Source organism: Lutra lutra, chromosome 12, assembly GCF_902655055.1.
Source record: "Lutra lutra chromosome 12, mLutLut1.2, whole genome shotgun sequence".
Classification (NCBI taxonomy): Eukaryota; Metazoa; Chordata; class Mammalia; order Carnivora; family Mustelidae; genus Lutra; species Lutra lutra.
Window position 1 is genome coordinate 83407924 of NC_062289.1, and position 113643 is coordinate 83521566.

At 45.8% G+C, this 113643-nt stretch overlaps 5 protein-coding genes and 1 pseudogene across 16 annotated transcripts; 1 reads left to right on the forward strand and 5 right to left on the reverse strand.

Annotated features, from left to right (window-relative positions):
• Window positions 1–389: 389 nt before the first annotated feature.
• TCTN2 (tectonic family member 2) lies at window positions 390–27282 on the reverse strand. Of its 2 annotated transcripts, XM_047696805.1 has the most exons (19): window positions 27084–27282; window positions 26848–26955; window positions 26289–26365; window positions 25240–25435; window positions 22187–22287; window positions 19423–19619; window positions 18797–18923; window positions 17666–17810; window positions 15488–15553; window positions 14373–14507; window positions 14045–14122; window positions 10257–10337; window positions 9324–9435; window positions 6260–6366; window positions 3288–3456; window positions 2015–2140; window positions 1775–1863; window positions 1338–1534; window positions 390–1137 (listed from the first exon to the last, which is right to left on the reverse strand). In XM_047696805.1, exons 1-18 carry the CDS (start codon window positions 27163–27165, stop codon window positions 1431–1433), a joined length of 2100 nt encoding a protein of 699 aa, XP_047552761.1. In that variant the 5' UTR covers window positions 27166–27282; the 3' UTR covers window positions 390–1137; window positions 1338–1430. The 2 variants fall into 2 exon arrangements, with proteins under 2 accessions (XP_047552761.1, XP_047552762.1); XM_047696806.1 differs by lacking the exons at window positions 26848–26955; window positions 27084–27282 and having other exon boundaries at window positions 26278–26364.
• Window positions 27283–31347: 4065 nt separating this feature from the next.
• GTF2H3 (general transcription factor IIH subunit 3) lies at window positions 31348–57174 on the reverse strand. 3 transcript variants are annotated; one of them, XM_047696204.1, is made up of 13 exons: window positions 57078–57174; window positions 54280–54359; window positions 46600–46706; window positions 45035–45201; window positions 41766–41828; window positions 40860–40889; window positions 40690–40718; window positions 38293–38367; window positions 37187–37240; window positions 33832–33900; window positions 33102–33237; window positions 32956–32992; window positions 31348–32862 (listed from the first exon to the last, which is right to left on the reverse strand). In XM_047696204.1, the coding sequence occupies exons 1-13, from the start codon at window positions 57088–57090 to the stop codon at window positions 32793–32795; spliced, it is 930 nt and encodes a 309-aa protein (XP_047552160.1). In that variant the 5' UTR covers window positions 57091–57174; the 3' UTR covers window positions 31348–32792. The 3 variants fall into 3 exon arrangements, with proteins under 3 accessions (XP_047552160.1, XP_047552161.1, XP_047552162.1); XM_047696205.1 differs by lacking the exon at window positions 54280–54359 and having other exon boundaries at window positions 57078–57153; XM_047696206.1 differs by lacking the exons at window positions 31348–32862; window positions 32956–32992 and having other exon boundaries at window positions 33104–33237; window positions 33743–33900; window positions 57078–57166.
• Window positions 57175–57219: 45 nt separating this feature from the next.
• EIF2B1 (eukaryotic translation initiation factor 2B subunit alpha) lies at window positions 57220–75425 on the forward strand. 4 transcript variants are annotated; one of them, XM_047696209.1, is made up of 10 exons: window positions 57220–57370; window positions 58625–58726; window positions 59913–60049; window positions 60143–60259; window positions 62022–62134; window positions 62648–62716; window positions 64135–64210; window positions 65269–65394; window positions 66166–66378; window positions 75290–75425. In XM_047696209.1, the coding sequence occupies exons 1-9, from the start codon at window positions 57358–57360 to the stop codon at window positions 66328–66330; spliced, it is 918 nt and encodes a 305-aa protein (XP_047552165.1). In that variant the 5' UTR covers window positions 57220–57357; the 3' UTR covers window positions 66331–66378; window positions 75290–75425. The 4 variants fall into 4 exon arrangements, with proteins under 4 accessions (XP_047552165.1, XP_047552167.1, XP_047552164.1 ...); XM_047696211.1 differs by lacking the exon at window positions 75290–75425 and adding an exon at window positions 72649–72929; XM_047696208.1 differs by lacking the exon at window positions 75290–75425 and adding an exon at window positions 66862–67252.
• DDX55 (DEAD-box helicase 55) lies at window positions 67349–82087 on the reverse strand. Of its 5 annotated transcripts, XM_047696198.1 has the most exons (15): window positions 81910–82086; window positions 79116–79166; window positions 78936–79022; window positions 77997–78088; window positions 77857–77919; window positions 75326–75475; window positions 74380–74569; window positions 72812–72894; window positions 72378–72386; window positions 71926–72057; window positions 70932–71024; window positions 69762–69876; window positions 69131–69299; window positions 68325–68617; window positions 67349–68099 (listed from the first exon to the last, which is right to left on the reverse strand). In XM_047696198.1, exons 1-15 carry the CDS (start codon window positions 82015–82017, stop codon window positions 67923–67925), a joined length of 1812 nt encoding a protein of 603 aa, XP_047552154.1. In that variant the 5' UTR covers window positions 82018–82086; the 3' UTR covers window positions 67349–67922. The 5 variants fall into 5 exon arrangements, with proteins under 5 accessions (XP_047552154.1, XP_047552158.1, XP_047552157.1 ...); XM_047696202.1 differs by lacking the exon at window positions 70932–71024 and having other exon boundaries at window positions 81910–82087; XM_047696201.1 differs by lacking the exon at window positions 77857–77919.
• Window positions 82088–83652: 1565 nt separating this feature from the next.
• TMED2 (transmembrane p24 trafficking protein 2) lies at window positions 83653–93750 on the reverse strand. Of its 2 annotated transcripts, XM_047696212.1 has the most exons (5): window positions 93466–93750; window positions 91459–91651; window positions 91026–91046; window positions 88327–88434; window positions 83653–85176 (listed from the first exon to the last, which is right to left on the reverse strand). In XM_047696212.1, the coding sequence occupies exons 1-5, from the start codon at window positions 93643–93645 to the stop codon at window positions 85052–85054; spliced, it is 627 nt and encodes a 208-aa protein (XP_047552168.1). In that variant the 5' UTR covers window positions 93646–93750; the 3' UTR covers window positions 83653–85051. The 2 variants fall into 2 exon arrangements, with proteins under 2 accessions (XP_047552168.1, XP_047552169.1); XM_047696213.1 differs by lacking the exon at window positions 91026–91046 and having other exon boundaries at window positions 93466–93748.
• A 3771-nt stretch (window positions 93751–97521) lies between these two features.
• On the reverse strand, window positions 97522–98303 carry LOC125081623 (40S ribosomal protein S24-like; annotated as a pseudogene).
• Window positions 98304–113643: the final 15340 nt, after the last annotated feature.

The following is a 113643-nucleotide window of genomic DNA, read 5'->3' on the forward strand; positions in this document are numbered from 1 at the left end:
ACTTGAGGGAGAAAACTTCTTTATGTCATTAGTTACATGTTTAATAGGAATCAGTAAAAAACAGAACTAGGGGCGCCTGGGTGGCTCAGTGGGTTAAGCCTCTGCCTTCGGCTCAGGCCAGGATCTCAGGGTCCTGGGATCGAGCCCCGCATCGGGCTCTCTGCTCAGCAAGGAGCCTGCTTCCTCCTCTCTCTCTGCCTGCCTCTCTGCCTGCTTGTGCTCTCTCTCTGTCAAATAAATAAATAAATAATCTTTAAAAAAAAAAAAAAAAAAAAACAGAACTAGGCTTACAGATTACACTGGAAAATGCAACAACATATCTGATGTGTCCGGGAAGTCAGAAGGCACCACGAATTCCATCAGAGTGCAAAAGGGAAGACAGTCACATCTCAAAATTAGGTTTACTGACCCTGTACAAAGTCCATCTGATACATGACTAAAATTTGTCTAGTCCACAAAGAAGATGCAGAGATTTGCCATGTGGCCCTGTGGGCTGTGGTTGATGACATCCATCCCCCCACCCCCACCCTACATCATGCTGTCTGTCCCCTCGTAGGGAGCCACAGGAGGAATTTCTCTCAAGCATCAACTAGGAAAAACTATCCTTCACTGAAAACCAGCTTATTTTACATGGGTCTATGATTCCTGTACCTGATCATACTTGTGCTGACCTCTCCTCCTGGTTTTGTTTTACTCTCCTCCCAATATTACTTTCCCTCCTTCAGCCTCCACATCTTCCCTCCTCAATTTATTTGTGTATATTTACAAAATAATACATACATTTTATGGTATATACATTTTTAAGGCTTTATGAATTTTTAATTCTTTCTTTGAAATAGAGGAAATTAACCAACCAATTCATTGGAAATATATAAGAATTTAAAGAAAATACTTTCTAAAGTAAGAAGAACATGTGGACCAAAACTCCCGTGACTGTGGGAACTTGTGATATACACAAAAGCGTCTGATAACATTTATTTACACAGTTGACCCTCTTATGCATTTTGCTTGGTCTGGTCCAGCAATGAGAGTGTCTGCTCTGCATCGCTCCGCACACCTGGATAGTTACGTATGTGAATTAAATCCGCAGTGCACTTAACTTTTAAAAAATCTCAAAAATAAAGCACTGCTGGGTGCCTGGGTGGCTCAGTGGGTTAAAGCCTCTGCCTTGGGCTCAGGTCATGTTCCCAGGGTCCTGGGATCGAGCCCCGCATTGGGCTCTCTGCTCAGCAGGAAGCCTGCTTCCCCTTCTCTCTCTGCCTGCCTCTCTGCCTACTTGTGATCTCTGTCTGTCAAACAAATAATAAAATCTTTAAAGAAATAAATAAATAAAGCACTGCATTTATTACAACTTTACAAAGGCATAGGAGTACGACAAGTCACTGAAGCAAAAGTCTGTGGTCTGTAAGAAGTCAGGTGGTAGTTGCATTTCAAGCTTTGCATGTTCTGGTCCAGGGGTTACTGAGGAACACAGCTAATACGAAGAAGGATAACAAGAGTAAGCCCTTGGCTACGCACTGAGAATAAGGTTCCCCTGCAAGAAAATGAACCAAATGAAGCACAATTCTTATTTCTTAACTTTTTTGGGGAATTACTTAGTAGAAATAAACCAAAACAATAATAGTGATCATTTCTAAGTGGAAACCTTATCAGTAAATTGTTTAAAACTTCTATGTGTTTTTTTAAGTTTTCTGTGACACATACATATTTTTAAAAAATATTTTAATTGGCAAAACATTAGTGATAACCCTTCCAGAAACCTGCTTTACCCTACCTTGATAATAACGGGTCAGTGGATATAGAAGTTGCGGCCAACACACCTCATTTCTGTTACAGTCATACTCTGTAAAATTGATCTGGAATCTAGGAAACATTTTAGAAGATTACAATGGGCACAAAAAAGCACACTTCTGATGAAATATATCAAAACTTGAATAAAGAAAGAAACTTCTTATTTTCAAGTATATTTTTTTCTGCTTCCTAATAATGTCAGCTAGGTCGTGAACTGGATTACCTTGTCAGTGGCCGGGGTAACTGGGCAGGTATCTTAATGAACTGGACAGAGGCACTGACAGGGAAAAGGTCGGCCTTATCCTCACAGGTAAGCCCACACTGGAACTGCCAGTTCACTGTAGAGAGCCTGGAAGGAAAAGATCACGCAGGTAACACACCCACCACTCGCTTCTGATCTGTTAAGAGTATCAGGGAACCGATACTCTTAACAATATAAATTGGGATTCTCCTAAAGAAGGTTCAAATTCGGGCACCTGGGTGGCTCATTTGGTTAAGCAACTGTCTTCAGCTCAGGTCACAGTCCTGGAGTCCCGGGATCGAGTCCCGCATCGGGCTCCCAGCTCCATGGGAAGTCTGCTTCTCCCTCTGACCTTCTTGCCTCTCATGCTCTCTCTCACTGTCTCTCTCTCAAATAAATAAAATCTTTTTTTTAAAGATTTTATTTATTTAACAGAGAGAGAGAGATCACAAGTAGGCAGAGAGGCAGGGAGGAGGGCGCGGGGAAGCGGGCTCCCCGCTGAGCAGAGAGCCCCATGCAGGGCTCAATCCCAGGACCCTGGGATCATGACCTGAGCCGAAGGCAGAGGCTTTAACCCTCTGAGCCACCCAGGTGCCCCAATAAATAAAATCTTTAAAAAAAAAAAAAGAAGAAGAAGAAGAAGGTTCAAATTCTACTAGTGCTTTTCCCCCCATTGGACGATGTAAACGTTCCAACATATGCACAATGAGAGAGATCAGTGCAGCGAACCACCCAGCTACAATAATAAACAATTTAATACAAACAACGACAGCAGCTAGCCATCTTGGAGGGGTTTCCAGGTGCTGGGAGGAGTACGAAGGTGTTTTCTACACACCACGTACACGCACAGCACATCACTCTCAGAAGACTGCTACCAGCTGTGTTTGGTGGTTAACATCTGTCGGTTCTGCCCATCCGACATCCCATCCCCTTCCTTCTGGTGGCTGCCCCCAGCTTCCCCTTGGGGAGACCCCCTCCCCACAGTATTCCCTACTCAGTATGCACGGATTATTATATTCCCGGATCTCCCCTTTGTGCCCCCTGAGCGAGCGCACAGAATCCCTTACACACAGCTTTATAAACACCTGGGAGAACAAGTTACCATTACACACGCAGATGATAACATGTTTCATTTATACACATAATCACGTCCGGAATAATTGCAATTCATAAATAAACACTCCGACTGCAGGTTAGCATTTCCCAGCTCTGGAGCACCTGCCATTTTACTGACTTATTCGAGATGCAATCACACCTTGTCTCTACGCCAACGATTTCGTGCTGAGTCATCCCTTCCACTGCGCCGGCATCTGAGACGAGGATGCGGATGTGCAGCCGGGCGGGAACAGCAGCGCAGAGGCCCCGGACGCTGACAGGCGGGGCTGCACCTGGCGGGGCTGCACCTGGGTCGGCGGCATCTGCGCCTGAAGCAAAATATCAAGTTGTGTTTTGGAAAGAATAACCATGGTCTTTGTACAGTGCCATGATACGGAGGCAAAATTGGGAAATGTTATGGGATAGGAATCACATTTGCGCATCTCTCGTCTCTAACAGGCTCTTGGTATCATCACTCTGTGACCATGCGAGCCCTTGTGTTCCAAACGTGTCCTCGTCTGTTAAGTCAGTCACCAGAACTTTTAAAATCCCAGACCCATGTGATAAAAGCAGACATCCGGATCCAGGTCCCAAGCTCAAGCTCCCCAGAGCTTTAGCAGAAATACCATCCAGTTGCAGTAAAACATCATGAGACTGACACTGACCAGGCTGACACTGTTCCCGTACAAGGCGTCTGAGACATTTACAATCTGTGCTAACAACTCCAGTTAGTAGGGATTAAAGAGTGAAGAAGCAATTTCCTATTGTGTTGCCATAGAGTAACACAATGAAGAGAATGAAACCGACTAAGAAGTTAGTAACTGCGGGAGGCGGGTAGCAAATCATGAGGGGACACTGGGGGGACTTGAAAGTCATGACAATTTATGACTTCCAACTTCCTCCTCCTCGATGTGTGTGTTCAAATCTCTCTTTTTTTTTTTTTAAGATTTATTTATTTATTTATTTATTTATTTGACAGGTCACAAGCAGGCAGAGAGGCAGGCAGAGATAGAAGGAGAAACAGGCTCCCTGCTGAGCGGAGAGCCCAATGTAGGGCTCGATCCCAGGACCCTGGGATCACAACCTGATCTGAAGGCAGAGGCCTAACCCACTGAGCCCCCCAGGTGCCCCTCGCCATCTCTTCTGTTTATCAACCAGGATCAGGGTTGATTTTGGCTTAGACAGCCATAGAAGCCAACAGCTTTCACCCTGAAGGCAACGAAATGTCACCACCTCAGTCCTTCTTATGTAACCTTGCGGCTACTCTATCTCGAAACCTCCCAGTCTTTCTACTTCTCAGGTGCTTTACCAACTCCTTCCCTCCATCCCTCGGGCATGTCACAGCCCACCCAGCTGGTCTCAGTGGCAAACCCCAGGGGCTGACAAGCCCCAACCTCTGGATTCTGTTTCCAAATGAGGTTCTAACCCTGGGCCTAGTGACTCAAGCACAAGGCACGGAAGGATCGGTGTGTCACAGCCTGTGTACCCCATGGCCCCCAGGACCCGTCCCAAAGTCAGAGAGTGATTTGGGGCACTTCTGGCCCACAGACATATTACATGATCCCTCACTGGCACAAAGAGGGCAGGGGACCCGGGATCCTAATGATCCAAACGAAATCAGAAGGGGTGAGGAGAACGCAGGCACGAGTCTGGATGGGCCACTGTGTGAATTCCAGGCTGCTGAGCGGAGGCGACCTAAGGGGACACAGAGAACAGGAGCCAAAAAGCTGCTTACCACCATCCAGGCCAAGGGAAGGGACACAGCAGAATCCTCAGTGACAGGAGGGGAATTAGGACAGCAGATGATGCACAGCCAATTTCCTCTTTCTGGCCCCAAAAGGCAATGCCATTAATTAGAGCACTAGAAGAAGCCTTCCTTCTGTGGACATTTCCATATTCAAGACTCCCCTGACTTGCCCACTGGGGAGCCAGCAAAGAGGCTGGAAGCCTGGGTCTGGGGTCCAGCTCCGCCATGACCAGCTGAGCCCTCCAGCTTCTGCCCTGACGAGCTGAGTGAGCGGCAGCTCAGGGGCGGCCGTTTTAGATCGGAAGGTGAAGGCGAACCCCGCTACTGCCTGGGCCACACGCACTCTGCCTCCTGGCGCTCTGTCCTCAGCGGGCCAGACGCTGCAAATTCCTCTGCCCAAAGGCACAGGACTGCAGCCTTTCCACGGAGCCTGGGTGGGGCCTACTCTCTTACCCACTGTGCCTTCACTTCTTTCTACTGGAACAGCTGTCCTGCGAGACATTTCACACCAGACAGTTCACCCAGTTAAATGTATGATTCAGTGGTTTCTGGTATATTCACAGAGTTCTGCGGCCATCACCAAATTCCATTTTTATTGCCCCAGAAAGAAACCCTGTATCCATTAGCAGTCCCTCCTCACTGGCTCCCATCTGCGCCAGCCCCCGGCGACCAGCGGCTCTCTGTGGCGGCAGATCGGCCCATTCTGGGCATCTCGTACACATGGCACCGAAAGGTTCAGGGTCACGTCTGCACGTCTGTCTGGCTTCTTTCACTCAGCAGCATCATTTCAATCACCTTGTTTTAAATTAGCAACATTGCTTGTATAAACTGTAACGTCTGCTCTCAACTGCCCATATTCCTGGCAATCGAAAATAGCAATGCAAACTGAAACGGACTGAAAATCTTCAATCTTTGTTTAGACTTTCTTTTACGAAGGCCGTTAGCTCATAAAACAACGGGGCACTCAACTTCATGCGGATTTCCTCTTAATAGCGGGGGGGGTGCAACTGGGTTGCTCAGTCGTTAAGCATCTGCCTTCAGCTCAGGTCATGATCTCGGGGTCCTAGGATCGAGCCCCGCATCGAGCTCCCTACTCAGCAGGAAGCTTGCTTCTCCCTCTCCCACTCCCCCTGCTATGTTCCTGCTCTTGCTCTCTGTCAAATAAACAAATGAAATATTTAAAAAAAAAAAAAAAAAAAGTCCTCATGGATAAGAGGTAAAGAATGTGAAAAGCCTGATACCCGGACAGCTAACCTCTAAACAGACCTCAGCCAAGCTGCAGTGCAGGCAGAAGACTCATCCCACGGGCTCCCCCGCACAGCCCACATGACGCACTCCTAGCGACAAGCTACCCGCCGCCGCACATCTCTGCAGCTCTGACTTACGGATTATTTCCAGCCAGCCGTCACTAGGATCGTTGTAATCGGAGTTGCCTCTCGTTGCAACATGAGTTGCTCGTACTAACGAGTCAAGTAGTTCGGCAGCATTCTCCCTGCAAGAGAGGAAGACATTTCTCAGCGCACGGCCAGTGGGGCTCATCCTGAGGTCCTTTCCAGGGAGTGTCCAGGTTGTGCTTGCTGGCGGCCCAAATAAAAACTTGCCAGAGGAAGTGGCATTAAAAGCTGGCTGGGCGTCTGCATTCTCTTCGATGGCCTGCCCAGGAGGGACCTAAGCCACTAGGGGAAGACATGCAGAAGCAACCGTTTACTCTGGGTTTTAAATGTTGGTGACTCATGTTGCTATCATGTAGTTTACAGACTCTGCTGAGTGTCATAAAACTTGGGAGGTACGCAGAGATCACGTACCAAGTTACCAGGCTAAATTTACAGGCCAGAGGGATCCAAGAGCAAAAGGAACCTAAATATTTAGCTAGAACTTTGAGCCATAAGATTAAGTAAAGATTAACAACTGGAACTTAGCGGGGCCGCCAGGGTGGCTCAGTTGGTTAAGCATCTGAGTCTTGATTTTGGCTCAGGTCATGATCTCAGAGTTGTGGGATCAAGCCCTCCATTGTGCCCCATGCTAGGCATGGAGTCTGCTTGGAATTCTCTCTCTCCTTCTCTCTTTTAAAAAAACAGAAAAAGAAGAAGAAGAAAAGGAATTGGAATTTCACATCCCTCCTTTCCAGTGATGTCACTGGCAGGTACAAACCTTATGAACAGCAAGGCAGAGACCGCCGACTCCAGCCTTATTCCCCACAGTCAAGAGCCTTGCTGGAAACTCAGACCTACTGTCTACTTCCCTGCTTAGGCCTCCTCATCTTCTCCCAGCTCCAGAGAACATGCTACTCAGGATATGTTGCAGATGAAATAGGGTTAGAATGCACACACTTATAAACTCCAACGAGATACTCCTTTACACCTACTGGTACGGCAACTATCAAAACAACAGAAATTAACCAGTTTTGGGAGGATGTGGACAAACTGGAACCATCTCACATTCCTGGTAGGAACATAAAATAGTGCAGCCACTGAAAGCGATGCGGTGGTTCCTCCAAAAATTAAGCATCTAATTCCTGTATGACCCAGCAATTCCTCTCCTGGGTATACACCCACGATCACTAAAGGCAGGGACTCCAATCAAAACTGGTGCATGAACCTTCACAGCAGCACTGTTCGACAGCCAAAGGAGGAAACAACTCAGGTGCCCATGGACGGATGAGAAGATAAACGAGCTGGAGTAGAGCCAGGCGGTGGAACAGGATCGGGATTCAGCCACCAAAGGGAACAGAGCCCTGACACCTGCCACAGCATGAATAAACCTCGAAAACTTGAAGCTGAGTGGAAGGGGCCAGACATGAAAAGCCACCAACTATAGGATTCCATTTATGGGAAAGGTCTGGAACAGGTCAGTCCCTAGAGACAGAACACAAATCAGTGGTTGTCGGGGCTGAGGGAGGGGAGAACAGGGGTGGGTAGTTAATCGGTACAGGTTTTATTCTGCAGAGATGGAACAAAATAAGGATAGTCATTGTACAACATCATGAATGCACTCAATGTCACCAAACTATTTACTTTTTTTTTTTATATTTTATTTTATTTATTTGAGAGAGAGAGAGAGCACGAGAGGAGAGAGGTCAGTGGGAGAAGCAGACACCCTGCAGAACAGGGAGCCCTATGTGGGACTCAATCCCGGGACTCTCAGGATCATGACCCGAGCCAAAGGCAGTTGTCCAGCCAACTGAGCCACCCAGGTGCCCCCGAACTATTTACTTTAAAATGATTAATTATGGGGCACCTGGGTGGCTCAGTCGTTAAGCATCTGCCTTTGGCTCAGATCATCATCTCAGGATCCTAGGATCAAGCCCCGCATCGGGCTCCCTGCTCAGCAGGAAGCCTGTTTCCTCCACTCTCTCTCTCTGCCTGCCTCTCTGCCTCTCTGTGATCTCTGTCAAATAATAAATAAATAATCTTAAAATAAATAAATAAATAAAATGATTATGTTTCATGAATTTTACCTCAATTTAAAAAAAAAAAAAAGAGGGGCGCCTGGGTGGCTCAGTGGGTTAAGCCGCTGCCTTCGGCTCAGGTCATGATCCCAGGTCCTGGGTTCAAGCCCCACATCGGGCTTTCTGCTCCGCAGGGAGCCTGCTTCCTCCTCTCTCTCTGCCTGCCTCTCTGCCTACTTGTGATTTCTCTCTGTCAAATAAATAAATAAAATCTTTAAAAAAAAAAAAAAAAAAGAATGCATAAGCATATCCATAAACACACCTTCCAAATGCCACCCAAATAAATACAAAGTTCCTTATACACCATGTAACAAGGCTTATGTATTCTTTTTTTTAAAGATTATAGTCATTAATTTAAGAGAGAGAAACCCAAGAGCACGAGCAGGGGAAGGGGCAGAGAGAGAAGCAGACCCCCGGCTGAGCAGGGAGCCCGACACAGGACTGGATCCCAGGACCCCGAGATCATGACCCGAGCAGATGGCAGATGCTTAACCGACTGAGCCACCCAGGCGCCCCAAGGCTTATGTATTCTTTCAGTGTTAATCACACCAATTACACCTGCCCCCTGTCCTTTTAATGCTTCGAGGAGTGCTGGGTTCCAACAATGGACAGACTTTAGCAGAGCAACTGCATAAATATGAATGAAAGGGTTCTAGTGCCAACAAAGAACTCCATTTTCCCTTTTACCAATGTTCCAATCAATTCTTTTTTTTGTTTTCTTGGAAGTAGGGCTCCACACCCAGTATGGACCCCAATGCTGGGCTCGAACTTACCACCTCAAGATGAACAGCTGAGCTGAGATCAAGGGTCTGACGCTTAACCAACTGAGCCACCCAGGGGCCCCGAATCAGTTCTAAAGAAACTACTATCCACTCCCACTTTCCACAAGTGTGTTCTACAGACTGCAATTTTTCACATTCATGTTGTCTGCCATTTCATGGGGTGAATTCATTTTAAGCAAACCACTCAAAAGGCAGGTAGATTCACTATGATACACTCACCTGAGCCGAGTACAGTTTTCATGGATCCCGACTTCTAGAAGACATCCAGACAGTGTATCTTCTCCAAACAAAACGGGTTTGAAAGTTGCTGATGTACACAAACCCCTTCCAGCTAGAAAATAAAAAGATAATCCTCTGACTATTTTTGCTAAAACAAAAATAAAGATTTACTTCAAAGTTTTTCTTGGAAAACCGAAAACCATCAGTAGAAATAAAGTTTCCAAGTTCCTCAAGAACTGAAGTCATGGTTACTCTAATCTTTTCAAAGCTGAACAAAGGGGCCTTTCTGTATCTGAATACTTGGCCCAGGATCAATGGTCTATTCTGAACATGAAAGTTAATGCCTCTGGCACCAACGCACAAAGATTTCCCATTGTTTGGAACAAAGTTATGGTCATATCTCCAATTACCACCATCTGGGGCTACAGGCAACAATGACAAGAGACTCTCCAGCCAGGCCCATATTTAAAGATTTTATTTATTTATTTGTTTGTTTATTTATTTGAGAAAGAGAGAGAGCATGTACTATGAGCAAGAGGAGGGCACAGAGAGAGGGAGAGAGAGAGTCTCTAGCAGACACCCTGCTGATCACGGAGCTGGACTCAGGGCTCCATCTATGACTCTGAGCTATGACCTTGAGATTATAACCTAAACTGAAATCAAGAATCTGCCATTCAGTCAAGCCACCTAGGCACCCCAGCCAACCCCCATTTAAATCTCCCTTATGAATAACCAGTATTTCAGGAGCAAACAAAGTTAAATTTAAAACCAAACAAAAGAAAGCTATAGAAGCCTGATCTCCTCCACCCTCCCCATGAGCTAAATAAACCAACAGGAATTTAAAGTGATTAACTACTTGATTAGATTCAAAATAAGGCCCTATTTCCAATTCTAGTTTGTCAAAGAGCAAATCAGATTACCAAACCAGATTACCCGATTGCCAAAGGTGTAAGGTCGTCTCATTATTCATCCTGTTGATATCCAGAGCTCGAACTGGCTTGCCAAGTTGGTAACCTAGACAAACGCGATAATGGGAAGTAGCTAAAGTTAACCCAACACAGCAAACCCTCATCAAATAGTATACAAGAGGAATAACACAGAGAAAGGAAACCTACAGGCAAAGTTTGATCAGAATACACTTGAGAAAAGAAACGATCTTCACACATTTTCTTTTGTTTTTTTTTTTCTTTAGCAAAGATATTTGTGTGACTTTTTATTTTTTTTAAGATTTTATTTATTTATATGACAGAGAGAGAGAGACATCACAAGTAGGCAGAGAGGCAGGCAGAGAGAGGGGGAAGCAGGCTCCCCGCCAAGCTGAGAGCCTGATGCGGGGCTTGATCCCAGGACCCTGAGACTGATGAGGGAGCAGGAAGCTGGCTGAGGACAAAGCAAAAGCTGGCACCCTGCACCCCCTCTCCACCTGCTCCCCTCGTAATATGTGTGACATTCCTCAGGCACCTCTGGCTGCCCTAAAAGAAAAACAGATAGTTCACTTGCAGAGATCACAGTCCTGCAAGACAGGAGTCTCCCTTGGTTTACCAATGTCCTAGAGATTTACAACAAAGAAGCTATCTAACAATAGCACAATTTCCAGAGGCAAATAACTCAGTTCCTCAAGCCCTAAATAAAGTTAAATTTCTTCTAAACCCAAATCTCACTAACAAGGACACTTGATAGGAGAAATGTGACACTTTAGATCTCCAAGACAGTGTCGAGAATCATTCCCAAGCATATGGCCCACTGATATACATCTAAAGGGTCTCACAAGAAGATTTTTACTACTAGTAATGAATAACCTTTCTCCCAACAATAGCTAGCCCCTCAAGGTCCTGGAGACCTTGCTTCCAAAATTCCTTAGAGACTAACATCACCCCCTTTGTCCTCACCTACCCAACTCCTGTGTATATAATCAGCCACTCTTCAGGATAACTGCGCAGCATCTCCGTCTGCCCACGGGTCCTGTCCCCGTGCTCTAATAAACCATCTCTTTGCACCAAAGACGTCTTAAGAATTCTTTCTTAGCCGTGGGCTCCGAACCTCACCCCACCGAACCTCACCTAGGTTCAAGAACTTCATCAAGACCATGACGTGAACTGAAGGCAGTGGCTTAACCCTCTGAGCCATCCAGGCACCCCTGTGTGACTTTTTAAATAAATTTTAAAAATAAAATCTGAGGGATGCCTGAGTGGCTCCATCGGTTAAGCCACTGCCTTCTGCTCAGGTCATGATCCCAGGGTCCTGGTATCGAGTCCCACATCCAGCTCCTTGCTGAGCCTGCTTCTTCCTCTACCTCTGCCTGCCGCTCCCCTGCTTGTGCTCTCTTTAACAAGTAAATAAATAAAATCTTAAAAATAAAAAAAATAATAAAATCAAATCTGAAAAGGCACGAGCAGGCAAGAGTCAGTCCCCGCCCCGTCACACCTGAGAACTTGTGGAGTGGTCACTACTGCTGGTCCCAGGCGCTTTATAAGGAGTCTTAAACCAAAGCAGCCTTTCCATAGAACTCTCCGGTAAATCAACCCCACCCCCAGCGATTCAGGTCCTATTCCCAGTCTCTCCTATTAGCCTGCCTTACTGCTTCTGCTTTTTTATTATAAAACGTTCACACGCACACAGAAATGAAGGGAATACCACCCAAAATCAACAACCGTGGATAATTAGCCAGCCTGGTCTTCTCGGGATTACATGAGTGCACACACAAATTATTTCTGGCGAGACCTTTTGAAAGTACACTGTAGACTTGACACCTCACCTCTGAGAGCTCTAACATACATCTCCCGGAATGAAGGATATTCTTCTACATAACCATGATACCAATATTCCTCCTGAGAAAATTAATAATTTCTAATAATCAAAATGTATCATACTTCTACTTCCTCGTATGTCCCCAAAAACATGTTTTAGAGCCGTTTTTACAAACCGAGACGCAGGCAGGGTTCACACCTAGCGCGTGTTTCCCACCTTACCTCTGAGCATTCCTGAACCAGCAAGAATTGAACGCGGGTTCCTTCCCGAGCCCTGGGGCCGCTGGTCGGTCCCTGCCCATCTCCACCTCCCAGTGGCCCCGTTGCTGCCTCCCTGGCAGGCCCTGGGTTATTCCTGTCCCCAACCCACACTATCTCCTCTCCCAGGTACAATCTCCTCCACACAGCCCAGAATAGAAACTTGCCAGAGTGCAGAACTCTGACTCACTCTGCTTCTCTTCCAGCACTGAGATCAGAACCTCCATAAACTAGATACTTGACACAGATCCTTCGTGATGGGCAGTGGAGGTGGACGGTCAACATTCCGCTGCTCTCAAGTTCTAGGCCTATCTGTGAATCCAGCCCACATGTATTAATTATCTTCTATTGTTCTCTGTTGTGTCTACGACCTGGTGCCATCTTTCCAAGTAAGAGAGTTAATTCCTTGAGAATCGGACCCGTGTACGTACTCCTCCCAAAACAGTTCCTGCCTCGGAAAGTGCTAGAGAATGAATGGCCGTCCACACACAACCTATCTCACAGACTGACTGGTTTTGGGTCGCAATCAATTAATTCTTCTTTTTTTAAGATTTTATTTATTTATTTGACAGACAGAGATCACAAGCAGGCAGAGAGGCAGGCAGAGAGAGAGGAGGAAGCAGGCTCCCCGCTGAGCAGAGAGCCCGATGCGGGACTCGATCCCAGGACCCCGGGATCATGACCTGAGCCGAAAGCAGAGGCTTTAACCCACTGAGCCACCCAGGCGCCCCAATTAATTCTTTTTTAACAAGAGTGTCAATAGTTTTCACATATTCTAATGGTGTTTCTCAGAAATCCTGTTAAATTAGATCATTAACTGAAAACCCTTAAATTTCAGAAGCCTGCTTTGAAATCCAACTATAAAGTCCAAAACTCCACATTAACAAGTACACTAAAATCTCATTTAAAACAAAGTAAAATTGGGGCACCTGGGTGGCTCAATGGGTTAAAGCCTCTGCCTTCCGCTCAGGTCATGATCCCAGGGTCCTGGGATCGAGCCCCAAATTAGGCTCTCTCCTCAGCAGGGAGCCTTCTTCCCACTCCCCCACCTGCCTCTCTGTCTACTTGTGATCTCTCTGTCAAATGAATAAATAAAATCTTTTTTTAAAAAAGGGGGGGCTGCCTGGGTGGCTCAGCGGGTTAAGCCTCTGCCTTCAGCTCAGGTCATGATCTCAAGGTCCTGGGATCGAGCCCCACATCGGGCTCTCTGCTCAGCGGGGAGCCTGCTTCTCCCTCTCTCTCTGCCTGCCTCTTTGCCTACTTGTGATCCCTCTCTCTGTCAAATAAATAAATAAAATCTTTAAAAAAATTTTTTAAATTAAATTAATTAATTAAATAAATTAAAATCAGGTGATGCTATATTTGTACATAATCACAAAATGCACAACGTGACCGGAAGTTCCCAGTCCCCGTGATATATAGCTTCTTAGTTCTATAAAAGCTAATTTTACCAATGTTATTGGGCTTTATCTTTTTTTCAAAAGACTAGTAGCTAAAGAGACAGAATCCTTTGCATTTACAACAACTTGTTACTATCTAGGACACTTCACGTAAAAAAAAAGTTGTTATCAGAAAAAGAATACAGTGTCACAAAAGAGAAGAGAAAGGTTAGAGTCACAAACTAAAATCGGAGAGAGTGCCTTACAATTATTGTAGTAGAAGAGTACCGAATTAAAATATGTTTGTAGGGTCAGCAGTTGACATACACTGTCTTACCTGGATTTCCAGAAAATTCCTTTTCATCACCACTATTATAGCTTAAAAATTTTACTGTAAATCTCTGTGTCATGATCCCTAGAAATAAAACAAAATGAAAATACAACATGCACCATTTCACTAGGAAAAGGAATTATCCCCCATAGTGTTTTTTTCTTTACCTTATAATTACATTTTGCCATACAAAAGAAAAGTTTTCTGTTAAATCAGAAATACAAATAAGCAACAAGCCTGACTTAATTTTACATGTAATAATTATAAGAATCTTAAAGAAAGAAAAATAAATGTTTTACACTGAAAACATTCTCACTGCCCTCAACAAACTTACCTTTCTGGTGGGCATTAATTTCTGCCCGGATAATTTTGACATTTATTTCACTGATTGTATTATTATTCCATCTGAAAATGTAATGTTCTTCCACATTCACGTTTCTGGAGGCTGATTCATTGCTTAAAAGTGTTCCTGTGAATAAAAAAATACTTTCATAAATCAACGAACCTCCTGGGGGCTCAGGTCGATCACTGGCCCCACCGAGTCAGCACGGGCCCCCTCCCCTACAGCATCACAGTGTCCGGGGGGAGGTCTGCCCTTCCGCTCCATTGCCGGACCCCCAGAATGCAGCTCATGGCTCAACACACACACCCGCTCCAGTGTTTGGCAAGGACGAAGGACAGAATGTCAGCCCCCTGGGAGCGGAGGCCTGCCGTCTAGCTCACTACCGTATTATAGGTACTTTGCTAAGATCTGAGAAATGAATAAAGTTGAGAATTTCAAGACATTGTAAGGAAACACAAATATCCTTCATGAACAACAAAAATCCTGGTGCTATTAGCGGAATTCTGAATGTCTTGTTTGGCTGCATCAAGACGGCAAAGTTTAGTTATTTTAAAAAAACAAAAGAAAAAAAAAAAAAAAAAGGAGAATTGAGAGGAAAAAGCCTACATACAGGCTCCCTGAAGACCAGCAGGGCCCCTGGCGCCCACAGAGCTCAGGGCTGTGAGGAATGGCTCCGGGCAGCAGACAGTGCCGTGCAGCGAGGCAAGACGGAGTCGGGAACAAACCAAATGTGGGCCAGACAAACTTCTAACTGTGGGGAAGCTCCTTAAATTCTTTGTAAAAATTGGGGCACCGGGTGGCTCAGTGGGTTAAGCCTCTGCCTTTGTCAGGTCATGATGCCAGGGTCCTGGGATCGAGCCCTGCATAGGGCTCTCTGCTCAGCAGGGAGCCTGCTTCCCCGGCCCTCCTCTCTGCCTCTCTGCCTACTTGTGATCTCTCTCTCTCTGTTAAATAAATAAAATCTTAAAAAAAAACAAAAACAAAAAAAAAAAAAAACTTAAAAAGAATTCTTTGTAAAAATCTATTTCCCTCCAGGACTACGTATCCCTTCTCAGAAAGGACCTACATGTCTCTGCAGAGGTGACAGGGAGTATGAATTCAAATACCTGTCCTGGTGATGAATGCGTCTGGGTCAGCGGCTTCCTCATAGGTTACTCTTGGTGTAACGACGCCTGAGAAGATACCGGGGTCCGTTAGCCTCCCGAGCACGACATGGCCCAGCACCAGCATGCTGACTTGGTCAAGGGCAAGCTTACCAGGCAACTATGGTGACCTCGCCTGACCTGTGTGCCAGCTGCTAACCCTCCCCCAGCTCCCCAGACGCCGCCCAGGGGGATCCCACTGGCCTTGGCATCTGGTGATAACTGGGGAAGAGACTGGCAGTCAGGGACAGTGTGACCTGAGAGCTTCTCCCCTGCAGGAGCAAACACGCGGGCCGCTGCCAGGGTGAGCAGAAGACGGTGCACTTGCTCTAGAAGCAGTTTGGCACTGCCTCAGAAAGTCAAATCATGGGACACCTGGGTGGCTCGGTTAAGCATCTGCCATGGGCTCAGATCATGATCCCAGAGTCCTGGGATCGAGTCCCACATCAGGCTCCTTGATCAGCCGGGAGCCTGCTTCTTCCTCTGCCTGCTACTACCCCCTGCTTGAGCTCTCTCGTTCTCTAACAAATAAATAAAATCTTAAGAAGAAAAAGAAGGGGGCGCCTGGCTGGCTCAGTGGGTTAAAGCCTCTGCCTTCGGCTCAGGTCAGGATCTCAGGGTCCTGGGATCAAGCCCCGAATTGGGCTCTCTGCTCAGCAGGGAGCCTGCTTCCCTTCCTCTCTCTCTGCCTGCCTCTCTCTGCCTACTTGTGTCTCTGTCTGTCAAATAAATAAATAAAATCTTAAAAAAAAAAAAAAAGAAGAAGAAGAAGAGTTGGTATTTTAAAAAAGAAAGAAAGAAAGAAGGGCGCCTGGGTGGCTCAGTGGGTTAAGCCTCTGCCTTCGGCTCAGGTCATGATCTCAGGGTCCTGGGATCGAGTCCTGCATCGGGCACTCTGCTCAGCGGGGAGCCTGCTCCTCCCTCTCTCTCTGCCTGCCTCCCTGCCTACTTGTGATCTCTCTGTGTCAAATAAATAAAATCTTTAAAAAAAAGAAAGAAAGAAAGTCAAATCACAATGTGACTTGGCCATCCCGCAACTGGGTGCAGGGCCAGAGAGACGCGAACGTGTGCCCGCACAGACAGTCTCACACAAGCGTTCCCAGCAGCAGGACCACAGCTGCCAATAATGTGCCGAACAACCCAAACCCCCAAAGGATGAGCGGGTAACATATCTGGCACGATCGTTAGTGGACTGGAACAGGACACGGCCACAAAAAAGGGAGTGGAGCTCTGGTCGGTGCGGCGGCCGGGGAACCCTGCGAACATGATGCTAAGTGGAAGCAGCCGGACACGGAGACCACTCCCGCAGGATCCCTCATGTATGGGAAGTGCGGACCACGCAGATCCACAAGGACAGAAAGGGGAGGAGTGGTCGCTAGGGGTCAGGGTATAGTGTCTCCTTTGGGGGCAGGAAAATGTTCTGGAACTAAACGGAGGGGGTGGTGGCACAGCTCTGTGAATGAACGAAATGTCCCCGAACTGTACACCTCGACACAGTTAATTCTCCATTATGTGAGTTCTACCTCCATTTGTAGAGAAGAACGAATACAGGACGTGCTGCCCTATGGAACTGGGCTTTCTCTGAGGAAAACCTTTCCTTCAGTTGGCAGTTGAAGTATTTTAAGTTGATCCAGTGGAAGTGATTTATATCCTCATGGGATCACAGTTTATGTAGACACTCAGGTCTGTGTTCTTTTCTTTTTTTTTTTTCTTAAGATTTGTTTATTCAGGGGCACCTGGGTGGCTCAGTGGGTTAAGCCGCTGCCTTCGGCTCAGGTCATGATCTCAGGGTCCTGGGATCGAGTCCCGCATCAGGCTCTCTGCTCAGCAGGAAGCCTGCTTCCCTCTCTCTCTCTGCCTGCCTCTCTACTTGTGATCTCTCTCTGTCAAATAAATAAATAAAATCTTTAAAAAAAAAAAAAAAGATTTGTTTATTCATTTGAGAGAGAGAGAGCACACACAGGAAGGGGCAGAGGGAGAGGCTGAGAAGCAGACTCCCCCACTGGGCGCACAGCCTGACGACACAGGGCTCGAACCCACGACCCTGAGATCACGACCTGAGCCGAAATCAAGAGTTGGGTTGCTTCTCCGAATGAGCCACCCAGGAGCCCCACGATCTTTTCTCAGACCAACATGACGTACCTCCCACCGCACCATTCTTGATCTTCACGTGGATGACGCCACCATCTTGCTCTTGGTAGGCTTCCAAATTAGTAGCGCACCGAACATCAAAATTGTGAAGGAAGGCCACCGGTGCGTTCTGCATGCACTGCCCAGCCAGGGACACCTGAGGGTAAGGGAAATCCCAACAAGGCTATGAGCTCTGTCAAATCAAAAAACACAGGTCAGTGGCCCATACAGGCATTCTTCCCGCAGCCTGTGCCAACTGCTGGGCTAGTCTTCAAATAATGTCAAGTTCACTGACTAGATGAGCCCCAAATCAACTATCCAGTTCATTCGCTAATCACATCTGGAAGCAGCTGGTTGAGGAGTAGAAGTACGTAACATAAAATAAGAAAACTCCTGGGCACCTAGGTGGCTCAGTGGGTTAAGCTATTGCCTTCGGCTCAGGTCAGGATCTCAGGGTCCTGGGATCGAGCCCCACATCGGGCTCTCTGCTCAGCAGGGAGCCTGCTTCCCCCTCTCTCTCTGCCTGCCTCTCTGCCTACTTGTGATCTCTGCCAAATAAATAAATAAAATCCTTAAAAAAAAGAAAAAAGAAAACTCCTTGCTGTATTTGCTTTGCAGAGACATGATTATATTCAAGTTAATTTTCTCTCTCTCAGGACAAACAGATTTTTGTTAAAACCATTAAAATGGATTCCTTGAACAGCGAAGAGAGATGGTTTAGACTCCACGTTTTCTTCCCACAAATGCCTTTTCCTCATGATTTTGGACTTAAAAAAATAATAAAGGTTTTACATAAAACTCTACAGCCTTGAGATATTTTTCAAAGTTCTGGACTATTACATTAAACTGCCTACTGTCTACTTATAGCTTATTAGAAATTGGCTGTTAAACTAACAGAAGCTCAGAATGGTAGTTAGTTCCATGGAAATTGAGGGAATGTCTTTTGGTTGGGAAGTTCACTCTGACATTTAGCAAAAACAGTGGCTAATTTAAGAGGGACTATTAAAATCCACACCATAAAGAGCTACACACCTGGGAAGTCCACAGGAGAAAAGTAACTTAGGATAAGATTTTTTTTAAGTTAAATTAACAAGATGGCAAAAATGTTAAAGGCCCCAAGCACATGGCAATTAAAATTCTTACCTGTGGAATGGTGAAATATGTCTTGTCTACAGTCATGATCGGATCTCCTTGCTTGTAACCAAAGTCTGAGAGGTCTCTTAGATCAGCACGCAGAGGCACTCTAAAGGAAGCACGCCGCTGAGAGGAGCTGTAGATCAATGACAAGGATGACCACTATTCCTCGCGGCTGTATCTCCTTTAAATTTTTGTTTTACTTTTTTAATTACAAAAATAACACATGGACTAAAAGCCAGAGAGGTGCACATTTGAAAGTGATTAGTGGCTAATTTTATGTTATGAGAATTCTAGAAGGAGGAAGGGGAGGGGGAGGAGGAGCAAAGAGAGGAGTGGGGGGGGGGAGGGGGAGGAGGGGGAGGAAGAAGAAGGAGGAGGAGGAGAAGAAGAAAAAGAAGAAAGCTGTCAAATTTCAACATAAGGGAAAGGTTCAAGAAAGAAACTCAAGCCCCCAGGGAGCCCAGCCCTCCTTCCTCAAACCCAGATCATCACTGTTAACTGTTTGCGGCATCAACAATTTCTCTCCGATGAGGCCCAATTCTTTCAAAACCTTGCTAATAACTTGCTAACAGAAGTCTAGAACTGATTGGCGACTAGAGGCAGTGAGGTTGGGGCCGCGAGAGGACACGCACACGGAGCCATGGTAGAAGTAGCCCAGGAAGGGCGAGTTGGCCGGCGAGGACTGCACACACAGGAATGGGAACCAGCCGGGCACCCCGCGGCTCTCCTGCACAGAGCACAGGTGGTCAGAGTCGGGACTGACGTCGCCTCCGAAAATGCCGGTGAAACAGGCCTCTCTGAACAGCTCCGTTAGATCGGACGAGCATTCCTGGACAGGAAACAGAGGGACAGTGAGCAGACAGAAGCTGCCATGGGGCGCCCCCCTCTCCAACCCCCAGACACTGTCAGGCGAGCAGGACGCCACTGAGGAAGCCTGGAATGGAGTCTCCTGTCCAGGCTCCTGTGCTCTGAGCTCACAGGAAGTAAAATCCTGCTGGAATTCCTCTCATCAATTCCCTAATAAGCCTCCAGGTCAGGAATTTCAAACTGTTCAGGGAATCCCGTCCTTACTGGGGACGTGAGATGTGCCCACAAAGAAAGAAAGAGAGAGCGGGAGAGAGAGAGAAAAAAAACCAGTATGAAGAGAAGATAATACGGATTGGACTCCAAATGGGGAATAAAACAGAGTAAACGTCTCTCTTTTTAATCACCATCACCATCCAAATCCCGAGCCCGGAGAAACCTAAGACATTTCGAGTCAGGGCAAACAGTCCGAACTCCTAAGAATCCTTACGGTCCGCACGAGAACACGACCCAGTTAATGTCATCAAGAAGTGACTTCATTCCTGTATTCGGCCATTCGTCCATTTTCTTCCGATTCACAGAGCGTTGAGAGCTCAAAGTTATGTCCTGAATGCCTTGTTTACTGACAGGAGAAGAATACATTTTGAACAAGAACAGTTCAAATTAAAGAACGGATCACCACTAAAGTGGTGAGTAGCAGCTCCCAGAAGACATCACTGACCCAGAAGGCCAGTGGCTGGCACTGCATACATCGATACCAAGTATGACAAACACAAAAGTCAGAAACCGGGCACAGGACTGCAGTCTGGAAGACAGAAGACAGAGGACAAGAATACCATCTTGACACTTCCACTGATACTGATTTACGATGTGTTATATTTTTTGATTAAATATAATTGTTATTGTAAGTGCAATTGTTAGCATGAGATCTACCCTAAACTTCCCTTTTCTGCTTTTCCCTTTTCTGTTTTGTGAAACCAACCACAACATAATTGTGCTCAACCACAATCAGGAGTGACTGGGGTCCCAGGAAATGTGCCACATCTCTCATTCCTCTTAAATCGCAAAGAAGGATTACAAATACGGATGGTACCTGGATCCAGCAACAGATTCCTAACTATGATGCCAAAAGCACATGCAAAAAAAGAAAAAACTGATGAGCCAGACTTCAAATTACGAAACTTTTGGGCCTCAAATGATACCTATAAGAAAGTAGACGACCTACACAATGGGGACACTTGTTACAAAGCACATACCTGATTTGAGACTAGTCTCCAGAAGGGTATAATAAATTCTTATAGTTTAACAACAATAAAATAAATAAAAATAATAAAAATATGGGCAAAGGGCCTAGGAAGACATGTCTTCAAAAATACACAAATGTCCAGTAAACGCATGAAAAGATGTTCAACATCATTTGCTACTACAGAAATGCAAATGAAAATCAGAGCAGGGGCGCCTGGGTAGCTCAGTGGGTTAAGCCTCTGCCTTGGGCTCAGGTCATGATCTCAGGGTTTTGGATCGAGCCCTGCATCGGGCTCTCTGCTCAGCGGGGAGCCTGCTTCCTCCTCTCTGCCTACTTGTGATCTCTGTCAAATAAATAAATAAAAGTATTAAAAAAAAAAAAAAAGAAGAAAATCAGAGCAAACTACCACTTCACACCCACGAGGACGGCTAAAATCCAAGAGATCACTGTAACAAGTGTAGGTGAGGACAAGGGGAAAATCGCCACCCTTCCCCGTCGATGTGAATGTAAAACGGTGCGGCCACTTTGGAAAACAGTTCCTCCGAAGGTTAAACCTACAGTTGCCAATAGGCCAGAGCAGTTCCGCTCCTAGGTACTCTACCCAAGAGAATCGGAAACCAACATCCAAACAAACACTTGCCTACAAATGTTCACAGAAGCTTTATTCATCACAGCCAAAAAGCAAAAGTAACCCCAATGTCCATCATCTGATAAACGGAGTGGCAATCTGTGGTTTAGCCCTGCACCGGTATGTGACTTGGCCATAAAAAGGAATGCAGCACCTGACACCTGCCACAACGTGGAACCCTTGAAAGCAAGACGCCGAGCGAGAGAAGCCAGACATAGGAGGCCACAGGCTGTCGGAATCCACTTACACACAACGTCCAGAACAGGCCAATCCAGAGAGCCAGAGCACAGAGAAGAGGGGCCCAGGGTGGGCAATGGGCAGGGGAGATACTGCAGAGGGGCACAAAGGGTTCTTTTTGGGGTGACAGAAACGTTTTCAAGTGGGGTCATTGTGAGGGTTGTGTACCTCTACCCATTTACCAAAAAAATTACCTTTCCGTAGAGGTTTCTCAGTAAGATAGTAACACCATCCCCTCAGTATAATCATCTGAATCCTGACTTTATTGGAAGAGATCCATTTTTTTTCCTTCCCTAAACTAGACCGACCAACAGAACTAAACAAGAAAATACTCAATTTGAAAACAAGTTGCAACACAAAACGCAATCTTGGTTTTCAAAGCCCGTCCCTCAAAAAGCTGTGGATGGGGACTGGCTGGTCTTCCTCACATGCCCTCAGGTGGCAGAACCTCTGCACCTGGAATCAGAAAGGACGTACCCACCTGGTCACAGCAGCAGCGAACATCGCAGGCCCCGGCTGTCAGATTGCAGGGACAAGGACCCAGGGGCTGATACACCTGATTGGGAATAACAGTCACATTCTCTGAAAAATACAAAGAACAGAGAAGTCCAGCTATGAAACACGCAGACAAAGCACTGCCACGGTTTTTTGGACGCTCCAAAGAAAGCTGCACGATTGTTTTACAAATCACCAGGACCAAATAGGACACGTTAAGGAATCCCTGAGCTGTGAGTAAACCCTCCCCCAGGCCTGTTATCTACCACGCCTACAAAACCCCAAATATAGGAAAATGTGTGAGTCATAATAAACTGAAACTTGTGGTTGATCTTAAAAATAATCGAGGGACTAAAATTGACAAGCTGGGATAACTGTAAGGCACTGATTCTATTTTTCTATACGCTGAACAATGCCTTTCATAACACGGGCTCACATTAAGCACTGACTCCTTCCATTTCATTACCTCCTCCAGCAGATAAAACCGAAACCACGGTGACAGTTCAGATGGCTTATCTGGCGCCTATCTGGCTGCAAGATTCTATCTAATGATGCTACCTGCTCAACCTCATATCCTATCGCACTGCAGACCCAACTCATCACATCCTGATTCTGGTTCGAGGGTGAAAGTGGGCGGGGAAATGAATAGTTTTTACATGGACTGGAAAAGGAATATGTTGTATTACATTTCAACCTCCTAACTCAGAATCCAGACAGCAGTGTTCTCAGTTTCTCTGCAATAATTTATTGGGTAAAACTTTCAGTCTGCTGAATTTTACTTTTTTTTTTTTTTTTTAAGTAGGTTTGATACCCAGCATGGAGCCTGATGCAGGACTCATGACTGTGAGATCAAGACCTGAGCCAAGATCAAGACTCAGACGCTTAGCCAACTGAGCCACCCAAGCGCCCCCTGAATTTTACCTTTGCCCTAGGATTTGGTACCTCTTGAAAAACTAGGTAACGAGGATTTCTTTAAACTCTATGTAACATTTAACTTCAAGGACACAACAGCTGCAGCATGTGAAGCACCGCTAATTACATAGTCTACGCTATCATATAGTAGAACCCCAGTATGTCAATGGCATCAGGAATGAATGAGGAGAAGGTCTGAGTAACAGACTATGTCGCTCAGACCAGACAAGGCTCTGACCATCAGTATAATTAAACCTGCCAGACGGAAGCAAGGCATTTTAGAATAGGGTTTTACTATACGATATATAGATAGATGTTTGTGTATCTATCTATACGTCTCCTCTACTGTTTGCTAGCTTCATTGTTACTAGGCATACCACGTACCTCCTGTCTGTCCTTCCATCCTTTTTCTTGTTCTGAGCTCTGTCTGACTGGGTGCAAAATGTTTCATACCTTCAGGGGGTCAGACCGGACATCGCATAATTATCAATATACAGACACTCTAACTTTTCAAAGTTTGGCTAATTGCACAAAGATGCTTTGAAATATTACCTAAATGGAGTCAATATTTTTTAAAAGAAATTTTATTTATTTTTATTTTTATTTATTTATTTATTTATTTTTATTTTATTTATATATTTATTACCTAAATGTAGTCAAGTCAAGATTTTTTAAAAGAAAAAAGCTACTACTTTAAATGTTACAGCTACCATTCATCCCTCCGGTAGTTTTTTTAAGCACACCCCGGATATTATTTTGTTGGTTTGTTTCCAATTTTAAACATTAGAGAATGTTTTTTCTTCTAAAAACAAAACTTGAAACCTTTAAATAGGTCACTGCTTCACGTGTTCAAAGAACTCACAAGGATCTAAGAAAAAGGTTCACAGTGAAGTCTTCATAGCCCGCCCCTTCCTGTTCCCACATCACTCCTCCAAAGGGTCCCCCATGGTCAGCGTCTCAGACAGCCTTTCCGAACTTCTTTGTGCAAATATAAATATATATTCTCATTCCGTGCTGTAGGCACCCAGCTGCATCTGCTTTCCGCAGCTGGAGATCTGTCTTGGAAGAACCTTCCATGCCAGCACGCTGAGGGCAGAGGGGCCCACTGAACGGCCCTATCTTCGCTTATCCAATCCCCTCCACTTCCGAAATCACATGGAGGACCACAGTGGGGGAAAGTGATGAGGGAAGTGATGCTGTGGAGTCTCAAAGTGACAGACCTTTGCTACGAAGGAGCAACGTGGCTCCCTTCATCCCAGATGACCATAAAGGAGAGAGATGCTGGAGGTGGTTGCGGGAGGCGGGACACGTGGCAGTGGCACCTATCAAACCGGACCCCTCACCGCGGGCACACCTACATTCTCTCGTTCTGAGAACACTGCCGTGGGAAAGGGAGAATAACACAATACCACTTTCAAGTCCAAACACGCGTGTGCACAGTGCTATCTGTTGTAGCGCTGGTTACACATCACAAGCCGGGACTGCCTGAAATTCCATCAGTAAGAGACGAGTCAAACAAGGGCAGCTCCACAGGATGGAGTACTAGGAGCTATTAAAAAGAATGAGGAGCACTTTTCCATTTATATGGCATTTATTTTTTAAAGGCAGAGAATAGTAAATTGTGTGTTATTAGTGTGTGGGTGCATGCTGTTTTTAAACACAAGAATACCACACACTTCCATAAGTGTAAATTAAGAGCCTGCCTCAGGAAAAGGAAGCTGGTTATCCAAAGCTTTCACTGAAAATCTATTGCGGGGGCGGGGGGGGTTGTTTGTTTGGTAAACTCCTTCATTAATCTTTCTCTTGCTTTTTGGTTTTGGTTTGGTTTTGGTTTGGTTTGGTTTCAAGATGGAGTCACAAGAATCCAATGCACATAAACAAACTTCACTCTCTCCCTTGAAGGCAGTCCACAAGGGTACAAACAGTAGAGCAAAATAAAACAGATCCGAATTAAGTCAAAGAGGACAAAGTGGGAATTTCTAAACCAAGAAAATTAAACAAAAGGGAAGCAGGTTTAGGAAGGCAAGACGGACTCAAGAGCAGAGCGTACAGATTATGTGACAAAGGCCTATAATCCAACAGATAATGTCAACAGTGAATGTTTTGATTGTCAAAGACTTTACTTGCCTGATGCATTATGGGCCAAAGAAGAGTTGGCATAAATTTCCACTCGGATGAGCAGATGAGCTAAACAGGATGAATTGCGAGATGCTGAAACCAGAAGAGCCTGGACCATACACGGGGACTCTGAGGAGGACTCCGTCTCATTAGAGGAACACCTTTGCCAACCCCTCTTCAACCTCACTGTCACCTCCAGCGCATTCTGAAAGGAAAGTATGCTGTCCCTTTTAAAGCGACTGAACACAGCATGAATCATTCTAAGAACATACAATGGGAAACACGATAAAATCACCCATCAGCCTCAGCCCACTTTACAAAAGGAGAACTGTATACAAAAACGACATTATTCTGTTCAGTCTCACCCGGTAAGCCTAGGGCACTAGGCAAGCCCCGATTCCTAATCCTCAGCTCAACAGAAAAGCAAGCAACGTCTGGATATTAGAGAAGACTAAACACGGGTCTGTCTGATAAATCAACTCAGTGTGTCCAGCACGATTTTAGTTTCTTTATCATCCTACCAGTGTATCAGCAGAACATCAAATACACACATTAAAAAATCAATGACAACAGTCCCCAGTTCCTGGGATGCAAGCAAAGTCTGCCTCTCCCAGCCTTTACCTCCAGAGTTGATGTCTTGAGCATACTAGGCACTCAATAAAACATTTATTAAATGGAAGATATTTCATCTCTCCCGGCTTGAGTATCCTTACACTTAAGCTCAGAGCTGGGTGAGGGCAGTGATTCCTGAAGATTTTTGAGTCACAGACCCAGCTGATAATCCGATGGAAGCTGCTAACCCTCTCTCATCAGAAAAACGCGTACAGAATGTTACAGACAATTTCAGAGGGTTCACAAGCTTCTTGAAGCTCATCCAAGGACCCCTGACCCGAGCATCAGCACCTCTGGGCTGGGCGGGTGTCTACCCGATATGATAACCCACGGGGTCATGGTAGTTCAAAGGACAGAGAAATCTGTACCATGTCCAACCAAGAGAGCTGTGCAGATAACTGTGGGTCTCCACTGGTGGCACTGAGAACATTTTACCTCTGGCTTACCACAGTGGGGGTCACAGTCAAGCTCCAGTCTCCCGTCTCATTGGTCAGCACTCCACAAGCTGGAACCGGCAATAATCCTATAGGAGAGATTAGGACGCAGACACCATTGCCCAGCAGCTAAGGGTGTGCAGGCTGCAGTCAGGCTCCCTGGGAGGGAATCCTTTTCCCACCCGAGGACTGGGCCTGTTACAAGCTGTACGGCTGTGGACAAGTGACAAGTGACAGCCTCTCTGTAGTGTCTTCATTTGTTAAATGGCATGAAAGGATATTACTGTTCTTGCTGGAAAAACGCGGGGGTGCACATGAAGCAAAGGGGACAGTGAATGCTAGCCATTATTGGCCCAAGCTCTCTTTTCCCGAGCCCGTCCGTCGGTCCTCTTTGGTCCACAGCAGCCTCCCAGCCCTGCTCCCATGGCGACTTTGTGGGGGTGGCGGCTGAGGTCCCCGGGGATGCCACATCCTGCGATGCCACCTCCCCGGGCTCCTTGGGCGGACTGGCCCCGGCCCACCGCCCCCCCCCCCCCAACGCCACCCCCACAGGAAGGGCCGGAGGTTTTACCTTCCTTGTCCTGCAGCAGGGTCAGGGACACGGTCACATCTTCGGTGCCTCCCACCAGGGACGCAGTGACCGCGGGACCGGTCATGCGGATGAAAGCAGGAATGAAAACTAGGCGGGAAGGAAGGGGAAGGGCGGACTTACTAGTTGCAAGGACACCGGGAGGAGTCCCAAGTCTGGCCCCTTAAACGCCTCATCCCCAACCCGCAGCCTGCAGGCCTCTGCCCTGCGGTACACACCCAGGTCCCCCCACAGCAGCCTCAGGATGCCCAGCAGAAGGAGGAGCCCCAAGAGCAGAGGGGCCGGAGGCGGCAAGCCCATGCCTGGGGCCTGGCGGGCTCGCTTCACAGAACCGCGCGGGCCTTAGAAGCTGGGAAGCACAGGGCCGGAAGAGCCGGCCCGCGCCGCCTCGCCGCCGCCATCTTGTCAAACCAACCGGAGCTATGGCAACCACCAATCGGCCGGGGACCTGCGGAGCGGCGGGCGGTGATTGGACGGAGAGCAGGAGAGAGCCCGCCCACAGGCCGTGCGCTGTTGAATCTCGACCCAAGGGATCACGAAAAAGTTGTCTGCGTCGTTAAAAGAGTTCCCCGAACCTAGAGTTAATTCAGTCACTCAGCAAGAGCGAGCCCATGGACCCCGGCTTCTTAAACACGGTCCTTTAAATAAACTCGATTTTTATGAGGACTTTGGGATGCGGCCAGTAAGCGGTAAGGCTGCAGTGCTGTAATTGTGGAGCGCGGCTGAATTGTTTTCATGATCCTTCTCCTGGTTTTTTGAAGAGTTTTGTGTGGTTTGTTTTTACCGCACAGCGCTGTCAGCACTCCGAAAGCAGATCTTAAAAAGAACACAAAACGTTTTGTCCGGCATGAGGGCAGATGCCAAAGTATCTTAATTCTGATGTCAGTAGCCTCAAAGCATTCCACGCCTTATTACAGTTCCGTGACCAGGCGTGCAGGCTCTGAGGTCTCTGTGGGATATCTCCCTCCTTCTGCGCTTAGATGACCTGCGGCAGCTCCCCTAGCCTCTCCAAACTTGAGTTTCCTTATCCATAGAAGGGAGAGAATAGTCCCTTCCCCCATAGGATTGTGTGAGGATTCAATGAAGTACCATATTAATGAGTCTAGACCAATGCCTGGCATATAGTAAGGACTCAATAAATGTTCACTCATTATTAGCTCTCGGAGGGGTGGCGTGACGGTTAGCTGAAAAGATCCATGTCTGGGGCCCCTGGGTGGCTCAGGTCATGATCTCAGTGTCCTGGGATTGAGCCCCACATCGGGCTCTCTGCTCAGCGGGGAGCCTGCATCCCCCTCTCCCTCTGCCTGCCTCTCTGCCTATTTGTGAGCTCTGTCAAATAAATAAATAAATAAAATCTTTAAAAAAAAATCCATGTCTACACCATGCCTGACAAATAGCAAATACCAAATAAATGTTTGCCGTGTTAGTTGATGAGCAAAACTAACATTCTGAAAGCAATCTCAACGTTGAGGGTCTACAAATGCCTTGCACTGAGCTTCACTTTGTTCTTCCACTCTCGCAAAATCATGGATTTGTGCAGTTTTAGCACTGGCATGAAATCCCCACCACCACTCCGCCCATCAGCTCTAGGGGAACTACAGTGTGTTTGCAGCTCTTGGTACCTGGGTACAAAGCCTGGGAGAGCGATACGAGCAGGAGGGTTGTCAAACACACATTGCTATTTACTATTCTTTAACAAGACAGTAAAAAGCATTTTCGCAAGGAAAATCGTTGTCTTGAATTACTTGTAATCCCTGGGTCAAAATGCTTCTACATCTAGGGGAAACATGAGAAAGTAATTTAGGCAAACGCGAGTGTTCGTGGGGGTGTTCTCGATGTACTACAAATCTTCGTCTTCGCTGAGTTCTACTTCACTAAGACCTTAACACTGCCATGTTGTCACATACTGCAGGGAGGCACCCTTAATACCCCAGTTCCCTGTATTGGCAAATATCATTCATCAGACATTCAAAGTAAGAACATTTTTGTTTTAGGTCTATTGAAATCCGACCTTTGCTTACCAAACAACAGATAACCTTGTCAATACTTCCAGATGCAACATCCTGCCATGGTCAAGAAATGCACCAGGGGTGCTTGCGTGGCTCTGTCACTCAGGAGTTCAACTCTTGGTTCCAGCTCAGGCCATGCTTTTAGGGTCATGGGATGAAGCCCCCTGCTGGTCTCCTAGCTGGTCTCCTTGCTCAGCAGGGAATCTGCTTGAGATTCTGTCTCCCTCTCCCATTCCCCCCACCCCTGCACTCTCTAAAATAAATAAATCTGGGGTGCCTGGTTGCCTCAGTGGATAAAGCCTCTGCCTTCAGTTCAGGTCATGATCTAAGGGTCCTGGGATTGAGCCCCGCATCGGGCTCTCTGCTCTGTGGGGAGCCTGCTGTTCTGCCTACTTGTGATCTCTCTCTGTCAAATAAGTAAATAAAATCTTTTTTTAAAAATCTGTATTTAAAAAATAAAATAAAGAAATCTAAAGAGAGAAAGAAAGAAATGCACCAGATAGTAATTCACAGGGATTCTCTAACCCTCCCAGTTCTGGGTGGGTTCTGGACGGAGGAATGATTAAAGCAATATTTCTCTTTTCTCCCCCTAGTTTTATGTACTTTTTCTTCCTTAAAAAGCATGTAATCATTTTCTGTTCTAATCAGAAAAAAAAATAGTACTTATTAAAAGTATGCTTTTATTTTCTTTTGGTTGCATTATGCTATTTAGCCAGTAGTATAATGAACGGTGGAATTCTGGAGCATTACAGTTTAAAAAAGAAAAAAAAAAAAGCTTCAGAAGTTAAAAAAAAATGTCATTTGTGAGGTACAATGACATTATTAAAAATTAGAAATATTTTCTTAAACTGACGTGCAACCAATTCTATTAATATAAATGTAGGCACAAACTCTCAATTCAACTATTAATGAAAAGCCCTGATTTTTAAATACTGTACTTCTCAAATAAAAATGTCACTGGTAGATCTACTCTCCTCTCCATTACTGCTGGCAGCATTCCATGCACTCTTTCAGGAATTCCTAACAGTCTTACAAATCATGCTTGGATTATCTAAAAAACAAAATAATTGTTTTTTAAAAAAGCAAGGGAGGGACGCCTGGGTGGCTCAGTCAGTTGAGTCAGGGTTGGGGTTAAGTCCCGCAGTGGACTCCTTGCTGAGCAGGGAGCCTGCTTCTCTCTCTGCCTACCTACCACTCCCCCTGCTCATGCTCTTTCTCTCTGACAAATAAGTAAATAAAATCTTTTTAAAAAATAAAAATAAAAAATAAAAAAGCAAGGGAGCAAGAATCTTTTTGTAGACTGACCTACAAAAGGTAGCCCAAGGGGCCGCCTTTAGAACAACAGCAAATTGGATAGTTATAACTATGTATTTATAAGATAATAATTTCGTGGTTTTAAAATTAACTCCTACTTTTATGACATCAAAACATACATTATACTAGCTTGCTTTATCCAACAAAAATACCAAATACTTAAAATTTTGCTAACTTTGCTCCCACTATAAAATCACAAACATCATATCTTTCTTCTTATAGTTTCACAGTGAGAAACTTTGCATTAAATACTTTATACCCATCTATTATCATGCAGTTTTTTTTAAATTTTATTTATTTATTTGGCAGACAGAGATCACAAGCAGGCAGAGAGGCAGGCAGAGAGAGAGGAGGAAGCAGGCTCCCTGCTGAGCAGAGAGCCCGATGCGGGGCTCGATCCCAGGACCCTGAGATCATGACCTGAGCCGAAGGCAGCGGCTTAACCCACTGAGCCACCCAGGCGCCCCTATCATGCAGTTTGTAACAATATTTTCATATATAGTTTCAGCAAGATTCAAAATTAAAGCTCTTCAGGGGCAGCTGGCTGGCTCATTGAGTAGAGCATGTGACTCCTGATCTTGCAGGAGTCAAGCCCCACACTGGGCATAGAGCTTACTTAAAAGAATAAAAGTTCCTCAGAGTTGAATAAAAAATTGACTGACATTTGGGGCGCCTGAGTGGCTCAAAGGGTTAAAGCCTCTGCCTTTGGCTCGGGTCATGATCTCAGGGTCCTAAGATCGAGCCACGAGCCACGCATCGCCCCACCCCGCTTCTCTCTCTGCCTGCCTCTGCCTACTCGTGATCTCTGTCTGTCAAAAAATAAATAAAATCTTTTTTTTTTTAAGATTTTATTTATTTATTTGACAGAGAGAGATCACGAGTAGGCAGAGAGGCAGGCAGAGAGAGAGAGGAGGGAAGCAGGCTCCCTGCCGAGCAGGGAGCCCGATGTGGGGTTTGATCCCAGGACCCTGGGATCATGACCTGAGCCAAAAGCAGAGGCTTTAACCCACTGAATAGGTGCCCCCAAAAAATAAATAAAATCTTTAAAAAAAAAAAATTGACTGACATTTGACCAAATCCAGTTAGTTAAAATACAAACCTGAAAGTAAATTGAATTAGCATGAAATAAACAGTAAGAGAAAAGAAGTTAAGCAAATGCAAAAATTTAAATTATTTTATTATAAAAATTTATGTAAACCATAAACACAACAGTTAAAAATAAAACCGAAACAAAATTAATCCAGTACACAAAACATCTCAAACAAAAAAGTAGTAATGAGAACCTGACCAGCTTCTTTGAAATTGTCTTTTAGATATCTGATGACTTCCTAGACTTAAAACAGTGATTTCCATTATAGTTACGCTGTGAAATATTAAACATTATTTCTAAAAGACAAATAAGATTCTCAAACTCAAGGACTAACAAATATTGGCCAAGTGATCACCAAAGCCTATGTGTATTTAACAAAACTATAAATCCAAAGTACAAAATCTACCTGAAATCATCTAGTCAAATACCAGATTACTTAAACGAGACTCAGCTTCTGAGATGGCATAAAGGGAAAATTAACATCTTACTTACATACAAAGTTGTGTACACAAATCAGTTTTTGTCAGTTTATGATTGTTTGCTTTTGTCAATATACGTAAAACAAACCAAACCAGCCACCATTCCTGAAAATCCTTCTTACACTGCGCTGGACTTTGAAAAGATTTCTAATAACTTCAAAGTTCCATAGAAAAATTAGTTTTTTCTTGTTGAAATTACATATAATTTTTCTTTTGAACCTATCGCACTTATTTTAGAGAACAGTTCTCCAACATTAATGCTTCTTTTTTTTCTCATTCCACCTGGGGGACAATACTGAGCCATAAAGGATCCATTCTCCAGCAGGCCCCCCTCTGAACCCAGACAGCGGCTCTCACGCAGAAGCTCTTCACCCAACTATCTCTGAAGGGAAGGTCACTGCCAGAGTACCACACCCCCTTCTCCACATTCACTTAAGATCAGACTTTGTATTTACTCAGCGACAGTTATTACATGGATGACTATGTCCAGACACACAGTGATGTCAGGCAAAAGCAAATCTGCAGTTTCTGGAGCTAAATCTTAACTTAGAAAAGAAGGATTTTATTTACATGACTACCATCCAAGTCAGCTGTTGATTCAAGGAAGATGGTCTATCTTGATTAATGCCATTAGTGGACGATAGCTAAAACTTTGCTCAAATTTCACTGGTTGTGCATTTCACAGGCAGAACCCAGACGAGGTAACAGAGTCTAAAGCCTGCAATCAGGCCAGGCTGACAGACAAATGATCACCCCATTGAAAAAAAAAAAAAAGTCACTAATTTATGCTTTCTTCTTCCTCTGTGGACAAAAAGCCATCAGAAAAGATTGCACAGAATGACTCCCTCAAATAAAGCAGGCCCCCCAAAAGCACAGCATGAGGATAATGGTCTAGAAATCTTTCCTGTAAGAAACTTCATTCAAAATTATCCCATACAACGCTGTATTTTTTCCAGGGCTTCCTAACACAGCTTTTGGCATACAATTTTTTAATAAGCTCTAAGAGATTAGCTGGGGGCGTGGGGGATCTTCTAATCACACAGACACTTTCAGTTTCTTTTTCTTGGCTTTCAGCACAGGAGGCAGAGAAATCTTAAAGGCTGTCCTGTAACGACACAGAGAGGAAGACCCTCTTCAGGGCTCTGAATCCCTCCCCCCTACCCGCGTGGGCCAGACACACCAGCCCAGGGATACTTACTCGCAGGTGGTGCAGATAGGACTGAAATTGCAGAATACTGTAAATTTGAAACACAAACAGGATGTTGGAAAAAAACAAACGCACAGCTGACTTATTTTCTGTGCCCCCCCCCCGCAAACATAGAAAAAAACAGTACTTAAACTTACTTGACAAGCACACAGAACAGACATAGCCAATTTCAATGAGATTTCGATGACAGAAGCAAGCTGCCCGGTAGTCCACATGGACTGGGGGAGGGAGGATTAACTGAGATCTTTGATCTTGATCAGGGAGAAAAACCCACTGTGTGGGGGGGGGAAGAGGCAAAGAAATGTTATTGAAAACATGGGGGAATATAACCGGAAGTTAGAACACAAGTATCAGATATTAGGTAGTGAACACCAAAGAGAATAATAAATTAGGATTTTCCTTAAAAGTCTACCAAGAGGGGCACCTGGGTGGCTCAGTGGGTTAAGCCTCTGCCTTCAGCTCAGGTTATGATCTCAGGGTCCTAGGATTGAGCCCGCATAGGGCTCTCTGTTAAGCAGGGAGCCTGTTTCCCCCACCCCCGTCTCTGCCTGCTTGTGATCCTTGTCTGTGAAATAAATAAATAAAATCTTTTTAAAAAATAAATTAAAAAAAAAAAAAGTCTACCAAGAAATGCTTCTTTATTCAGTCGGCAGGTACAGAGCACCTCCCCAAAGCAGCCACTGTTGTCTGCTTATATAAGCTGCCTTCAGACGACCCAAGTTGTCCCCTTCTAGTTTCAAAGCCCCTGGGCCACCCATCTACTCTTTCTCTCACTTACTAGCATCACCATCGTGCTCCCCTTCATTCCCCAGAAGACAGGGGCTCACCCAGACGCAAGGTGTTAGGGCCCTGCTGACGGTCCCTTACCAGCAGATACTGCAGAAGGGAAGGCATCTGAGGTACCTTCAGGTACAGTCCCCCCGTGATGTCACAAGCCTGCAAGACATCCAAAGGGCTCTCTGCCAAACTGGCACTCGCTTAGCTTTTCCAGATGGATGTCAATCTCACCAGCCATTCTTCAGGTCTCCGGAGGAGAGGGGGATAGGACGGAGCCCATCAAAAGGGCATGCTTTCCCAAAGGTACGTGAGGACCAGAAACTTCCCGCTACCTCTCAAGGTGTTCAGCTACTTTTCCCGGAGGCATCACACTCTTTCCCCCTTTGAAGAGCTTAGTGGAGGACAGTACATGACCTTGGTCCTGTGTTTTCTACAGATGAAATTTTTATTCTAGCCACATTTACTCATTTTCATTCTATTTTTAACAACAGCTCTGAGATCACCCTGAAGCCATAAAATTCACCCTTTAAAATGTGTGCTTCACTATTTTTCACTGTCTTCAGAGCTGTGCCGCCACAATCTAGTTCCAGAACATTTCCTCACCCCAAAAGGAAACCCCACACCTATTAGCCGTTACTCTCAACCTCCTACCCCGAGGCTATCAGCGACCTACTTTCTCTCTCTCTGGATTTGCCTATTCTGGGTATTTCATACAAATGGACTCATACAATTTTCCCTCAGCATCATGTTTTCAAGATTTATCCACACTGTGGCAAGATCAGTACTTCATCCCTTTTTATGGCCAAACAATATTCTATCTTATGGTTATACCACGATTTGTTTAACTCCTTTCATCAACTGATTGACACTTGGGTACAAGTGGAGGGAAGACGGAGAGTCAATCAGTCGAGTAAATGCAGAAATACTGTCACAGGCTATGATCACATCCATAAAGAAAAATGAAGTTGGGTAAGGGGACATGGAGTGACCCTAGATGCTCAGGGAAGGCTTCTCTGAGAAAAGCAGAAGCAGAGGCCCAAACAAGGGCAGGGAGTAGACCATACACATACCTATGGAGAAGCCTTAGAAGCAGAGGGAACAGCTTGGTGCACACATCCTCAGCGGCAGCGGGCCTGGAGTTTTAAAGCAATAGAGAAGAGCCCGTATGGCCGGAATAAAGAGATTCCATGGTAAAAGGAGATACCCAGAAACCATATCATGGCGGGAGTACAGACAGCCATGGCAGAACTCTGGGGTTCAGTCTGTGTGTGAGGGGATGCCATGGGAGGGTTTTAAGCAGGTGAGTGACAAGATCTGATTTCCATTTTGAAAGCTTCGTTCTGCCGGCCTTGTTGAGAACGGACTTTGGTGTGAGGGGTAAGCGTAGAAACAGACCAGTTAACAGATCCGACAATCCACCACTTGAGTGGTAGCAAGGAAGGAGAAGACATATGGTGGGATTCAGGCGCGATTTCAAAGACTGAATCAAAAGGATTTGCTAATGGGATGGAAAGGAGAGGAAGAGAAGAAACAAGGCAGCGTCAGGATTTTGGCTTGGGGGCTGGTGAACTGAGCTGCCACTGCTGAGATGGGGAGGCCCCCGGGGGGCAGCGTGGCGAAAACCAGGAGTTCTGTTTCCGACAAGTTCAAGTTGAGACGCTGCTGGATGTCCAAGGGGAGATGCTGCCTGAGCCGCTGACTGTGCAAGTCTGGAATGCAGAGAGCCTGCGTCTGGCCCAGACATAGCGACGTGAGCGTCAGGCAGGCAAAGCTGGCATTTAAACTCAGGGCAAAGGAAAGATCTTCTAGGAGTTAACAGACGCTGTGTAGAGTGAAATGTGCAGTTAAAAAATGGATTCAACCTTTCCGAGTTTTTAATTCTGAAATATAACCATATGTGCAAGAGCATATACACATAACATGTGAGTATGGTTTACGTAGATTTAAATAAAACGAATACCATGGATCTACCATCAAGCTTAAGAAATAGGACAATTTGGAACCTCTGATGCTAGTATACTTTCTAATCATATCTCTCCTTCCCACTCTGTGTCCTCGGCAGGACCCTAAACTCAGCATTTTCCAGTTTTGTGCATTTAACTTATCCTTTTAGCAAAGAATATTTCTTGTGGTCAAAAAAAACATTTATCAAGGGCGCCTGGGTGGCTCAGTGGGTTAAGCCGCTGCCTTCGGCTCAGGTCATGATCTCAGGGTCCTGGGATCGAGTCCCACATCGGGCTCTCTGCTCAGCAGGGAGCCTGCTTCCCTCTCTCTCTCTGCCTGCCTCTCTGTCTACTTGTAATCTCTGTCTGTCAAATAAATAAATAAAATCTTTAAAAAAAAAAAAAAAAACATTTATCAAAAGTTCGGCAATTTCTTCAGTCTTATTTGGGTATTTTTTCCCCCTTTTTAGTTAAATTAAATTTCCGTCTCATACATTTGACTGAAAAGCAACATCTAACAATGCTGTCCGACAGAAATATAATGTGGGCAATATGTGAAACTTAAAATTTTCTAGCCGCATAAAAAAGGAAAAAAAACAGATAAAATTAATTTTAATAACATTTTATTTAACTCCGTATAGTCAAAGTATTATCATCTTAACAGGTAATCCTATAAAATCTTTATTTTACATTCTGTTCTTCATACTAAGTCTTTGAAATTCAGTGTGTATTTTACACTTAACAGCACAGCTCAATCCAGACCAGACTCCTTGCAAGAGCTCAACAACCATACAACTATCACACAGGACAGCACAGATCTGCAGTACAACCCCATCTTTATAAGATTCTCTGCTTATGGGGCGCCTGGGTGACTCAGTGGATTAAAGCCTCTGCCTTTGGCTCAGGGCATGGTCCCAGGGTCTTGGGATTGAGCCCCACATCAGGCTCTCTGCTCAGCGGGGAGTCTGCTTCCCCTCCTCTCTCTCTGCCCGCCTCTCTGTCTACTTGTGATCACTGTCAAATGAATAAATAAAATCTTTAAAAAAAAAAAAAGATTCTCTGCTTAGCGATCCATGCTTCCATCTATACCTACACAGAGAGATGTGTCATGCTGTTCACCTAATATTAGCAACAGTAACTGTAGGAGGATAGGATTTGAAGGTTGTTTTTTTTTTACCCCTTTAAAAAAATACTTTCCTATATTGCCTGAATTCATTTCAATATGTGACTCGCTTTTACAGAATCAATCATTACATAAAATGTAAATAAAAATGTTGAAGGATCCCAAGAGTTGTACACCTGAAACTAATGTGACACTGTGTGTCGAATGTACTCCAATGAAAAAATAAAATAAGGACCAGAGAGATGTTAGTGCTCTAAGCGACAGCATCTCACAGCCTAATTCCTAAAACTGTGCGAAGGCTGGTGACAGGCACTTAACAACGAAGAGAACACACCAGGCTCCCCTGACCACCAACACCACACTTCCACGGAACACGTACCTGTTGGAGGAGTCCTGAATCCGAGTCTAAAACACAGGCATCGATCAAAATATTCTGAAATGAACATTCCAAAAACATTATAGAATAATAAAAATATAGAATAAAAAAAATAAAAATTACACTGGGAACCTAAGTGCTAGACTTTTTTAGACTATTCTTAAAACAGTGGAATAACTCTGCAAGGCAGGTATTTGATCATATTTTGCAGCTGAAACACCTAGGCCTTGGCCAGGCTGTGGTCACAGAGCTTGGGGGACGGGGGGAGCAGAGCTGTCACCCCAATCTGCCTGTCCCCAAAGCCCACGGTCTTTTCACATCACGCTGCTGCTACAACATGGAGAATATCAGGCATGGATATGGGGATATGGCATTTTGGGTTAAAACTGAAGTTTTAAGAAAGTTTTTTCTTAAAAACATACCAGAGAAAATACATTAGTGATAATTCATTTGAATTAATGTAGATTCATTCAATTATTTGCAAAGTAAAACTATCAAATCTTGGTAAGACCTCCCTAAAGCAAAGAAAGGAATGGAGGCAAGGTACGCAGCGAACTATAAATCTGGGATTCTTAGCCTGAGGTCCAAGGATGGGCTAAACAGGGTTACATGAATACCATGAAACTATATGCAAAACTGTGTTTCAGGGTGCTTTTTTCTGGGGACCCATAAGATTCATGGGGTCCAGGACCCAAAATAGAGTAATGACTAGTACAATATATGAATTCCATATTCTTTATCCACTGATAAGGCCATTTAGTCAAAATATTTGTGTAGGTCATTCAAAAAATAAAACTCATTATGAAATAAATATTTCCTAAAAAGAATGCTCCCAAGGGACAGGGGGAAGAAGAGAGAGGGGACCCAAGAAACAGACTCTTAACTACAGAGAACACACTGATGGTCACCAGAGGAGGGGGCGGTGGAGGACACGGGTGATGGGGATTAAGGAGTGCACCTGTCACAAGGAGCATTGGGTGACAACTGGAGTGCTAAATCACGATATGGCACACATGACACTAACAGAACACTGTATGTTAAATATGCTGGAATTTAAATCAAAACAAACAAATAAATAAATAAATAAATAAAAGATGCTCCCAATTCACCTGCTTCTGTGCTGCGAAGATGACATTCATGAAGTTCATATACTGCAGGGCGCTGTCTTCTGCAGCCTTAATCACCTAAAAATCACATCCCTGTAAATACCTCGTGGGCATATCCGAGTTCTCACTGCAAACACAACCAATGCAGCTTGTCTAATCTGCCTGCGTAGTACCATGGTTAAATAAATAGGTGCATAGGTGCAGTGTAAAATGACCTACCCTCCAAGAGATAGACAGTCCCTGGTTAACAGTTCCACACAGCACCTATATGGGCACATGTGTGCCCACACACACACACACACACAGAAGCAGCACACACACGTGCCCTAGGATGATTATCTAGTGCTCTGCAAACTTTTTTTTTTTTTTTTTAAATAAACTCTGCACCCAACATGGGGCTCGAACTCACAACCCTGAGATCAAGAGTCACATGCTTTACCCACCGAGCCAGCCAGACAGCCCTGCAATCTGCTTCTTGGTCCCACAGGGGCGCAGGGCAGGGGGTCAATCTTGTATCAGTGAACTTGGATGTACGTCATCCTTTGTGCTAACTTCATAGACTCCACTGCTGAACCAGTTCTCTATAGAGGACACTGAAGAAGCTTCCAGTCCTGTTTTAGACAATGCTCTGGGGAACGCTCTCATATATGCTGTACACAACTCTCTGAATAGCTCCTAAAATAATCAGGGGGATTGCTAAAATACACACACCTTTCATCCTGCTACAGGCTACCAAACACGCCTCAAAAAAATGTTGTTCCGATCTACCCTCCCACTGGCAATGCAAGAGAAAAACCCACCCCCAAGCCTGCCACCAACGCGGGGAAGTGCCCATTTGGGCTGAGCAAGAAGCAGACAATGCAAACCTTGTTACCGGATGCTTCTAGTTCTTTGCTCACTGGTAAGGCTCCACGTATTTTCAAATGCTAACTGGCCACCTGCATTTCTTCTTTTGCAGGCTGCTTGTTTTCTACATATTTTAGAGTAAACCTTAACTTTTAAAATTTAATTGATAAGGTCGGGGTGCCTGGATGGCTCAGTCAAGTGTCAGACTCTTGGTCTCAGCTCAGGTCTTGATTTCAGGGTCGTGAGTTAAAGCCCCAAGTTGGGCTCCAGGCCCAGTGTGAAGCCCACTTAAAAAAAATAAATGAATAAGATAAAAAACATTTTAGAACTATTATATTAATCCTCTGTCAGGTAGCTATGCTGAAAATACTTTTCCTAATAGCTTTTCTTTCATCCTTGTTTTGGGGTTTGATTTTCTTGAGGTCTTAAGCTTCACATCACGCTCAGCAAGGTCCTTCCCAACCTGAGCTTGTAAACAGGTACTTTCTTCCAGAGCTTTTATGACTTGAACTTTCACAGTGACATGTCTGACCTTTACTAGAATTATTTAGGTGTGAGCAATGAGATCTAACTTTGTTTTCCCCCAAAAGGTCAACCAATTGGCCCAGCCCCTTTAACTGAATAATCCATTTTCTTCCCACTAACTTAAGTGCTTCCTTTCGACAAGCCAAACTCCTCTGTGGACCTGATTTTATTTCTGGAGCCTAGCCTTTCCCATTTACTCTGGGCCTCCTACTGCGCCAGAACCACACTGTTCCTACAACTTTGCAATGTGTTTTAAGATCTAACAGCAAGTTCCTGCTTATTATTCTCTTTCAGAAAGCACCTGGGGCGCCTGGGTGGCTCAGTGGGTTAAAGCCTCTGCCTTCGGCTCAGGTCATGATCCCAGGGTTCTGGGATCGAGCCCTGCATCGGGCTCTCTGCTCAGCAGGGAGCCTGCTTCCTCCTCTCTCTCTGCCTGTCTCTCTGCCTACTTGTGATCTCTGTCTGTCAAATAAATAAATAAAATATTAAAAAAAAAAAAAAAAGAAAGCACCTGGCTATTCTCCTTGATTTATTCTTCCAGATAAACCGATTTTTTTTTAAAGATTTTAAGTAATCTCCACACCCAACATGAGGCTCAAACTTATTACCCCGAGATCAAGAATCACACACTCTACCAACTGAGCCAGCCAGGTGCCCCTTACTGTTGAATTTCTTAAAGCACTTGGCGAGGAGTTGGCTTCAGATACCCTCTTCCTCTGCACCCCCCGACCTGTGACATGCACTCTCTAAATAAAATCTTTAAAAAAAAAAAATTCCGAAATTGAATTTATAGTTTAACTTTGGAAAAACTGATATCCAAGAATAAAATAGGACTCTCCATTCCTTCAATTCTCTCATGTCTCTCAGAATTTTAGTCTTTCATCATAATCTATTGTATTTATACATTGCTTGTTAATTTATTCTGGATACTCATATTTATTATAAATGGGTCTAGCACTTTTATGCCATTATGCTTTCTAATTCGATATAGGTGGTGTATAAACATAGTACTGATTTTTTTAATCTTACCAAAATCCTTGATTTCATTTCCTGATTATCTATAAAGAGATAAAGACAGATTAAAATTTAACTGGTTCTTAGTAAACATAAGGTTTTATAACCAACATTTTTAAAGAGTCCACCAAAATTATAGCAGTAAAATAAGGATTCCAGATCTCACAAAAAAACCACACTCCTACCTTTCACCTCCTTGTTCATTCTATGAATGTCTGAATTTTTTAGCATTAAGGAATTTTGAAATATTATTTAATTTCATAAATACTTATAGTAAACAGAAAAATAACCTCAAATTTTAAATTAATCCATTCACCTAGCTGAAAAAAGAAATGCTCTATTTCCCATGATAAACACACAAGACTACTTGGGGGTTTCCACTTACCAACTGCAATCAACTGAGCTTTGTAACCAAAACCTGATCTCTGTCCCAGAAAATTAAAATCACCATGATTTACCCTGCGATCATCCACTACATCCTAGAATACTGTGATGATTCGTAAGTACACAAGCCAGATAACAAACATCGGGCTCTTTGCTCAGCAGGGAGCCTGTTTCTCCCTGTCTGTCTCTCTCTCTGCTCTCTTCCAAGTAAATAATTTTTTTTTTTTTTTTTTAAATTTAAAGACTGGGAGAACATCACACCAACAGACATCAACATGCTTGGGACAGTGTTGTTTACTCTATGTTAAGTGCAAATAACCTGTGGGCCTCGAGAGAAACCACTCATTTATTAACCCTCAGGAGCAGCGAACAACTTTTGTAAATACCAAACACATGCTCCTAACTTAAGAAAGGTAGAAAAGACACACACACCCTCCCCAATTTGTCAAAGCAAGTTACAAGCATCCTGAAGAATGTTTTGTGAGCAGAAGGACATACTAGAGAAAACAGTTTTCTTTCTTTTACATTTCAAGTTTTTACAGATTATCTTAAAAATATTCCAAAGCCAAAATAAATTGTTTTTTTGATTACCCACCACTTTAGAATACTCATGCCTTTCCTTAATATGGATACCCAAGGTTCTAAAAATTATCACAAGTTAAGATATTCAGAAGACACCCTCTGAATGACTAGAACACCAAGGATACAGCAAAGAGCTTTGGCGAGGGATCCTGCCAGCAGAGTTTCTGTATGTTGACCCTTTATGTCACCTGCAAATAATTAAAAAAAAAGAAAATTGGGACGCCTGGGTGGCTCAGTTGGTTAAGCAGCTGCCTTCGGCTCAGGTCATGATCCCAGCGTCCTGGGATTGAGTCCCACACTGGGCTCCTTGCTCATCAGGGAGCCTGCTTCTCCCTCTGCCTCTGCCTGCCATTCTGTCTGCCTGTGCTTGCTCTCTCTCCCTCTCTCTCTCTCTCTCTCTCTCTCTCTGACAAATAAATAAATAATCTTAAAAAAAAAAAAAGAAAGAAAATTAAAGAGAATGTTTAGGTTTTCTTGAACTAAAACCATTTTCAAACCAAAGCATTCTTCTTCCAGAATGAAATCAGCTGATACTTTAAAACATAGAGAGCAATCTGTTCTCAGTAATGCTTAAATAAGCAATTTTTAACATTGTCTCAATTTAAAATATCCTGTGGTCAGGGACTGAGAGAGTACAAAGTTTCAGTTTGGGGTAATCTAGGAATGGACAGCTGTGATGTTTATACCCAGTGTGAATGTACTTATTGCCACTGCACTGCACATTTTAAAATGGCTGAATGGTAGGGATGCCTGGGTGGCTCACTTGGTTAAGCCGCTCCCTTTGGCTCAGGTCATGATCCCGGTGTCCCGGAATCGAGTCCCGAATCGGGCTCCATGCTCAGCGGGGAGCCTGCTTCTCCCTCTGCCTACAACTCTGTCTGCCTATGCTCGCTCGCTTGCTCTCTCTCTCTCTCTGACAAATAAATAAAATTTAAAAAATCTAAAAAAAAAAAAATTTAAATTAAAAAATGGCTGAACGGTAAATTTTATGTTATATATATTCTCTTTTTTTTTTTTAAGATTTATTTATTTATTTATTTGACAGAGAGAGATCACAAGCAGGCAGAGAGGCAGGCAGAGAGAGAGGAGGAAGCAGGCTCCCTGCTGAGCAGAGAGCCCGACGCGGGGCTCGATCCCAGGACCCTGAGATCATGACCTGAGCCAAAGGCAGCGGCTTAACCCACTGAGCCACCCAGGCGCCCCTATATTCTCTTTTCAAAAAAGATTTTTTTTTTTTTAAGATTTTATTTATTTATTTGAGAGAGAGACAGTGAGAGAGAGCATGAGCGAGGAGAAGGTCAGAGGGAGAAGCAGACTCCCCATGGAGCTGGGAGCCCGATGTGGGACTCGATCCCGGGACCCGGGGATCATGACCTGAGCCGAAGGCAGTCGTCCAACCAACTGAGCCACCCAGGCGTCCCAAAAAAGATTTTAAGTAACCGCTATACCCAATGTGAGGCTCGAACTCACAACCCCGAGATCAAGAGTCATATGCTCCACTGACGGAGCCAGCCAGGTGCCCCCTACAGTATGTATATTCTACCACAAGAAAAAATATCCTGGTGTTTTCTGGAAAGGTTCAGGTTTGTTAACGATCTAAGTGGAGCAAAAGGTCACGTGCAACTGCCTGCGCTGAGCCTATCTGCCCTCCTTCCCACCACCCCTCTGTCTCATGCCCCTCAGAGAGCTGCTCCGCTAGTAGAAAGGGGGCAGGATGTTCCCCCTTGGCTGTGGCAAGCAGAGACAAAGCTGGAAACTTGTTTGAAGCCTTGAGTGAAAAAAGTCAAGCCTCTCAAGAGGGTGGAGAGCTCAGACTGACATCCGGCGTCAACAGGGCCTGCAGCGGGTCCAGGAGCACAGACACCTCCACCCATGGGTGAGGTCAGACCGGGAAAGGTCTTGAGCACCACACTGAGAAGTTGGGACTTTACCCTGGAGGCCCATGGTTCTCAAAGTATGATTCTAGAACCAGGTATAAGAGCATCACCTGGAAACTTACCAGAAACCCAGATTCTTGGGACCACTCTAGACCTGCTGCATCAGAAACCGCAGGGTAGGACCCAGCATTTTGTTTTAACAAGCCCCCCAGGGGATTCTTACCAGCTTTACTGGGGTGTAATTGACAGATCATAAAATTCACTCCTTTTAAGTAAACACTTCAATGTTTTTTTTAAGCAAATTTAGAGAGCTGTAAACGATTACCACAACCCAGTTTTAGAGCATTTTCTTTACCCCAAAAGATCACTTGGGCCCATTCCATTCACTCCTCCCCCACCCTCGGAAACCACTAACCTACTTTCTGTCTGTAAAGGTGGACTTTCCTTCCAGGTGGCTCTGACACCAGCTACAAGTTAAGAACCAAAGGCTGCAGACAACAGGGGACCCATAACAGCCTTTAAGCCATGAAACAACCGCTCTGGCTTTTAGGAGGATTAACTGTAAAAGACCTGAAGGGACAGAGACAGGAGCCAGCAGGCGGAAGCTGTTAGAATGACCCAGAGCGGCAGCTCTCCACCTGGGCACCTGTGCCCTACAGGAGATATGTGCCAAAGTCTGAGATATATTTGGAGGCCACAATGGAGGGATGTTATGACATCTACCGGGTCTAGGCCAGGGATGCTGCTAAGTGTCCTCCAAAGCACCACACAGAGGCCACAACAAAGAATGTTCCAGCCCAAAATTCCAACAGGGCTGGGCCTGAGCTAGATGCGGTAAAAGGGGGCAGATTTTGAAGGTACTAGCTAAAAGGGTATCACAGCTGATTAGATGTTGAATGTGAGCAGAGAAGGGGCTCAAAAATGAAAGCGTTGAATTTGAAAAAGTATGTGGAAGGGCGTGGCAGAAACTGGGAGCGTAGACGGTGGTGTAGGTGGGAGGGAAAGGTAAGGAAACTAGTCTGGGGCGAGTCAACCACACTGTGCAACACCTACATGGAGATGTTTGCTGAAAGAAAGGCTGGATTAGAGATCATAAAGACTGGGAAGTGTTCACAGAGAATTGATAACTAAAGACAAGAGTGGATGGAAACATACAGAGGAAGAGAAAATAAGAAAATAATGTGCAGAATTAACAAACCTATTTTTTAAGGGACAAGATGAAGGAAAAAATAAAAAATGGAAGAATGGTCCAAAAAGAGAGGAAAAACAAGTCAAAAGAATAGCCTTAGAGGCTAAGAGTAGGTTTCAAGAAGTAGAGGCTGGCGGACAGTGTGAGATGCTGGCGAGGTCAGGAGGTCACACAAACAAGGCACAGGCTTTGAGGAAAAGGATTTTATAAAAGAAAAGAGAGAACACAAGTAAATACTCCCAAGAAACCCAACTCTCAGGACTTAAAGCCTCAGGACCTCCAGGTTCAACTGCAATTGTAAGATAACAAGAACGGAGAAAGCCATTACTCTTGGTCATGAGATCCTTAATCTCTTCAGCAATAACTTCATTCGCTGCTGTGAACAACTCATACTTCCCGTCCTTGCTCCCTGACGGGCTGAACTCAGAAGAAGGGTTGCCAGGGTCTCCAAAAAAGTCTCCAAGTCTGCCATGCTTTCCAGGATACAAGAACCGACTGAAACAGTGGGGAAAAAACACCAAGTTATACTAGGCCACTGTCTTCACTCGACATCCAGATGAAATTCAGTAAACAAACAACCACAGCAACTCCGACCCAAGATTCTGTAATAAGTTTCATTTTTAAGAAATGTATAAGACGGGCAAACTGGCAAACATGAGGTCTACCCCAAGAGAATGTTTTAATGATCCCCCTGTTTTCTCACAAATGAGAGGAAATAACGCATGTGTGCTGGGTCCCAGCCTCTTGAAATGCTTTGGGGTGGTTCTCATTCTACTTTCTCAGATACCAACTGGGAAGAGAGTCATAACCAAATTCTCACTTGCAACTAGTTTGTTATTTGAGGTACATTTATCTACCCCAGTAATAAAAATCTGCCCCAAGGGTCCCTAAAAGATTCTCCTAGTGCTTCACGATTTTTATAGTAATCCTGTAAAAACCCGTATTTGATTCTTCTAAACACTGGAGAACTTTGCTTCTCATCAAATCAGAGTCATCGTTTTTCATTCAACTCTGAGAAAAATGCATGGTGATCATGGGAGCGGGAGCACGTACTGGGAGGCCCACAGGCTCCTTCAACACACCAAAGAGAACAGCCCTAAGAAATAAGAAATTTGAGAACTATCCACTGACCTTATATGAAATACACGGGTACACAAGAGTCACTTCTACCAGGATGTAACATTTAATCAAGACACAGAAGAGCCGTGTCTTACACGGGAAGTATGATTCTATAGTCAGCATATGCATGAAAAGTAAATGCGGTGAAAATATGTAGCCTATACCTGGTCCCTTTTGAGCTGCACTCCTACGCACCCGCCCCTAAGAGACTCTACCCCATGCCCCAGCCAGTGTTTATACCCGTCTTAGAAAAGGTCAGGGCTTCCTCAGCTGAGCACCAGATGGAGTAGTTCGCTTGGGTTTAAACCCAATTAACAAGAAAAACCCTTATCTGTAAACACCAGAATCACACCAAGAGCAGTGAAACATTACAACCAGAGAAGCACACAGAGCCCACAACTCGAGAAAAGAAAGCAGAATCACACCTCCCGTTTCATCTGCCCCCACCGGGGGCAGACTCGAGCAAAGAACAGTAACAGAAGTTACCACCCTTGCTGGATAATTCTCCCTGGTATTTGCCTAGAAAGGATGGGTGAACCCGGGTAAGTTAAATGCGCACATGATGCAAGTCTATTAGGTACCAGCTAATGAGTCTTCCAATTTTCATCTCTGTCAAAATCTACATGTACTGACTCCTCATGCTGCGAGTCTTGTTCAACGCTACATTAAAAAAAATTCTGCAACACAGAAAAGGAAGAGTAGTACATGCTGACTAGCACAAAAACCTCACCAATGTTAAACACCAAATAGTTAGAGGAATCACTATGGTCGTACCTTTCTTGAATGTGACTCGCTATCACAGCAAGTTTGTTGGAACGATTCATGAATAAATGAGAATTTCCCAGCACCATCACAGCATCTATGCATTTTGATAAAGTAAACTGTTGAAAAACAGAAAACATGAGAAAAGGTAAAACAGCTATCCAAATAACTAGGTTGGGTCTTGATAAAGATTTCACTTAAATTTTATTCACTGCTAAAAATTTGCTGAGGAGCTCCCTCCTCCAAAACCATAAGCAAACCACCTGAAAACTAATTTTCTACTTTTCCTTATGTGAGATGATTTCTACATCAGTGCATTATTCCACAACTATTTTCTGCAAACATTCAAGGAAAGCAAACATGTCACATATTCTGTGATAAAATTACTAACAAACTATTAGTATGTATGAAGTAGATGATTAACACATACTGATTAAACTGATGATTTCTGTAAGTTTTCAATTCATTCACTAAGTATGCTAAGCTCCTGCTATGTGTCAGGCAAAGATCCCTTCTTTTGTGAAGCTTACATTCTCACAAGTACTAATACTATTAAAAGATGTAGGTGGGGGGTGCCTGGGTGGCTCAGTGGGTTAAAGCCTCTGCTTTCAGCTCAGGTCATGATCCCAGGGTCCTGGGATCGAGCCCCACATCGGGCTCTCTGCTCAGCAGGGAGCCTGCTTGCCCCTCTCTCTCTGCCTGCCTCTCTGCCTACTTGTGATCTCTGTCAAATAAATAAATAAAATCTTTAAAAAAAAAAAAAAAGACCCTTTAAAAAAAAATAAAAGATGTAGGTGGATATTCTTATAATCATGGAATAAAGCATGTTTCTCTTAAAGAAAAGAATACTTCCGGCAACAAATAAAACACTGATAAATCCCACTTTATTAAAAAAAAAAAAGTAGGGGGCGCCTGGGTGGCTCAGTGGGTTAAAGCCTCTGCTTTCGGCCCAGGTCATGATCCCAGGGTCCTGGGATTGAGCCCCATGTCAGGCTCTCTGCTCAGTGGGAAGCCTGCTTCCCCACACCTCCCGCCCCCGCCTGCCTCTCTGCCTACTTGTGATCTCTGTCTGTCAAATAAATAAATAAAATCTTAAAAAAAAAAAAGTAAAGCAAATCTATTAAAATTTCTGTATGGCAAAAAAAATGACTGTAAACAAAAGTGAAAGCCAAATTACAAACTGGGAAAATATCAACATATGACACAAAAGGTTAGCCTTCTCATATAAAGAGTGTCCACAAATCAGTAAAAAAAAAAAAACAACAACAAAAAAACAAAACCAGAAGAGGAAAATGGGCAATGCCCCAAGGGAAAAATACAAAGGGCCACAGAATACACTAAAAGCAAATTGAGATAGCTTTTATGGTACATGATATTGGCAAAAGATAAAATAAGGAAAGAGAACGTCTTGTGTGGTTTCAAAAAAAAAAAAAAAAAAAAAGCCTTCTCATATACCACTGATGAGAGTTCAAAATAAAACAGTATTTTTGGAGAGTAACAGGCTAATATGCAGCGATGTGCTGTTCTTTCTATAAGATGGAATACTATTCACCAATAAAAGGAATGAATTACTGTAACAAAACAGACAAATCTCAAAATAATTATGCTAAGTAAAGAAACCAGACCAAAAGTAATCCCACTATGTACTGTTTGATTCCATTTATATAAAATTCCAGAAAATGTAAACTAATCTAAAATCAGTGGTTGCCTGGGGGTGGGGACAAGCAGAGAGAAGGGGGTAGGATAAATTATAAAGAAATATGAAACTGGGACGCCTGGGTGGCTCAGTTGGTTAAGCAGCTGCCTTCGGCTCAGGTCATGATCCCAGCATCCTGGGATCGAGTCCCACATCGGGCTCCTTGTTCTGTGGGGAGCCTGCTTCTCCCTCTGCCTCTGCCTGCCACTCTGTCTGAGTGCTCGCTCTCTCTCTCTCTCTCTCTCTCTGACAAATAAATAAATAAAATCTTTGAAAAAAAAAAAAGAAATATGAAACTTCTGGGGGTGACAGATTTATACATTCATAATTTTGATTATGGTGATAATTTCACGAATGTATACATATACGAAAACATATCAAACCAAATACTTCAAATATGTGCTGAGCACGGCATGTCAATTTTCTCTTGATAAAGCTAATTTTAACTTTGACTTTTCTTTTGTATTTTTAAGATTTTATATATTTATTTGATAGAGATCACAAGTAGGCAGAGAGAGAGAGAGAGGAAGCAGGCTCCCCGCTGAGCAGACAGCCGGATGCGGGGCTCGATCCCAGGACCCTGGGATCATGACCTGAGCCAATGGCAGAGGCTTTAACCTGCTGAGCCACCCAGGTGCTCATATATATATATATATATATGTATATATATATATATATATATATATTTTTTTTTTTTTTTTTTTTTTTAAGTAGGATCCACACCTAATGTGTGGCTTGTACTCACGATCCCAAGATCAAGAGTTGCATGCTCTACTGACTGAGCTGGCCAGGCACCCCTTGATTTTAAGAAAGACACCATTAAGAAATTGAAGAGACAAGCCACAAAGTCACAGACCAGGAGAAAATATTTGTAAATCATATATTTGAAAAAAGACTTGTATCCAGACTATATAAAGAGTTCTTACAACTCAGTAATAAGAAAACAACCCAATTTTAAGTTGGGTGTAATAACTGAATATGCATTTCAACTAAGAAAATACAAGGACAGCTTATAAGCATGTATTATATACACATATATATACATATATAATCTATATCTATATATATAATAGTCCTTAAAGAAATGCAAATTAAAACCCCAAGGAGATGCCACTACCTGCTTACTAGAATGACTCTAACAAAACAGACAGGTGTTGGCAAGGAAGTGAAGGTGCTGGAACTCTGACACACTGCTCAAGGGAAAGGAAGACGGCGTCCCCACTTGTTAAGTCTGGCAGCGTCTTCAAGTTAAATCTAAACCTACCATGTGACCAGGCAGTTCAACTCACAGGCATCTACTCGAGAGAAATGCAAACATACGTCCACACAAAGACTTGTTTGAGAATAATCAGCAGAAACAATCCAGATGTCCATGAATAGGTGAGTAAGAAGTATATCCATACAATAAAATACTACTCAGTAATAAAGAGGAATCACCAATACACGCCACAACCTGGATAAACCTCAAAAATGTTACACGAGGGGCCCCTGGGTGGCTCAGTGGGTTAAAGCCTCTGCCTTCGGCTCGGGTCATGATCCCAGGGTCTTGGGATCGAGCCCCGCATCGGGCTCCCTGCTCAGTGGGGAGCCTGCTTCCTCCTCTCTCTCTCTGCCTGCTTCTCTGCCTACTTGTGATCTCTGTCTGTCAAATAAATTTTAAAAATTTAAAAAAAAAATGTTACACGAAGTAGAAAAAACATCATCAAAATACTACCTATAGGGGCGCCTGGGTGGCTCAGTGGGTTAAGCCGCTGCCTTCGGCTCAGGTCATGATCTCAGGGTCCTGGGATCGAGCCCCGCATCGGGCTCTCTGCTCAGCGGGGAGCCTGCTTCCTCCTCTCTCTCTACCTGCCTCTCTGCCTGCTTGTGATCTCTTTCTGTCAAATAAATAAATAAAATCTTTAAAAAAAAAAAAAACTATTAAAAAAAAATACTACCTATAACTAAACTTGTCCAATATGAAAAAAATCAAGGAGTTTAATAACTATTAAAAAAATTAATTCATAGTTTCAAACTTCCCCAAAATGCAAACTCCAGGCCCAGATGATTTCTCTGGAGAACTGTACCACCCAAGCGTCCCTGTACAAGCCTTTTCTGATAAAAAGTATAAAACATGGGGCACCTGGGTGGCTCAGTGGGTTAACCGTCTGCCTTCGGCTCAAGTCTTCATCTCAGGGTCCTGGGATCAAGCCCTACATTGGGCTCTCTGCTCAGCAAGGAGCCTGCTTCCTCCTTTCTCTCTCTGCCTGCCTCTCTGCTACTTGTGATCTCTCTCCCTTTGTCAAATAAAAAATAAAAAAATAAAAAATAAATTTTAAAAGTATTTTTTAAATATATAAAACACTAATGAAAGAAATCAAGATTAAAAAAAAAAGAATGAAAGAAATCAAGATCTAAGTACATGGAGAGATGTACTGTATTTGTAGACTGGAAGACCCAACATAATTGAGACATAGCAGGCATATGTAGAATACATCCTCAAACTGATAAACAGGTTTAACATAATTCCTATCAAGATTCCAACAAGAGGGGCGCCTGGGTGGCTCAGCCATTAAGCAATCTGCCTTCGGCTCAGGTCATGATCCCAGGGTCCTGGGATCGAGCCCCACATCGGGCTCCCTGCTCAGCGGGGAGCCTGCTTCTCCCCCTCCCACTCCCCCTGCTTGTGTTCCCTCTCTTGCTGTGTGTCTGTCAAACAAATAAAATCTTTAAAAAAAAAAAAAGATTCCAAGAAGATCTTTTATAGACATAGACAAGCTCATTCTAAAATTTATATGGAAAAGGAAAGGAACCAGAATAGTTAAAAAAACAGTTTTGAGGAAGAATAAAGTGGGACGAAACAGCCTGCTGGAGCTCCAGACTTACTATCTTGCTACAGTAATCAATACTCTGTGGTATTGGTTGAGGAAGAGACACACAAATAGGTCAAGGGAAGAGAAACAGCACCCAGAAATAAACCCACACATCTATACCCAAGTGGTTTTTGACAAGGCTGCAAAAGCCATTCGGTGGACAAAGAGTAATTTTTCCAAAAATGGTGCCGGAGCAATTAGATTATTCATAGACAAGATAATAAACCTCAATCTAAGTGTCACAGCCTATTAAAAAGTTAACTCAAAATGGGGGCACCTGGGTGGTGCAGTCGGATGAGCCGCAGACTCTTGGTCATGATCTCCGGGTCATGAAATCAAGCCCCACGTCAGGCACTGCACTCAGCACAGAGTCTGCTTAAGACTCTCTCTCTCCCGGGGGCGCCTGGGTGGCTCAGTGGGTTAAAGCCTCTGCCTTCAGCTCAGGTCATGATCTCAGGGTCCTGGGATCGAGTCCCGCATCGGGCTCTCTGCTCAGCGGGGAGCCTGCTTCCCCCTCTCTCTCTGCCTCCTCTCTGCCTGCTTGTGATCTCTCTCTGTCAAATAAATAAATAAAATCCTTAAAAAAAAAAAAAGACTCTCTCCCTCTCTCCCTACCCTTGCATGTGATCTCTCTTTCTCTCTAAAAATAAACAAAATCTTTTTTAAAAATTAACTCAAAATAGATTGTGGAATTTTTTTACGATTTTATTTTTAAGTAATCTCTACACCCAACATGGGGCTCGAACTCACAACCCTGAGATCAAGAGTCACAGGCTCTAACGACTGTGTCAGCCAGGCATCCATCCCTTGATTGTGGATTTAAATGTAAAACTTTTCAGATGACACTGGCGAAAATCTCTGACCTACACAACGTTGAGAGCTCTTACCAAAAGCACCAAAAGCACAGGCTATACTTTTTAAATATCGAGTAACTGGACTTGATCTAAAAAATTAAAAAGACTTCCTGCTCTGTGAAAGATCGCCACAAGAGGATGAAAAGACAAGCTAAAGATTGGGAGAAAATACTGATATTTTCTCAGCATCTGATATCTGAAAAAAGGGCTTATCTCTTGAATACATAAAGGAATCTAAAAACTCAATAGTTAAACATAACCCAACAATCCAACCAAACAATGGATACATGACATGCAAACACATCTCAGGAGGCTTATCTGCATGGCCAATAAGCCCGCGAGAAGCCGTGCGACACTGCCAGCTACTGAGGAAATGCAATCAAGATTCACCGTAAGGGGGGCGCCTGGTGGCTCAGTGGGTTAAAGCCTCTGCCTTCGGCTCAGATCATGATCCCAGGGTCCTGGGATCCAGCCTCACATCGGGCTCTCTGCTCAGCGGGGAGCTACTTCCCCCTCTCTCTCTGCCTGCCTCTCTGCCTAATTGTGATCTCTGCTTGTCAAATAAATAAATAAAATCTTTAAAAAAAAAAAAAAAAAGATTCACCGTAAGGAATCATTACCCAGCTATGAAAACAGTTAGTACAAAAACATGTCAGCATCAAATGCTGGAGGAGAGACTGCATCTCTCACACTTTGCTGGTGGGAATGTAAATCCATTCTAGAAAACAGTGTAGCAGTTTCTTATAAAACCAAACACACGATTACCCTACGTTCTGGCAGTTGCGATCCTGGACTCTTATCCCACAGAAATGAAAACGTCTACCCACACAACAACCTCTATACAAATTCTCAGAGCAGCTTTTGATGTAATAGCCAAGGACTGAAAAGAATTACCTAAATGAAGAGCTTTCCCAGGTAAGTGACGGGACAAACTGTGTTACCTCATGCCACAAAACACCATCCCGCAACAGAAAGGACAAACTTTGCTAAATGGACCGGCCTAAAATGATCAAGGGCATTCTGTTGAGGGGGAAAAAAAAATCTCAAAAACACTTTATGACCTATTTACAGAACTAAGGTGCTGGACAAGAGTAGGAGATCAGTATCTACCGTGGCTCAGGACCAGGGACTGACTACAAAGGGACAGCATCTATAAAGGGAGCACTAGAGAGCTCCTGGGTATGTTAGAATGGTTCTGTTTTGACTGTGGTGGTGGTTTGGTGGTTACACAAATCTATACTCATGATAAGACAGCGCAGAACCACACATACACACAAGTGCAGGTGAAACTGCTGTGATCAGAGTAAGGTCTCAAGAGAGTACTGACGTCAATTTCCTTGTTTCGTTACTGTCCTCTAGGTACTCGAGATGCTACCACTGGGAGAAGCTGCAGCAAGGGTACACGGGACCCCTGTTACCTTTTTTTTTTTTTTAAACAATTTCCTAGGAGTCTGTAATTATTTCATAATAAAACATTTCAAAATAACTTTTTTTAAAGGACTACATATTGGGGGCGGCTGGGTGGCTCAGTGGGTTAAAGCCTCTGCCTTCAGCTCAGTTCACGATCCCCGGGTCCAGAGACCAAGCCCCGCATCGGGTTCTCTGCTCGGCAGGGAGCCTGCCTCCCTTCCTCTCTCTCTGCCTGCCTTTCTGCCTACTTGTGATCTCTATCTCTATCTCTATCTTTTATCTTTAAAAAGATAAAAATCTTTTTAAAAAAATAAAAAATAAAGGACTACGTATTGCACGGACTATATTAAATGTCCTGAAAAGACACTATAGAGGCAGAAAGCAGATCAGTGGCTGCCTGCAACCAGAGGGTAGAAGCACTTGACTGAACAGGCAAGGGAACTTTCTAGGATGACAGAAATGTTCTAAAATGAAACTGCAGTGATAGTTACATTCTTTTTCTGATTTTTCACTAAAAAAGAATTGAATTGTACATTACAATGGATGGACTTCATGATATGTAAAATATGCCTTAATAAAGCTGATTTTTTGGGACGGCTGGGTGGCTCAGTCGGTTAAGCGGCTGCCTTCAGCTCAGGTCATGATCTCAGGGTCCTGGGATCGAGCCCCACACTGGGCTCCCTGCTCCACGGGGAGCCTGCTTCGCCCTCTCCCTCCGCCTGCCACTTCCCCGGCTTGTGCTCGCTCTCTCTCCATCAAATAGATAAATAAAATCTTTTTTTAAAAAAGTTGATTTTTTTTAAATGAAGCTGATTTCCAAAAAAGCAATACAAATACACTTAAACCAGAATTATCCATAGGCCTCCTCAAGCAATCTTACCTGAGATTCCTTTAATGCTTGCTTTCCCCACCAAATTGGGTTGGTATCAACTACGATAACTAGAAGATTCAATTCATCTTCTGAAAGTATTAACAAAGGATAAACACATTAGCCTCATGAAAGCGTATCCAAGCCAACAATCCCAATTTGTAAAGACCCTCCGCAGGTCTTCCAACAGGTCCTGGCTCCCTACTTGAGGAGAACACGAATGTCAGCCATCTCTGCATCAGCCAGTGGCATATGTAATCCTATAACCCAATATACTGGATTATATATATTACTGCCACCTTCCATCAATTATGACATGGCCACTCTCCTTTTTTTTTTTCTTTTTAACATTTAGCAGTTGCTAAAATCAGGATGGTATCTTACAGCTAAGACTGGCAGCACATCTCTCTTAGTGGTATACTAAACAAAAACGTATCTCATAACCCACATTGTCTCAGACAATTAGGCTATACCGCACTCCTATTTTGCAGATGAAAGGAACTTGCTCGAAGTCACACGGCGTTAGCAAGCAGCAAAACTCCCTGCTGTAAAGACAGATCCGCTTGACCGTAAAGAGTGTGGCCTTTCAATACCCCACTGTCCACTTCTGACCCTTTTTTAATGCCACTTAGTACTCATTATCTCATTTTACAGTTGGTTGTGTTTCTGATCTCTCTCGCCAGTTCTGCTAAAGCTAGTCCACTAGACTGTGGACTCCTTACAGAATGAGGATTTTTGCTGGGATGAAATTATATGTGCAAATCACACACACAAAAAAGCCTAGCACAGAAGCACTTAACTGTCTTTCGCAGGCCCTCACTCCTCTACTCACAAGCCTACAATCCTTTGGCCTTATTTTCCATGAGGCCCCATCCCACACCTCTCAGGGCCAGCCAGTCCTTGCTACTACCCAGAGGCCTGGAAAAAGACAGTGTCGCCTCACAGGAGAGATGAGTATCTATACCCATGCACTGCCCAGTGAATGTCCTTCTTTGGGTCTCTACCCAACAATTTGTAGACATGGGCCATGCCAGGCCTGCCTCGCATGGTTGTATAGATTGAAAAAGATAAGCATGGACAGTTAGACTCCCTATTTCCACTCTTGCTCCCTTTTCCACACAGCAGCCAAAGTGACCTTTTAAAATTATAAGTCATGGGGCGCCTGGGTGTCTCAGTCATTAAGTGTCTGCCTTTGGCTCAGGTCATGATCCCGGATGCTGGGATCGAGCCCCACATCGGGCTCCCTGCTCAGCGGGGAGCCTGCATCTCCCTCTCCCACTCCCTGTGCTTGTATTCCCTCTCTCGCTGTGTCTCTGTCAAATAAATAAAGTCTTAAAAATAAATTAAATAAATAAATAGAATTATAAATCAGGGGTGCTTGGGTGGTTCAGTCAGTTTAGCATCTGCCTTAGACTCAGGTCATGATCCCAGAGTCCTGGGATCAAGCCCGGCATTGGGCTCTCTGCTCAGCGGGGAGCCCATTCCTCTCTCTGCCGGCACCCCTCCTCCCTGCTCATGCTCTCTCTCTCAAATAAATAAATTAAATTAAATTAAAATTATCAATTAGACTGTAGAAATTATTTGCTTATTCCTCCCTACCATGGTTTCATATTACACTTAAAAACAAAGTTCAACCTCTTTATCATGGCCCACAAGAGCCACGCATCTACTTAAGCTTCCTGCTCTCATCCCTCTAGCTCACTTCACTCCTACCACCTGGGTCTCTTTTTTCTTAAGACATCAGACTCAGGGCGCCTGGGCGGCTCAGTTGGTTAAGCATCTGCCTTTAGTTCAGGTCATGATCTCAGGGTCATGGGATGGAGCCTGGAGTCAGGCTCCTTCCTCAGCGGGGTGTCTGCTTCTCCCTCTCCCCCGCCCCCCACCCCACTCCTGTGCAAGCACTCTCTCTCAAATAAATATAATCTTAAAAAAAAAAAAAGGCATCAGACTCTATAACTGGTAGTTTAACGTATGAATGGAGGTCTCTCCACCTTCCTTTACCCTCAAGTCCCCCATTCTGTTTTAGTGTAATGCAGTGGCTCAACGTGCCACACAGCCTTTGCAGAGTCATTCAAGACTCCCTTTCAGTACCTGGACTCTTCCCTAAGTAGCTCTTCCATGATCATCCCCTAATCACAACGAACTGCAGCATCCCAGTATATTGTCTTCACAACTCGTCACCCTCCGAAATTTTTTTTTAAATATTTATATTAACATATGATGTATTATTTGCCCCAGGGGTGCAGGTCTGTGAATCGTCAGGCTTACACACTTCACAGCGCTCACCATATCACACACCCTTCCCAATGTCCATAACCCAACCACCCTCTCCCTACCCCCCTGCCCCGGGCAACCCTCAGTTTGTTTTGTGAGATTAAGAGTCTCCTATGGTTCGTCTCCCTCCCGATCCATCTTGTTTCACTTTTTCCTTCCCTACCCGCCAAGTCCCCCGCCCTGCCTCTCAAATTCCTTCTATCAGGGAGATCATATGATAATTGTCTTTCTCTGATTGACTTATCCTCCGAAATTATTATTATTTGCTTGCCTACTGTCTGCCTCGCCCACTAGACTGTAACCTCCACGAAGGCCCCTGACTGCCATGTTCTCTGCTGTATTCCCAGCGCATAAAACAACGCCTGGCACACAGGAGGCCATTCAAAACTATTTACGGAATAAATGAATGTATCTGCTACTCCTCTAAAGACTAAAAAGGCTGCCCAGCCCCCCAATAACGCTCCAGCAGGGTGGTCCTGGCCAAGCCCAAACCGCCCAGTCCCGCGGTCGGGGGTCCCTCCCCGCACAGCCCTCACCGTCTGACACCATGGCTGCCAAGATCCCCCAACGCACAGCCAGCCGTCAAGCGCGCCTCCCGGAGCCGGCGCGCCCCGACTTCCGGCGCGGCCAAGTGACGTACAGGCCTCTTGGCGCGGCGTTCGCACGGCCCCGCCCCAAGGCGCCGGAAGTGGAGTGTGGAGTCGCGCGGCGTGCTGTCTGTCAGTCTCTGTAGCTGAGAACTCCTGCGGTCGTGGGACTCTACCAGGCAGCGCGGGCTTTCCCGGTCCCCTCGGGCTGCGCGATCCGGAGGGCACAATGGACAGCAATGGTGAGTCGGGACGGGACGTGACCTGTTGGGCCTAAAGCAGAGCCGCACGGGGGTCCCTCCAGAAGTCACTTTCCAAGCTTGGGCTGATGGATTGGATGTGCCGCTTCTAGTAGCGACTGGGTCCCTTTCGCTGTCCCTGTAAGATGGGTCCCGAGGGTATTCCCAGACCTTCGTTCTCCCAGCGCTTTCGAGTGCCCTCCTCCAAAAAAGGGAGACTTAGACGAGGTGTGCAGATTTCGGCAGTCGTGATTTCCTCATATGTAAAGTATGAGTAAGATTCCCTGCCTTACTGGATCTGGTACTAGAATTTTTTTTAAAAGACGTATTTGATGTGCTCATCTAATATGGTTATCAGGGTGTTTTATTAAGTGAAACACAAGGGCAAACTGACATATGATACGTATCATTTAAAAAATACAGAGGGGGACGCCTGGGTGGCTCAGTGGGTTAAGCCGCTGCCTTCGGCTCAGGTCATGATCCCAGCATCCTGGGATCGAGTCCCACATCGGGCTCCTTGTTCTGTAGGGAGCCTGCTTCTCCCTCTGCCTCTGCCTGCCACTCTGTCTGCCTGTGCTCGCTCTCTCTCTCTCTGACAAATAAATAAATAAAATCTTTAAAAAAAATAAATAAAAAATACAGAGGGATGGACCTTTGCATGTACATGTACATATGTAAGTAAGTGAACAGGCTAGAATTGGCACGGACTGTCTGGACAGGTGGAGGGAAAATTGGTACAGTGGTTGACTCTGGGATTCTCCCAGGACTTGTAGTCAAGGATAAGAGGGAGGATGACCTACCACTGTCACGTGGTGGTGCTTAAATTTTATGCCTTTTGTGCACGGATAGCTTTTTCAAAAATGAGAAACACGTCTGGTAAATACTAAAGTCCGGTCATCTCTAGTCCCATCAGCATTTATAGTGCCTCTGAAGCCAAACACCCTCAAAAGAAAGTATTTTTAAAATTAGTTTGCTTCTGGGGCACCTGGGTGGCTCAGTCTGTTAAGCATCTGCGTTTGGCTCAGGTCATAATCTCAGGGTCCTGGGATCAAGTCCTGCGTCGGGCTCCCCACTCAGCAGGAGTCTGCTTCTTCCTCTGCCTCTCCCCTTCGTGTGTATGTGTGCCCTGTCTATCTCTCCCTCTCAAATAAATAAAATCTTAAATAAAATTAGTTTATTTCTTAAGTCACTGAAAAGCTCTCCGGTCTTACAACCTGCTAAATGAATTTGAAGCATCACTTTTTTCTCCCTCCACAGAGTTAATTGACTACTTTAAGTCTCAGATGAAAGAAGATCCTGACATGGCCTCAGCGGCAGCCGCCATCCGGACTTTGCTGGAGTTCTTGAAGAGAGATCAAGGTGAAGAGGGTCACATTCAAACACTCCTCTAGGAACTGGCAGAAGTGTAGAAAGTTGGGGCGCCTGAGTGGCTCAGTCAGTTAATTGTCCACCTTCCGCTCAGGTCATGATCCCAGGATCCTAGGAGTCTGTGTCACCCTCTCCCTCTGCCCCTTCCCACTGCTTGTGCACCTGTGCACGCTCGCTCTTTCTCTGTCAAATAAATAAATAAAATCTTAAAAAAAAAAAAAAGTGTAGAAAGTGAAACTGCGTGGGGGCCTATGGAAGGTAATGCAGCTCTGTTTCAACTTCTCCTTCATTTCAGTCTTCATTTTGACTTGGAAAGAGCCCATCAGTCATCATTTAATGGGTCCCCTTTCATAAGTGAGCTACACTTTGAATGAAGAGTGACTATGTTATATCAAGTTAACCATGAATCTTAAATTATAGCAACAGTTCAGCTTTGTAAGTGTTTATGGAGCTTCTGCCTTGCGCCAGAATTTGTGCACTTGCACAGAGTGTTCCAGAATTCTAGTATTAGCGTCATTCATTGTGATCGCCTACCCTTTCAGGCATCCTAAATATAAGTTTCTTGGTAAAGCATATGTCTTTCACAAGCAAAATAACAATAATAGTATTGATAATGCCTTCTTTAATCCAGAGGGCTGGCCTAAAGACATGTGTCTCTAAGACAACCTGCAGTGTCTTCCCATTGTACCTACAATAACACACAAACACTGAGCCTTTTCTACACCGCCTCTCAGACCTTTCTGCCACTTCTGCTTATTTCCTTCCATGCCGTCCCTCACTAAACTGTGCTTCAGTCTGGTGGCCTGTCACATCAAGTTCGTTCCCATCTCAGGTCTCTGAGTTGTTATAGTGTGCACCTGTACCTTTCCCACTGGACCTTTACGGGGCTGGATCCTTTCTTACTCAGGTTTCAGTTTAAATGGCCTCCACTCCAGAGGCCATCCCTGTTAGCCCCACGTTTCTCATCATTCTGCTGCTTTCTGTCCTCATTCAGTCTGTAACTTGTGTATTTCTTTGCTTGTTTACTGTCTGCCTCTTCCTCGAGAAGGGGAGTCCCATCAGAGCAGCGACCCTGTCTGCTCACTGGTGTCTCTGGTTGCATAATGTATGAATCACAGATCTGCCAAGGGGCTGTGATACTAACCTGAGCACCGCATTCCTCACGTGACCCGTGCAGGGGAGACGATCCAGGGCCTGCGAGCGAATCTCACCTGTGCCATAGAAACTCTGTGTGGCGTGGACTCCTCCGTGGCCGTGTCCTCCGGTGGGAAGCTCTTCCTGCGCTTCATCAGCCTGACTTCTCTAGAATATTCGGTGAGCCCCGCCCTCCTCGGGCCACCTGTCTGCTCCTGTGTGTGGCTGCAGGTATCCTCGGCTCTACCCCTCATTTTGCTCTTTTCTTCCTAGGATTACTCTAAATGTAAAAAGATCATGATTGAGCGGGGAGAAATTTTTCTCAGGAGAACATCCCTATCAAGAAATAAAATTGCAGATCTGTGCCATACTTTCATCAAAGATGGGGCGGTGAGTAGATTTCCTCACATGTGGTAATTGGGAGCAAGGACTTTGGACTTAGACTCTTGGGGGAAAATCCCTCCTCTGCCACTTATTCGCTTATTTGGACCAGTTACTTAACCACTCTGCGCTGGTTTTCTCATCCGCTAAATCAAGGTAACAGCAGCACCTGCCTCATCAGGTTGCTGTGGGAGGAGGTACTGAGACGATCTAAGGACTCTGTACTATGCCTGGCACATAAGCCCTGTACAAACGCGTAGATGCTACTAAGAGGCTGGCACATCAAACAGGCTGAGAGGGGCGCCGGGCTGGCTTGGTCAGAAGAGCGTACAGCTCTTGATCTCCGGATCCTGAGTTTGAGCCCCACATTTGGTGTAGAGATTACTGAAAAACAGTAAATAAAACTTTAAATAAAATAAACCAGAAGAGAAAAAAACCAGTGGGACAGCATGGATGATTCTTGGTTTAATAAGATGTCGTTATCAAAGAAGTGTTTTCATTATCGGGTATGTACTAAATCAAAATTAAATCAACACCTAACAGCTGTTGGCACTGGTTCATACTGAGTGTCTTCTCGGTGAAGGTCAGGGCTGGCCTGGGATGCTGTCTTTTATTTCTGGCGCTACTGCTGAGACGCGGAGCTGCCAAGGGATTCTAGGTGAAGTGAGGACGGGAGCTGCAGGTTAAGCCAGTCCCCCAGCAAAGGGGCAGTAAAACTTTTATGATGTCTCTCCAGTGGCGTCCCTCTCCTGCCATCCAAGCCTCCACGGACCATAAAATTCTTTACTTGTGTTTGACTTTGAAATCTCGTCCTGTTTTATTACCCCCTTCCCAACCTTTGAAGTGTGTTCTTCACGAAATGACGTAAGAGATGTGAGCGGAACTTGTACAAAAGCCAGTTGCAAACAAAGCTGCCTTGGGCCACACGGAGGCAGGACTGTGACCGCCTCCTGCGCCCTGGTGTGTGTGAATGTATTAATACCACCTGCATCAGCGCTGACTTCAGACTAAATTCAGAGCAGAGCTGCCCACGTTGGAACCTGCAGACGAACCACCTGGGGATCTTGTTCAGTGCCAGTTCTGATTCAGCAGGTCTGGGTTGGGGAGCTGAGAATCTGCATCTCTGACAGGCTCCCGGACGATGCCCAGAAAGGAGCGAGGGCGCGCTCTGTCAGTTTTGCATTATACAGAACCGCGTAGTCCGTTCATTAGAACAGAGCCGAAGTGAGTGTCTGCCCATTGTATCTGGCCCACAGATGGGTTGTTTACCTGAAATGGTGTTTATAAATTTAAAAAGAAGTTAGTTAGCCAACACTTCTGTCTTGGATTCTCAAGAAAAAAATCAGATGATGTGGCAATAGTAAGGACCGTGTGACAACAGCTGGGGCTCCGTCTCTCCTCTTTGCTGCTGGCCTTACCCTAGCCCCTGCATTTCTTCCTGCAACCTGCCTCATGCCTGCGGGCCTTGTCTTAGAACCATGTCTTTGAACTAGGAAGGCGCCCCCAAAGGAACCGAGCAGAACCTTCAGATAGAAAGGCTTTTGTATCTCGTGAGCAACACCACATGGAGATTCCACTCCTGCATTTGGTATGGGAAGAGGTGACCCACCCCCCACAGACGGGCCATCGAGAATCTCACTTGATTCCAGTTGATTTATGAGACAGCATAGAGAGAAGCCTGGGGGTACTGGGAACAGGCATGCTCAGGGCAGAGAGTATGGGGTGATCACTGTGAAGTTTGCCCTTTTGACAGAACTTTCTTGGTCCGCAGAGAATATTAACTCATGCCTACTCCAGAGTGGTCCTGAGAGTTTTGGAGGCAGCAGTGGCGGCCAAGAAGCGTTTCAGTGTGTACATCACAGAGTCACAGCCCGACTTATCGGGGCAAGTATCATTCCGTTTGGTTCTGGGCCCAGCGGTCATTTTAGAGAGCAAGGGAAGGATTAGAACCTGTGTAGGAAACCCCAGACCATGCCCCCCCACTGGCCAGTGACTCAGCCTTGCCATTGTGCCTTTTCCTGTCCCCGAAGAAAAATCTCTGTGTATTGGTAGTAGGCCACTGTGCAGGACCTAGATATGCCAATGGAAAAATTTTTATCAAGGAGTAGATAATTCCCATCTCCATCCAGAAGATCATGAAAGAAAAAACTGTCTCCTTTTTTGCTGTATTTGCATCTCTTACCCAGAGTCCCCAAGAATATAGTTTTCCTGAAACATGTTTTCTTCTAAAGAACCCAAATTCTTGTTTCCTTAGTCCAGAGTCTTAGAACATGCCCCTTAGTCCCTGAATATGAACTGAGTTTCAAGCTATTGTGATTTACCATTGTCCAAATTAAGTGACTCCTCATCTGCCACTATGGGACTTTAGCTCATGTTCTCAAAAATGTCATTTTCCAGTAAGAAAATGGCCAGAGCTCTCTGCCACCTCAATGTCCCTGTCACTGTGGTCCTGGATGCTGCTGTTGGGTAAGTTCCCATCTCCCCTGAGCACTGTTCATTTTCCTCACCCACTCCTGGGGTCAGATTGGAGTAGGGTTTCCGGTTGGAGTCCCATTCATAGAACTGCATGGGCTCATGTTCTGCCTCCGAATTGATGGCTGCATTAAACCAGCAAGCTCGTGAAAAGGTCTCGATGGTGTATGCAGGAGACGAGCTGTAGCGTGTTTCAGAGAATGGGAGTCATTTATGTGGCCTTAAGGTGCATTTTATTTTATTCTTTTAAAGATTTTATTTATTTGTCAAAGAGAGAGAGCCCAAGCAGGGGGAGAGGCAGAGGGAGAGGAAGAAGCAGGTTCCCCGCTGAGCAGGGAGCCCAATGCAGGACTCAATCCCAGGACCCTGGAACCATGACCTGAGCCAAAGGCCGACACTTAACCTACTGAGCCACCCAGGGTCCCTTATGATGCATCTTAAGAGCAAGGTGCGAAAGTCAGGCTCGAGTCAGTACATATAATCAGGACTCCCTCCTCAGCGGAAGGCATGGGCTGTCCTCAGTGGCACACTGGAATTCTTTGACTTACCCGTATGACTTCCACTTCCAAAACTGAGGACACACGTTCTGAGAATTGCCAATGTACCTCGTAAAAGAAAACAGGACTGAAAGTCTCTCGGGAAAAGAAAAGGAAAAAAAGACATAAGGCAGATATTTAAGGAAATTAGGAAAGCGTTCAAAAGAAAGCATTTTGGGGACGCCTGGGTGGCTCAGTGGGTTGGGCCGCTGCCTTCGGCTCAGGTCATGATCCCAGGGTCCTGGGATCGAGTCCCGCATTGGGCTCCTTGCTCGGCAGGGAGCCTGCTTCTGCCTCTGCCTGCCTCTCTGCCTGCTTGTGTGTACTCGCTTGCGCTCTCTCTCTCTCTCTGGCAAATGAATGAAATCTTAAAAAAAAAAAAAAAAGAAAGCATTTTGAAGAATTCTACTTCATTGTTCATTTTCAAAGGCAAATTGGCCTTCACCGTAGCTCAAAGATTCTTGAATTACATAACATTTTCTTCCAACTCCGGATCACGATAGGTTTTTAAATTTCTGTTTTGTTTGAAGTCGATCAGAAAAGAGAGTGTCGCACAGGTAGTGAGGATAAAGAGCGGGTCATGGGATTCTCACGTTCGTCACTGTACCCGTGCGTGTACGTGTGCCGGGCAGCCGTGGGGAGGGCACACATACGGCCAGGTCGGGGTGGGGGGGGTTGTGGTCACAGCGCGTTTTCATGCTCGTGGTTGCAGAACCGCCAGCGGTGCCCAGGTTGTCTCGGGTTTAGTGCTCTTTTGAAGGAAGGAAGTGATGAGAGGAACTTACATTGGTGAAAATGGAATACCGGTCTTTGTAGGTGATACTGCTGCTCATAAGAGCCAAGAAAAGAGTGTAATTTTGTTAAAAATTCCTCTAGGTATATCATGGAGAAAGTGGATCTTGTCATAGTTGGTGCTGAAGGAGTTGTTGAAAACGGAGGGATTATCAACAAGGTAAGAATGTCAGTTCCCCACAGTCCTTGCTCCGGGCAGGGAGGGGTCGCTGACCGACATCCTGGCGACGTTACCGTTTGCTCGCCCAGCACCCCCTTAGCCTCCAGATGACACCATCCCGGCAAATTGTCTCCCAGTCCCCAGATGCCACTGCAGTGGCCAAATTTTGGTCCCATTTCTTTGATCTATGTGAATCACAAGACTGCAGTTTATCTTCCTCAAAACATGTTTTAACTAGAATTGGGTTTGATTGTTGTTGTTTTTTTAAAATTGGGCATATTTGACATCAATATAGTGTGTTAAAATTTCTCCATCCGTTGCTTAACATAGAAAGATCTCATGATCCTTTGCTGCGTGGTGAAATGGATACCACATAGGGTTTTCACATGTACAGTTCAGGGCCGCGGTCTCACACAGCATGGCGCTCTCGAAGCCCATCTTCGTCATAGCGGGAGTCAGCACACCATGCCTGTTTATGGCCGAGTCACATTCCATCGCGTGCAGAGAGCACGTTTGTTTGCCCATTGACTCCTGTCCACCTGAGTCGTTTCTACCTTTCGGCTCTTGTAAATAAGGCTACTACAAACACGGGTGCAGTCGTCTATTTGAGTTCCGGTTTGCAGTTCCTACGGGTGCGAACCTGGGTGGAATTTCTGGGTCATGTGGTAATTCCATGTCTAGCATCCCGAGACCCACCAGACTTTTCCATAGTAGCCGCGCCACTGTCCATTCTCCTCAGCACTGCACAAGCATTCCAGTCTCTCTGCATTCCTGCTGACACTCGTTATTTTGGTTTTTCAATTATAGCCATGCTGGTAGGTGTGAAGTAGTACCTCCTTGTGGGTTGACTTGTGTTTGCCGAATAACAACAATCTTGAGCATCTTTTGAGAATGTGTGTATTGGCCATTTGTTTATCTTGAGAGAAATGTCGATTCTGTCATCTTTTTAAAAAGATCGTCTTTGATTCCAAAGCCAGATTTACATATTTTATGTTCATTCACACGCTTTCGAATATGCTATAAGATCTCATCCTTCTACTTTTTCTCTGACTCTCCAGATCGGAACCAACCAGATGGCCGTGTGTGCCAAAGCCCAGAACAAGCCTTTTTATGTTGTTGCAGAAAGTTTCAAGTTTGTACGACTCTTCCCACTAAACCAGCAGGATGTCCCAGATAAGTTTAAGGCAAGACTTTCTTTTTTACATATTTGAAGGGGTATTTGAGTCTCAACTGAGGCCTTTGGGCAGAAGCAGTGTAGGAATATTTCAGTGAGTTACTCCCCTCCCATCACTAGTTGCTCCCACACTTGCCATGCAAAGATCAGTGGTTGGCTGAGCTCAGACTCAGAGTCCCGTTTGTCCCCAGAACGTCCATCTCTCAGTCTCTCTTAGGCATGAGAGGGAGCTGCAAGGACACAGGGAAAGCTGATGGTTCCGTCCAAGCTTTGGAGTCAACTCTCCAGGCTCAGCCCCCATCTCCACCGCTCACTAACCACACGGCCCGGGGCAGATACGCTCGCTCTGTGCTCTGAATGTCCGTTATCTGTCAGATGAGCTGGAAGTGCATTCTGAGCCATACGACAGTTCTGAGAAAATCCAGGAGAAAAGCTTGGCACGTGCCAGGCACATAGTAAAGCTCTCCGTAAAGACCTGAAATTGTTATCTCGAGAGGTTTGGAGCCGTGAATCCAGCATGCCAGTGAGGGGAGACACAGTTTGGGTTTTTCATTAAATCGAAACCTTTGGCCGGGAGGCCGCCAGGCCGCCAGGCCGCCATCCTGACGTCCCCACTGCGCTCTGCCCTCCTCGCCAGCGTGCCACTCAGCTGGCTTTCCCCACGTGCAGGGAACACTTTCAGGTTGTAGCTAGCTACGCACTGATGGCTCAGGCCGAACCAGCACCACCTCTGAGCCCTGGTTGTGTGGGGAAAACCAACACGTGCTTCCTGTCTCCTCAGTATAAGGCAGATACTCTGAAGACGATGCAGACCAAACAAGATCTCAAAGAGGAGCACCCGTGGGTCGACTACACGTCCCCTTCCTTAATAACACTGCTGTTTACAGACCTGGGGGTGCTGACGCCCTCAGCAGTCAGCGACGAGCTCATCAAGCTGTATCTGTAACCACCGCGTCCCTTCCTCCCGCCGCACAGCTGATGTACCTGGGGCGGGGTGAGTAGCTTCTTGACCCCTCCGTGGGACAGGCCATACTGAATTTTTTTTTTTTAAAGATTTTATCTTTAATCTCTGCCCTCAACGTGGGGCTCGAACTTAACAACCCTGAGATCAAGAGTCATATGCTCCACTGACTGAGCCAGCCAGATGCCCCCAAAACGGATTTTTTTTTTTTTAACGAAGACTTAAGGACTAAGGACCTAAAACCGTAAGACTTATGATTTCTTACGACCATAAGAAAATTTCTTACCCATTTCAGCCCCATCTAAAGTGTGTTCATGGTTTCCCTAAAACCCAACCTGAATTGTGTTTATGGTGTCTAGATACTTTCCAGTTTCCAGAAATACAAGTTATATTATTGGCTATTTAACCAATGAAAGACATACCAAGCCCACCTCCCTTCTAACCTGCACTCCAGACTGATTTGCCAAAAGCATCGATTAAAGAGACGCAGGCCTGAAAAAGCAGGTGCTCCTACAGGCAGCCAGGCGCCCCTGTGGAAACCAACAGCCACCCAGGACACATTATAAATGGTGCCTTATGAGAAAGGCTGGAAACCCAGACTGAAGTCACATCAGACTTCCAGTGGTGACCTCAAGCCTGGGGCTGCCATCCCAACGTCGGTATTGGGACAGACGGGAAGGAAACCACCAAGAGAACCCAAGGAAGGTAGAAACAACATTTAGCAGGAGCAGCCTCCGTGGCTCAGCACATACGAAGACCTTCCAGAACATCTGTAAACCGAAAGTCTGTACCTGTGGAAGATGTGAATTACCTTTAAAACATGTTTGCTCCTGAACAGCTTTTTAAAAATTGTACCTGGGGACAAATTCAGCATCTTCTCAAATAAACTACACGCAAGATTTTTCTATGGTGTCGTATTGGTACTGAGTGCTACCCCAGGCCCGGAGGTACTGGCCATCTTGGTGAAGACAATGTAACCACATTCACACACTCAAGACATTCAAAATAGAAGGCAATAGTTTATTCGACACAAAGCATAATTTTTTTCCCTAGAATGACTTGCTTCCTTCCCCTAAAACTGTGGTGGAGACAGTTCTTCAAAGAGAAGAAAACCCCGGCAACAGCAGCCCCTCCACATGGGTGTTCTGTGCAGTTCCTCAGAGAGAGAACTCAAGTTTAGGGCAAGGACACCCACAAAGGTCAGGTGCAAAGACACCCACAAATAGTAAGGAAACTTAAAAGGCCAAAAATCAAGTATACTTCAGTATCTTTATGTTAGAAAGTAAGTATAAAATAGGCACAGAAAAATGAGCTTTAATTTAGAGGGGACCCATCAAAATAAATACATCTATTATTTACACTCAGTCTTACCCTCTTCTGTTGGCCTTAAAGGCTGCTGTGGTTTCCATAAAGCAGTCATGAGTGTGAAGCGCGCCCTCCGTCCCCAGTGTGAACACGACTTTCCTGGATGCCAGCTGTGGGTCCAGCACACGGGGAAAGTGTGTGGGCACTGTGTGGGGCGCTGTGCAGGGCCCACTCGCCATTCTGCCTGCACTCAAGTACGCCCTGGGGCCGGGTCAGCAGTCCTCTTCCGAATCAGGGATCTCCATATCTGCTCTCGGGACTGTTCTCTTGCCCCTTGAAAACAACCCCTTCTCAAATTCTTCTTCAGTAATTTTGCCTTTCTTAAACTTTTTCAAGAGCCTCGTGTCGTTGAGAAGTTCCTCCATGTCCTCGTCTTCAATATCGGAACCCTAAATGCACAAAGTGACAAACCACTTTAGGGAACTCTTTAGGGACATGCTCTCACAGCAACGGACACGCTCTCGGATCAGCTTCCACAAACATGTCACACTCCCAACCAAGTCCCAACAGAATACAGAAATACGAGAGCCCCACGCAATCCCTACTACAAGACACTACTTTGATAAAATTCATTCAGAATTCTCCGCTGAGTATTCAAGTAATGAAAACTGTACCTCTTCCCTCTTCCTTTTTTCATTCATTTTTTTCTTCTTCTCCTTTTTGGCCTTCTGCTTTGACCAAGCTTTATTTTTTATGAATTTTCTTCTCCCTTCATTTTCTCTTTTCTCTTTTCTTTGTTGCTCCAGTAGTTTCTGCCTCTGCTTCTCTCTAACTTTATCTTTAAATGGAATGGTGTCTGTGTTAACATCTGCAGGCACGAAATCTGGAAACTGCCTTCCTCTGAGTTCTGGCATCTTGGGCATCCTCAGCAGGGCAAATCCTCGAGCAAGACTAGCAAAATCAAGATCTAATTAAACCAAAACGTCAGAGTTAGCACACCCAGAATAGAATCATAAGCACCAACCCAAAGAAGACGGCTCTTTTCTAACCGAATGATTGAATGGGTTCGTTTTAATTAGAATTAAAATAATTATTTTTTACCAAAAAGGAATACTGGGCAGCAAATTTGTTCTGTCTACACAAACCCTAAGAACGCTTCTTTTAAATATTTAGAAAATACTAACCCTGACATACGCCTTTTTTTTTTTTAAGATTTTATTTATTTGACAGAGATCACAAGTAGGCAGAGAGGCAGGCAGAGAGAGAGAGGGAAGCAGGCTCCCTGCTGAGCAGAGAGCCCGATGCGGGGCTCGATCCCAGGACACTGAGATCATGACCTGAGCCAAAGGCAGAGGCTTTAACCCTCTGAGCCACCCAGGCGCCCCACACCTAACATTTTTATAAGACAAAGAAGTTTCACACCTGTACTACTTGTAAGGCCATAGGTGTTTAAGGAGACAATTACATAAAATCACCTTACCCTTTATTCTGAAGATGAGGTTGCATTCATGCTTCGCATAAGCCTGGACATAGGACACAAAGGCTTTCATGCCCTTTTCAAACACTGCTCTGTCAGCCAAGGCCATGGACTTGAGCTTTGGAAGGAGGTCTCCTGTGTTTTTCTGGAGTTTCATCTCCTGCAGGGGGCACTGCACACAGACCACATGCTCACCTCTTCTGGCTGGGATGCCCTCACCCCCCAAAACCCCATCAGAGCCAGTGTAAAACCAAAGGCAAAACAATTCATTGTAATCTAATCAGAGACACTGAAGCCCAAATTCCCAAGTACGTTACTTAGTCTGACATTTTTTAAAGGAAAATTTTAAAATCAATTTTACATAAAAATCCTGATTTCTAGTTGGGGAATACCCAACACTAGGTCTGTGTTCCCAAGTACTGACACTCAGCTGGAGCTGAGCAGTGGCTGCCACCCTGAATGGGCCTGGAGCCTCCCCACTGCCTTCAGGCCAGCCAGCTCCTGCCCTTGCATCACCACCTGGCCCCCCAGAGTGTGTAGACCCCTCCTCTAAGTTCCGGGCCACTTGCTGGAAAAGGACTCTACCAAGTACCCTATCACTGGGCATGCTATATGAAAAAAGGAGACCACTTACTTTCTGGTTAATTTCAAGGAAACTGACGTAGGACTCTTCCATGGGAAGGAGGAACACAAGCGCGCTGCCACCGTGGCCAATGCGGGCTGTACGGCCACAGCGATGAACAAAGGCACTGTGAATGGGGGACGGGACGGCAATCACCATGCGAGAGTGGGCAAACAGGGACCCAGACTCCATGGCTCAGCCCAACCCTGCCTCTCACTAGGGTCACAGATACAAATGCTGGCAGTTAAATATAGACCGCAAACCAGACAGGATTCAGCAAGACACTTAATGTGAACTACGAAAGTTCACATGTATGCCTATCTGATGATACAGGTAAAACAGGTCCTAGTAGAAAACTGGAAGACAAACGTAGAGAAAAGTGGCCTGTAAGCCCTCCAACAAAAAGTAATGATCGTTACCACTCGGGAGGTCTATTTCCCCACATTTTCCTATTTGGAAGGATCTATGAGGAAATTAAGTTTGTTCTGGGAGAGTAAGACTTTTGTATACGGAGTCATGTATTGATTTCCTTTAAGCATCTATCAGATGCTTCTGTGCATGAACTTTAAAAAGCACATGGAGGGGCACCTGGGTGGCTCAGTTAAGCATCTGCCTTCAGCTCAGGTCATGATCCCAGGGTCCTGGGATCGGGCTCCCGTTTAGTGGGGAGTCTGCTTCTCCCTCTGCCTCTGCCTGCCGCTCCCCTTGCTTATGCTATCTGTCTCCCGCTCTCTCTCTTGTGTCATATAAATCAATAAAATATTTTAAGAAAATTGTCACTGTTTAAAAAAAAAAAGAAAAAGAAAGCATGTGAAAATAACAAATCATATACTATGGCATCACTATTTTCACACGTCAAGGATGGTTCACCTGTTCATCCATTTTTGCTAAGTAATTTTTTTTTTTAAGATTTTATTTATTTGACAGAGAGAGATCACAGGCAGGCAGAATAGCAGGCAGAGAGAGGCTGGTAAGCAGGCTCCCTGCCGAGCAGAGAGCCCCATGTGGGGCTCGATCCCAGGACCCCGAGGTCATGACCTGAGCTAAAGGCAGAAGCTTAACCCACTGAGCCACCCAGGTGCCCCAAAAGTAATGTTCTGATGAACATCATTATGTGTATCTTCGTCAGGATTCATGGGGCCGGATTCCTGACAGAGAGGGTCACATTCCGTCATGCCGTACCTTGCGCTGCTGGGAGGGTCGTACTGCAAAACCCAGTTTACTTCAGGAATGTCTATTCCTCGGGCCATGACATCAGTGCACACTAAAATCCCACTAGAAAATGAGAAAACATCATTCTGAGCAAGGGGGCAATCAACGTCCTCACCATCAGTCTTTCCCAGCCTCAATGAGGAGGACAACAGTACTGCACAGGTTCTGGAACCTCTCACAGATGCAAGCAGTTAGGAATCCCATTTTGACTTTTTTTTCCTCCTAAGGATATCTAGGACTTCACAAATTCCCAACGAAAACAGGGAAGAGACTGGGAAAGGACTTTTTAAATCAGCATACTCTTCTTTAAAACAAACCAAAAACTGTAGTGCGTCTAATCCTAGGTGTACAGTCCGTTCTATCACTCTGTCTAGGAGAATGCTTTTTTTTTAAAAAGATTTCATTTATTTATTTGACAGAGAGAGAGATCACAAGTAGGCAGAGAGGGAGGCGGGGGGGGGGGGGCGGGGGAGAGCAGAGAGCCCTATGCGGGGCTCAATCGCAGGACCCTGAGATCATGACCTGAGCCAAGGGCAGAGGCACTCCTAGAAGAGTGCTTTTAACAACACAGCCAGAAGGCTCTTAGAAAAGCAGAAAAATGTTACTTCTACATGCAGAATTAATTATGGCCACTGAGAGATGCGAGGTCCCAACCGTGCAGTGACCCAATGAGAACTTATGAGACTTCAATGAATTGCTCCTACCCAAATGCCCTCCACCCATTCAACAAATAGGTATCAAAACCCCTGGGCCAGGGGCTGGGCCAGATTCTCAGAGCTTACGATCTTGCAGGGAAGTCAGTGCTGCGCAGCACGACGCGGTCAGGCTGGGGATGGGGTGCCCCGGGGCCACACAGAGCAGGTGTGATAACTGGGCAGAGGAGAAAGAGGGTTCCAGGCAGAGAACACAGCCCACGTGAGGGACCTGCGGAAGCACACAGTGAGCTGCAGGGCAGCTAACGCACCTCTGCAATCTGCGGAACCCCATGAAGATCTTATCACGCTTGTGTTTCATCTTCCCGTGAATGCACATGATCTGCACACCCTTCACCAGGGCCTCCAGAGCCTTTCCGTAGTATTCCACACAGGCACAGGTGCTGCGAGAGCGGACAGAGGGCTCAGAGTCACTGGCCGCCTGGGTCCCCTACTGCAGGGGACGGAGGCGGCGAGCACCAGCTGCAGTAGAGAGGACCCCATCCTCTCTGGGACAATGACTACCAACATCAGCCACCCTAAACTCTAGATCTGAAGCCCTCCTGGAGTTCTGACAGCAGGAGAGAACAGTGGCTGCCACTGGGCTGGCTGCTTCAGGGCCATTCCTAGCCACTCCCTCCCTCACCTCTGCGACAGAGGCTGGGACAGCTGCACACTCGTTTCCTCTGCCTCTCTGAAGGTGAGCGGCTGCCCAGTGACTCACCTTTGGCCCCTGAAATGAAAGCCTGAGTCAGCTGGGGAAGAGGGGCTTCTAGAAAGCTTTCTGCTCTTCTGGTGTGAAGAATTCCCTCCCCCCCCCCCCTTTTCTGTTTTCAGTGCAGATGGGGCAGCAAGCATGACAGTGGCCATCTTCAAACCATGAAGGGACAGACATGAATAAAAGGCCAATGACAGTCACAGAAGTACTGACCTGGACACGGGGGAGACACAACCCAATGTCAGGACCTGCCTAACCTCTGGCCTACTTTCTACAGGAGAAAAATAACTCCTCCTGCTTAAGTCACAAACGCTGGGTTCTCAGTTACTTGAAGCAAAAACACTCCTGAGAGAATTCCAAACCTTAGGGGTACATGCATCTGTACGTTCTGGAGGTGACTGAACCCCAGATTCTCCCACCACAGCATCCAGAAGAATTACCTGAAGAAGACCAGGTGTTTTTCCTGCTTATGATTTCGAAGAAAATGTACCAACTGGTTAAATTTCTCATCTGCCTTACATACCTGCAAAGTAAAAAAGGAAATCAATTTTAAAAAAATTATAATAATCTCTTCAGCTATTTTCAGTTTCAGCCTTAAACGTTAAGGAATCCGATTTCCTCCACTGATAGAACACACTTCCGTCAGTGAATTAATCGGTCCACCTAGCTCTGAATGGGTGTCAGCATGTGCTGCTGACATAAGTCAGAGTCACGTCATGGAGACACACACACTCATCTAAAGCAATCGTCCCCAAATCCCAGTATACAGACAGGGACCACACCAGCTATATCCAGGGTAGGTTTTTGTTTTGTTTTGTTTTGTTTTGTTTTAAGTAAGTTCTATACCCAACATGGGGCTTGAACTCATGACCCCAAGATCAGGAGTTGCACGCTCTCCGGACGGAGCCAGCCAGGTATCCCTCCAGGGTAGATAGGGTAGATTTTAAATGCAGATTCTTGGGCACAGCACACAAACTCAGTAGGTCTAGGATTCAACCCAAGAATCCATACTATTTAAGAGCCCCCAGGAGATTCTGATACATCTCCATGTTCAGAAATCGCTGCTCTAAGATGGACCCAGGCTTCCAGAAAAGAATGTACAAAATTTGAAAGACCACCATGGAGACAGACTCCAGTCCCTCCTAATTCACTCAATGGCTGCATTCAGGCCCCTGCATGAGAGACATTTAAACCCATTTGCACGCACTCCCCCTATTTTTACCAAAACCAAATTCTCAATTTGGAATTTCTTCTCACACACTCAGATCTCTCTAAATACAATCAGTGAGGGGCGCCTGGGTGGCCCAGTGGTTAAGCCTCTGCCTTCGGCTCAGGTCATGATCCCAGGGTCCTGGGATCGAGCCCCACATCGGGCTCTCTGCTCAGCGGGGAGCCTGCTTCCTCCTCTCTCTCTGCCTGCCTCTCTGCCTACTTGTGATCTCTGTCTGTCAAATAAATAAATCTTTTAATAAATAAATAAATACATACATACATACATACATACAATTAGTGAAATGAATACAAAACAGCAGAAAGTCACAAGAGCCGCAGTCAGTGTCCAGAGCTAATAGTTACTGGTACTTACTATGTACTACACACTAGCCTAACCTGTATTAATCCATAGTAATCAATCAATCCTCACCACAACCCATGAAGTGGGTAGTAGTGAAGCCCCTTTGTACAGTAAGTGCATCTAGTTCAATTAGTAAGGGACAAAGCCAAGATGTGTCCCTGGGCTTTGTCCGGGGCCGTCGCATTCTGGCACCCACTCAGCCAGGCACGATACTACCTACGGACCCCTCCCTCTGCCCGGGAAAGGCGGGCTCCTGACTTTTCCAGCCCAGCCCGGAAACACCAGCAATGAAGAAGCCGCCCCAAATCCGGAAGCCTATGGATGTCAACACCGCCCTCCAGGCGGTTGCCCTAGAGGCAGTGCCACATCGCCCATGAGACCCCAGTCAGCATTCTGACCGAGCTGCGGGAATCGACAAAGAGATCCAGTGCGCACCATGTAGTAGTTCTCCAGGCGGGAAGGAGTTTTCTGAGTGCTGCTGGCCGCGACGCCCTTCTCCTTCACCGAAATCCGGACGGGGTTCCGTAGCCCTGCTCGCACCAGGCTCTCCACTTCCTGGGTCTGAGTGGCAGAGAAAAGGCCTGTTCTCCTCTGCTTTGGCAAAAACTCCAGGATGGTGTTTATGCTAAAAAAAAAAAGAGGGCTCCAGCTTAGCCTCTCGTTTATCAGCATCATCAACAAATACCACCTTAGGACACTAAACAGGTATTTAGAGACCAGGGGAAAAGCCATCACAGCATTCACAGTAGACATGAACCAGGGGATGAGATGATGAGCAAATTTTCTTCTCTACACTCTCTTTTCACTTTGTACTCTTTACACTCTTTATACTTTACTTTATACTCTCTTTATACTTTTCTTCTTTATACTCTAAATTTTTCCAAGTTTTCTCCAACATGAATACATAATTGTACTTTTATCACGTGGGGCAATTAAAAGAGAATGAAGATAAGACAAAAATCTTTTTGGAACTAAAAACCATTGACCTATACATTTTAAGTGAATTATATGATAGATGAATTATATCCCAATAGCTATTCAAAACACACACACACAAACTTTAAAAGAAATTATGAAAGAAAATACATCTTAAGAAGTAGAACTGGAACTTAAACTGTGTGGTAGTATTTGAAAAATCAAACAACCTGTGGGTTCATGACCTGAGCCGAAGGCAGAGGCTTAACCACTGAGCCACCCAGGAGCCCCTCACTGATTGTATTTAGAGAGATCTAAGTGTGTGAGAAGAAATTCCAATCAAATTTCATCTGATCTGAAATTCAAATGAGCCCAATAAAGGCAGTCATAAAGTGGCAAAGGAATTTCACTTTGCTCTCCTGTCTGCCAGTAACACCCAAAGCCAAAGAAACCCATAGTCCAGTACCTTGCCTCAAACCCCATGTCCAGAAGTCTGTCTGCTTCATCCAACACCAGGACGTCGAGGGACCTCACACAGCTGGCCAGATCCAAGCCTTCTGCCTTCCTCCGGAACATGTCCTCCAGGCGGCCTGGCGTGGCCACAATGATGTTCCCACTTTGAAAACACAATAAACATTTACCACACTCTCTGGACCTTGGGAACATCCGTGATTCCAAATAGTAAGTTTTGTAATGCCCCATGGTCACCCAGGTCATCTAAGTTCCCACTAAAAGGAAATACAGCCATGAGTGAGGGGACAGGGCTCAGGGCAGAAAAGTGAGGGCCATGAGGAAGGCAGACAGGTTCCAGGCCAAGACCCAGGGTGCTGTCGGCACACGCGGGGCCCACTGGCCACATCTGGCCTGCCCCTGCTTCCGTGCCGTCTTACTGACCATGCCCACCCATGCATGTATCGTCTCTGGCAGCTTTCACGCCCCAACAGTGGCGCTGAATACCTGTGACAAACCACGTGGTCCACCTAATATATTTATCATCTGTTCCGTTACAGAAAAGGTTGGCTGACCCCTGACCTAGAACAAGTTATTCAACCACGTTAGGCCCCAAGTAACTCATCTACAAAATGAAAGTGTGAACAGAATTAGAGAATTTTATGTTAAAGATCACAGCTGTAGATGAAACGACAAATACGGCCCCTCCACACCAGCTGACCCGCAAGAAGTTGGTTTTTTGTTTCGGGTTTTTTTTTTTTTAGAAGAAACTTTTGTTAAAGATTTTATTCATTTGACAGAGCGGAGCGAGAGAAAGAGCAAAAACGGGGAGCAGTAGGCGAGAGAGAAGCAGCCTCCCCACTGAGCAGGGAGCCCGATGGTGGGGCTCGATCCCAGAACCGTGGGATCATGACCTGAACTGAAGGCAGATGCTTAACTGACTGAGCCACCCAGATGCCCCTTCAATTTTAAGCAAGCTCTACACCCGAAGTGGGGTTCAAACCCGCAACCCCCACCCAAGTCAAGAGTTGCGTGCTCCACTGACTGAGCCAGCCAGGTCTCCCAAGGTTTTTGTTTTTGTTTTTTAATGTGAATTACATGCCAATGGTTTAAAAAGTGTAGAGCTCACACATAAAAATCTGGAATTCCATGTTCTTTTTAAAAAAATTCAATATCTGGCGATACTGAGCCCAGAATCCTCAAGGCAACCTCGCGGCTAGAGAGGAGTGTTTGACCGCGCACCGAGCAGTTCCTGCCCAGCCCCGCCCCAGCCCTTTCCCACACTCATGTTCTCCTCTCACCCCACACAACTTTGTGACCCCGGCTGAAAGGCACTGCGTAGGATAGCTGGAACATGGCAAATGCTAATAGAAGCAGTTCTCTTTATTAAGTTTCTCTGACAAACTAGCCACAAAACCCATCACTATTCGTAATAAACCTTATTCACGGTGCAACTGAAAAAAATCCCAAAGGGCTGATGGCCAGCATGCGGCCAAACATCCATCTGTTTTTTAAACACCTGTGTGTGCTCGGCACCGTGCAAGGCCCTGAAGATGCAACGCTGTGGGACAGACAGCACACTGACCGCTGAGCCTGCCTAGAGACACAGGGAACCTGACCCACGCAGTGCTCTAGAGGAAAGCTGGGTCTGTGCAGCAGCAGAGGCGCTGAGAAGGCAGCAGCAGTGGAGAATGGTGGCCTGGCAAGCCCTGTACGAACATTAGGATCCTTCCTAAGGGCCACAAGAAGCCAGTAAAGAGTTCTCAATGAGTGATATGATCAGGCTGGCACTCTGAAAAGGCCACCTGGGTTGCTCTTTGGGGAGTAGACTGTAAGAAGGCAAAGCAGAAACACACAGGACAGAACGCTACCGCAGGAGCCCGGGAGAGACAGGGTGGTCCAGATCAGAGCGGGAGAGGGGGCGAAGGGAAAAAATCAAAGGGCTAGAGATGTGTGCTCTGGAGAGAAAATGTGAATGGTCCGGTGATGGTTAATGAGGGCCGGGACAGAAGGGACAGTGGAGCATCAGGGCCAAGTCCCCGACTTCAGGAGAAGCACATGGGTAGACAGGTGACTGCGAAACCCCAGACGACATGAAGATATGGGAATAAAAAGCGCCCGTCCCAGACATGTCTGCAACAGCAGGGAGATGCCCGGGAAGCGCCAGGCAGACCAGCAGCTACCTGCAGCACTGGGACTCAGCGTGAGGTCAGGGACCACAGGAGTGAGATGAGACCACTTAGAGAGCCCCAAGTGAGAAAAGCAAGGGCCCTAAATTCTGTATAGTCAGCCTGGCGAGAGGCAGCGCCACCCCGACTCCCTTGTCCTCTGCAGGGTGAGACACACTGAAGGCGAAATGCTCGTCAGGCCTTATTCCCCAGGAAAGAGCCAGCAGGCAAAATGGGAAGGTGGCCTGGAGAAGACAACTTTTTGGGGAGAGGGCACTGCCGAAGGGAATGCGCCCCATGAGGCCTAGACCAGGTATCGCTTCCTCTTGGGTTCAGTGCCAAAGACAAGCAAGGGAAGAGCAGAAGCAAGCAAACTTACCCTTGTTCCTTAAACCTTGCAACATCTTCTCCAGGACTCCTGCCTCCGATCCAGAGAGTCTGGCTAAAACAAGCAACAGGTCACGAGCAGGTCAGGCAAAGTACCAGCGCGCGGCCACCAGGGGGCCACGTCCGACTCACCTGAACTGCGGCAAGTGCTTCGTGAAATGCGCCAGGACTTCATCTATCTGAATAGCCAGCTCCCGCGTGGGTGTGATGACGAGCGCCCCAACCTGCCCGAGTGTGGGGAAAGGAAACAGTGAGCAGAGCGGGCTCACTGAACACCCGCGCCAGGACTGTGCAGCTCACAGAGCCGAGTGCCCCGGGGAACAGGATTCTGAGCTTCCACTGCTTCCTCTGTCCCAGGGCTTCTCAGTGACTGCTCCAGATCCCGGCCAGTTCTCATTACTGGCAAACACGGGCTTCACAAACACCGAAATGCATCCCCCCCTGGGGGAAATGCAGGGTCAGGTTCCAGGGAGCTTCTGGTCATGTTCTGTCAATCAATCAATACAGAAGCTGGTTTTTCTGTGTGCTTCTGTTTAAAGACACCTTTAGTAATACAGAGTTGATTTATCAATACTGACTTTGCTGCGGGTCGCACTATAGCTCATGCCTGGATGGAGCGCATCTCGCACGCTTATGTTTTCCGAAAGGGCCATGCCAGCCTTCTGGCGCTCAGCAACACTAGCCACTGCTTCAGCTCTACTCCTGAGGCCGTTTTAAATGCTGAAGTCCCCAGCAAGAATCACAGCGGTAAACAGAAGGACGCCTGTTTATTATCGTCTGAGAGCTACGCAGGAAGGCAGAGCGTTGCCCTGTCCAGACTCGGCTGGGAATGAGCACAGGAGGTGACCCCGAGTCTTTGCTGCTCTGCACAAAGCCATGAATGACGGAGGAAACACAGAACTATTGATCTGGGGACCACAGGTAACTATCAACAGGCAGGCAGATTCAGAAACAGGGTATCTGCAGGTAATGAGGACAGATTTTTTTTTTTTTTTCAATCTTTTGACCAGCTTCTTTGAACTGTGACCTCTACAATGACGAAGTGAAAACACACCCCGTAGCGATGCTCACCTGATGCTTCTTTAGCTTCTCTCCCCTTCTCAGGAGAATTTCCAGGATAGGGATGACAAAAGCCAGCGTTTTGCCGCTACCTGTGACCTGCCGCGATGGAGAGAATTCGGCTTGCTTTTCCTCACAGTTCATTCTGGAGGGAAAACAGGGCGACAAGCTGCATTTCAATGAGGTACTCACCGCCTCTGCAGCGACGTCTTTGTTTCTCATGAACAGAGGGATGGTTGCGGACTAGAGAAAGAGATGCAAAGCCCCCGTTAGAGAATGCCAGGCTCCGCGGAGGTCGCCCAAAGCCCACGGAACACAGTGGGTGGCCTGGGTCACAGTGGGTCCCACCTACACACACACACACACAATACAGACCCCGAGTAGAGTCACCACAAAGCACCCCAGGGGGGTGGCTCAGAGGCAACACAGCAGAACACAGCTGTGGTGTCTGTACAGACAGTGTGGAGGGAACAGTGAGCTGAGCTGGGATTCCAGAGTCCTAAATACTAGCCCTGCCTCACGTCCTTTTCCTCTCTGGACCAGGGAGGGTTTGAGGACACTGAGTTTTGGAGTCCCTTCCAGCTCTCGTATCAAATAATGATTCCAGGGGTGCCTGGGTGGCTCAGTTGGTTAAGCCTCTGCCTTCAGCTCAGGTCATGATCCCGGGGTCCTGAGATCAAGCCCCACATTGGGCCCCCTGCTCAACGGGGAGCCTGCTTCTCCCTCTCCTTCTACATGGCTCCCCCTGCTTGTTCTCTCCTGCTCTCTGTCAAATAAATAAATAAATGAAATCTTAAAAAAAAAAAAAAAAAAGACAATGATTCCAATAAACCGTCTCATTTTAAACACCACAGGGTACCTCCAGGTCTTGCAGAAAGCAGACTCAGGTCTCAGCTTTGAGGTCATCCCCTCCCAGACCCCACTCCTGGTCCCCAGAGCCTGAGCTCCCCTATCACAGCACATGCAGCACTTTTTTTTTTTGAAGATTTTATTTATTTGGGGCGCCTGGGTGGCTCAGTGGGTTAAAGCCTCTGCCTTTGGCTCAGGTCATGATCCCGGGATCCTGGGATTGAGCCCCGCATCGGGCTCTCTGCTTGGCAGGGAGCCTGTTTCCTCCTCTCTCTCTGCCTGCCTCTCTACTTGTGATCTCTCTCCCTCTGTCAAATAAATAAATAAAATCTTGGGGAAAAAAAAAGTAAAAAGAAAAATGTAAAACGAATTTTACTATTGTGTTTTATTTAACCCAGGAGACCCAGACTAATGTCACTTTTAACAGGTAATGAGTATTTTAAAAATTAATTAATGAGATATGTTCCACTCCTTTTTTTAATCCTAAGTCTCCAAACTCCATCGCGCCTTCTACAGGTGGAGCACATCTCAATTTGGACTCACCATATTTCAAGTGTTCAAGAGCTTCATGTGTCTGCCAACTCCCACAGTGGACAGCATAGCCCCTGATTACCAACAACTGACGTCAGTGACTGGGTCTCCCTGCACTACAGTCCCAAGGCAGGGTTCGAAGTACCCCCAGCTGTCATCTCCTGCTTCCTCCACCTCTTTCCTGAGGATCTCATGGACATCTCAACTCAGTAATTCTTGAATTTCCCTCGGAAACGTGCTACCTCTCCCTGCCTTACTCATCTCAGTAATCGGTACCGCCATCTACCCAGCTGCTGAAGACAAAAACCTGACTCCCTCTAGATTCCCCTCTTTGGTAACCCCTACATCTGGTCCCCCAACAACCTGAACACTCTCTCAAACTTCCCTTCTCAGAATCCACTCTACTCCAAGTCACCACCACCTCTCACTTGACACTGGCCCCCTGACCTCCTGCTTCTCGAAGCCCCTGAAGTCCATTCTCCACACAGCAGTCACCTCCCTTCCCTTCATACGTTGCTTCCCATTAAGATGGCTTCCCGTTGCATTTAAATGGAATCCAAACTCCCCCAAGACCCTGCACAACGTGGACCCTCCTTTGCTCATCTCTTATACTATGCCTGATGGCTCCCACCAAAGGCCTTCTTTCTGTTCCTCCCAGGTCACCTCTAGCCCCAAACATCCGCACTGGCACTTCTCTCTACTGAGATATCCTGCCCCAATCACCCCCCAGTCAGCTCCTCAATCATTCTGGTATCAGCTCAATGGCACCTTCGGAGGGGCCTTCCCTAACACACCACCTTAACCTCCTGTCCTGGACCTCAGTGACACTTACCACCAACTGAAATTACCGTTTTCTACTCCTTTCTCCCTCCTTTCTCCCTGCAGTAGAAAATAAGGGGCGCCTGGGTGGCTCAGTGGGTTAAAGCCTCTGTCTTCGCACAGGCCATGACCCCAGAGTCCTGCTCTCTGCTCCGTGGGAAGCCTGCTTTTCCCCCTCTCTCTCTGCCTGCCTCTCTGCCTACTTGTGATCTCTGTCAAATAAATAAATAAAATCTTTTAAAAAAGAAAGAAAATAAGGTCCATGCCTGGGGACCAACACTGCAAAGTCCCCAGAGCCTAGAAAACCTGATACACAGTATATCCTCAACAAATATTTCTTGAATAAACAAATAAATGGGGCCAGAAGGCTTCACTTGGCCCGCATAGTAAAACGGCAGGTATTATTTTCTGAGCTCCCATAATGTGTCCAACACTGTCTTAGGGACGTCCCACAGTAACCCTACGAAACAGGTTAAGAAGGAAACGGCGCGGAGACGTTAAGTCACCTGCTAGAGGGGCAGCGCTGGGACGCAGCCGGCACTTGGGCCCCAGCACTCACAGGCGCGAGGGGCGGGGGGTGATGGTCGCGGGGGAGGTCAGGGCCCTGGCGCAGGGGCGCCGCCGCCCCCCAACCGCCGGCGTCATTAACCAGGGTAGGCAGACTGAAGACACGGCAGAAGTCCGGGGGGGGGGGGGGGGGGCGGCCCGCTCGGAGCCTCCCTGCCCCGCCTGCCACCCCCTTCTCCCGAGCACGGAGGACCCTTCCCCGTCCGGCCGCGCCAGGTACCTGCACCGGCGTCATGTACGGGAAGCCCAGCTCCCGCAGCGCGCCCAGCACCCGCGGGTGCAGCCGCATGGGCAGCGACTCCCAGGAGCCCTCCGTCACGTGCTCCATAGCGCGCTCGGCCTCGGCTGCCACGACCGCCACCCGGCCGCCACCCGGGCGGCGCCGGCGAGCACTTCCGCTTCCGGCCGTGCGCGGGACCGCCGGCAACCGTGCTCTAGCAGCAGAGTTCCCGAGCTCGGGGAAAGGGTCCTGCGCGAGCGAGATAAGCTGACCGCGGGGCAGTGAAAGTGGACGGTGGGGACGGGGCCAGAACGGAGGCGTACCGTCCCTCCCACGCAGCCGCCTTGGCTCGGGCGCATTCCCTCCGAGAACAGGTATTTCGGCGGAGGGATTCTGCCCTGGCTCGCTGGCTTCCTGCGCTCATCAGAGGCAGGTGGCAGCACAAGACCGCGTCCTGACCAAGGGACAGGTTGGTCTGGAGTGGATAGAAATGTACCCCGCTCCCGGAGCCCCGGTCAACACATATGCGAAATCGGGGATGGTGGGGACCCAGCGCTCGGTACACACTAAATGGTGGTTTACTTCCGACAAGGTTAGAGTCCCAAGTGAGAACATGATCTTCCTGTTCCTCGGTTCGCCGTCGCCTGGGGCGGGCTCATTTGTCCACGCACACATTCGTTCAGCAAGCTTTCATTCATGGCCTGCTACCTGCCGGACTCCGGCTCCGTGCGCGGCTTGCTGCCGTACTTAACAAATGTCATCTCAGTGAGGCCTTCCTTTCCTAATCACTAAAACCGCTCAGCCTGCCTCCCCTCCCCTCCATTGCACTTACTATTAATATACTTAATAGGTTCTTCTTCCTTCACTAAAAGAAGTTCCACGACAATGGGGAATTTTCTTTAATTTCTTTAACCCAGGAGCTACAGCTGGCAGCACACAGCAGTCACTCAGATATTTTGGGGATGGATAAATGGGAATAGTACTCATACAGACTCCAGTCATCACAAACTAAATGAAGTGAAAAAAAAAGTCTGAGGCAACGTTTCCAGTGAAACAGGATCACACCTCAAAATACCCCTGACAACTGTTATAAAATGGGACTTCCACGGCTCTGAAAATAAAGGCAGAGGGAAAGAGCATACTAGCATTTGCATTTGGGTATTTACTTACTAGTTTTCGGACCCTTGGATGCTTTCTAAGCCTGTTTCCCTATTTCCAAAAGGAGGATTATAATAGCACCCAAGGTTAAGGGCTGTTTTGAGGAATAAATTAAACAGACTGCATATAGCACTTAGCAGAGTGCCAGGACATTCCACAGTGTCCAACAAATGGTAGTTTATTACTAACAGGCTCTTGGTGTAACAGAGGAAGAGCAACAATTTCTAAAAGCGGGGATCTAGTTTCTGATTCCACCAGGTTTCTGAGGGCCTTGCACGAATCACTGAATCCCTCCTAAACTTGTTTCCCACAGCCAATAAACCAGGCAGCTGAGTTAAAATAACTCAACTTTTCTTCCAAATGAAAAAAAAATACTTAAGATATTAACAATGAATCATCAAAAGAAACCACACAAGGAAAAATATTGGGTTCCTACTCACTAACCTCAAGTTTACAGATGTACAAAGCGACAGACATCTATAACAGGCATAGTAACTCAGAAAACACGGACATGTCTCATTTCAAATATGAATAGAAAGTTGATATTTAACAAATGTAAATTAATCATTAATATGAAACACAAAATACTGTTTTTAAAAAGAATTGTTTATTTACTGAACTTGGGGCAGATTAGATACACAACCAATTTTAAATGTACATCTTTTAATTCAATTTTGAAGTGTTTTCACACACACCCAAAAAAAAAAAAAAAAAAAAAAAATTGGCACTGCAACTGTTGTCTTAAGGTAAAATACAGTCACCTTAAACTGTTGCAAGTATTTTCACCAAAGGTTGAAAAATTGTTTATCCTGAACATGAAAACCTGTAACAAATTTAAATTAATTATATAAAACTCGTTACTTGTAGCTTTCCCCTGCAAAGATCCAAAAAAAATGTACAAGTAACTAATATACATCAGTCACAACATAATCCTGGATCACCCCCACACCACGACCAGATGCTCCTTTAATTTTAAACCCATCATCAGAGACCAAAAGAAAGTCATTTCATTTTATACAAAATTCACATGTGCCAAAAAAGACCCAAGAAAAACAAAAACAAAATCCTAGTACTGACAGTGATGTCCAGTACCCTAATTAAACAGTGGCAAAAATGCCACTGATCAAAAATAAAATAGTGGCTGTATATCATTGCAGTGAAATCCAAGAGGCTTTAACCCTTTGGCATCAGAAATCCAGATGTTTCCAATGGTATGAATGCACACTTCCTACATGGCAAGAGCGGAGAAAGTGGATGTGCCAGCACAGAAAGGAAAGAGCTACCATTGGCCGTAACATCCTGAGAACCGGCTTTAGAAGAGACCGCTTGCAAAGCGAGGCAGAAACCAAAACATGGTTATTAGCTGCTTGTGTCATCAATTTAATTGGATGTGACTGAGTCCTAAGGTTCAAAACAAATTTAGGGGGGAAATGTGGTTAAGTCTAATCTTTAAAGCAAAAACAAGATAGCCAAGGATCAAAGTACCAACCTGGTCACACTCCAGTCAGAGCTCTGCCAGTAGGCTGGGTAGAAAATGTCAAGATTCAGACAGTTGTTTCTCATAAGGATTCAACAAAAAGAATCTTTAATGACTTGAACTGCAGGATAAGAGACCCAAAGAATGCAGTCATTTAAGTGAAGTACTATCCATGAAGTACTTTTCTGAACTGTACTTCATGAAAACACATGGAAAGAAGATATAATCAGGACTATATGCCTGTGTTTCATTTATAGTGTTGGGGAGTTCTGACAGACCTGGATAATGGAGGCAGAATTCAAATAAGAAATTATGCCAATCAAGTGTCAAATTTTCACTCTAACTTTCCTAAAAAGGTGTTTTCCTCCAATATCTATTAATCACAAAGAAACATAAGCTGTGATGTACAGTTTCAAAAATAAAAATGTAGAAACTAATGACATTATTATCACCAAGATGTTTGGTAAACAGTGAATTATGATTTTGAAATCATCAGGAAAAGGCTTTTTAAACAACCCTCCGGACTTCAAAAAATCTCTTCAGGTAGTAGATCTGTCCCAATGTCATGGCAACTAGAACAAGAGCTTCAAAGAAGGACCAAAGGACCACTCTGCTGTTTGTGTTGTCGTTGACTGTGAGGACAGACAAAAAGACAAAATTTAACCAAAAAAAAAAAAAAAAAAAAAGGCATAAGCATCATGAGTCATCCTAGTCTTCACTCTAAGAAAGTAGTATTTTCACACCATTCACAGTACTCTACTTTTTGTCTTTTGTCCCCAAGCAACTCAACAAACTCAGCAGCAGAAAATTTTAGCTTTAAATGGGACCTTAAAGATTCAAGGGATATGGTCAAGTCTGCTCTGCTTGTGTATGGAGAGCAGAGAGGAAAAGTGACTTGCCCAAGTGACTTCAACCTCTAGAGTTAAAACCCAATATGACCTCCTTTCTCCTTCACATTAAAATATTCCTACATTTAATCTTTTTCGCTGAATCAGAAAACAGACTTGAAAAAAAAATACAGATTATTTCAAGATCACATAGTTACCCTAAAGCACTACCTACCTAGTCAAAATGTGTCAATCTAAGTGGCTCTTTCCTTAAACATGTATTCAACAAATACTGAGCACCTACTATGTATCTGATAGCTGTCCTAGCTGAAGGTTTCTCAGTTTCATGAACCAATACTGGCAATTACGACAAACTGGAACCAGTCCATGATCTATCCCACTCTTAAGCTAAGGGTCTGATCCTTAAAACAAGAGCCAAGACCACTCTTTATTAATTTATTCTGCTCAATCTATGTCACATTCTTTCAAATATCTGATCAAATCTACAGCCTTTACTTGTTAAAATTACTAGGTAGTTTCTGATTTTTCTACAAATGGCCAATTTTAAGGGGTGCCTGGGGGGCTCAGTGGGTTAAGCTGCTGCCTTCGGCTCAGGTCATGATCTCAGGGTCCTGGGATCGAGTCCCACATCGGGCTCTCTGCTCGGCGGGGAGCCTGCTTCCCTCTCTCTCTCTGCCTGCCTCTCTGTCTACTGTGATCTCTCCCTGTCAAATAAATAAATAAAAATCTTAAAAAAAAAAATACAGGTGCTTATCTGGCTCAGACAGTTTAGCATGCAACTCTTGATCTCAGGGTCATGAGTTCAAACACCATGTTGGGTGTAGAGCTTTCTTAAAAAACAAAAAAAAAAAAAAAACAAATGGCCAATTTTAAGAATAATTATAAATCAGCAATATAATAACAATATTAATCAGATGAATAAGTGAGTGCCATATTTTTAGATATATATCATTTGTAGAACATTAACTAGATTATAATGGCTACTAGATTAATAATCACTCAAAGAGACGTGAAAAGCAATTAACCCCCCAAAAATAAAACTTACAGTTAACCAAAAATGGGGTTTTTCCCAGAATAAGAAGAGATACATGCCCAAGAATATTACTAATTAGAACCCTCAAAAACACCAAAGCTGAAATTTTTAGTACTAATTCCATGGCATGAAGTTTACTTCTGCTGAAAACTTAGTAACCAATATCTAGCATTAACTGTGAAGGACTAGCACTTAAGATTTGTGTCTGGAGAGGGGAATGGCAGAGTAAATACTTCAAAATATTAAGCCACCATGTAAAAAGAGGTATTTATCTCTCTCTTCACTTTACCTGGAAAAGTGTGTGTATAAGACACTGTCCTCACACTATTTACACGTTAGCCACATCTAAAAGTAACAAAGTATAGTACAACACTGGAGATAAAGAAAAAAATGTCTCATTGTGTTCAACCCTAAGGGGTAAGTGCTGTAGGAAGATGTTACAAAAAACACTGTGAGAACTATCTGCTTTGCAAAAATAAACAGAAAGCCTAAAATTCTATTTGTGAAACAAATACAGAGCATCTCCACTTAAATTAAGTGCAAAAGAGTAAGGCTGGATGCCCCCACAGATCAGAAGACAGGTCTTCCTCTGACTGCTGTGTTCCCAAGAACCTCCTATACCTTTAAAACCATCTGGTCTGAACTGGTTAAAACGAAAAGCAGAAGCTTTCAGCCTTCAGACTCTGCTCGGTGTCCTTCTCACCCTGGAATGGGCTGGGCCCAGTGGAGAGCAAGGTAATCAACAGATGGGTTTCCGCCAGGTGAGGGAGAGGAGGTGTCGATCCCAGAGGGTAAACAGAGTACCAGTGGGGGCAAAGAGGAGAAAGAACCATAGCGGAAGAGGCGGAAGCCCATGTATACAAGCAGTGGTTCCCCTCACGCCCCACTGCCCCCCAGAAAGTGAGGACAGGGGCTCTTACTTCTCCAGTCTGTTGTGTTTACTCATTACTATCCCACCGAAAGGCAAGGTGCGTGTTCTAGGTCCTCAAGGTTCATTTCCATCCGTGGCAAGAGATGTAAGAGAGTAGGGAGAACACGAACCTCATCTTGAAGAGGTTCAGCCTGTGCCTCTCTCTCTCTCTGGAGTCACTCTTCTCTCGCTCTACCCCAAACTCGGAACAAAGACTCCTGACTTCAATCACTTTGCACTCTCGGACGAGCTTGCTCCCATGAGATCTAGCCCCAACAACTATTTGGAGGATGAAAAACACTGAACCACAGGTGCGGACCTGGATCTAAAATATGGTATCTGGTCCAGGCATCAATACGGTACCTCTCAATTTTACATGCAAAGGTATAATACTTACGGCCGTATCATGGGCCAGACAGTCTTTTGCAACCTAACATGGGATCCTAGTCACCACTGTTTCCACAGATAAATACATTCCATGTTCCCCCTTTACAAACCAGGAACCCAAGTTGAGCTTCACCTGGTGACTGCTTGGATTCATGTTTTCGTGCTATTTTAACTAGCCTAAACCTTCCACTTTAGTAAAAAAAGCTAATTTCAGCATATAATATTACACATTGGCACAGAAATGTCGACTACGTGATTAAAAACCAACCACTTTCTATTTTTCCTTTCTGTTTTGGGGAAACTATTAGTTTTACTCCTCAGCGGACCAGAGATATTTTTAAAAACTCCTAAAACCTCAAACTAAATCTTAACAGCATTTTTCAGTTTAGAATGAATATCCCAATAAAAAACCAGTCTGGTACAAAGCTCTACAAACACGTACTCAAAAAATATCTTTGCATAGTTGCTATTTCAAGTCAATGCTTTACTATGATAATATTTATAAAATACCCAAATGAGGAAAATTCCAGCAAGCTGTTGAGTAATACGCCTTCAGGACTTTCTGGCCACCAGACACCGTTGCGAAGTTCCAGCATTAACTTACTTGCTCTGTGTATTCTCTCCCGAACTTCCATGTACTCCTGTTCATGCTTTACAGCTGTCATCGCCACTGCCAGCTCATTAATCATTTCTTCTAGCTTGTTCTGGTGAGCTACGGAAAAATATAAAACCAGATTAGCACACATTTGGCAATCTCCTTTTGAAAAAATATGCATAAGGCAATATTCCTCAAAATACTCCTCAGAGAAGGCATACTCTGTTTAGAAGCTGTTTAGAAATGGCTCAGACGTCATGTTGGACTAATGATGACAATAAATTCTCAATGCATTTTTTTAAATGTCCGTTCCCAGAACAGAAAGCTCTTTCAGGGTGGGAAACATACTATATAATGCTTACTAACAAAAGGAAAACAATTCACCCTAAGAAATTTCCTCCAATGAATTACTGTTAAATTCACTATATTAACTGGAAAAGAAAAAAAGAACTGAAGGGAAAAAAAAGAACACAAACTATAACACAAAATTCCTAATAATAATTCTATAAATAACAATATTTAACCAAAATCAAAACCTATGCTTTAGAATTATATAACTCTAATGTTAATATAAATGCAGCCTCAAAACAGACTTTTAATCTCAATGAAGCTAACCAGACAAAAACCCAAGACATTTTTGAAAAAATCCACACCAAAATTCAAACATTCCTCTATGGAAATCACGGCAATAATTTCACTACAGTGGGGAATGGCAGGCATCATAAGTGAAAAGACAAGCTCTCGGTTGCACAAGGTTTAAAATCAGGTATTCTTTTTTGCCAAAAATGAATACAAGGTGGACTAAGGGTTCTGAAGGGTAAGTGTAGGCTTCTAGACAGGGCTATGTTATGACAACAAACACGGAGTTAGGAAAAAAATATCTACCAATAGGGAAGAATCCCAACAGAGGACCCCTACCCATGTTAAGGTAGTTAGGTAGAATCTCAAATCTCAAATCATCCCTCACTAGCTTCATCTGGAAAACCCCAAGCACGACATGGAACTTTGGGAGCAGGGTTTCTCAGGAATAGCGTTGTTGACATTTTCGACCAGATAATTCTTCGTTGTGGGGGGCCGGCCAGTACATTTTAGGATCTTCCACCTGGCCATGAGAATAAAAAATGTCTCCTGGGGGCGCCTGGGTGGCTCAGTGTTGAGCCGCTGCCTTCGGCTCAGGTCATGATCCCAGGTCCTGGGTTGGAGCGCCACATCGGGCTTTCTGCTCAGCAGGGAGCCTGCTTCCTCCTCTCTCTCTGCCTGCCTCTCTGCTTACTTGTGATTTCTCTCTGTCAAATAAATAAATAAAATCTTTAAAAAAAAAATGTCTCCTGATAGGGATGCCTGGATGGATTAGTCAGTAGAGAATGCAGCTCTTGATCTCAAGGTCGTGAGTTCAAGCCCCACAACGGGCATGGAGCCTACTTTAAAAAAAAAAAAAAGCCTCCAGATACTGTCAAATGTCCTCTTGGGGGCAAATACTGTCCTCACTTGAGGACCATTGCTTTAGAACAGGGTTTGAATTCAAAACTTCCATTCACTGACATTAGCAAACAAAAGCAAGAATTTTAGATATTAAAGGTTTAAGAATAACTCAAGTGTCACATTCATCAGCCAACATTTTCTAACTATTTAGAAAGGACTAATTTCCAGAAAATAAACAAGCACAAACCCCTTGAAAACTCCGAATTCTCCTTAAGTTAGCCAAGTCCTACACTGTAAATGGCCCCAAAAAACAAAAACAGGAATTACTAAATAGTAGGATTCTCTGAATTCTACAGATTTCAAACCTAACAAATACTTCTTTATGATGTAAGTACTCTATTAACTGCTTAATATTTAGGACAAATGTCAATACTAGGAAATGTGTTGAACTGCTAGTTTCCACAAATCCTGACGTACACTGTACAACCCCTGCCTTCCGCCCACCGCCCCAATCCAAATGTGCTGGTTCTTGGTAAACAATTTAACCAGAAGACTCGACTCAGGGTTTACTGCTGATCAGTGAAGAAACAAAAATTAATTGAATTATAACATATGGTTGAAAGAGCTTCTGTCACCATCTCCAGACATAGCTTCTAGAACTGCATTTCACATCCTACCAAGTTTCAAGTTACAAAACTTCAATAACGGTAAAAAGCCACCAAAATACTTTGTACAAAGTGAACACTATTTGCTATTAGCTATGTTCAAGACTTTTATTCCTCCAATTACAGTTCAATCTTTTCACCCTCAGCATTCATTTTAAAGAAACAAAGTATGATGTTACTAAGAAGCCAATCACTGTATTTCTAGGGCCATTAATTTAAAATGACCTAACTACACTTCCCATCAACCAAATAAAAACAACCGCTCTAGTGGCGCCTGGGTGGCTCAGTGGGTGAAGCCTCTGCCTTCGGCTCAGGTCATGATCTCAGGGTTCTGGGCTCGAGCCCCGCGTCGGGCTCTCTGCTCCTCCGGGAGCCTGCTTCCTCCTCTCTCTGTACCTGCCTCTCTGCCTACTTGTGATCTCTGTCAAATGGATGAATAAAATCTTAAAGAAAAAAAAAAAAAGGCTCTAAAACTCTAGTTAGTTGTAGGGGTCTTTTTTTTAATTAAGAGAAAAAACACTCTCATGCTAATAAACCGAGGTTAGAAAGGAAAGCAAAGCAGAAATTAGAGGCAAAGAAAAATATGCAAGACAGGATGCTGTCAAAAAGCAATCCACCTACCATCCCAGGTATCTCCACCACCTAAAGAAAAGTGTAAGATATAAACACACAAAAATAAAACAACTAGGTTTAATCCAACTAGTCATGTATAAATGAGCAAACGATGATGTGTATACCAGGATTAGCAAATCAACACAACAAACCACCTAAAACACACATAACCTACATGCTTACAAAAGCACAGACTGACTATGAAAAGTTGCCAGAAGAGGCAATTCTAAAGAACCAAAATAAATACAAATTCCCAGAAACTTATTTTTGTTAATTTGGAGTCCTGGAGAAATAAAATGTATCACAAAAGTTTTTGGTTTTAAACACAGTTAATGAACTTAGAATAAGAAATCAAAAAATATAAATACTCCATTCAAGATGAGTAACAATGTACAGAACATTAATTCCTGGAATGGGATATAAATCTGAATGTTCATCTCACCTTCTGTTTCCATGTCTTGTCCTTTGGGAGCCTCCCCGATATCAATGGTGAACATCACTATCTTTGGAGTCATGGTAGACATCCTATTGCTAAAACAAAACTTGTACGTTCCATCCATGTGAGCAGCAAATGTGTATTTCCCACTGGACTCTCGGTCTCCTTTATAAATTCCTTTATTATCGGGCCCTGTAATCTGGAGGCAGGAAAGAAATACACATCACAGAAGATTTTAAACCGTACTGTTCGTAGGTACTGTCTATGGCTGTAGAATATTTGCTAAGAAAATGTAGCTGTCACTTAATGACAGTAACCTCTTTGGGCTGCAGTTCTCCTGCTTACGAAACAAGGCTGCACAAGATGACTCTCCAGGACCTGCTTCAATCCTGACACGCTTCCTTTGCCCCACTGAAACACGAACCCCTCAGAAACAGAAACAGTACCTTACACCTGTCTCCAACTGGCCTTCTATCACCAACACACATGCACGCTATTAATATCAAAACATAAAAAAAGGGGCGCCTGGGTGGCTCAGTGGGTTAAAGCCTCTGCTTTCGACTCAGGTCATGATCTCAGGGTCCTGGGATCGAGCCCCACATCGGGCTCTCTGCTCGGCGGGGAGCCTGCTTTCCCTCCTCCTCTGCCCATAAATAAATAAAATCTTTAAAAAAAAATAAAACTAAGAAATTTGGGCAAGTTACACTTTTGGGTTTTCCTAATTGATTGCTGCAAACCAGTGAAGGAATCTGAGATGCCAGAAGGCTTGAGAAAAAAGACCAGACTGAAAACTAAGAGACCCATGTTCTCAGCCATCTGCTAAAAATCAGCTGTTAGGCCCTGGTTAACTAACTTAGCTCCACTTACAAAGCCTGTCACCTGCAGAACTTGGGAGACCGGCAGAGCTGATCTCTGCAGTCTTAACTAATTTCAGCAGTCCCTCCTTCCATTATCCCCTTATCTCTGGGGGTAACTGGTGCCCAACTCTGCTGTCCACTGTCAAAAGGAAAACCCCTGAACTCAATTAATCATGTTAACAGTGAATTTAAGTATTAATTACATCCAGTTTCCTAAAAGAAAGAAAAATAAAAGCAAGTCACTCTTTTGGCTTTAAAAAAAAAAAAAGGTAAGAGGAGGAAATTTAGGGACTGCAGCTTTCTTTGAACAATGTCCTCTTTTCTCCAGATACTTCATCTGCAATCATTATCCCTAAACTGAATGACCCTAGTCCACCTTTTCCCTAGTCAGAGATGGCTCCAGGAGGTATCTGGAGGTTTGCATAAAAATAGGTTACACGTGGGGCGCCTGGGTGGCTCAGTGGGTTAGAGCCTCTGCCTTTGGCTCAGGTCATGATCCCAGGGTCCTGGGATCAAGCCCTGCACGGGGCTCTCTGCTCGGCGGGGAGCCTGCTTCCTCCTCTCTGCCTGCCTCTCTGCCTCCTTGTGATCTCTGTCAAATAAATAAATAAAATCTTAAAAAAAAAAAATAGGTTACACGCTCAGGCTCGCTCTTTGAAAAATAAAGAACAGCACAACACAAACGCCCGTCTAGCCTTCAACAGCTTTCGCTTTACTTTTTCTAAAGTTCTCACGTCAGGACCCAACATTAATCCGTCACGCGACGAAATGCAGCTGCAGACCCAATACAGACCTGCCCTCCACTACCCTCAACACTTAAGTGCCTTCTGCGCCCCGAGCTGACACGCGGCGCCTGGCCGACAAAGCTCGGAGACAGGGTCCACGGGGAGCCCGCCGTTCAAGCCAAGAACCCAAGGCGGCTAAGCAACGGCTCCGTATACGACCGGGTCCCGGGGTATGGAACGCGGGCGGACCGCGGGGGAAAAGGCCGTTAGGGGGTCGCCCAGGCGGGGGCCAGACGGCGGCCCGGGCCCCTCCCAGCACTCGGACAGCGGCCTCCACGCTCCGCGCCCCCGCAGGCCCCGCGCGCGCCCCAGCGCCGCCAACCCCGCACGGTCCCGCGACCCCGTCTGGGCCCCGGGCAGCGTGCCCGCACCTCCACGTCGATGTCCAGGAAGCCGCCCTCGGCCACCTCGAAGATGAGGCCCATCTTGGTGCCTGAGGTGACCCGCTCGAAGAAGCACTCCTCGGCATGCGCGTCGATGCTGACGAAGTAACCCGAGGCCGTGGCCAGAAGAGCGGCCAAGAGCACCAGCAGCTCAGCGAGCGTCACCATGGTGGGGCTGGGGCCGAAGCCAGGACCAGGACCGCGGCCTCCAGAGCCGCCGCCGCCGCCGCCACCACTGCCTCCTCAGCCGCCGCCGCCTCAGCTCCGCCCCTTCCGGCTGCGCCACCCGAGGGGGCTGATGCGGGCGCCGTGGATTGGCGGGCTCCGGCGGCTGCCACGTAACGGACGCACGGCGGCCGCCGAGGGACATGGCGGCTCCGCCCAACCTGAGCCTCGACGGTGGCTCTGGAGGGCCAAACGTCGTTGTCCCCACCTCCCTCCCCTTTCCCGGGCAACCTAAATTTCACGTGGACCGGAGGAGAAAGCGGCGCTATCAAAAAACCTCCCGTGCTCAATGCAACTCCCTAAGACTGTGCAAAGAGATGGTGAAAGATCTGGAGGCAGCAATAGGAGTAAGAAGGAGGAGAGGCGCGCCTGGGTGGCTCAGTCATTTAGGTGTGGGACTCCTGATTTCCGCTCAGGTCGCGATCTTAGGGTCTTGAGTTCGAGAGTCGAGTGGGGCTCCACGCTCAGCAGGAAGTCTGCTTGAGATTTTCTTTCTCTGTTTCCCCCAGCTCGTTGTCGCGCTCTCAGATAAATAAAATAAAATAAAAACTCTTAAAAAAAAAGACATAAAAGGAAACAGTGGTCTCACCCCAAGAGCGTTGAGATTTTCGCTAACAAACTCCAAACTTGCCTCCACTTTTTCAGTTTTCGACCAGTTTGATCCAATTCAGATGCTTGTTAACCCTCCAGAAGACCTCGGGATCATTACCATCTAATTGTTTTGTTGTAGTTGTTGTTGTTTTAAAGATTTTTTAAAATTTATTTATTTGTGAGAGAGAAGGAGGCGGAGAGAGAGAAAAAAGACTCACTACTGAGTAGTGAGCTCGATGCGGGACTGGAACCTACAATCCTGCGATCATGACCTGAACCGAAGGCAGCCGCTCAACCGACTGAGCCACCCACGTGCCCCTTAAGATTTTATTTTTTAAACAAACTCTACCTACCCAAGGTGGGGCTGGAACTCATAACTGTGAGATCAAGTGTCCCATGCTCCATGGACTGAGCCAGCCAGGCGCCCCACTTCTGGTATTAAAAAGCCCACCTACCAGCTTGCTGGCACATCCCACTTAAGGGAAGAAATTATATCCTCTGATTCAAAGAAGCCTCCTACCCTTCCAGGAAAAACCCTCTAGTCAACTTCCATGCCAGCGCCTTCCATCCTAACCCCGGAAATCCTGACCATGAGTCCTAGTGGCAGAAGATGCCTTCAGACCATGAGCTCACCTCCATTCTCTGGCTGTGGGATGAATTACCTGCCTGTCATCCGACAGTGTTTGGTTACTTGACAAGCTGTATTGAGCAGGGAAAGCACTTACCCCTTGGGAAACACCCTGATCCCCCCAGAAACCTCCAGAGAAGGATGGAGGTGGGTATAGACCGGGAAGGGGCACAAGGGAACCTCCCAGGATGTTCAGAAAGTTTAACATCTTACCATGTTTACATATTATATTATTTTTTAACTCAAAAAAAATGTATACATAAGACTGATGCACTTTATTTTGCTGTATGTGTATAATACTTGTACTACAAAAACATTTTTCTACCTTGTTCAAATCCTCCAAAACTAGAATTCTATGAGCTCCCCAAAGCACTGCTGTCTCATCAGGCCCCCTTAGCTCTTGCCAGATGCTAGGACTGTTTTCTGCATTTTGCTTCCAGACGTACTTCTACTCATCCCTCAAAACCCAACTCAAATGTCACCTCTTTTCTTCTCGAGAATGTCCCTAGACATACCTCTGCCACGTACAGGCCCCATGCACTGTGCTTTTGATGCAGATAACGGTGATTTGCCAGTCCAAGACACTCATGAGCCACCAGCCTTGATATCTGTATGCTGTGCTCTCAGAGCCTACCACAGGGCCACAAAAGACCTCACTCGTGACGTGTGAGTTGAGTTCATTGCCCTGGCCCGGGGATGAAGAGACCTGGGTGGTTACTCCAGTTTTGCACAAAGCCGTGTAACCTTACGTTCCATCAACTTTGAGCCTCAGTCTCCTCACCTGTAAAGAGGGGATGATGACCCCATGTGCCTTGCTTGTTATCATGAGGACCAGGTGACACGGTATATCTGAAGGTGCTTTGCAAATTTGAGAGGTTTTTTGGGGTGTGTGTGTGTGTGTGTGTGGTTTTTGGTGGTTTTTTTGTTGTTGTTGTTGTTGTTTTTTGGTGGGTTTTTTTTTTTTTTTTGGCATTATTTCTTGAAAGACCAACAGGCAATAGGGGGCAGTAGTGGCCCAAAATCCAGTTTCCTGCTTCAGGTGTCCAGAAACAGGTGCGCAGCTCCAACGATGGAAACTGCCTTGCCATGACCCTGCATTACTGAATTCAAGTGTTCTTGTAATAGTCCCCTGATTCCCCACTGTCCACACTGTGGCAAAGGCCCTGGTTCTCCTGGCAGGTCAGTTCTGTAGTGTCACTCTAGAAGCCTAGATCCTGTCTCTCCAGCCTCACTAACTCACTTATGTGCTTCCGTTTCACTGTACTAAATTTCTTTCTGATTATAATACCTACAGAGCTTCCTATTAAGCTGAAGTAATCTGATGGAAACAGCCCTTTGGACTCCCAAGCAACTGAACTCCATAGAAAAGTGCCAAGAACAATTCTGGTTTTACCCAGAAATTAAATATGTTAACTTCCCTTTTCAGACTGATTCGATATTCTAAATCCACTTATCAGGGACTTAAAACTTGGACATTTATCATCTCGGTGGACCACAGTGAATCGTATATTGTAGGGATTTTATTATATAAATCGGGGGACCCAAATTCAAATGCCTTCAGGGATCAGGCAGTTTATGTGAATGAGAGATGGCACCAGCTGAAGGCAATAAGGAGAGGGGAGGTCTGTGGCAAACTGGAGCACAGATGCTGTATCTAAATACAGTAAACTGGGTACCTGGGTGGCTCAGATGGTTAGGCGTCAGCCTTCAGCTCAGGTCTATGAGCCCAGGGTCCTGGGATCGAGCCCCACATCAGGCTCCCTGCTCAGCAGTGAACATGCTTCTCCCTCTCCTTCTGTTGTTTTCCTGCTTGTGCGTTCTCTCTCTCTGTGTCAAATAAATAAATAAAAATCTTTTTTAAATAAATAAATAAATACAATTAACTCCAATGTCGGAAAACACAGTGATGGCCAAACAAAAAATGCAACCAGACATCCTTTGGAAATTTTTTATATTATATAATTAACTGTGCTATCTAAAAATTGGAAAAGTAACTGTAATCACAGAACCATCAAATAATCACTGTCAACTGCCTGGCATAGTTCCTTTCTCACGCAGGTTTTCTTTACAGCGTCACTCTCCTAAATTACTCATGAAGCATCTTCTGACATTATTTCAATATCTGAAGACGGGCTCTTGGGACTTGCCAGGGTACCCAGAGGAAATGTGCACGTCCTGGGTCCTCGGCACAGACTGGCATATGCCCGGGAGCTTCGGTGTGCATGAATACATTCGACACAGCCAGCGGTTGGCACACAGTGGGTACTTAGTAATTCTATGACGAATGATGAATGAATCTCTCAACTGGGGTCTGGCCCAGAACCTACCAGCTGGTTATCGGTAGTCAGTGAGATGCAGCAAAAAAAAAAAAAAGGTCTTCCCTCCCTCCCTTCCTTCTTTCCTTTTTTCCAGCTTTATTGGTCTATCATTCACATACCAGGAAATCACCCCCCCTTTTTTTTTTTACAGAGAAGTTCTTAGGTCATTATCCCTCTCATGAAAAATCTGCACAATTATCCCAGATCAAGTCACTACAGCATCTTGAACACCTTCTGTCGTCCAGTCTCCAGCTCACTGCTTGCCCACACCAACCCTGGCTTTTACGTCCCCCCGACTTTCTTCATGCTGTTCTCATGTTCCTTTCACCGTTTTCTTGACGTCTCTTTCTTCTCATACAGGCCACGTCTTGAAAGCCTATGTTGAGGTTCATTTTTCTTTGCACAATCCAAGGAATCCTAAATTTTCATGCCAAAGCCCGTTGTCATGCCCCCGATCAGGGACAGAGGCAGGAAAAAAGTTCACCTTCCGCCCAGGAGGCTGACCTGTAGCCTGCATAGTTTTGACAAGGATCAAATATGTGTTGGTTGCTACATTCCTACACGATCTCATGACTGCCTGAACCTCTCAGGGACAATTCATAGCAAACTGAAGGATAAGCACCAGAGAAATCTTGCAAAAGTAGTTTTATGAGTAGAAATTCAAAGAAGACATGTATGATCTAATACTCCCTGCACGTCCCGTCCCCCTTGAGCACAAAGCATATAACGACCACCTTCCTATAGCAAAAGTGCAGCTTTTTCTGCGCATGGGTCCTGTCCTCCTGCTGCTTAAATAAACTTGCTAAGTGGTGCCATAAAATGTCTCAAGAACTCTTTCTTGACCGCCCCTCTCAATGATCCTGCAACACCATCGCCAAAATTGCCTCTGCATCCAAATACAAAGATGACATCAGATGTGGTCTTATGCATTTTGGCTAGTTTTTCCCGAATTTCTGTCTTAGGTACCGTTGTCTTTCCAGGGTAATGAACACCAGTGACCATTTATTTCCGTTGAAGTGGTTGGTCATGAACTTCTTGGTCTGGATAGTTACTGTGTCCTTCATGATGGCGGCCAAGCCACAACGAGTCAGGGAGGAAAAGAGCAGACTCACCCTTTTAAAATGCACCGCCCAATGGTAATCAGAGCATTCACAGAGTTGTCCAACCCTCCCCTCCAGTCCTAACTGGAACAGTGTCTTTCTGCTATTGCTAATCTGTGGGTTGTCCCACTATTCCTTGCTTCTCCTGTTGTGATGCTTTCAAAATATACCCCCAAATTCTTTGACCCTTGTCCCTTCAAAAGGTGAAGCCTAATTCCCTTTTCCCCGACTGGGAGGCAGAAGTGACTTAAAGACTCACTTCTAAGAGAATGTAGTAGGTGAGACAGTGTGTGCCTTCTGAAACTATGTCATAAAAAGTATTATAACTTCTACCTTGTTCTCTTCACTCACTTCCTGTGGGGAAGCCAGCTATCATGTCATAAGGACACTCGAGCTGCTCTGGGAGAGACCTACATGGAGAGGAACTAATGCCTCCCACCAACAGCTATCAAGGGCGCCATCTTGGAAGTGGCTCCTCCAGCCCCAGTTAAGCCTTCAGATGATAGCAGCCTTTGCCAATATCTTGACTACAACCTCATGAGAGACCCTGTATCAGAACTGCTGGGCAAAGCTGCTCCCAAATTCCAGATCTGCAGAAACTGTGAAAGATAATGACAGTTGTCAGAAGCCACTAAATTTGGGGGTAACTTGAGGTGTGCCTGGGTTGCTCAGTCACTTAAGCATCTGCCTTTGGCTCAGGTCATGATCTCAGGGTGCTGGGATTGAGCCCCACACAGGGCTCCCTGCTCAGCGGGGAGCCTGCTTCTCCCTCTCCCTCTGACTACCACTCCTCCTGCTTATGTCCTCTCTCTCTCTCTCTCTCTCTCTCTGCCATATAAACAAAATCTTTTTTCAAAAAGTTTTGGGGTAACTCATTACACAGCAACAGATAACTAATGCATGTGTTGAACCAATTTCCAACATTGAAACCTTTCTGTGGAGGGGCACCTGACTGGCTTAGTTGGTAGAGCACTCAACTCTTGATCTCAGAATTGTGAGTTTGAGCCCCAAATATTGGGTGTAGAGATTACTTAAAGGTAAAAATCTCTTAAAACAAAACAAAACAAACATTCTGTTGGAAAGATCTAGAATGGGTTCTGTTTTCCAGCTGATACAAACTCCTGTCCTAAATTATAAACCAAATGTGAAATTAGTTATCTGTTAATATGAAAAGTCTGGGGCACCTGGCTGGCTCAGTCAGTAGAGCATATGATAATTTGATCTCAGGGTCGTGAGTTTGAGCCCCATGTTAGGCACAGAGATTATAAGAAAGAGAGAGAGAGAAGAAAAGTCAAGTCTAAACGTGAGGCTGCCAGTGAATGTAAAGGCTTGGCCACATGACCCTGCTCAACATCCATTCTCCCCTCTGTAAGAGCACTTCACTAGGTCATTGAGGATTCCTTTCCCTCCTGTCTTATTCAACACCACTCTGGTGGACTGTCTCCACCCTCTGGCTCTATGCTTGACTAATCAGCAATTTTCATGTCCACGTGTCCATAAGTACAGTGATTGTTCCAAGGGTAGCTATGTGTCCCAAACTGAGCCAATGATATGCAATGAAAATTCATTGAATTTGCTGAAGTTATTGGCAGGATGTAGCCCTACAGGTTCTGGAGACCACCTTTGGCACCATGTGTGGATAGCCTGCATGAAAGTGATGTCAACATTATGCAAACCCAAAGCTGAAGGGCAGAGAACAACAGAAGTCAGATAACATTGCTATCGCTAAGCCCCTGGATCCAGCTGTGCCTGAAGTCCACAATATGGATTTCCTATTTATGTAACTATTTGCATAAGTCAGTTTGAGTTGTGGAAGACTTTTTGACAAACTCTGGGGATCCTAAACAAGGGGCATTACAACTATAGAAACTTTCCCCTGTGTGTTTGGAGATGCTCATGATAAGCAGGCTCAATGCTATAAATGCTTTAAAATAATTTAGGTCAATTATCTGCAGTATGGTTTAGACATTTTGAATAGTACCTAAGGAACAACTGCGTTTTCAAAGACTAGATAAAGGTCTAGAAACATAATTCTCTCTCTCTCTCTCTCTCTTTTTAAGATTTTATTTTTAAGTAATCTCTACACCCAACATGAGACTCGAACTTAAGCCCTAAGATCAAGAGTCACACAAGGGCGCCTGGGTGGCTCAGTTGGTTAGGCGACTGCCTTCGGCTCAGGTCATGATCCTGGAGTCCCGGGATCGAGTCCCGCGTCGGGCTCCCAGCTCCATGGGGAGTCTGCTTCTCCCTCTGACCTTCTCCTCGCTCATGCTCTCTCTCACTGTCTCTCTCTCAAATAAATAAATAAATAAAATGTTAAAAAAAAAAAAAAAAGAGTCACATGTTCTATGGACGGAGCCAGCCAGGCACCTCTAGAAATATAATTCTCGGCCCTGTCACTCAGTAAGAGGCTCATACTCAATTCCTTTCTGGGAGTGTCTTGGTTTCCTCGCCTGTAAAATGGAGTAATATCACCTCAGGAAGGCTGCTTGCTCTCTGCTTTGTAGGCTCCCGTGTCTGAGCCCTGCTTTCCTTCTCTGGCCTTCTTCCTCAGGCTGGCTCTCCCCAGACAACCAAAGTATGGTCACCAGCAGCCCCAGACTTCCGGCCTACTTTCTCAGCAACCGCATAGGAAAAACAAGAGACCCAACAAAAAATTACCTTTTGTAAGAAGTCCAGGAAAAGTGTCATGGAATCTCCCTGGACTGTCAGGCCAATATCCATCCATGTGTCAACAACTAGACCCCCGGGTTGGATAAAGCAGACTGGTCAGGCCTGGGTTTCTCCTTCCCAGGAACCAGGGAGCAAGGGAGGGGTGATTCCCCTGAAGAAGACCAGAAAAAATGGGCTGGATCCTGGTGGGGAGAAACAACACGTGTATTGTCTCCACTCACTGAGCTATGAGCTCGTTGAGGTCAGGGACTGCTGCCCTAATTTCTCTTTGCATTTCCAGAGTCCCTCCTGGCACAAAGCAGGTTCTCAAGGGCCATGAGCTAGCTTCCTGGCCTGGATGAAGACCTTTCCCCTTGCCCATCCCACTCTCTTCTGGAGCCTGGTTTCGCCTCCCAGAAACGCGGAGTTCTGTGAGGAGACAGAGGTTCCTACGAAGGGATCTAAGCTTTCAGAGGGAAGTAGGGTTTTTACCCCAGGCAAAACAACAAGAAGGAGGAAACTACTCAGAAGTTCCTCAGTTGTTGAAGGGACAAACAAAAGGTGGTCCATCCATACAGCGGACTAAGATTCAGCCACCAAAAGGACCAAAGGGCTGATACCTGCTACAACTGCGGGCAGACCTTGAAGACAAGAGGCTCAAGCTGGTCACAAAAGACCAGATATTCTGTGAGTCCATGTACATGAAATGTCCAGCATACTCAAGTCCACGGACACCAAGACTAGATTCGTGGTTACCTCTGGCTCTGCTGTGGAGGAGGGAGGAAATAGGGAGTCACTGCTTATGGGGTTTCCCTTTGGAGCAATGAAAATGTTCTGGAACTTGACAGTGGAGATGGTTGCTTGTATCTGTGAATATACTGAAAATCATGGAACTGTTCCCCTAAAATGGGTGGATTTTCATGATATGTGAACTGTCTCTCAATAAAGCTGTTTAAGGCAAACAAACACACGGGAAGTTTTCATCCCCCAAGGTGTTGTCCAGAAGCCACCAAGAGATAGGAGAAGAGGGCCCACCACCCAGGAGTTAGCCTGGCACATCAGTGGGCCTCTGCACTCTCCCGCTCTCCCGTAAGTAAGTTTCACAGAACATCAACATCAGAAAAGGCCACCTTGTGACATGAGGAAATAAGTCTAAACTTGAGCATGGTTCAGGCCATGAAATACCAAACATCTCCCTCTGCCTGGCTCCAGTCTGTCCTCTGTCTAGGAAGATGTAAGAGCTCCAGTCCCAGAATGATCCCTGCCTCCTGAGAGCACTCACTCTACAGCAAAGCACCTCGATCCTGAATTTCTCCCCGGAATCACCCAGCCAAAGCCCAAACCCTGCATACGGTTCTTTGTAGCCCCCTGGGGTTCTCTTACTGAGACGTCCCACGGATTCCCCATGGCCTGCGTTCTCCCACGCTGTAGGATTCAGTCCAACTGGCTCAACCACTGGTGTGTTCCCAGTGCTCTTTGGATGGAGGACATTGACATTTTCCAAACATCTGCTTTTTATCCATTTATTTGACACCAAAGACAGCGCAAAGGAAGCACGGAGGTCAATAACACGGCTCTCTGGCTGTGGACAGACCTGGCCAGAAACTCAGTTCAGCCACTTACTGTGTGACTGTGGCAAGTTAATTCACCTCTCTGAGCCTTGGTTTCCTCTGCTACAAAATCATGTCATGCTTCTGCTCAAAAACCCTACACTGGCTCCCCAGATCGTTCAGAATCAAGTCCATACCTCTTAGCCTTCCCTGAGGGTTCTGCCCTCCGCTCTCGCTGTCTATTAGGACACTCTCCCGTGCAAAGCCAATCAAGCCTGCAGACCCCCTCGCCGGCCCTCCACTGTGTCAGACACACTCCTGAGTCAGAGGCTCTGCACTTCCCGTTCTCTCTGCCTGAAACCACCTCCCCCCAGTCTTCTCTTGGCTTCCTCCATCACTTTAGCCAGATCTCCGGTCCCATGTCGCCTCCTGAAATAAAGCACCCCCCCCCCCAATTCCATCGTCCTCTAAGCCAGTGGTTCTCAACTTGGGTGAGCAGCAGAATCGCCCGGGGATGTGGGTAAAATCACAAAGGCCCAGCCTGTCCTACTTCATCCTGGCTGGTAGGAAGGGGATATGGCACGATCATTTGGGAAAACAGTTAAGCATTTCTTAAAAAGTTAAACATACACTTAACCGTGTGCCTGGGTGGCTCAGTCAGTTAAGCGTCTGCCTTCAGCTCAGGTCATGATCCCAGCATCCCGGGATTGAGCCCCACATCGGGCTCCCTGCTCAGTCTGCTTCTCCCTCTCCCTGATCTTATACTCTCTTGCTCTCTCTCTCTCTCTCCCTCTCAAATAAATAAAGTCTTTAAAATATATATATAAAAAAATAAAAAATATATATCTATATATAGCATTACCCAGACATTATTGCATTTCTAGGTGTTTACCTTAAAAAAGAAGCACATGTGTCCAGAAAGACTTAACACATGAACATGCATATTTGAATGAGGCAAAAACTGGAAATGACCCAAATGTCCAACAACAGGTAAATAGAAAAATAAATGTGGTGTGTCTATAGAATGGAATTAGTTGTCAATAAAAAGAATGAGCCAGGGGCGCCTGGGTGGCTCAGTGGGTTAAAGCCTCTGCCTTCAGCTCAGGTCATGATCCCAGGGTCCTGGGATCGAGCCCCGCATTGGGCTCTCTGCTAAGCGGGGAGTCTACTCCCCCCCCCAACGCCACCCCTCTGCCTGCCTCTCTGCTTACTTGTGATCTCTGTCTGCCAAATAAACAAATAAAATCTTAAAAAAAAAAAAAAGAGCCCAAGCATTGGATGAGACCCTTGGAGTAGAGAAACACCACCACCAGGTCAATTTAACATGATGGAAAATATACCCAGACTAGCATTTCCAGGCAACCTCCCTTCAGGTAGAAGCAGGCACTGAAATTCAGAGACGGTGCACAATGTACTTGAAAGAATCTCGTTGCTAGGGTTTGATCATCCTCTTTTCCAAGATGGGTCATGGGAGCCTGAGTGGAAACTTCCATCCAATGCCCTTGGAGGGAGGCCGACTATCAAACAAAATCAAAGCAGAAGAGACCAGGAGTCTCATGTGACGTCACCGGGGTTTAGATACAATGATGACATCGGAATTGTCCATGATTACCTCAAGTCCGCCAAAGAAGCAGGAGGAGAAGGAGGGATGAGAAGCCGGAACGGCAACCACGGGAAGTCCAGATGGCGGTGTGAGTGGAAGAGGGGGTATGAAGCTCCTTTGGGTTTCAGCCCTTGGGATGGAGCTCAAGGAACAGGGCAAGTAAAAGAGTTGTGTGAGGGACCACTCAGACTCCCAAAAAACAGGAATGCTCATAAAACACTAGTGGGTTGTTATAACAAAAACACCATGGACTGGGCTCTTCATCAACAACAGAAACTTATTTCTCACAGTTCCGAAGTCTGGAAGTCCAAGATTAAGATGCTGGCAGATTTGGTATCGACCGAGAACCCCCTTCCCTGGTTCATAGATCTCACAATGTGTTAGGACAAGGGAGCACGCAGGCCTCTTTTATAAAGGAACGAATAATACTTCTTAATACCATCACCTTGGGGGGCAGGATTTCAACACATGAACTTGGCGGGGACACAGGCATTCAGTCCCTTGCATCGTCTATGACAACAGGACAGAGAAGCTATACCCAAGTGTCCCCAAGTTGCCTCTCGAGCCCTAGTGTGGTTTCTCAGGACCCTGTGGCTTGATTTTCCAGGAAGCAGTGACTTCTCCTTCCACATAATCACTGCTACTATCTGACATGTGCCCAGCCTAACCGACTCACAGAGAGAGGAAACGTCTGCCCCTACGTGTGGGTGGTCCCCAGCGCTCCCTCGCCCTCTCTCCCCACTCCAGATCTTCTGTTCCCCTTAGTGGCATCAGATATCTCCTGTCCCACCTAAGGCTGAAGCAAGAGGTATGGCAATCACAGGCAAGCTAATACTTTACTATTCCTCTTATTTTTTTATTATTGTATTTTTTAAAGTAGGCTTTTTGCCTTAGGTGGGCCTTGGCCTCACAACCCCAAGATCAAGAGTCACGCGCTTTACTGACTGAGCCAAGTGGGCACCCCATTTTGCCACTCCTTTTAGTCCCCAGTCTGCTTTCTTTTAAAAGCTGTTTTATTATAAAAATTCTCTAATAATACAGAAGGAGGGAGAATGTATCATGAACTCCCATGTACCCATGGCCCAGCTTCAACAATTTTTTAAAAGATTTTATTTATTTATTTGACAGACAGAGATCACAAGCAGGCAGAGAGGCAGGCAGAGAGAGAGGAGGAAGCAGGCTCCCCGCTGACCAGAGAGCCCGATGCAGGGCTGGATCCCAGGACCCTGAGATCATGACCTGAGCCAAAGGCAGAGGCTTAACCCACTGAGCAACCGAGGTACCCCCGGCTCCAACAATTATTAACAGAAAGGACAGTCTTCATTGCATCCACATTCCCAACCATTTTCCACACTCCTAGTGGGTTATTTAAGAGCAATTCACAGACATTGTATCATTTTATTCATAGAGAGTCCAACTAGCCCATAGTCTTTAAATTCTGAGTCATTGCAAAGGGATTTAGGAGCTGAGCAGATGGACAGAAGAAAGGGCCCTCGAATGATCTGGAATGCCCTGGAGTTTCCCAGCCAGCCATCTCTGGCCTGCGTTTGCACCCCTGCCTCAGCGTGAGTCGTGTGTTTCCTGCTCAGTATCTGAGCTGCCTTTCCTAGCCTGGGCAGGGTGGTCCATCCCCGTGTGACTCCTGGTGAAAGTACAATGCTGTTCCTTCTGCCGGAGCTGACAAGGTTAAATGCTTGCTTTCCCTGATCTCCGGGCTCTGGCTGGGATACCATCTCGTCCATGCAGGTGCTCTCACCAGGCATTCGAGTTTGGAGGGGCGCCGTGGCGCACAGGAGACTGGCAGGAATGGCTGGGAGATGGAGATGGAGAAGTAGACATAGATCAGACTACCAAAGTCTGGGTTGGCCAAGGTAAGGGCTCTGGGTTTTATCGTAACCTGGCGTTGACACCTGGCAGGATAAAATGCAAGCACATACAAACTTACTGACTATGCAAAATTTCTGCTGTGCAGAAAATAGGTTAGAAGGGAGAAGAGGGGCACCTGGGTGGCTCAGTTGGTTGAGCATCCGACTGTTGATTTCCACTTGGGTCGTGATCTCAGGGTCATGAGATCGAGCCCCGAATCTGGCTCCATGCTAAGCTAAGCATGCTAAGCATGGAGCCTGTTTCAGATTCTCTCTCTCCCTCTTCCCCTGCCAACTCCCCGCTCTCTGTCTTTCTAAAAGAGATCTTTAAAATCTTTTAAAAAAAGAACTGAGGGGACTTGGTGGCCCTAATTCCTAATTCTTCCAATAGCACCTCACACCCTGTCAGACAGCAGGGTTGGTTTTATGATGCCCTTGTTCCAAATGGGATGCCACAGTGGTAACAACAGTAACACCACTGGGACAGTAAGAATGGCAACGGCTAATGTTAGCATAGCCCTTACTGCAAGGCAGCCTCTGTTCTACACATTTTACATATCTCCGCTCATTTAATCTCCCCAAACATCCTGGAGGGAGGTGTGATCGAGATTATTTTCATTTTACCCATGAAGTAACTGAGACAAAGAGTCAGAGGCAAGGACTTGCCAGATGTCACATAACATCCCCACCACGTCCGATAGGAACTTGCCCCCGCGGTCGATCCCTGGTCCCCTCTTCAATGGCATCCCACAGTGGTCCCCATCCAGTCCTGTGACCGTCTGCTGACTCACCCAAACAGAGCCCGTTCTTTCCCTGGGCCTCCCACACACAGTTTGTGGCTTTCTCTTCTTCCCTCACATAGTGTATGATTCCACTTATCTGAAATGTCCAGAATAAGCAAATCCACAGACAGAAAGCAGGCTTTGGGCAGTGTAGGGCTGCCCGCCTCAGCTGGCCCGCGGAAAGTGTCCATTGGGGGCACCTGGGTGGCTCAGTGGGTTAAGCCTCTGCCTTCGGCTCAGGTCATGGTCTCAGGGTCCTGGGATCGAGCCCCGCATTGGGCTCTCTGCTCAGCAGGGAGCCTGTTTCCCCTTTTCTCTCTGCCTACTTGTCATCTCTCTCTCTGTCAAATAAATAAATAATGTATTTAAAAAAGAAAGAAAGAGAGAGAGAGAGCAAGCGTGCCCACGGCTGTGAGCTCCCCGACTAGATAAAGCCCTTTGCCCTTTTCCTTCCAACCCTCCTCTGGAGCCCGGTTCATCTCCCAGGAACAAGATCTGTGAGGAGGAACCCTTTCTACAAGGTGATCTGAGCTTCCAGAAGAAAATCACCATTTTCCCTCGGGCAAAGCAACAGGGAAGGTAGAAGGTAGAAACACCCCAAAAGTTGGCCAGTGGATGAATGGACACGCAGAACGTGGTCCATCCGTACAATGGGAGATTATTAGGCTATGAAGAGGAATTACTTCTGGCCACAACATGGATAAACCTTAAAAACATTATGCTGGGGCGCCTGGGTGGCTCAGTGGGTTGGGCCGCTGCCTTCGGCTCGGGTCATGATCTCAGGGTCCTGGGATCGAGTCCCGTGTCGGGCTCTCTGCTCGCTGCTTCCCTTCCTCTCTCTCTGCCTGCCTCTCTGCCTGCTTGTGATCTCTCTCTGTCAAATAAATAAATAAAATCTTTAAAAAAAAACATTATGCTGAGAGAAAGAAGCCAGGCACAAAAGGCCACACAGTATATGAAATGTTCAGAACAGACACATCTATGGACCCAGAAAGCAGATGAGTGGCTGCCAGGGGCCGGGGACAGGAGGGAACGGAGAGCTACTGCTAATGAGAACAAGGTTTTAGGGGAAGGTTGGTGAAAATATTCTGAAATCAGAGAGCAGCAAAGGCTACAGATCCCTGTAAACACACTGAGAACCACTGGATTGTACACATCAAAAAAGGTGAACATTATTGCATGTGATTCATATATAAATAAACATTAAAAATGAGTCCCTCTGTCCCTTTGTTCTCTCTCTTTAAAATAAATAAGTCTTCTTTTTAAAAAAATTTTATTTGTGGGGCGCCTTGGTGGCTCAGTGGGTTAAAGCCTCTGCCTTCGGCTCAGGTCATGATCCCAGGGTCCTGGAATCAAGCCCCGCATCGGGCTCTCTGCTCATCGGGGAGCCTGCTTCCTCCTCTCTCTCTGCCTGCCTCTCTGCCTCCTTGTGATCTCTGTCTGCCAAATAAATAAATAAAATCTTTGAAAAAAAAATTTTTATTTGTTTATTTGACAGATGGAGAGACAGCCAGAGCAGGAATGCAAGCAGGGGGAGTGGGAGAGGAAAAGCAAGCTTCCTACCGAGCAGAGAGCCTGATGTGGGGCTCGATCCCAGGACCCTGGGACCATGGCCCGAGCTGAAGGCAGACACTAAACGACTGAACCACCCAGGTGCCCTAAAATAAATATATCTTAAAAAAGAAAGAAAGAAATGTCAGGGGAAGGAAAAAAACAAGAGATGAAAAATTAAAAGAGAGGGGCGCCTGGGTGGCTCAGTGGGTTGGGCCGCTGCCTTCGGCTCAGGTCATGATCCCAGGTCCTGGGTTCGAGCCCCACGTCAGGCTTTCTGCTCGGCAGGGGGCCTGCTTCCTCCTCTCTCTCTGCCTGCCTCTCTGCCTACTTGTGATTTCTCTCTGTCAAATAAATAAATAAAATCTTTAAAAAAAAAAAAAGAAAAATTAAAAGAGAGTAAGGGAGGGCACCCAGGTGGCTCAGTTGGTTAAGCCTCTGCCTTAGGCTCAGGTCATGAACTCGGGGTCCTGGGATCCAGCCCGGCATTGGGCTCTCTGCTCAGCAGGGAGCCTGCTTCTCCCTCTGCCCCTCCCCCACTCAATCTCTCTCTCTCTCTCTCTCTCTCTCTCCAACAAATAAATAAAATCTTAAAAAAGAGCGGGAGGGGCGCCTGGGTGGCTCAGTGGGTTAAGCCGCTGCCTTCGGCTCAGGTCATGATCTCAGGGTCCTGGGATCGAGCCCCACATCGGGCTCTCTGCTCAGCAGGGAGCCTGCTTCCCCCTCTCTCTCTGCCTGCCTCTCTGCCTGCTTGTGATCTCTCTCTGTCAAATAAATAAATAAAATCTTAAAAAAAAAAAAAAGAGCGGGAATGGGGAGTGGGAGGTTGGAGGAGCCAGGTGGTGGGTATTATGGAGGGCACATATGGCATGGAGCACTGGGTGTGGTACAGAAACAATGAATTCTGTTACGCTGAAAAGAAATTAATAAAAAAAGCAGGAATAAGAGACATATCGACTAACTGCAATATGTGGATACTATTTGGATCTTTTTTTTTTTTTAAAGATTTTATTTATTTATTTGACAGAGAGAGATCACAAGTAGAGAGAGAGGCAGGCGGAGAGAGAGGAGGGAGCAGGCTCCCCGCTGAGCAGAGAGCCCGATGCGGGACTCGATCCCAGGACCCTGAGATCATGACCTGAGCCGAAGGCAGTGGCTTAACCCACTGAGCCACCCAGGCGCCCACTATTTGGATCTTGAGTAAAACAAAAACTGTAAAGAAATAAAGAGACGAGACAAATGACATTTTGAACACTGGATATTTGATATGAAGAAATGACTAGCTTTCTCAGGGGTGATGCTAGTCTGGGTACATGGTTTCAGTATGTTTCGGAAATACAGATGAAAATATTTACAGTTGAAAAAATACAGTGTGTGGGACTCTTTTTCCAACTGAGTTGTGCAAACACACCTGGTTTCTGGGACACACTAATTTCTTTTTTTTTTTTTTTAAAGATTTTATTTATTTATTTGACAGAGAGAGATCACAAGTAGACGGAGAGGAAGGCAGAGAGAGAGAGAGAGAGAGGGAAGCAGGCTTCTTGCTGAGCAGAGAGCCCGATGCGGGACTCGATCCCAGGACCCTGAGATCATGACCTGAGCCGAAGGCAGCGGCTTAACCCACTGAGCCACCCAGGCGCCCCGACACACTAATTTCTTGATGCTCCTCTCCCTTTTTCAGCCCTGTCTTGCTCTATCTGAAATTAGTTTATTTGGGGTTTTACTTGTCTCCTGTCTCTTGCACATAGCCACACCCCACAGGGTTAACATAGTACTTGGCATATATTAATATATATATATATTATATATATTATTAATATATATTTATATATATTATATATATTATTATATTATATAATATATTATTATATATTATTATATAATTATTATAATTAATATTATATATAATTAATATATATACTTAGCTTATTGATATATATCAATAAGCTAAATGCTTATTGAATGAATGAATGTCAATACGGGTCTTATCACTGCTCTGGTCCTGAGTCCTGGTCCACATTTCCAGTTGTCCACTAGACAACAACGTCTACACCCAGCCCAGATATCTCCTCCGGTTATCTTCAACGATGATGGTAATGATGACAGAAACTAACTGTTCTACGGCACAGGCTGAGGCCAGCACACATGCTGATTCATTTAATAATAACAATTACTCTCTGTGATCCCACTTAGTGGAATGGGAAGCGGAGGCCAGGAAAGGTCATGTGGCTTGCCCAAGGTCACACACCTGGTCAGTGACTGCACCAGGGTTAGAGCACAGAGAAGCTTTGAAAGTTTACCCACCAGGCTTGACTGCCTCTACTTACTTAAGACTAGCCATTCCTGGGGTGCCTGAGTGGTTCAGTTGGTTAGGCAACTGCCTTCGCCTCAGGTCCTGGGATTCCAGGATCACGTCCCACATCAGGCTCCCTGCTCAGTGGGGAGTCTGTTTCTCCCTCTGACACTCCCCCTCTCATGCTCTCTCTCTCAAATAAATAAAATCTTAAAAAAAAAAAAAAAAAGACTAGCCATTCCCCTAAGCACCCAACTCACCATTTGGGGTCACCTCAGGCTTCTGCCTTCCCCGCTCCTCCCCTCCCTTTCCTGCCCTGGTCTTAAGGTCAGGCTGCAGGATGGTTCTCCAGTTCCTAGGTCCTTGTCCCTCTCAGCCAACTATGCTAAGTATATCTTTGCTGCCTTGAGGGCAAATCTGCCCCAGTCTGGGCATTCATTATTTAGTCCTTTGTTCAATGGGGGCACCCACCAGGTTCAGCTCCATCCCTCCCCGCTGCGGGAAATTAAGCAAGTTACTTAACCTCCCGCTGTGAGTAGAATGGTGCCACACTGCCGCAAAAGATTCGTCCCTGTCCCAGTCCCAGAACTGGAGACCTCATTTGGAAAAAAGTCTTTGCGATGTAATTAAGTTGAAGATTTTGAGATGAGATCATCCCGAATTGTGCAGATGGGCTTAGATCCAATGACAGGTGGTTCTTACACGAGACAGAAGAGAAGACAGACACACATGGAGAGGGTCACCTGAAGACAGAGGCAGAGCCTGGAGTGATGTGGCCACAAACTAAGGATGCCCTAGGCTGGACGAGACAAGACAGAATCCTCCCAAGAGTCTTCAGAACGAGCCCAGTCCTGCCAAACACCTTGATTCCAGACGTCTGGCCTCCTGAACTGTCAGAGAATAAGTTCCTATTGTTTTAAGTAACCCAGTTTGTGGCCACTTGGTATATTAGCTACAGGAAGGGAATGCTCCTCCCTATTTCTCCCTGCCCTTGACTTAGGACAGGGATAATCACATGTCCACCTCACTGGGTTGCTGGGCGTGGATCTGATCTCTGGTTTTAGCACTTACCAGCTGCTCTGTGACTCAGTTTCCACATTTGTAAAATTGGGATAATGATACTTCTTAGGATGTGGTGACGCGGCTGTCCTCAAAACTTCTGATCTCAGAGACCCTTTTCCAAGGGCACTCTCAAAACCCACTGAGGACTCTATAAAGAGATTCGAACAAGTGGGTTCTATCTATGACTATCTATTGTAAGCAGAAATCTAAACCGATATTTTTTAAAATATTAATTCAAAAGCAGATACATTGTAACATGCATTTTTTTAAAAGATTTTATTTATTTGACAGACAGATCACAAGCAGGCAGAGAGACAGGCAGACAGAGAGAGAGGGAAGCAGGCTCCCCACTGAGTGGAGAGTCTGACACGGGGCTCAATCCCAGGAACCTGAGACCATGACCAGAGCCCAAGGCAAAGGCTTTAACCCACTGAGCCACCCAGGCGCCCCCATATATATTTTTTTAATAAAAGTAACTATGCTCCCCAACAAACAAAACACTGAGGACAGTGGCGTTTCACATCTCTGCAAATCCCCTTAATGTCTAGCTCATTGGAAGACAGCAGGATTCTCACAACTGCTTCTGATGTTCAGTCTTATTGTGAGATGCTGTTCCGTGTTAAATATGCCAGAAGCATCTTGCCTCATATTGATACAAAGCTGGCACAAGGGACAACCTCACAGAGACCCTTTGGGTATTAGGGACCCCCAGTGGTCATTAGGCCACACTCTGAAGATTGACGGAGTATAGATTAAATGAGGCAATTTTTTTTTTTTTGCAAAACTCTTAGAATTAAATATGAAATAGCTGTGCAGTCCATTTTCAACTTAATTTTTTTTTTTAAGTCCATATCTGCTAGGCTGGTGGGAGCTTTGCGGCTATAAGGGCGTTAAAGTTTTTTTTATGCCTTCAAGGAGCTCGTCTCACGGGGGAGGCGCCTGTGTAACCCACACGGTTAAAACTCAGCGTGTGAGCGGTTCTATGGGAGGAGGCGGCCGGCTGTGGGAATGCAGAGGAGGGTCCCTAAGCCTTGCGTGGAGGATGGGAAAGGTGGGAGGGCTTGGTAGGTTCTGGAAAGACTCTGCTGGGGCCCGGGTGTCGCATGGACTAGGGGATTTAGCCAGGTCAAAAGGACAGGGGGCTTGGACCAAAAAAACCTCGCGGTGCCGAGATCCAAACCCCGGCCTCACCTCCTCTGTGAAGCGGTGTTTATGTCACAAGGAACTGCTAATGGACGTGGCTCTGCGGGCGGGGCAGTCCGGCGGCTTCGGGGCAGGGGACCTCTCCACCCTTTCTTGTGCCCCTCTCGGGCGCCTGTACTGGAGCGCAGGGCCCGGCGCCACCAGGTCCGCCCGTGACCGGGTCTGCGGTGGGGGAGGGACCGGGGAGGGGGTCCTCGCGCCTTCCCATCACGGGCCCCATCCCCGAGTCCACCTCGCGACCCTCCACTCCTCTCCAGCGCAGAAGGTGCTCCTCCGCTCCGCGAAGCGTCCAGAGACCGGCGTCCCCCCACCCCGCCTCCACGGCTTCCACGGCCTCCAGCCCCTCTCCTCCCGGCTAGTCTCGACCCCTCCCCGGCGGGAGGGAGAGGAGGAGCCAGGACCCGGCCGGAGGAGGGGGCGGCGCGCCCGGACGCGCAGGGGGCGGCGAGGAGAAAGGTCCCGCGGGCGGAGCGGGGGTCGGGGTGGTGGGGGGTCGGGGTGCTGCCTGGCCGGCGGGTCGCGGTGCGGGGCCCGCGGGGACCCGGGCGCCCTCGGGCGGCGGAAGCCGGGCGCGCCCCTCGCCAGGCCGGGATCGGGGCGGGGCGCGCGGCATCCCCGCGGGGGGAGCCGGTCACCCGGTCTCGCCGCCGCCACCAAAGTTTCCCGGAGGAGCCGCGGCCGCCCTTCCTTCCCCGGCCCCGGGCTTGGGGGCGACCCTCGGGCGAGAACTGTTTCCGAGGGCG

Bases quoted from the DNA above. Each gene is read 5' to 3' on its own strand.
- TCTN2 (XM_047696805.1), bottom strand. From the start codon at position 27,165: ATGGGCTTGCCGCCTCCGGCCCCTCTGCTCTTGGGGCTCCTCCTTCTG. The intron at 10,338-14,044 runs GTAAGACAGTGT...GCGTTTGTCTAG, and splicing joins GGAATTTTCTGGAAATCCAG to GTTACCAACTTGGCAAGCCA. The intron at 9,436-10,256 runs GTAATCTGGTTT...TTTATTTTCTAG, and splicing joins CTTACACCTTTGGCAATCGG to CTGGAAGGGGTTTGTGTACA.
- GTF2H3 (XM_047696204.1), bottom strand. The intron at 41,829-45,034 runs GTAATGGCTTTC...AATTATTTGCAG, and splicing joins TAAGGATCTCATGACCAAGA to GTGACATAAAGGGTCAACAT. The intron at 33,238-33,831 runs GTAAGGGACCGT...CCCCCCACACAG, and splicing joins CCCTTCTGCAGTATCTGCTG to TGGGTTTTTCTCCCTGATCA.
- EIF2B1 (XM_047696209.1), top strand. The intron at 60,050-60,142 runs GTGAGCCCCGCC...TTTTCTTCCTAG, and splicing joins TGACTTCTCTAGAATATTCG to GATTACTCTAAATGTAAAAA. The intron at 62,717-64,134 runs GTAAGTTCCCAT...AAATTCCTCTAG, and splicing joins GTCCTGGATGCTGCTGTTGG to GTATATCATGGAGAAAGTGG.
- DDX55 (XM_047696198.1), bottom strand. From the start codon at position 82,017: ATGGAGCACGTGACGGAGGGCTCCTGGGAGTCGCTGCCCATGCGGCTG. The intron at 75,476-77,856 runs GTAAGTTTGCTT...GTGTTTTCAAAG, and splicing joins GCAAGGTTTAAGGAACAAGG to TGGGAACATCATTGTGGCCA. The intron at 71,025-71,925 runs GTGCGTTAGCTG...CTCATTTTCTAG, and splicing joins GGGTTCCGCAGATTGCAGAG to TGGGATTTTAGTGTGCACTG.
- TMED2 (XM_047696212.1), bottom strand. From the start codon at position 93,645: ATGGTGACGCTCGCTGAGCTGCTGGTGCTCTTGGCCGCTCTTCTGGCC. The intron at 91,047-91,458 runs GTGAGATGAACA...ACTTTTCTTTAG, and splicing joins ACAAGACATGGAAACAGAAG to GTGGTGGAGATACCTGGGAT. The intron at 85,177-88,326 runs GTAAGTTAATGC...CTGTCCTCACAG, and splicing joins GGAGAGAATACACAGAGCAA to TCAACGACAACACAAACAGC.